This window comes from Notolepis coatsorum, assembly GCF_963971535.1.
Source record: "Notolepis coatsorum genome assembly, chromosome: 2".
NCBI classification, from domain to species: domain Eukaryota; kingdom Metazoa; phylum Chordata; class Actinopteri; order Aulopiformes; family Paralepididae; genus Notolepis; species Notolepis coatsorum.
The window spans coordinates 143,297,309-143,441,487 of NC_140166.1; the positions used below are offsets into that span (position 1 = coordinate 143,297,309).

At 44.2% G+C, this 144,179-nt stretch overlaps 2 protein-coding genes across 3 annotated transcripts in view; one reads left to right on the forward strand and one right to left on the reverse strand.

Annotated features, from left to right (window-relative positions):
- The first annotated feature begins 2,953 nt into the window (after positions 1-2,953).
- On the forward strand, positions 2,954-104,614 carry snrka (SNF related kinase a). The gene is made up of 8 exons (XM_084307677.1): positions 2,954-3,079; positions 7,104-7,803; positions 55,556-55,697; positions 71,297-71,509; positions 93,951-94,085; positions 96,873-97,068; positions 100,534-100,625; positions 101,357-104,614. The coding sequence occupies exons 2-8, from the start codon at positions 7,215-7,217 to the stop codon at positions 102,567-102,569; spliced, it is 2,580 nt and encodes an 859-aa protein (XP_084163803.1). The 5' UTR covers positions 2,954-3,079; positions 7,104-7,214; the 3' UTR covers positions 102,570-104,614.
- A 33,330-nt stretch (positions 104,615-137,944) lies between these two features.
- Positions 137,945-144,179, reverse strand: part of ano10a (anoctamin 10a) — a 98,534-nt gene continuing 92,299 nt past the window's right edge. Inside the window, exons 15-16 of one of the 2 annotated variants that reach the window (XR_014619401.1) lie at positions 138,465-140,183; positions 137,945-138,428 (exon numbers count right to left, since the gene is read on the reverse strand). Coding sequence is in view for 1 of the 2 variants with exons in the window: in XM_084307905.1 (XP_084164031.1) it covers positions 140,136-140,183 (48 nt within the window). In the remaining variant the exon portion in view is untranslated. Of the gene's footprint in view, positions 140,184-144,179 lie in introns of both variants that reach the window. The other variant, XM_084307905.1, reaches the window with a different exon arrangement.

Below are 144,179 nucleotides of genomic sequence, written 5' to 3' on the forward strand. Positions count from 1 at the left end.
ACATGACATACAGATATATAGTACTATTACATTTGTGACATATACAATATGCAAATATACAGTACTGTTACCCATAGGTCCTAACAGAGATTATATACATATGATGGGGAGGAGGCTGTACATTAGGAGGGGGTGGGAGAAAAAAAATATATACATCTGGTGGGGAGAAAATATATACATACGGAATATATACATGAGGAATATATATATATATATCAGGTTTCCCATTAATTACCTAGACAGTGGCGGCCCACAGAAAGTTTTTTTTTCGTTTATTTCTTTTATTTTTTTTAAATATAAAGTTTGCCAATAGGGATGTATCAGTAGTATTGGCAGTGGTAGTAGTCGTAATAGTAATCCACTATATTATTTTATTTTCTAAAAAATAAACCAGTTCAACACAGGTAACCACTTTTGCTTCATTTCTTTGATGGCTCAAATGTATGCTCAGGCTCTTTGTGTTTTGAGCACAACGTTCATCATAGATCTAGCCTCTTTATTTTGCTCTCAAAGTGCACCAGATTGATGCATTTAACTTTAAAATGTACAAAAAGAAAAAACAAAAGTAGTCTCTGAAAATCCTGTTGGAAACACTGGGGTGTAATCTAAACCCATGCATCTAAACCCATTTCAAAAACACTCTCAAAAAACACCTACGGGAGACTGCAATTCTAAACTGGCCCCTGTAAATGTCCTAACACAACCCCCCCCCAATGTACAGTAAATGACCAAGTATGGTCTTGTCAATATTCCAATGTACAGTTTTGCTTGTTCAGTTGTACAGTGTCCCCCAGCCACCCCTCCTACCCAACCTCCCCCCCCCCCCCCCCCCAACCTCCTCCAATGTACAGTTTCTATGTCAAATGTATATACTCTCTTTTCTGGACTCTTTTCGTATCACAAACAGTACTGTATTTGCAAATTTGGTATGTCATAAATGTATAGATGTAGCAGTACTGTCTATCTGTATGTCATGTATGTCATATGTTATGATGAATTGAAAATGGGGGACCCTGATGTAAACAAGAGGAAAGTCTTTCTCTGGTCTGCATCCCCTTAACAATTGTATGTATTGAGCTGTACTGTACTGTACCCATTCTGCAATCTGTTAATAAAATGTTCAATCAATCAATCAATCAATCAATGGGGCTGCGGCACTGCAGATATACTGCGGCATGGTCATGCTGGACCTACAAAAGGCCTTCGACACTGTCAATCACTCCATTCTGATTGACAAGCTAAAAGCAATTGGTTTTGATAGCTTATCAGTGAGCTGGATGCAATCCTACCTGGAGGGGAGAGAACAGATGGTAGAGGTAAACGGTACTCTATCCCCCCCCCTCACAGTGAGCTGTGGTGTTCCACAAGGAAGCATACTAGGACCGCTACTCTTCCTAATTTATGCAAATGACATGTCGTCAGCCTGTGACTGCAACTTGTTCCTGTTTGCGGACGACTCAGCCCTGCTGGTCTCTGACAAGAACAAGTTGCAGGTTGAAAAAACCCTCAGCTCGGAACTAGGCAAAATCTGCATATGGCTCGCTGATAACAAACTATCATTACACATGGGCAAAACAGAGTCCATTCTCTTCGGTTCAAATAACAAACTCAGCAAGACCGACGGCTTCTCAGTTGCAGTGGGTGACAATATTGTCACAAGGAAAGACGAAATTACCTACCTGGGTTCCATCCTAGAGGCAAATCTTTCCTGTGACAAAATGGCATCCAATGTAATAAAAAAAGTCAACCAACGAACTAGATTCTTGTACCAGATCTCCTCTCTGGTAAACAAGAATACCCTGAAGACTCTGGCAGGAGCACTCATTCAAGGGTACTACGACTATGCGTGCACCTCATGGTACCAAAGCACCTCAAAGGCGCTTAAAACAAAATTACAAACATCACAAAACAAACTGGTCAGACTACTACTTGACCTTACCCCCAGAACCCACCTCACCCCTGCCCACTTTGACAACCTAGGATGGCTTAGAGTAGACGACAGAGTACAGCAACTTGCAATGGGCCTGGTCTACAAGATACACTATACGACTAAGGTACCCATGTACATGTCAAAATACTTCCCAAAGGTCAGTGAATACCACAACCACTACACCAGAGGAAGCTCAACAAATCATGTTAAACCCAGATTCGGCTCAAACAAGGGACTAAACACGTTTCGCAATTATGCCACATCAATGTGGAACGCCCTACCCAAAGCTGTAAAGGAATGTGAATCCCTACCCACATTCAAAACTGCTCTTAAAGAGCACCTACGGGAGGCTGCAATTCGAAACTGGCCACCGTAAATGCCCAAAACCCCCACCACCTCCTAATAGACAGTCTCCTCCCCACCGCATGTACATATTCCCTCCCCGCCGTATGGATATCTCTCTCCCACCCACCCACCCCCTCCTAATGTACAGTCCCCTCCCCATCATATGTATATACTCTGTCAGGATCTAGGGGTAACAGTACTGTATATTTGAATACCGTTTATGTCACAAATGTATCAGTACTAAATACCTATATGTCCCTATGCCATAAATGTCATGTATGTTGTGTATGTCATAAATGTCTATATGAATTGAAAATGGGGGACCCTGATGGAAACAAGACAAACATCTTTTTCAGGTCTGCATCCCCTTAACAATTGTATGTATTGAGCCGTACTGTATTGTACCCATTCTGCAATCTGTTAAATAAAGTTTTCATTCATTCATTCATTCATTCATTCATTCATTCATTCATTCATTCATACCCTACTCTCGGGAGGAGGAGGAGGAGGAGGAGGAGGAGGAGGGTACTACGTCAGGAGGAGGGTACCACGTCAGGAGGAGGGTATCACGTCACCGCTCCGACGAACCTGCCGCTGCCCGCGCGACGCGACGCCTTGTTTGTTTCATGGATGAACTCCGGGCTCCGGGCAGCACCGCGTGAGGAGAGGCGAGGAGGAGCGGGGGATTAGTTAGTTCCATCTTTCTGACGACAACGCGGCCGTTAGGTATCATTCAGAAGAAGAGGTCCACGGTGGTGAAGAAGACCGGAGCCCGGGCTCGATGTTCAGCGGAGAGAGAGGGCGGTGAGTCTACTAGCATCCCCCGGTGACGCTAGCTAGCTCCTCCCTAGCATGCTAGGCTAACCAGGCTGCTAACTGTCTACTAGCTGCTAGGCTAACCAGGCTGCTAACGGTCTACTAGCTGCTAGGCTAACCAGGCTGCTAACTGTCTACTAGCTGCTAGGCTAACCAGGCTGCTAACTGTCTACTAGCTGCTAGGCTAACCAGGCTGCTAACTGTCTAATGGCTGCTAGGCTAACCAGGCTGCTAGCTGTCTACTAGCTGCTAGGCTAACCAGGCTGCTAACTGTCTACTAGCTGCTAGGCTAACCAGGCTGCTAACTGTCTACTAGCTACTAGGCTAACCAGGCTGCTAACTCTACTAGCTGCTAGGCTAACCAGGCTGCTAACTGTCTACTAGCTACTAGGCTAACCAGGCTGCTAACTCTACTAGCTGCTAGGCTAACCAGGCTGCTAACTGTCTACTAGCTGCTAGGCTAACCAGGCTGCTAACTGTCTACTAGCATGCTAGGCTAACCAGGCTGCTAACTGTACTAGCTGCTATGCTAACCAGGCTGCTAACTGTCTACTAGCTGCTAGGCTAACCAAGCTGCTAACTGTCTACTAGCTGCTAGGCTAACCAGGCTGCTAACTGTACTAGCTGCTATGCTAACCAGGCTGCTAAGGCATAAAATAAAATATTGTTTGTTTCCTGTTGGTTGTCAGTTAAGGCCATGGGTAGGTAGAGCATTTTTTTATTTTTTTTATTTTTTATTTTAATTTTTTTATTCTTTCCCACTATGGATAGGGTATTTCTTTATTTAATAAAAATGTTCACAACAACATGGATGCATGTACTCTGCCAGCATGTTTAATATCCATAATACTAAAGGTTTGACTAAGATTTTTATGAAACTTTATTGTAAAAAAAAAAAAAAAAAATAATAAAAAATTCAAAAAAAAAATTATAATAATATTGTAACTCAAAAAATAAATTGGGTCGCACCTAAATCGGCAGGGTCGGTCGGCAACCGGAAACGATTTTTTTTTTCTTTTAGGCCTAACTGTCTACTACTAGCTGCTAGGCTAATCTGGCTGCTAACTGTCTACTAGCTGCTTGGCTAACCAGGTTGCTAACTGTCTACTAGCTGCTAGGCTAACCAGGCTGCTAACTGTCTACTAGCTGCTAGGCTAACCAGGCTGCTAACTGTCTACTAGCTGCTAGGCTAACCAGGCTGCTAACTGTCTACTTAGCTGCTAGGCTAACCAGGCTGCTAACTGTCTACTAGCTGCTAGGCTAACCAGGATGCTAACTGTCTACTAGCATGCTAGGCTAACCAGGTTGCTAACTGTCTACTAGCATACTAGGCTAACCAGGTTGCTAGCCCCTTTCGTGACTTTCGGTTTGCAAGCCTGTGGCTTTTGTGACCGGAGTCACTTGCCCACCCGCCCCGATCACCCAGTAGCGAAACGACCAAGCGTCGTCAAGGGGCTCGCGGTGTGTCAAGAATACATCAGATCTGAATTTCAAAGATACCCAGCGTACAATATGGGTCTAACACAGCTTCACGATGGGGTCTGGAAGCTCGGAGTTGCTAATAAACAGTTTAAAACATTGTTACTCGACGAGTGGTATTTACAGACCGAACGTCCATCTCCGCCGTTGGTGTCACAGCGCATGCGCACCATGCCGCGTTCACGTTACTGGGAAGAAGCGGAAGAACCAGTTTCCGACTGGGAAAAACCATTCACGTCAGCCTCCTAGTGGTAATTCCTACTAGGACATATGGGATTCTTTTATAGACCCCATATCTCCCACTTCGCGTCACGAATTGCGGAAGTATGGATGTGGGCGTTTCATCCATAGATATATATATAGAGTCAAAGCGTGAAGGCTTCCTAGTTGTAGCAACGAGATGTCCTCTGGTTCTTCCGCTTCTTCCCAGTAACGTGAACGCGGCATGGTGCGCATGCGCTGTGACACCAACGGCGGAGATGGACGTTCGGTCTGTAAATACCACTCGTCGAGTAACAATGTTTTAAACTGTTTATTAGCAACTCCGAGCTTCCAGACCCCATCGTGAAGCTGTGTTAGACCCATATTGTACGCTGGGTATCTTTGAAATTCAGATCTGATGTATTCTTGACACACCGCGAGCCCCTTGACGACGCTTGGTCGTTTCGCTACTGGGTGATCGGGGCGGGTGGGCAAGTGACTCCGGTCACAAAAGCCACAGGCTTGCAAACCGAAAGTCACGAAAGGGGCTACCAGGTTGCTAACTCTACTAGCATGCTAGGCTAACCAGGTTGCTAACTGTCTACTAGCTGCTAGGCTAACCAGGTTGCTAACTGTCTACTAGCTGCTAGGTTAACCAGGTTGCTAACTGTCTACTAGGCTAACCAAACTGCTAACTGTCTACTAGGCTAACCAGGTTGCTAACTGTCTACTAGGCTAACCAGGTTGCTAACTGTCTACTAGGCTAACCAGGGTGCCAACATTTTTATACTAGGCTAACCAGGCTGCTAACTGTCTACTAGGCTAACCAGGTTGCTAGCTGTCTACTAGGCTAACCAGGCTGCTAACTGTCTACTAGGCTAACCAGGCTGTTAACTGTCTACTACTAGCATACCCGGTGACACTAGCTCCTCCCTAGCATGCTAGGCTAACCAGGTTGCTAACTGTCTACTAGGCTAACCAGGTTGCTAACTGTCTACTAGGCTAACCAGGCTGCTAACTGTCTACTAGGCTAACCAGGTTGCTAACTGTCTACTAGGCTAACCAGGTTGCTAACTGTCTACTAGGCTAACCAGGTTGCTAACTGTCTACTAGGCTAACCAGGCTGCTAACTGTCTACTAGGCTAACCAGGCTGCTAACTGTCTACTAGGCTAACCAGGCTGCTAACTGTCTACTAGGCTAACCAGGCTGCTAACTGTCTACTAGGCTAACCAGGCTGCTAACTGTCTACTAGGCTAACCAGGCTGCTAACTGTCTACTAGGCTAACCAGGTTGCTAACTGTCTACTAGGCTAACCAGGCTGCTAACTGTCTACTAGGCTAACCAGGTTGCTAGCTGGCTGCCGCTTAGCCGCACTTGGGCAACACGCTATTGGCTTGAGGATAAGGTTTGTTTCTGTCGAGGTGGTTGTTTTGGTTCATTATCTTTGTGGACGAGCGGGTGGTTTGTAAAGGACAGCCCTCCTAACGGCACAGGCTAAGCAGCGAACGGAGCTAGCTGACGATAATAAATCAATGAACAGGGTTGATTGCAGCAGCGACGCTAATGTTGTTAGTTGTCTGTGTTCTGCCGCTGGGCCCGCCATGTGGATGATTTATGAACTACTAACCAGACTAAACTCGCCACACTGCGACAGTTTGGGTAAAACAAGGCTTTCTGCAGCAGACAAGCAACTTTATCACAACTTAAAACGGGCTGTTTCGTAACGACACTGGTGACGTTAGCTGGTGCTATAGCCACGACGCGTTTCCTGTCAAAACAAGCCGTGGCTATGATGCTGTAGTAACCGAGTGTGTAACATTAACGGTAGCAGGTAAATATTCAATGAGCTAGCATAATCATCTATTGCTCCTCCTAACTCCAGCTAACTACATACTGCTGATATCCCAGCATTATAACACGTGTGTGTTGTGCTGGTCAATCGGGATCTTGTGATCAGGGGGCGACAGTGGCTGGCAATCCGGAGGTTCCCGGTTCGATTCCCGCTCCTCCCGGGCAGCGTGTCGATGTGTCCTTGAGCAAGACACCTAACCCCTAATTGCTCCCGATGAGCAGGTTGGCACCTTGCATGGTTGCCTCCGCCGTCGGTGAGTGAATGTGTGAGTGAGTGGGTAAAAAAATGTGAGTAAGAAATTGTAAAGCGCTTTGGATAAAAGCGCTATATAAAAAAAAGCGGCCATTTACCATCTTGTCTCTGTATTCTTTTTGTATATAATCTTGTGTGAATAAGAGGGGCACATGTAATTGACCCTCGGTGATCTGAACGAAGCGGTCACTGATTATTTGGTTTTATTCTCCGCCCGTCTCTTTTAGGTCGCTGGGGGGGGGGCCACAGCCTCCAATGAACTGAACGCAAAACTGGACCCACACGACTCAGCCAAGCCACTCCGCCGCCGCCCGCGCCCATCCCCCGCCCCGGCCACCATGGCGGGCTTCAAGCGGGGCTACGACGGCAAGATCGCCGGCCTCTACGACCTGGACAAGACCCTGGGCCGCGGCCACTTCGCCGTGGTCAAGCTGGCACGCCACGTCTTCACCGGCGAGAAGGTGGCGGTGAAGGTGATCGACAAGACCAAGCTGGACGCGGTCGCCACCGGCCACCTGTTCCAGGAGGTGCGCTGCATGAAGCTCGTCCAGCACCCCAACATCGTGCGCCTCTACGAGGTGATCGACACACAGACCAAGCTCTACCTCATCCTGGAGCTGGGCGACGGCGGGGACATGTTCGACTACATCATGAAGCATGAGGAGGGCCTGAGCGAGGAGCTGGCCAAGAGGTACTTCGCCCAGATCGTCCACGCCATCTCCTACTGCCACCGGCTCCATGTGGTGCACCGGGACCTGAAGCCGGAGAACGTGGTGTTCTTCGAGAAACAGGGGCTGGTCAAGCTCACCGACTTTGGGTTCAGCAACAAGTTCCAGCCGGGCAAGAAGCTGACGACCAGCTGCGGCTCGCTGGCCTACTCTGCCCCCGAGATCCTGCTGGGAGACGAGTACGACGCTCCGGCCGTGGGTAAGCAGCGCGCAGTACAGTATCGTACAGTATCATTCAGTATCGTACAGTATCGTAAAAACCTCTATTGCAGACATTTGCTGAGACAACAGTTGGGACGAGAAAAAGGAGCAGAGAAGTGGAACGCTAATTCCTTTGGGGCAGGATCCACAAAGAATGGATTGCACGGTGTTAATTGCACCCTTACTTACAATTCATTATGAATTGAAAATGGGGGACCCTGATGTAAACAAGACGAAAGTCTTTCTCTGGTCTGCCTCCCCTTAACAATTGTGTGTATTGAGCCGTACTGTATTGTACCCATTCTGCAATCTGTTAATAAAATGTTAAATCAATCAATCACCTGCGTTGTTACTTTCAATTCATAATGAATTGTAACTAAGTAAGGGTGCAATTAGCACCGGTGCAATCCATTCTTTGTGGATCCCGCCCTCAGTGTCTGTAATGAACTGAAACCAGGCTCCTGAATGCCTGGCCGTATATATATATATACGGTGATCTGGTGATTTCAACCGGGTCAGACCTACTAGTTAGTCCGTCTTGTGATCCATTGATTGTATTGAGCTGGACGGGTTGGGCTCGCCTCGGAGCCTTCGGCGCTGAGCCGCTGACTCTGTGTCCAGTCCACTTATTAAAATCCCCTCTCAGGCCCGGCCCAGTGTCGTCGTCCCCGCCCGCCGCGTGTCACTGGAGCTCGCAGGGAAGAAGCCTCGGCGAAGGCCACGTTTGAATCCATCATGTCTCGCTTTGAGATGTAATGTACTGCGTTCACCATCTGTTTTTTTTTGAACACTTTGGCTGTTTGTGTTCTTGCCCACAGAACCTAGATAGCAGTGCGTTTGTCTACAGAACCTAGATAGCAGTGCGTTTGTCTACAGAACCTAGATAGCAGTGCGTTTGTCTACAGAACCTAGATAACAGTGTGTTTGTCTACAGAACCTAGATAACAGTGTTTGTCTACAGAACCTAGATAGTAGGGGTGGGAATCACCAGTTTCATCATGATACGATACGATATCGATTCTTTGGACAGCGATACGATATTTGCCGATATCACAAAGTCTCTCACGATACAATACGATACGATTAGATTCAGGTGCCTGCGATCGATATGAGATGATATCATATGCCCATTTAACACAATCAGTAACATTTAGATCAACTAAAAAAAGGTAATGAAAATATCATTTGACATTTGTATTTTTGAGCTCTTCCAGACATTTAAAGGAAAATCAATCTATTGTTTTTAATACAAATAGACCTCCTGTTCACTGTAAAGTGCCACGTTTTTATATATTGAGCTTTAAACTTTAAGCTACATTTTTTGGAACTCAAAACTCACAACCTCCCTCTCCCAAACCGTTCCTACAACAATTTGTTGATGTTGCATGATCATGTATAGGCCTACATTTATTATGTATTATATTGTTTATGTTTAAATAACATTTAAACATCAAACTCCTCTGACCTCATCTGGTCTTTCCAAAGACGCGCGCACACACACACACACAGAAAGGGAGAATGCTATGCTGTAACATCTACACACACGGAGCTACTGCTGTTGTTCTTGGGCGGATATGAGACTCGCCACAGGATTTTCAAAATAAGAGTATCGATATGAATCGATCTTATTACATCGCATCGATCCGATTCGATTGTTGATAATTACATCGATGTATCGATCTGGATCGATGTATCGTCCCACCCCTACTAGATAGCAGTGCGTTTGTCTACAGAACCTAGATAACAGTGTTTGTCTACAGAACCTAGATAACAGTGTGTTTGTCTACAGAACCTAGATAACGGTGTTTGTCTACAGAACCTAGATAACAGTGTTTGTCTACAGAACCTAGATAACAGTGTTTGTCTACAGAACCTAGATAACAGTGTTTGTCTACAGAACCTAGATAACAGTGTTTGTCTACAGAACCTAGATAACAGTGTGTTTGTTTGTCTACAGAACCTAGATAGCAGTGTGTTTGTCTACAGAACCTAGATACCAGGGCTCCAGACTAACTTTTTTCACCACCGTCCCAGAACCGTCCCGAAATACAGTTTTAACCGTCCCAAAGTGAATGTAAACCGTCCCAATTATTTTTTATATATATATAATATATATCAACGTCAATTTGATCATATGGGGACATATTTTGTGCTGATAATGGCACAGAGGGTGAGACCAACTGTGTACCGTACCTTTTGATTATTGTAAGCACAAAGATAATAAGCAGCTATAACTAGAATGTGTCGATAATATACAGTTCCAAATAATAATAATAATAATAATAGATCAAATTTATATAGCGCCTTTCATAGAACCCAAGGTCGCTTCACAATCAGGACAAAAAATAGGGCTAGGGAAATAGGGGGGAAGAAGGGGATGAGGGAAGGTTAGGGATAATGGATAATGGACTTAATCTAATCTAAACTAACTGATGGGGAAATGCCTTGGTCAAGAGGTGTGTTTTTAGAGCAGTTTTGAAGGTGTCCAGGGTTGGGGCGTTGCGGATAACATTACACTTCTGTTATTTAAATGTGTCCTTACGTTAGAGTCAGGGGTTGTATTGTTGGATGCAGTTCCCTGTTGGTCAGTGTGTGTTTGTTCTCCATCTTCTTCTGCTGTGTTTATCCCCTTCAAATAGCGCAGCATATTTGCGGTGCTCTCTTCACTGAGAGGATGCCAGTATAGCGTTTATTTTTTATTTTTTATAACATTCTGATATTTTCGCGGTTCTTGTATAGTGGTCTCGTGCGACTGTCAACTATAATAAATATGGGCTGTTTTAAATTGTGTGAATAGTTGTTGCGAGTGCTCGCACTATGTTTCAATATAATCCGTTTTACCATTCATTCATTATAAACACAGACGTAAGGTGTCCACCGTGCTTTTTTAAGCTCCGGCCAAAATGCATGGTGACGTGTTGACCAATTTCGGAGGGGGATCCCTATGATGTATCAATAAAAACGTACCGTCAGTTCATGTCCAAGGGATTATGTTCACGCAAGTATCACCAGTTCCTGGCATTTTTTAACCTCTTTCTTTTTCGATGTCGAGATAAATTTGGGGCTTTGTGTATTCCAGTAAAGGGCGATTATCACAGAATCCATTTCGACAATGTTGACTGCAAACAAGTCATTGATAAGCGATGGCCAGATTAGACACATAGCCATAATTTAAGACATAGTTTATGCGTTTGCAAATATGAGAGCTCTATCATTGAAGTGGGTGGTGGCATTCAAGGGGGGTAAGGCGCACCGCATGGCTGGCAATGAAAGTATTGCTGTTCTGGCCGATACCGATATTTACCGATGTCGATATCTCTGTATAGAAAACACTTTTTTATGATAATCAAATAAAGAGCTATTTTCCAAAACAAATTTTCTTTATTATTTTTTTAACTTTTGTAACTTATTTTCAGAAATAAGTTACACCGTGCATCACTAATTGCAATATTTTGACATTTCCTCGAAAGCACTTAAAAATGCTTGATTTAACCCTTTGATGGATACGGGCACGCAAATATGATGATTATTGTTCTGAAGGATCAGATTAAACCGAATATATATATTTATTTATATATATATATTTAATTGTATTTGTATATCCCCTGATATCCCTTGTATATTCCTTGTACAATATGCATTGAATATCCCTTCGAGTCTACTGAACATCCCATAATAGTCTCCATTCTACCATTGGACGCGACCTTGGTGCCAGGTCGCCATACCCCTCAGACCAGGTTCAATCGTACCGCTCAACATGTATGGACAAGTCCTAGTTCCGCGTAGGAATATGTCTACCGCACCACTAATGGTACTATTTGTTCATAGTGCGTATATATACTGCGCTATTAAAGTAGAGCTTTCCTTTAGTCCAGTTCCTTACCCTCCAACAGAGTGACAGACGCAAAAGCCTCCCCGCGAACCACGTGTGGGCAGTAAGGCCAATTCGGCCCAGTATCGGCATTGAGACATCGTGTATATTAATATTTGAATAGTCATATTTGGCACTATATCGTCGAGTTGGACGTATTCTATTAAGCTAATAATAGTCTATTCATATGTAGTGCCTCGTGCGGTAAGAGTTCTATAGTAATCAGCACCCCCATCGTTTCGGGCATCAGCTGGACGCTTATCCAGGGTGGTTGACCCCACGTGAAGCTGCACCCGAGGAGCTCCAGGCCAAAGAGCGAGTGGACCTGTATATTGGATTATTCTACCGACGACGGCTAGCCTTCCCCGGCTTGGATTATGCTTTGAGTACTTTGATTATTCTATGGATAAAGGCCAACACTGCGGTGTGTTGGAAATACCCCCCCCGGAGAGGACGACGGGTGAGAAGACGCTCTACACGACGAGGTCGCCTCACGTCTCTCCATCGTGGACCGGAGGACGCCGGCCACAGAGAGTCCAACTGCTTTCATCTGTGGATCGAGGATCGCTGGGCACCGGGTCGCACGACTGTGGGCTCTCCCAGGATACCCTCGGCCAGACGGGATACAGCCAGACTCTACCCCCCCCTCCAGCTGTCCTACAAGCAGTCGGAACCTTCCCCTAGTGTATCCAGCTATATAATCATTCAAGTATCATTGCTATTGTTCCCTAAATATTCCAGGTTGTATATTTGCTTCCTGCGCAATCAGAGATTGGACATTCGATATTGATCTACCTACGAATACTCATTTGCCATAAAAGTGCATACTATTTCAAATCATAAATGTAATTAAGTGATCGTTGTACATACCTTTTGCTATGTATTATTATTAAACGCAGACTTTCGACTTGGTACATTTGTGTTGGATCCGTTTCATCAGGTGGGAGTGTTTATCATAATTATTTATACCTAGTACTGGGTGGCCAGAGTCTAAAGTACAAGAGGTAGTGGTAGTAAGTATCATATCTAACAATACAGTCAGGGAATTGTACCCCTCAGTTACAATTATAATAGTCCCTGCAACATATGTCATGTGATATGTGCATTAAACCATGAAGATGCTTTCAAAAAGAATGTAATGAAGTTTCAAAAATTTCAAGAGTAGTATACTGGACACACTAATACAGAAAAAAATTTATTAACATCTAAGACAATTTATATAAAAACTCTTGGGTGCCTAAGACTTTTGCACAGTACTGTGTTTTCTATCCACTTTAGCAAAAAAGACACACATATATACTGTATGGATGAGGGTTTGTGCAAAACATCACTTTAAAAAGTGTATCGTTAATGAATTGTACCCGATATTTATTTAATATCGTCATATTGCCCACCCGTACTTTTAAGGGTATCGACCGAATCTCGTCGGTACTACAGAGTACCGATTCACGTGAGATCCACCGGTGCCACATTTCAGAAAAAAAATGTATTACCATCAACCATTCCCATTGAAAGTTTTGTTCATCCATGATAAAATAGTTCTGAATCAAGAAATATAATATTTTAATCTAAAGTGTAACTAATTGTCGGAAATTGGTTTTAAGCCATAAATATTGGATCCGATTTTGTTCCCCAATAAAAAAAACAGCATTTAAAAGTGAATTGAAATGCCCTTTTAAAAATAGTGCTTGGAAAAGTACTTGAAAGTCCTTGAATTTCATTTTGCACTGTCTGTGGGAACCCTGAGTATCATCATAGTATGCAGATCTGGAGGGGTATTGACTATGGAAAAAGGGTTTAACTTTACAGTATATAACCAGTAGGGTTGGGCACCGAGAACCGGTTCTAATAGCAACCGGTTCCTAACTTCCGGTTCTGGAACCGGAAGTAACATATTTGCATTTCGATTCTTAAAAAAAAAATTATATATATATATATTTTTTTTACTTTGTTAATTAATACCCTAGTTACAGTACAGCAACCACATTAAACTGTATCAAGTCAACTGACCATGTGAATAGTATGATTTATTTTTTTTATATTTTTCAAAAAAAATTAAAAAGATCTCCTGCTAAATAAGCTGTGACCTGTTTTGACCTGCACCTCAAAGAATCGGAATCGAGAATCGTTTTAGAACAGGAATCGAAATGAAGAATCGGAACCGTAATCGCTCAAATCCAAATGATGCCCAACCCTAATAACCAGCATGGTGTCTGCCTGCAAACTGTCCTCGGGTCAGTTCCACTGGCGCTGTCTGCTCCCAGGGGGGTTTCAAACTGTCCTCGGGTCAGTTCCACTGGCGCTGTCTGCTCCCAGGGGGGTTTCAAACTGTCCTCGGGTCAGTTCCACTGGCGCTGTCTGCTCCCAGGGGGGTTTCAAACTGTCCTCGGGTCAGTTCCACTAGCGCTGTCTGCTCCCAGTGGGGTCAGAACCCCCGGCGGGTCTCGTTCTGACCGGCAGAATACAGGCAGAAAGACAGAGACGGGTCAGAACCCCCGGCGTGTCTCGCTCTGACCAGCAGAATACAGGCAGAAAAACAGACGGGTCAGAACCCCCGGCCTGTCTCGCTCTGACCAGCAGAATACAGGCAGAAAGACAGACGGGTCAGAACCCCCGGCCTGTCTCGCTCTGACCAGCAGAATACAGGCAGAAAGACAGACGGGTCAGAACCCCCGGCCTGTCTCGCTCTGACCAGCAGAATACAGGCAGAAAGACAGACAGGTCAGAACAGGGTACAAAATAGTCACACGCCCACCGCCACAGGCTGGTAGATTTAATGTTTGGCCGTCATAAATTAAGGCCGGGGCGCCATCTGGCGGCCAACAAAATCCACTGCATGCGTCGGCATTAATATGATATGAGTAGCCTCCAGCTGGAGGGAGAAATGTCGTGGGAGCGGGCGAAAGTTGCCCAATCTGGAACAATCTCCGGGGCTGCAGCTGGCCCCTATTGGATGCGGGCGTGGTGAGTTGAAACGAAAGTGAAACTGTGTGTGTGTGTGTGTCACGTCTCACGTGTCCGTTCTAATGTTTACAAACAATGAACCTTTAAATGTAAATGAGATGCGCTCTGCTCACGAGATCAAGTTTGTAACATGAGACGCACACGAGGTCTGTCTTCATCCGTTCTTTAGCCTACAAAAAAACCTGCAATCGTGTTTTTGATTGTGCTCTGATATTTAATTTTGCATTTGATTTGACCAAATATGTGGAGGCATATTTTGTACCCTGGTTATTTCGCGTTTGTAACGTCATAACATCAGTGGAGGCTGCTGACTGATTAATAATAAGCTCTCTTTATTTCGCGGAGCATAATGTGATTTCGCGTTTGTAACGTCATAACATCAGTGGAGGCTGCTGCTGACTGATTAATAATAAGCTCTCTTTATTTCGCGGAGCATAATGTATAATGTTATTTCGCGTTTGTAACGTCATAACATCAGTGGAGGCTGCTGACTGATTAACTCGTAACGTCATAAACCAACTACCAGATTCACTCGTCACTGTACATCAGTGGAGGCTGCGTAACTGACTAACTGATTAACTAGAAACTGCACATTGAGGGGGTTTGAATCACGCTACATCAGTGGAGGCTGCTGACCAGATTATTATTATATTATATTAGGGGTGGACGGTATTATTATTATTATCTATTATTATATTATTATTCCATACAAGGTTGGATGCATTACAGACTCCGCTAACATCCCTTGTTGCCTTGTAGGTGGCAAGTATGGATTTGTTTATCTTGTTTGAAGTTGTTTTAATATGTTCTTTAATTCTTTTGCTTCCATATTGTAAATAAATTCGCAATAAATTATTTGCATTTAAAACTATTAACGCTGACTCATTCCTTCAGTCCACTCAAAATTATGCTAATATTCCTTATGTTGTTTATGATATTAATTGAAAATAGCATACGAGAGTATTATATAGTAATAATAACACATGGCGATATACTAAAAAGCTATTTATAATTTTTGGCTGGTAAAACATCTGGATGGCTGGTAGTTTTTAAAATCTACCAGCCAAATGGCTGGTAAGTCAAAAAGTTAAGTTTGTTCCCTGGGTCAGAACTCCGGCATGTCTCGCTCTTGACTGACCGACACGTGATAGTCTCTCTCTCTCTCATTAGACACGTCCCATGACTAAACAATCTAGGGACTCTGTCCGGCTCCTGAAACCGGACCCTAAGCCTGGATGGAGATCGTCTTTCACCCAAGTGTGGTTGTAGTTGTTCCCGTGCCGCTACCCCCCCCCCCCCCCCCCCCCCCCCTGGGGGAATCCGGTATCAGCCCCGCGCTCACTGATGCGTTCATATGCAGCCATGCTCGTATTATTGACTTCCTTATTTTGGTCACGGATGTGAAGGGTGCGACGCACTTGTTTGAGGAAGCTGTGGTCACTTTCTACTTTCTACTTGTACATATTTATACACACTGCACACACCCTTGTTCACGAGCGCTGCACTGTCGGAGCGGTGCCGGAGCACGCTGGGGTTTAGTTTAGCTGGGGTTTAGTTTGGTGAAGTGGCGTGTGGATCTACGCTGCTGGGGTTTAGGGCTGTCCCCGAAGCCTGTTTTTGGGCTTCGAACTTTGTCAGGGTTTTTCGAACGGACGTTCGAACCTTCGTTTTTAATAACAATAAAATTAAATTCTAAAAAAAATGTATTCTAAATTTCTTTTTTATTTTTATTCTTTTTTTATTAATTTCCTCAAACTAAATCCTCAATTTGTCATTAATCTGATTAAATTAGTATATATTTTTTAATTAAATCAACTTTCTTTAATGAATATAATTTTTAATACTATAATATTAGTGTAGCCTAATCTTTATCTGCAACTGTGAAGAAAAACCCCATTGGTTTAAAGAGAATGAATAGACACAAAAAAAATATTAAAAATTAAAAATTCGAATGTTGATTTAGAATTCGAATGCCAACGTAACGAACGAAGGTCCGAACGTTTGGGCTCAGCCCTACTGGGGTTTAGTTTCTGGAAGCGGCGTGTGGATCGACCCTGCTGGGGTTTAGTTTCTGGAAGCGACGTGTGGATCTATGCTAGAGCTGCCGCGGTATTGATGTTTTCCTTACCGCACAAATTTGCGAAATATTTCCTACCGCTGCGGTTTGAATGCATTTTTATTTTTTTTGTAGTCTACTCTTTATAGCATATAGCCTGCCTCTAGTCTAAATGTCTATCTTTAGAGGATGACTTTGCAGCATGAATATTGTTTGGGATTCGGCAAGCACGCATTCGTTATTGAAAGTGAAACACGGATTCGAAGTCTCCCCTCTGGTCGTGCGCCGTTCACTCTGTGTCGCGGGCAGGGGTGGTAGCGGCGCACCCGGCGGTTACCCCCCCCGACCCTTTCTTCTTATTATTATTATAACGTTACGTTACTACTTATGATTACAAAGGCATTCGGGCGGGGTTGTGCACATCGCTTGACTGAAACTTTTTTCAAAGTTTGAACGTGTGGACCAGATTGACGCGACACAAATTGACGGATATTTATCGGCCACTGCTGCCATCGGCAAATTTGAGCTTATCGGCCGATAGGCCGATGGCAGTCAACAAGGCACTTATCGGCCGATACCGATACCCGACCGATATATCGGTGCACGCCACCCCTACCAGGGCTGTACGCTAAGCTTTTTCACTAGGGGCACACTTGCCCCTAAATGAGAAATTTAGGGGCAAAAAATATTTTTTAGGGGCACATTTTTAAATAACAATTTTACCATTATTAAAAAAAATATGTTCCTCCTGCCTCATTACTGTGGTCCTTTTATTTAACATTTAAGTGTGTTTGTTTTCAGGTTTGTATCTTTTATAATGAACCAACTGAGAAAGTGTGTAAATCACTAATAGAACAAAAACAACAAACTGTGTGTGTGCGCTTGTGTGGTGCTCCTTGAATGAGATCATCACAACACACACACCATTAATCAGGAGGACAAGAAACTCTGCATACATTTGTTTCACAATGAAAAGTGCTTTAGAAATCAAATGAATTATTTATTTATTATTGTAAATAACCCCATGAAAGGTTTATTATTTGTATGGGTAATTACCTGCTTCATATTTGTGATGTTACTGGTTTCAGTGTGTGCCTAAAGTGATCAATGTGTTGGGCCGTTTATAGAGATCTATGCCAATTAATGTTTATGTATATCCGGGACTTTTTTTTATAAGAATTGAGAGGTATTTGTATATGTGACCTTTATTTTGAAAACTGTTGCAACGCAACCTTATTTACATTTGCGCTTTTGACAGTGAAATGTTCAGTCCAACTTAGCTTGAAGGAAAGACTAGATAGATAGATAGATAGATAGATAGATAGGTTGATACTTTATTGATCCGCGGTGTCAATTTAAGTAGACAGTATTTCACGTCCTAGTGGGGTACTCACGTAATGCATGGCTGATCCTGAACGTTAGAAGTTTCAGTGTCCCCGTCAATCAATCATCACATCAATCATCATCATCTTATCATCTCTCCACTAGGGCTGTCTTAAATGCTTCGAAGCTTCGAACGTTCGATTCGATGGCACAAGCTTCGAACATTAAAAAAAAATCGAAATAAAAAAAAAATAAAAATCTTTTTTTTTTCAATTTTTTTTTTACTTCGATTGTGTGTGTGTGTGTGTGTGTGTGTGTGTGTGTGTGTGTGTGTGTGTGAACTACCCATCCCAGTTAGGACAGCCGAATCCCGTCCAATCTTTCGCCGTCGACTAAAGACTCACTTCTTCAACCATTATCTGAAATGATAAAAAAAAAAAAAAAAAAAATCTAACCGTGACTAACCTTACTGTCATGCACTTGTCCTAATAAACTAACCTACACTGTAACACGCAACACTTTGATGAACATTGTTACTCAGCTGATAGAGTTGTACCCTTCTTGCTGTCTTGTCGTACAGAACTTGTAAGTCGCTTTGGATAAAAGCGTCAGCTAAATGTAAGTGTGTGTGTGTGTGTGTGTGTGTGTGTGTGTGTGTGCGCGCACCTTGTAGAATTCCACACATAAGAAAGAAAGATACTGGGATGAATAAACAAAATAGGAAATAAAATGTAGAAATGCATGCAATACATAAATAAATATGAATCTCCATATATGAAATATAACATTTAGATAAGGTGCTACTGAGATGTTTTGGTGAGTTCTTTGTTTTTTTGTGGAAGTTGCCCTTCTTAAAAATGCATGAACATTCACTGATAATTGGTCTGTAGTGGAGTCTACAAGGTCTACATTGCCGGACCATGTAGAATCCGGACCTTGTAGACTGACATAATTCTGTGCATAGTTTAGTCTACACAGGCCATATTTCAAATAATCAAAATCTTACTTCATTCATCTTAAACATTCTTGATTTGGGGGATTGGTAGTTCCCATGAAATCTGAAGTTGTTCAAACGACAACAGCGATCCACCTTGAATTAAATCACACAGCCGAGTGAAACCTTGTTGGATGCGTCAGTCACGAAAGGGGCTACTTAATTAATTAATCCAACCCACTTTATTTATAGAGCACATTTAAAAACAACAACGTTTACGAAAGTGCTGTACAAGTCCCACAACATAAGATAAAAAAAAATAAATAAAAAAAATAAATAAAAAAAAATGTTTTTTTTTAATTTTTTTTCGAAGCTTCGAATTAAAATCGAAGCTCGGCCCTGAAGCTTCGATTGCCAAAAAAAGCTTCGAAGGTCAGCCATTGCACGTGGTTGTCATAAAATGGACTTATATCCATTATCCACTCCGTTGTTCTTGCGGAGCAAGAGCCATATTATATTATTGAAAGGAAGCGGCCACATTCAGTTTCGTTTCGCTAGGAATTATGGGATTTGGTGTTGGATGTATAGACTACGCAGACAGGGACATGGTCTTTAATCGCACGATAGACTACAAGCAGGGACCGAAACTAAAGCCCGCCGCCCGCCAGGGGCGGTCTGTTTTTACCTTTGGCGCATGACACTTAGAGGGCTGCCCGCCGTGTGGCGTGTAGACGTGTAGTTCATAACGATACTCTTGTGCGAGTACAGATTATAGCCGCTCTCGTCTTTTTTTTCTCCGCCGCGAGATCGTTAAAAAACTACAAGTCCCACATTGCACTCAAGTCAACGGTCCAATCACAGTAGAGTGACGTGACTGGTTTCATGAGAAATAAAGCAAATGACCAATCGGAAGCTCTCGTTTGGCTTGTTTACTTCCGTCTGCTCTAGTCTATATCGGACCTCCATGAGCTAACGTTACTGTTTAAACAATGACCCAGTCAACTATTCACTTTTAGTTTAATACATGACGAGGCATTGTCTAACGGTATCTAGCTGGCTAGCTACTGATAGCTGCTGATATCAACAAATGCTCCAGCAATAGTCGGCTCGAGTGCATAATACCTCCGTTCCCTCGTTAGCTAGCTTAGCTAGCTAACGTTAAATAGGGTCCAGCTGCATCGCCGGAGAATCCTTGCATGCTGAATGTAGGGTCTAGCTGAATATAGGGTCTAGCTGCAGGGCCGGAGAATCCTTGCTGGAGCTGGAGGCTACTCAAGTATACACACAGACAGTGGAGCTGTTTGCAGATAGCAAGCATTTTGACTTTTTGCGTGGTGGCGATGTCTCGCAGATAATACAACTACAAGTATGATTATATAATATATATTTTATTTAAAAAAATTTTTTTATATAAAATATATATATATATTTTTTTTAATCAAAAAAATTTTGGCAGGTAAGAAATATGCTTGGCGGGTAGACTCTTCCCATCTACCCGCCACTGGCCGGTGAGTCAAAAAGTTAATTTCGCTCCCTGACTACAAGTACCAAGTATATAGCGTGACCCAGATTCACTTCACGCAAATCTTTTTTTCACTCAGGCTATCGCAGTAAGTTCATTCATTGCCGACAGATTCTTTCATAGCACCACGACATTGTGTCGCACTGTACAGCCTTGGTTGTAGGCTAATGTTTTAAATATTTTTTATCCAATTTGTATGGATTAATTTAGGAGTGAAATGCAAATGAAGGGTTGAAATCTCTACTCGCAACGTTGCTACCAGATATAATATTTCAATCGCAACGGCCAAATTAAGGGGCAATTTGCGACGATTTCGTCGCACTGTACAGCCCTGCCTACATATAACCAGTGATGCCAGTAACGCGTTACTAAGTAACGCGTTATTGTAATCTGATTACTTTTCCCCGAAAATAGTAATCTAACGCGTTAATCTTTAAAAGCCAGTAATCTGATTGCAGTTACTTGTCCAAGTGGCTGTGCGTTACTATTTCGTTACCATCTCATCATAAATTCATAATGCAGGCGGAATGCAGTATTTTATTTCGTTTTCGACAGTCAAAAATAAATTTTCAGCTGTTTTTCTTATTTGGGAGTGACGTCGTGTGGCAGTGAAAGGGTTAAATACACAATGTGTCCCGCGGCGTGACTGGACCCTCAGTCTGTGAGTGACTCTGCTTTGGTCCAATCACATTCCCCATCCACAGTCTGCGAATCAGAGGCAGAGTAGGGCGGGTCTTCACAGCACGTCATGTGACATATGCGCCAATCGTGTGACAGCAGGGCTCCGTCGTTACAGCCTCGTCTGCAGCACGGAGAATTCCACCCCAAACGCTCATCTAAACGTAGCCTCAGTCACTACTTCACGTTTGTGTCAGCTAAGCCGGGTGAAAAAAACATTCATATGCGGAGGAAACAAAATACTGTCTACCGCTAAAAACAGCACATCCAATTGCATTGAAAGCATCTGGAATCACAACACTAGCCGACGCTTCGACTAGGTACAGGAGGACTCGGAGGCCAGCCAAACAGCAAAAGAGAGAGATTGTTTCTTTCCCTTTTGATTAATGTATATTTGATGGTGGCAGAGCAAAAGCTCTTATTTGCCAGATTTACAGTTAATTTACATGTTAAAGAGAGACTGATTGTATGTTTATAGAGAGACATTTATAAAAACAATTTAATAGTTACAGTTGATATAATTGAATAGTTCAGCCTGCATTTGTTAGATGTGATACACTGGTTTTGTAAAACCACTGGCTGGCTGCTCTAATGCTGTGAGCATCATAGACTGTTGCTTTACCATACTTGATGGTACAGAAGCTGAAGCACTAGTTTAACAATTTACGTTATGTGCAGAGAAACAAGTTAAAAACAATTTATGCACTTTCAATAAAGCGTTTAAAAAAAACTGTTGGGGGAACGACGACGACTTCGTAACCTAGTTACTTTCAAAGTAACTAAGTTACTCTGATAATCAAGTAATCAGTAAAGTAACTTGGATTACTTTTTAAAGGAGTAATCAGTAATCAGATTACTTTTACAAGTAATCTGTGGCGGCGGTTAGGTGGCCGAGCGGAGATTGCGTTCGTCACCAGCCCCGGAGCTGAGCTGGATTTGCCTGTTCGAATCCAGCTCACAGCTCCGGGGTTGTCACCAGCTTGGCTGGCCGTCTGCACTGATACAATTGGCTGTATCAGAGGGTGGGAGAAGCTGGCGGGGTGGGTCCGGGTCGTTGTAAACAGCGACTCCTACAGTTCGGTCGGGGCGCCTGCTAAGCGCGGATTGGACGTGAGGGGGATAGTGTGGTCCTCCCACACGCTACGCCCTCAATGAGAATCCGCGCTGCCAGGTGAAAAGAAGCGGTGATTGGCTGGACGTGTGTCGGAGGAAGCACGTGGTAGCCTCCACTCTCCCAGATGATCTGACTGTGGGGGGTAAGTGCGCAGCAACCAGGAAGGGACTGGGAATTGGCATACGACTAACATTGGGATGGGAGAAAATCGGAGGAAAATGGAGGGGGAAAAAGACCAAAAAAAAAATAAAAATAATAAATCTGTGGCATCACTGCATATAACGCACCATATTTCGCGATCTATGAAAAAAGACTGGATTATTTTTGAAAGGGCCGATGTTTAGCGTGTAATAGTGCACAAACTACAGTATGTAGAAATTAACTCGTTAGTCAGTGATGGACTATGAACAATGCCTGTCCACTGAGCCATACTATTGTCTCCATAGCTATAATACAGAACACACGATGGGTCTGCAAACATCGCTAAAATGGTCAATAACACTGGCGCCATTGAGTAAAGATGGGGGGAAAAGGGCGTGGCGCTCAATGAGTTAAGAACAGTAGACTATTTTTTTTTTATCCACTTTTTCTCCTCCTGTTTTTCTGTATTTTCTCCGATCCCAATTTAGTCGTTATGCCAATTCCCCCCTCCCATTCCTGGTCGTTGCTCACATGTGCCCCCCACTGGTCGGTCTAGGGAGCCCTCAAGTCTATCAGATGGTGAAGTGTAACGCGTGGGAGGTCACACTACCTTCACCATCTCCCTTCCTTGCCGTGCAGGCCCCCTGAACGACCTGTAGGAGTCGCTGTTTACAACGACAAGAATACCACCCCACCGGCTTCCCTCCCGCTGACTCTGCCAATTGAGCCAGTATGACGACCGGCCAAGCCGGAGGCAACGCGGCCCGGATTCGATACCGGTGTATCTTGCGTTGGTGTCGAGCGCTTAGTCCGAACAGTAGACTATTTGAAAAATTATTTTGGTCAGTCATGCACATCCCTACTATCGGTAGCTAACGCAGGGCGGAGAGCACTCCAGCAGGCCTGCCGCGAGGGCCTGTAGTGGCCCGTGTCCCACAGCCTGCTGGGTGTCACACCGATCTCCCCGGTCTCTCTGCAGCTCTCCCACAGTGCTGCGCCGTGCAGTTCAGAGCTGTTCAGACTGAGAGGCTAAAGTGTCTGCGCTGCAGAGCCTGTGTGCGTCAGAGACGGGTCTCCAGAGAGCGGACGGAGGGCCTGTTAACTGCAGCCCGGGTTACTGTTGCCTGTTGCCAGTGGAGGAACAGTTAATCCATCCCATTGTTTGGACTGGGAGGGGAGGGGAGGGGAGGGGAGGGGAGAGGAGAGGAGAGGAGAGGAGAGGAGAGGAGAGGAGAGGAGAGGAGAGGAGGGGAGGGGAGGGGAGGGGAGGGGAGAGGAGGGGAGGGGAGAGAGGAGGAGAGAGGAGAGGGATTACATGGCTTGGTGTTGACGCATACTGGCCAGCTCTGATGTAGAACTCACTGCTCTGCTTTCCACCAGCTAGACAGGAGACCCCCTCATCACCTACGCTACTTCATTTTAGTTTCACTTTCATTCAAAATGATGTATTTCTTTCATCCACTCCTCATCCCATTACAAATACGTTGATTAGATTATATTCACATGTATTGTCATGACAACGTTATTTGTGTATACCAGAAAATTCCAGTAAAGGCCGTTTATCACAATCTTTATATTTTCCTGAAACTTTCAAGAAAACTAGGGTTTTTCAAAATGGTATAAAACGGAAATGAACCGATTATTATAATTTCTTTTTAAAAAAATATCCGTTTCGACAATGTTGACTGCAAACAAGTCATTGATAAGCGACGGGCAGATTAGTCAAATCAAGAGTTTTATTTGTCACGGCATACAAGTATACAATGAAATGCGGGGGGTCTTGCCCGCAATGATTGTGCATAATACAATAGTAATATATAATAAGAATCCAATAGAACGACATTGTGCAATAAAACAAGTAAACAAAGTAGGGCATATCGGTATATGTCACATTAGACACATAGCCATAATTTAAGACATCGTTTATGCGTTCACAACACTATCATTGAAGTGGTTGCTGGCATTCAACCATGTTTTGAGACGGGGACCCGTGGCATCCAAAGTGTTAATATGTACAATGATACATGTATAAAGACCATATATTAGTGTGGCAATGCATGATAAGTAAACAGTGAAAAAAGCTAAGGAATCGGATGGAGCTGGGGCGTTTGGGACGAATACAATTTAAGATGAAAATCTCCCCAGCCTATGGGAGGCAGTGGAGGTGTGAAATCTGGCCCCGTCCAGAACAATAGGAGTCACAAAATCAGTTTGGAGTGGAGGAGTGGTAGAGGCGCAGTAGAGGTTTGATTTTTCAGTGCTGGATCTGTACATGTTCCGTCCCGGCTGTGCCGCTGCGATGCCCGTACACGTTTGTTATTGTTTCGTTTGGGTTCTGGTAGAGCCATATGAAATCCGTTTTATTTTTTTCCAAATTCCATTTTATTTTTTTCCAAATTCCGTTTTTTCCGTTTTAATATTTCAGAATTCTGTATTTTGCTTTGTACGCTCATTTTACCATCAGAAATAGTGTCTAATAAGTGGGAATGAATAAATGTCCACAATTTAATAAGATATAACAGTCCATTTAATAGGGCCGTCTTAAATACTTTGAAGCTTTGTTCGATGGGCATGGGATTCGAATATGAAAATAAAATTTGATTATTTAAAAAAAAAAAATTATATATATTTTTGCAAAATCAACTCTGCCTCTCTTTGTTAACTACAACAAGCAATGCTGTTTGTTATTTAAGATGAGGTCGGACTCGGCACTGACAGATTTGTGTTCATTGTGCTGCTTTTATAAAGCCTCAAATGACGGCTTACAATATTTCATGAAAGCAAAGTGTTTTGTTTGTCTAAGATTTTAAAAGGTTTAAACTTTACAGCACTGACAAAGTTGAACAAAGTGCTGTACAAGTCCCACAACATAAAAAAAAAAAAAAAAAAAAAAAAAAAGTAAACTTTCAATCAAGCATTGTGAGCGAGAATTTGGCCCAATAATAACCCATGCAATCAGGATATGGCGGGAAACACAAAGGAAATTTCCTAACCATCAAGTATGGCATAATCACACTCCCATATTCAATAACAATGCTCTCTTAATGGGAAAACGACCTATAAGATTCCCTGTATGGGAAGAAAGAGGCATACACTCATTAGGGGATATTTTTAATAACAAGGGCCTCTGTAGTTATGTCGAAATATGCATAAAGTTTAACCTCACCGAGTCCACATGGCTTTTTTACATACAGTTACGACTTTGTATGAGATCTCACGGTGTTCCATTACACATACCAATTGAACACCACAGATACCACAAATTTTTCTATGAAAGAGATACATTGGGAGGTTTTGTATCAGGTTTTTATTATCAATTACTAACGTCCTCGTACGAAACCCTTCAACTAGACAATGTCTGGAGGAGGGATATACCAGACCTGGAAAATGACTTTGATTGGCAAGGAGCCTGGGCAAATGTCCGACTTACATCAAGGAACCCGGATCATCAACAAATCAATCTGAACTATATTCACAGGACATACTTGACTCCTATAAGGCTGTGCAAAATGGGGCTTATACAAGACTCCAAATGCTCCCAATGTACAAATGGGGACGAAGGAACATTTATGCACACGTATTGGGACTGCCCACCAGTTAAGGCATTCTGGAAAGATGTGTCCCAACAATTATCAATACTCGTATTTTGGAATATACCTGTACACCCCGCGGTATTGCTATTGAATGATGTTTTTGAGTTTGCAGTGAACCCACAACTAAAAAGATTGGTTTTATCGGGTATCACAGTAGCTAAAAAACTGATTGCATCACGTTGGTTTCAACCGGAAAAAATGTGCCGGAAAGTGTGGTTTCTTACATATCTCGATGTGATATATCAAGAAATATCAACAGCAAGAATTCTGGGGCTCAATGAATCCAAAATGTTAATGTGGTTAGAAGTGGTGGAGAGAATAAAAGCTAGCCTATAATGGTGATGTCTGGTTAGGAGTGAGGGATAATGGAGGTACTATCCAAGAGGGGGTCCGGGAGGGGGGGGTTTGAGCTGGAGCATATGTGTGTAGGGTTTTAGAAAATAGGTATTAGGGGTATATTATATACTAACATTTATATAATTGTAACTTCGCTGGATATACACGGTATACGGTTAAAATGTTATTATTGACTATTTTTGTTTTATCCTGTTTCTGTACTTGCATATATTTTAACCACCTTTACTGAAAGTTTCATTATACATTGTGTGTTGAGTACTGACTTTTAATAAGTTTTGTTTTGAATAATTAAAAAAATTTAAAAAAATTTAAAAAAAAAAAAAAGTATTTAATCTTTTTTTATAGTGGATTCCATTTTTATTGCTCAATTCCGCGATTCCGTCCGCGATTCCGTGATCGCGGATTCCATATGGCTCTAGGTTCTGGTTGCCACCGGAGATGATTTGTCACGTGGGCCTTTAGTGTCTAATATAAACAACCAGCGGCGCTGGTGGCAGAGTCACAGACGAGGAGCAGAGTGGTGTCGGCCGCAGGCCTCCCTCTCCTGACTCCGTCGTCATGGATACCTGCTGCTTCTGGAGGAAACTAAGGCCTTGTGTGACCTCACAGCTCTGCCTCTTGTGTGACCTCGCAGCTCTGCTCTGCCTCTCGTGTGACCTCACAGCTCTGCCTCTCGTGTGACCTCGCAGCTCTGCTCTGCCTCTCGTGTGACCTCACAGCTCTGCCTCTCGTGTGACCTCACAGCTCTGCCTCTCGTGTGACCTCACAGCTCTGCCTCTCGTGTGACCTCACAGCAGTAGTGTGGCGCTCGTACTCCCAACGTGTTAAGTCTTCAGGTGTGGTGTCTTCAGGTGTGGTGTCTTCAGGTGTGGTGTCTTCAGGTGTGTCTTCAGGTGTGGTGTCTTCAGGTGTGGTGTCTTGAGGTGTGATGTCTCAAACCCTGCCCTCTTTTCTTGATCCTCCAATCGCAACCGTTGCCTCGTTGAATCCCTCAAACAAAGAACCATGTGACTCTTTACGTTTTCAACCCTAATTCTGTTAAAATGGTAAAGTGTAAGTATTGTCTTCATTCCTAAAGCTGAAGACGATAGGAGTCGAGTACTTCTGGGTGGTGAGTCTCACCGAATCACACTGAAAACATACCGGCTGTCCAGAAACAAACCAAAAACACATTTGTCTGGTTGTTTGGACTGAAGGGTTCGGTCGTCGCACACAGCGCTGATCTTATTGATAAACCGAGGAGATGAAGCCAGGCGTTAGTTATCCCGGGGGAGGATGCTGGCAGCGCTCCAGATGGAGCAGTTCTGTCCACGTCTGGAGACGCGAACGCCTCGCATCAGACTCGCACACGTTCCGCTCAATGACTCGTTCATCGTGCCTCCGCACGCTTCGTGAGGCGCCCCAGGGAGTCCGTCTTGGACCCAACAGGTTGGAACACACACACACCTGCCAAGCAGGTCGCTGTAAACTGGAGGTGTCAGCGAGGCCGTTTATCACAAGTATTACGACTTGTGTAACTCAAGCCATTCAGGCGCTAACTTATTGGACAGGCTGTTAGCTAGAAATCATGTTTGGACAAAAAACGGGTTGAAGAGGCAGGCGGCCGCACAGGCATGCCTTCCTTACTGAGACACTTCCCGTTAACCTCAGACACACTTGAGTACGATAACGTCGCAGCAGCTGTGGAGTCAACGGCTCAGTGGAGCACATGGTTCACAGAAACACATGCTAGGTTTCCTGCCTGTGTCCTTGACCAACATACTGGCATTACAGTGTGTGTGTGTGGCTGAACCACTGGATACTGGCATTACACTGTGTGTGTGGCTGAACCACTGGATACTGGCATTACTGGAGTTGTTGTAACTTGTTTTGATGTAGAGTTGCAACCTCTTTTGATGTAGAGTTGCAACCTCTTTTGATGTAGAGTTGCAACTAGGGGTGGAACGGTTCACAAAATCGACGGTTCGGTTCGTATTGCGGTTTTAGGTTTACGGTTTTCGGTTTGGTTTGGTATACGTTTTTTTTAATAAAAAAAAAAATGTAACACTCCAAAAATACCATACATCAACATAGGATATATAGCCTAAAAGAATCCAACTTTTCAGTTATTCTCAAGGACGTAGTCATGCAAAAACTGAAAATGAGGCCATTTGACATCGGGCACATTGTTTTGACAGTGACGGTTAGAGCTAGGAGAGATTTTGATACAGCAAGAGGGGAGGCATTGCTGAGTTAAACATGCTTCTCATTTATTTGGTAAAAAAAAAGGTTTACCTTTAACCCATTCTTTGCCGGAGCTTATATCCATCATTGTACCCTCTCTGCCAGCTCTTTTTGTCTATGGAGATGTTCACCTTCTTTGCAGGGCTATAACTTTTTAAATTGTATTGCTAAATTGACATTACTATGGCCCATTCAACATCAATTATCTATGTGCGTATTGTTCGGTACACGGTTTGAATGCGTACTGTTCCACCCCTAGTTGCAACCTTTTTTGATGTAGAGTTTAGGGATGGGTACCTTTCACATTTGTACCGGTACCTGTTCGGTACTTTAGGGCGCTTTCACATAGGAGCTGTTTGGTCCGGATTATCGGACCAGAAGTCGATAGTCCGGTTTTTCGGGTTTGTGTGAATGCGCGTTGAACTCGGTCCGCGGACCAAACACGCAAACCCTGGTCCGCCAAAAAACATAGGTCTCGGTTCGGCTTCATCGAACCAAACGTGGACCAAACGTAGGAAGTCACCTGATAATGTGCATCTTGGGTAGAAGGAACACCGCGGCTTATTATTATTATTACCGCAGCGCGCGGCACACTGCATCTAATCTATCTATCTATCTATCTCTCTCTCTCTCTCTATCTATCTATCTATCTATCTATCTATCTATCTATCTATCTATCTATCTATCTATCTATCTATCTATCTATCTATCTATCTATCTATCTATCTATCTATCTAACTGTGCATCTTAGAAAGAAAAAAAACACGGCTTATTATTATTATTATTACAGCGGCGCGCGGCATTACAAGCACACTGTGTAAACATGTCTAGCGAGAGGATGGTCATTGAACATTGCTCAGAAAGTTCTGTGCGCTTGACAAATTGCTATGTGAATGCAGACGAACCAAATTAAGAATGCAACAATGTTGCAACTTCACCACCAGAACCGCACCGAGTCCACCAAAACTATATGTGAAAGCACCCTTAGGCCCCGTTTAGACGGAAACGCTAGCAGGTGAATCCGCAAAAATATTTTTTCGGATGTGCCTTTCGTTTATACGGAAACAGCGTTTTTACGGGGTGAAACCGCAAAAAAGTGAGACTACCTTCCAGGGTGGAATTCCTAGAAACGCAAAAGCTTTGCGCTCTCGTCTAAACTGTCAAAACCGTATAAATCTGTTAAAACGATGACGAAAGGGTTGTCACGGCTCTGGTCGCGCGTACTGCTTACGTCACAGGTAGCAGGTATGCGCCAGTAGCCGAGACGTAAACAAAGCAAGTATGTCTGACTATATCAACGGAGATCACCTGAAGGCTACATTGGCAGTACTTTTAACCCTTTCACTGCCACACGACAGAAGGTTAACCCTTTACTATCACACAACCGGCTGTCGTGTGGCAGTGAAAGGGTTAAATACACAAGAATCTGTCCCGCGGCGTGAGTGGACCCACTGTCTGTGAGTGACTCTGCTTTGGTCCAATCACATTCCCCATCCACAGTCTGCGAATCAGAGGCAGAGTAGGGCGGGTCTTCACAGCACGTCATGTGACATATGCGCCAATCGTGTGACAGCGAGGCTCCGTCGTTACAGCGTCGTCTGCACGGAGAATTCCACCCCAAAACGCTCGTCTAAACGTAAAATTAAAAGTGAAACCGCAAAACGACTTTTGCGGTTTCTGTTCACAAAACGCTCGTCTAAACGTAGCCTTAGTCTCAAGAAATTTAATTTACCTACCTCAGTCGTGAAAAAAAATATCCAAACTTCAAATAACTACAATTTCGACAGTTTTCGGCTTGCCATTGCTCCGACTCCTTTGTTGTTGAATCAAGTCAAATCCTAGGTAAGCATATATTGTGCGTGTGAACGTTGACATGAAAATAAAAAAGGTACAAAAATAAATAAAAAGGGTAAAAAGAATATATATATATATATATATATATTTCCCCCCCCCCCCCCCCCTCTGTATCTCACTTGAATCGATACTCGGTAGTACCGACGTGTTTCGGTTCGGTACCTCAAAAGTACCGAATTCGGTACCCATCCCTAGTAGAGTTGCAACCTCTTTTGATGTAGAGTTGCAACCTCTTTTGATGTAGAGTTGCAACCTCTTTTGCGCTAATCCTTTACTCGGTTACCTCAAGGTTTAGAATCCTTCACCCTGTCTCCTCCTCTTCCTCCACCCCTCTTCGTCATTCCTACCAAAGTGGATTCAGGAGGATCTTTTATCTAGATTCATCTGCTCAGTCCGTCTCATTCACTGACTTTTACACTCGGTATATCGTTGGTCATTTGAGTGTCATACTTTGATACGTTTTGTATGATGTCACTGCTGCCTAGAATTATAGTTCTGTGTAGAAACATCAGTAATAAATTCGGAGTATTTCAAACTAGACATAGGCTATTTAAACGATCATAACACTGCTATAAGAACAGATCAGTACAATAACAATATAGCCTATATATTAGGGCTGACCTTCGAATTTCTTTTTGGAATTCGAAGCTTCGGGGCCGACATTCGATTTTAATTCGAAGCTTCGAGATAAAAAAAAAAAAAAGTTGTGGGACTTGTACAGCACTTTGTTCAACTTTGTCAGTGCTGTAACGTTTAAACCTTTTTAAATCTTAGACAAACTAAACACTTTGCTTTCAATATTGTAAGCCATCATTTGAGGCTTTATAAAAGCAGCACAATGAACACAAATCTGTCAGTGCAGAGTCCGACCTCATCTTAAATAACAAACAGCATTGCTTGTTGTAATTAACAAAGAGAGGCAGGGTTGATTTAGCAAAAAAAAAATATATTATATATATATATATTTTTTTTATATTCTAATTTTATTTTCATATTCTAATCCCATGCCCATCGAACGAAGCTTCGAAGTATTTAAGACAGCCCTACTATATATATATATATAGTCACGTGTGTGTGTTTCTTGTGTTTTTGAGTTTGACATGCAATGGTACACTTAACCATGAGGCTATAAGAGGACAGGCCCCTAGGCCTGATGTTATCTGAGGGAAGCAACGGTTCTGATAGGAGGATGAAGAAAAGAGGGCAGGGTTTGAAATGGGTCAGTACAGCTGCACAATGCACTAGTAACACTGAATCACTGCCATACATACTGTACCAGGCCCTTAACCCTTTCTCTGCCACGCTTATGTACATCCTTATACCATCCTCTGCCAGCTCTATTTGTCTATGGAGAAGTTCCCCTTCTTTGCAGGGCTATAACTTTTTTAATTTTATTGCTAAATTGACATTACTATGGCCCATTCAATGTCAATTATCTATCGTTTAGGATGTAGCAACGTTCTACTTTTTCATTCACATATTCATACTAAAATACGGTCTAAAGTATAAATGTTTTTATCGTTTTCTGCAGAATTCTGCAGAACGTGATTTATAGCCCTAAATGCATTATATTGATGATCAAACACAGTTTGATAGCGATCGGCGCCAGATCATTTTCAAATGTACGTGCTTCTAGAAGTTACTACTCAGCATCTGATGTTGACCGGATGGGGGGGGGGGGGGGGGGGCGTTTATAATTCCGTGGCCAACGTTAGATGATTCATGTAGTGTGGGTGATATGATCATCAGAGCAGTCTCCTCGGGCCGTTGGGCGATGAGCGTGGAGCAAAAAGATTGCTATTATGGGATGTTGAAATATGCTATCCATTTCCAGGTTGTATAATAGTATATACGTCCAAATCATGTTGTTTATCGAGTTATTGGCAACGGATCGCTATCCATTGTGTCGAGCTTGAGTCCCGCGATAGCGAGTAGCCGGACCGAATATGGATGAGCACCAGTTCCTGCTGCTCATTTTCTGTTTGGGCGATCCGCCGATCGGCCACCAGATGGCGCTCTTGAACCGTTGGAGAGTTGAGAGGAGATCAACAGTCTCAAGACTCCGCGGGTGAAATATGATTGCCATCACAGATTTTTGAAATATTGATCTCAATGACGTGTTACGGCGTCATTGGCAGATTACGCATGGCGTATCGTCCTTGGTGATTAAAGGGTTAACATACTGAGAGATACCACAGATTCCTCAGCTTCATGCCCTCCTAACTCTCTGGGCCCTGCCAGGATTCCTGTCAGAAGGAATAGAATAAAGATGCATTGCAATGTTTTATTGTTTGTTTTAATGTCAGGCTTATTATATACAGTAGCTATAACATACTAGGGCTGTACCGAATTTATTATTTTTTTATTTATTTTTTCAAACTAAATCCTCACTTTGAATAAAGTGATTAACACTTTCAGTGCCAACGACAGGAAATCTTGTTAGTTCATGCCAACCGTCGAGTGCCAACAACGAGAAATCTCGTCGCTTGATCGTTATTTTTTTATTAGCGATTTCCATTCATATTTCATCAATCTAGCCTCACGTTACCACTGGGACTCTCTCTTAGCTCGAATTGGGAAAATAGTAATACCGCCCCCTATCGTCTCTCCGGATGGTATTGCAACTGTTACAAAGGATCAGATTAAACCGAATATATATATTTATTGATTGATATATATTGCATAGTATTTGTATATCGTTTGATATCCCTTGTATATTCCTTGTACATATACACGGAATATCCCTTTTAGCCTAGTACGGACCATGATGTTTCGTTCTCCTATTGGACAGCGGTCCACAGGCGCCAGGGCCATGCCTCCGGAGTCAGGTTCAAAGCCACCATCAAGACATGTCTGTACATGCCCGGCCTTGCCCAGGAATACGAGACAGAAATGAGGTTGGCACTAGATTGTTCGCCGTGCATATAAATATGGCGCAGGTGAATACAGAAGTAGAGTTACCCAATAAGTTGAAGCCTCACCCACGATACTCCGTGCGGTGAAGTATGGCCTGTTTGGCCCCAAATAGAGCATTGAGACCGCGTGCGAATTAATAACTGAATTGTCAGAGTTTGGCGCTATACCGTCGAGTGCGACATATTTCTATTAAGTCAGTAATAGTCTATTTGTGTATAGTATAGTGTATCGTGCGGCTAAAGTTCTACAGTGACCAGCATCACCAACGCTTCCTCGTATCAGCTAGAGTGCTTATCCAGGCTGGGCTGCTTTCATGGCGCTTTCACCCGAGGAGACCTAGACGAGAACCGTGTGGACATGTACACTGGATTAATCTACCCGACGACTAGGGATGCCCCCCGGACCCCGGTTTTAAAACGGGAACCGGTACTATATTAGAAAATACCGGAGTATTTATAAGCTCCGACGTCCTCGGTACTGCTATCGATACTCTAGAGAAATTATTATTATTATTATTATTATTATTTAAAAGTTGCGAACGATCTCTCCTCTCTCTGTCTCTGCACGAGAAGCGAGTCGCAGCGAGTCATTATTACACACACTCCTCGCGAGTCGCGCTACACATACATACGGGTACTCCTTAATGAAAGCGCTGTCAATAGTATGCAGCTGCAGCACGTCAGACCGCAGCGCTTACAAGCCCCGCACATACAAGCCCCGCACACCTGATGTGCTGCAGCTGGAAGCATCTCAGCGCTGTCTCCGTGCTGACGCGCGCTGCACACAGACACAGACAGCTCTGCATGGACTGAGTCGTGATGGCGGATAGAGCGAAGCGTTCACAAGTGCAACAAAACATTTGCCAGTAAGGGTGGCAATACGAGCAATCTATCAAAACATTTGTTTGCAAAACACTATATTAGTTTGCAGAAATGCGCCGTATTCGACTGCCTTGCGCGCAGTGGTCCATCTGCATCCACGTCCACTGCAGCCGGTAAGCCAAGATACGGAGTTTCCTAGGCTAATAACGAATTATTACAAATAGGCTAATAAACAAAATAATTGTTTAGCTACAAATACTACAATCTAAAAACTTTTTATAGATCGTCAAGCTGAGGTCAGCCACCAATGTGTCCCAGTGAGCCCACCACACATCCTCCCTCTACCTCCACCACCCAAAGTCCTTTCTCCCTAGCAGCTAGAGGAAAGATGACAGAGGATAGGGTGAACGAGTGTCACAGGGCTGTGACAAAGTTTGTTGTCAAAGGCCTGCACCCGTTCTCTACAGTGGAGTCCAAGGACTTTAGGTAACAACTAATCATTCAGTGTATATCGTTTTTGTTGTATACATAGTTGTCTAACTTGTCTGTTGTTGTTATAAGTTATTATTGAAGCAGCTATTCCCACCACTCCACACAAATTTACAATAATTCAATCATTTCTAATCTTTACTGTAGGGAGATGACCAATGCTCTCAACTGCAAATATAAAAATCATAAAAAAATTATCAAAAAGAACCGATAAGAGTATCGATAAAGTACCGAACCGTTAAGCAGTATCGATAGGAGTAGTAGTATCGATAAAATCCTAACGATACCCATCCCTACCGACGACTACATAGCCCTTTGCGGCTGGATTATATTTGTTTTGGTCCTGTGATTTATGGAGCGGAGAATCGCCGACGCCTACACGTGTGGGATTTACCCTGTGAGGAGCCACGTCGAGTCTGTGCCTCAGAGAGCCTGAGGCCGGCTAGCTTTCTTCACTGTGGAGCTACAGTCTACGGAGAACAGCTGTATTCGTCTGTGGATCAAGAGACTATTGCACCGTCTCCTGTACTTGGAGTCTCCTTAGTCATCGTTGACCAGACTCTCTACTACCGACAGATCCTCTACCCCTGCTGGCTTACAACCGGGGGGACCCTTCCAGTATCTCCGCTATATATTACTAGTGTACCATAGATATAATCCCCTAAGATTCAGGTTGTATAATTACCTCCTGCGTAACCAGAGAATGGACATTCATTATTGATTTGCCTACGCACATTCCTTTGCCTTATAAGCACATCCAAAGTATAATAGAGAAGTATATTATGTACCTTTTGCTGCAATAAATACTTAATTACCACTTTGTGTGGAACCGATTCATTGTGGGAAGTGTTCATCATATTTATATATCATGTACTGTATGGCCAGTAATTAAAGTACATAAAGCGGTAGTGGTTTAATGATACCATACTTATCAATACAGTCAGGGAATTGTACCCCTCAGTTACAATTGGTCCTTCGAGCCGGAGGGTAACTAGTGTAATATTAATATAGTGGTATTAATATTGACATGGCCTATGATGAACACTCCACAAAACGGTTCTCCTAAAGTAGATCGCCCGCAGCGTAGACGGCAGACACCTCAGTACTTAGAGGATTACGTTGCCAATATACTACCTAGCTTTCTACAGACGGTAAACGCGGAAAAAGTAGATAGTAAAATTATGTCCGACCCTATCGACCAGGCTACCCCGCCAATAGAGGCCCTAGTGGGTTCTAACGTAACTGACCAAGCTCACGGTAGGGACCAGGAGGGACCCGACATGACTTTACCCCCCGCCAAGACCGAAGAAGTAGTCCCCGGAGAGCTCCAGGATAAAGACAGCTCTCCAGGGATGGAACTCTACCCGCTACAAGAAGAGGAGAGCACCCCGGAGATGGATCTCCAGGACTCGCCACAGGAGAACAGATCTCCAACGAGTACTGCCAGGAGCGGATCACCTCAACCAGCGTCTTCCCCCAGCGAGGCGGACAAGATGCTGGCACAGGCATTCCTCGCCAGCCTAGCAGCCTCAACAGAGCGCGATCGACTCCAAGCACAGACGCTTAGTGAGCGCGAACATTCTTCCATGGAAAGAGAACGCCTTCAGGCGCAGCAACGGAGCGACGAAGATCGTATACGTCTAGAGATTAGACGCCTTCAGACGGAAGAGAATATGGTAAGGGACCGGGCCGAAGCCCAGCGCGCCGTTGCCGAAGCCCAGCGCGCCGCTGCCGGTGCCCAAAGAGAAGCAGAGCGCGACCTCGCTCTCACCAAGCGCGAAGCCGAGCGCGACCGATTACAAGCGCAGATAATGGAGCAGCTGATCACCAGGGCAACACCCCCTCCCTCCGCACGGGGTTCCAGGGCCTCGTCAAGACAAGGGTCAAGGGCACCCTCCCCTACCCGATCAAGCGACCCTGAGCCCGACCACCAGAGAGAGCCTATACCCCCCTCCGAACCCCTTCCCCGACCGGTCCAAGTGAGACCCAGCTACAAGGAAGAAACGGTCTACACCGCGGAGAGGCTAAATAGACGACTACAGGATCTAGAGGACCTGCCAGAGGAAGAAGAAGAGGGAGAGGAGGAGAGTCAAGCCCGACAGCAGCACAGTACTCCACAGGACCAGGAGGTCCAGTACAGCCCAGGCTCTACCCCCGCGGCTCTGCGCTACAGACCCCCGACTCAATTCACGGGTGAGCTTGACGCACGACCAGCCCCGAGGAACAGCACCTGGATACGCGGGCCATGGTACCCAGCAGGTACCAGCCCACCAAGAGGCGTAAGAGGAGACTCTCCTAGGAGGCCTCTCTTCCAACGCTCACCGATGTGCCAGCCATCCATGGCATCATACATTGGCACACCGACGTTTCCGGACTTCACCCACGAGAACAGAGCACAGTACACGGAGCTACGAATGTGCTTAGAGACAATGATGTCCGATGTAGCTGATGAACCGTACAAGTATGCTATCCTACTGAAGCACCTCAAGGTGCCCCGAGCGCACAATATAGCGCTGGCCTATGCCACCTCTACTACCCCATACACAGCGGCTCTAGCAGCACTCGACCAAAGATATGGACGCATATGGGACTACGTAATACAAGAGATAAGGCATATTGACCGCCTACCCCCAGCCACAGACAATCGCTCACTAGATGACCTGTCTATCAAGGTACAATCCCTGGTAGGGATGCTGGGGGCGCAAAGAGAAAAGGGTATGCACGAACTGTACGCGAACTCTAATGTCGAGAGACATTTTAGAGAAGCTTCCGCCCGCCCGACAAGAGCGCTTCAGGCGGCAAAGAGACCACCGTGATCCTAACGGTCCTGAGCCATCCCTCCTAGACCTAGCCGACTTCCTGGCGAGAGAAGTCAACAGCCTACGGTTGGATACGTTCATGCGGAGCACCCCAAGCTCCAGAGAGGGACCTAGGAGAGCAAACGATGGCCGAAGATTGGTGACCGTCATGCACCAATCAGAATCAGTACCGAGCAGCAAGAACCACAGTACCCCCTCGATGAAAGAGAAGTGGAAGATGGTGTGCCCGTACTGCGAAAAGGAACACTGGTTGTCACAATGTGACACATTCAAGAAGATGACCGCCGACGAGGTGAGTCAATGGATAAAGTCCAACCGACGCTGTTACCAATGTGCGCGCAGTCACATGGCAGCCGATTGCCGCTTAAAGAAGAGGTGTAGTCGGTGTGACGGAGCCCACCTAGATGTCCTACACGACAGTAACAGAAGAAAGCCTGCACCCTCAAGCAGCACAAAGGCAAGTGTTATGTACATTGACCCCGCCAGCAGCGGGGGCGCCCGGGTGCTCTTAAAGGTGGTCCGCGTAACACTGAGTTACCAAGATAAGGTCATGGACACTTACGCCGTCCTTGACGACGGGTCAGAGAAGACCCTTCTCCTCGCGTCCGCTGCGGCCCAGCTGGGGCTGCGGGGGAGCGAAAACCAGATGACGATTCGGACAATAAGAAGAGATCTAAAGACGATAAAGGGCGAGAATGTCTCCTTCACTATCGCAGCAAGCGGGCAGCCAGAGAGACGGTATAGGATTACTAACGCTTTCACCAGCCAAGAAATAGGCCTGTCGCAGTACACCTACCCCATCGCCAAGCTGATGGATAAATATGTGCACCTGCGTCAACTACCTATACCGCTCATAGAGGGTGCCACCCCGACCCTGCTGATAGGCTCCGACCATGCAGACCTCATCGTCCCGATAGACCGGGTCCACACAGGGCCCAGAGGCTGTCCTGCAGCAGTCGAGACCCGCCTAGGATGGACATTACAAGGCCCCCTCGCTAAGTCTCTCAACCGAACAGCAGCCACTAACTGCCTCCACTCCAGAGTGACAGAAGAAGACACCACCCTCCTACAGCATGTCGAGAGGCTATGGACACTAGAGACAATGCCCTTTAAGAACGAAAAGAAAGACATTCGTTCCAAGGAAGACATTTACGCTATAGCCCTCCTCGAGCAGGGGACAAAGAGAGTCAAAGTCAACGGAGTGATGAGATACGCAACTCCACTCCTGAGGCGAGAGGGTATGCCTACCTTCCACGCCCCAAAAGAAGCGACGGAGCGGTATCTATTGAACACAGAGCGGCGCCTAGCCAGAGACCCCGCTCAAGAGACTGTGTACCGCGCTGAGATTAACAAGCTAATCACAGCGGGACACATAAAGAAAATTGACATTAAAGAGGCCGATCAGACGACCGAATCATGGTACGTGCCGCACCACAAAGTCCACCACAACGGCAAGGATCGTATTGTGTTCAACTGCAGCTACCAGATCGGATCACAAAATCTGAATAAAGAGCTCTTGCCCGGCCCAACACTCGGCCCCTCTCTACTAGGCGTGTTACTACGTTTCCGCCAAGACAAGGTGGCCATCAGCGGCGACATCAAAGGGATGTTCCTGCAGGTGAGACTAGTGGAGGAGGACAAGCCCCTGCTGCGGTTCCTATGGAGAGAGAGGATCGGGGATGAGCAACCAGCCATCTATCAATGGGAAGTCCTCCCTTTCGGAACCACATGCAGCCCATGCTGTGCTACGTTTGCACTGCAAAAACACGTCGCAGAGGACCCAGCAGCTGATGAAGAGGTCCGACAAAGTGTAGGAAATAGTTTCTACGTGGACAACTGTCTGCAAAGCGTCTCGACGCCAGAAGAAGCCGAGGCCCTTCTACTCAAGCTCCGCGCCTCCCTGATCAAAGGCGGCTTTGATCTCAGGCAGTGGGCCAGCAGCGACCCGCAAGTATTGCGCAGCCTCTCCCCCGAGGACAAGGCAGCAAGCAGCGAGACCTGGATGGCGACCATCCCAGGAGAAGCCCAAGAAATGACATTAGGACTAGTCTGGCGCTTCAAAACAGACTCGCTCCATTATAAACACACACCCCTGACCAAGGAGCAGGGAAGGTTGACTGCACTACCGACCACCAGACGGAGTGTATACAGAACACTCGCCAGACAATATGACCCGTTGGGATGTATTCTACCTTACACCACCAGGGCAAAGATGATTGTAAGAGCGTTATGGGACAAGGACCAGGGCTGGGACGACCCCATACCCGAACACCTTGCATCCACATGGAGAGAGTGGGAGACGGAACTCAGCTCACTCCCAGGCGTCAACATACGCCGCAGCTACTTCCCACCCACAGTGAGGCCGGAGACGTGCCAGATGGACCTGCACGTCTTCAGCGACGCCTCCGAAGTAGCCTACGGTTCGGTGGCCTACTTGCGTGCCCGAGAGGAGGGAGGAGAAATACATACTGCTTTCATCCTGGCTCGCTCAAGAATAGCCCCACGAAAGCAACAATCTATCCCGCGTCTAGAGCAATCTTGTGGTCAGACTCCACGACAGTACTCACATGGATCCGGTCTGATTCGTGCAGATACAAGGTCTTCGTGGGAGTCAGAGTCACAGAGATTCAAGATTTAACAGAAGTAGCAAGCTGGAGGTATGTGGACACAAAACACAACCCAGCTGACGTCATCACCCGGGGAATGTCCCTGGATGACCTCACCCGTCACAACCTATACAGTGACGGGCCAGAGTTCCTCAAGCTCCCGGAAGAAGAGTGGCCTACACCCACCCCACGGGAAGCGAGTAAAGAGGAGGCCGAAAACAAGAAATCTATGTTCTGTGGATTGAACACACTCGTCTCCACAGACCCCGACATAGACGATTGCCTCACCCTAGAGAGTGCGCAGCTAAAGACATTCCTGTGGCACCACCCAGAGGTTCAGCTCACTACTGACATTACAGCAGCTGACTACGAAGAAGCAGAACTTCTTCTACTACAACGAGCCCAGAGAGACTCGTTCCCCGATGAGCTAGACTGTCTACAGGGAGCAAAGCCCGTCCCATCAGACAGCAGACTGCTCCACCTAGCCCCTGAGAGCGACGCCCATGGTCTCATCAGAGTGGGTGGTCGTCTGCGGAGAGCTCCAGACTTACCGGATGACGTCAAGTACCCGATAGTCTTAAACAGCCGACACAAGGTCACAGAGCTGATCATAAAGAAATACGACGAGGATGTGCATCACGCCGGGGCAGAGAGAGTCTTCGCGGAGATCAGACGTCGTTATTGGATACTGCAAGGGAGAGAAGCAGTGCGGCGCTTCCAGCGAACCTGTCTAGACTGTCGTAAGTGGCGAGCGCAGCCCAGTATACCCCGGATGGCTGACCTACCTCCCTGTCGCCTCCGACTCGGCGACAAGCCTTTTCACTCCACCGGTATGGACTGTTTCGGCCCGCTGTATATAAAGAAAGGAAGAGGAACCGAGAAGCGGTGGGGTATTGTATTCAAATGCATGACCACCCGAGCGATGCATATAGAACTCCTTCCAACCATGAGCACAGACTCATTCCTTATGGCCTTCCGAAGATTCACATCGCGGAAAGGCAAACCGTCTATATTATTGTCTGATCACGGGACAAACTTCAAAGGCGGAGAAAGAGAGCTGAGAGAGAGCTTCCAAGCTATGGGCCCAGAACTTAAGACCCACCTCGCTCCATCCCAGATTGACTTCCAGTTTAATCCCCCGAACGCACCTCACTTCGGTGGAACTTGGGAACGAGAAGTACGTTCAATAAAGACAGCCCTGTATGCCGTGCTTGGGGCCCAGACCGTGGCGGAAGAAGTCCTAATGACAGTCCTCACGGAGATCGAGGGAGTATTGAACTCAAAGCCCCTCGGTTACGTCTCAAGTGATGTAGCAGATGTCGACCCAGTCACCCCCAACACACTCTTGATGGGGCGGCTGGATCCCGCGCTACCACAGACAATGTACAGGCCTGAAGAAGCGAAGGGCCGAAGAATGTGGAGGTACAGTCAAGTATTGGCTGACAAGTTTTGGAACAGCTTCCTACTCCACTATCTACCGTCTCTACAGACCCGCCAGAAATGGGTGAAAGAGAGAGACAATTTGACAGAAGGAACAGTCGTCATGATTATCGACCAGTCACTACCCCGAGCTATGTGACCGGCTGGCCGCGTAAGCAAAGTGATCACCGGTGCCGACGGAAAGGTCCGAGCAGCCGAAGTGCTCGTCCAAGGACGGATCTACACCCGACCCGTGGCGAGGCTAATAGAACTGCCAAGGCTCCCCGATACTATCGATGACGACCATGACCCATGACTTTGTGAACTGCCCGACCCCTCACAACAGACATTGAGTAGTGGACAGTGCGGTTAATCTGTCTCTGCTTAGCTAATTAGGTGGGACTAATTAGGAGGCGGCTGTTACAAAGGATCAGATTAAACCGAATATATATATTTATTGATTGATATATATTGCATAGTATTTGTATATCGTTTGATATCCCTTGTATATTCCTTGTACATATACACGGAATATCCCTTTTAGCCTAGTACGGACCATGATGTTTCGTTCTCCTATTGGACAGCGGTCCACAGGCGCCAGGGCCATGCCTCCGGAGTCAGGTTCAAAGCCACCGTCAAGACATGTCTGTACATGCCCGGCCTTGCCCAGGAATACGAGACAGAAATGAGGTTGGCACTAGATTGTTCGCCGTGCATATAAATATGGCGCAGGTGAATACAGAAGTAGAGTTACCCAATAAGTTGAAGCCTCACCCACGATACTCCGTGCGGTGAAGTATGGCCTGTTTGGCCCCAAATAGAGCATTGAGACCGCGTGCGAATTAATAACTGAATTGTCAGAGTTTGGCGCTATACCGTCGAGTGCGACATATTTCTATTAAGTCAGTAATAGTCTATTTGTGTATAGTGTATCGTGCGGCTAAAGTTCTACAGTGACCAGCATCACCAACGCTTCCTCGTATAAGCTAGAGTGCTTATCCAGGCTGGGCTGCTTTCATGGCGCTTTCACCCGAGGAGACCTAGACGAGAACCGTGTGGACATGTACACTGGATTAATCTACCCGACGACTACATAGCCCTTTGCGGCTGGATTATATTTGTTTTGGTCCTGTGATTTATGGAGCGGAGAATCGCCGACGCCTACACGTGTGGGATTTACCCTGTGAGGAGCCACGTCGAGTCTGCGCCTCAGAGAGCCTGAGGCCGGCTAGCTTTCTTCACTGTGGAGCTACAGTCTACGGAGAACAGCTGTATTCGTCTGTGGATCAAGAGACTATTGCACCGTCTCCTGTACTTGGAGTCTCCTTAGTCATCGTTGACCAGACTCTCTACTACCGACAGATCCTCTACCCCTGCTGGCTTACAACCGGGGGGACCCTTCCAGTATCTCCCGCTATATATTACTAGTGTACCATAGATATAATCCCCTAAGATTCAGGTTGTATAATTACCTCCTGCGTAACCAGAGAATGGACATTCATTATTGATTTGCCTACGCACATTCCTTTGCCTTATAAGCGCATCCAAAGTATAATAGAGAAGTATATTATGTACCTTTTGCTGCAATAAATACTTAATTACCACTTTGTGTGGAACCGATTCATTGTGGGAAGTGTTCATCATATTTATATATCATGTACTGTATGGCCAGTAATTAAAGTACATAAAGCGGTAGTGGTTTAATGATACCATACTTATCAATACAGTCAGGGAATTGTACCCCTCAGTTACAGCAACCTTTGGATTGGACTGAATGAAATGGATGGTAAAAAAAGAATCCGGATTCCACATTTTACTTGTCAGGCATGTAACCGGAGACGAGCCCAGTCATCGCCCACCATCAGAAGAACAGCAGAGAATATGTGTTTCGACCACCCAGCGTTGGATCAATAAACGCGATCGATATTTGGAATGACGATCAGGAATTGGAATAATCTTTTTGGAGAACATCTGATCTGAGGTAAGGAATCTATTTTACCAGTCTTGGGATAATCAGAGCTATTTTCACAGATATGTCAACGTGTCCCGTATGTGTGTGTGTGTGTGTGCGATTAGGAAATAAGATAATAGATTTTTCAGCCCGCTTCAATAGCGTGCATAAGTACACGTATACTATCGATAATCTAGCGTTTATTTGAAAACTATTCATAAATAGGCAGAAAAATGACAACGTGTTTTGTGTATTCCAGTAAAGGGCGATTCATGTGGAATCTTTATTTTTTTCTGAAACTTTCAATAAACTAGCGTTTTTCAAAATGGTATAAAATGGAAATGAACCGATAAAAAAAAAAAAAATCCGTTTCGACAATGTTGACTGCAAACAAGTCATTGATAAGCGACGGTCATATTAGACACATAGCCATAATTTAAGATATAGTTTATGCGTTCACAAATATGATCGCTCTGTCATTGAATAGAGCGTTGGCACTCAACGGGGTATCTAGGACACCCCCTGCTGGCACGGAAAGTGTTAATCTGATTAAATGAGTCTTTTTCTTTTATTAAATCAACTTTCTTTAATGGATATATCAGTTTCGTCAACATAAATAATCCAATAAGGGCACGGTTGGTATGAAAGTGATGGTGACGTCTTATAGTATAATATTAGTGTAGCCTAATCTTTAACTGCAACTGTGAAGAAAACCCCCATTGGTTTAAACAGATTGAATAGACAAAAAAAATGTTTTTTTTTATTAAAAATTCTAGTGTTGATTTAGAATTCGAATGTCAACATTATGATCGAAGAGAGGGGCGGTCAGGTGGCGTAGCGGAGATTGCGCTCGTCACCAATGCAAGAGGCTGCGGTCTCGACTCCCGGAGTCAGCATTGCCTCTGGCTTGGGCCGGCCATCATACTAACTCATTTGGCTGGGTTAGGGGGAGGGCAAGTCGTGGGTGGTAATCTGGCGTTGTGGACAGCGACGCCTACAGGTTAGCAGGCCTGTACGCTGCGACGAGATCGTCGCAAATTGCCCCCTAATTTGGCCGGTGCGAATGAAAAATTATATCTACTCGCAAGCTTGCGAATAGTGATTTCACCCCTTCATTCGCATTTCACTACACTAACATTAGCCTACAACCAGGGCTGTACAGGCGACATAATGTTGCGGTTGTAATTTCATTAGACAGACCAGCGCGGACATTTAATAACATGCAATTTAATTGACACGAGCAATGGGCTAATGTTAGCTGGTGGTCCCGAGTGAAGCAGGGACGGCGGAGCTATAGGCTAACGTTAGCTGGTGGTCCCGAGTGAAGCAGGGACGGTGGAAAAGTGAGGAAAGGGGGTGGGTTATATTGACAAGTGACAACGCTTGACAACAGAAGTTTAAACATAACTTCATATTTATTCGTTTCTGTATATCATCCACTTTCCATCTCCGTGTTAGACTCTTCCTGTTTACATTCGAGTGTGACGTCATCACCTACGGCAGCTTAGACGATCAAAACGCGAACCTAGAACAAAACCCGGGGGGGGGGGGCTGGGTCTCTTGTGCGTTCTCGCCCCCTCTCTCTCTCTCGCTCTCTCGCTCTCTCTCTCTCTCTCTCTCTCTCGCTCTCTCTCTACATTCAATGATTTAAAGTAGCCAAACGTTACAGACAGTATAAATACTAACTGGATAGTTGATGATAAACATTTAATTTCATTATCTGAAATATTCTAAAATCATTAAGTCTGCTATAAGCCATTATCCCTTTGTGTGTAATTATTATTTTCTCACAGTAGTATATATGTATATATATATATATGTGTGTGTGTGTTTGGCTAAAGTGGATAGAAAACACAGTACTGTGCAAAAAAAGGGCACCCAAGAGTTTTTATATAAATAGTCTTAGATGTAAATACATTTTTTTATTCGTGTGTCAGTAGACTACTCTTTTTTTTTTTTTTTAACAATATATTTATTGGGTTTTAGTTTGCAAATTACAACATGTATATCAGCAGAGCAGTATTCAGCAAACATTTTCACCCCGTTCTCCCTCCCCTAACCCCACCCACAAAATAATAATTAACTTCAAAAACAGGTTCACATAGGAAGGATACAGATTTAAATAAAAAATAAACATAAATAAATAATAATACAACCAAAATGTTTTACACATTAAGTAAAGGGTGTTTCTTGTCGTTTTTACACAATGATAAGAGTTGTCCCACAGTACTCCCCCTAATCCCGTTCTTGTTGAAGCAAGTTCCCAACATTCGTATTATGCTTTAAGAAGTACACAAATGGTCCCCAGGCATTATCAAAAATGTTTTGTTTACGTCTAACAATATACACCATCTTTTCCATTGACATATTTGAAGCCATTTCTTTAATCCACATACCAATTCTTGGTCCATCAACATTTTTCCAATTAAGAGCTATTACACGTTTTGCTTGTAATATGCACATATCTATAAATCTAAACTCTTTGCGTTGTAGATGTGGGGTGGTAGGATATAAACCAAGAATAAAAAGCTTGGGATTCAATGGCAACTTCTTTGATGAGATTTGATCGATCAGATCAATAACATCTTGCCAGAAGGTTTTCACTTTCACACATTCCCATATGCAGTGGTACAGTGTCCCCCTTTCCTCACTACACTTAATACAAGTATCTGGAATATTATCATTAAACTTATGCAATTTAACAGGAGTTATATATGTACGCATCAGCCATTTATATTGTATAAGTTTTAGGTTGCTACTGACTGTCTGACTCTGTGCCTCTTTACATGCCAGTAGACTACTCTTAGTACATTTTCATTAAATTATTTTTTAAAGCATCTTCATGGTTTAATAATGCAAACATATGTTGCAGGGACTTATTATAATCATCATATTGGCGTGACTGTATGCATCAAAGGGTTAAATCAAGCATTTTAAGTGCTTTAGGAAATGTCAAAATATTGCGATATATATTGTGTATCGTGATATGGCCAAAAAATATCGCAATATCATTTAGAGGCCATATCGCCCAGCCCTACTATAATGGTAAAATAGTTATTTAAAAATTTGCCCCTAAAAAATATTCTTTGCCCCTAAATTTCTCATTTAGGGGCAAGTGTGCCCCTAGTGAAAAAGCTTAGCGTACAGCCCTGGTTAGGTCTGGGCGCTTGCTTAGCGAAGGCAGGAATTGATGAAGGCAGCGTGACCTCCCACGCGTTACACTTCACCAATGAGAGTCCTCGCTGCCAGGTGAAAAAAGAGCCACTGGCTGTCGGCGCATGTATCGGAGGAAGCGTGCGATTAACTTCAGGGTTCCCTTGTACCGACCAGTAGGAGAACATGCGCACAGCAACCAGGTAGGGGAGGGGGGGAATTGGCACAACGACTAAATTGGGACGGGGAGAAAAATCGGAGAAAGAGAGGACATTATGATCGGAGCTTCGAAGCATTCGGTACAGCCCTATAACATACTAAGTTTTGAAATAAACATTTCAGCCGCTTCATGGGCCAATTACTGTAGGGGGGGGGGGGGGGAGTCCTGACTTCCTGTTTTCTATCAGAGCATTGTTGTTGTTGTTGTTTCTCCTGCCAGTTGGCACGGAGACGAGGGAGGAGGGAGGGGGAGGCTATTTTAGTAGATCCCACTGATTCCCCTGTTGGTACAAGCAGGCTGGCAGCCTGTGAGAACGCATCGACAAATAGACCTGTAATGTTGCCATCTTTTTCTCTGCGTGTGTGCGTGTGCTTGAGTTCTCTTTGTTGGTGCAAACAGAGTAGGCTGGCAGCCTCCACTTTGCGTGCGTACGTGTGTGTGAGAAACGAGACAACTGTGCTGAATTTGCTTATCATTCAGTCTGCACTTGTTCACAATATCTACAAGCTGTTTTGCTTCTCTGGTTTTGACCTGATTCAGTCTGAATGATTCAAACCAAATCAACACAGAGTTGACAGTAATGCTTCACTCCATCATAGTGGACCGATGAACCTATCTCAAGCCCCGCCCCTTTTCCTGGATCCTCCAATCACAGCTGTTGCAACAGGACAGGGCTTGAGATCGGCCAATAGGGAGAAGGTTCTCTATGATCTGAGGTGGGGTGTGGTGTTGTAATGTAGACCTAAATCAAATCAAATCAAATCTATTTGTAAGGCCCGACAACACACGTTAATGTCCCCATGGGCCGGACACGTCTTCTTTAACACTTTAAGTGCCGAAAACGTGTTTAGGCGTCTTTCCTAGCCATGCTAAATTTGCCGAGGACGCCCTAACTCGTCTTTAATATCAATATTTCAAAAATCTGTGATCGAAATCATATTTTTCCTCCTGGCCTCCTCTCAACCCTCTAGCCGTTCAAGAGCGCCATCTGGTGGCCGATCGGCAGAAGCGCCAAACAGGAAGTCATGTGGATGAAGTGCTGATCACCCATATTACTTCCGGCCACTCTCTATAGCTCCCGCGACTCCATCTTGAAACACTCGATAATAGATCGCTCGCCCTAACTCAATAAACAACGTTATTTGGACGTATATACTATTATACAACCTGGAAATGGACCGGGTATTTCGACATCCCATAATGGAAAACTGTCTACCCCACGCTGATCGCCCAACGGCCCGCGGAGACTGGGGTGAGTTTTAGCGTGTAGTATTACTAGGGCTGGGCGATATGGAAAAAAATCATATCGCGATAACGATATGATAATTTTATTTTATTTCTCGATATCGATAATTATCGAATTGTTATAAGTATAAAAAAAAACATTTTTTTTTTTTTTTTTTTTTTTTTTTTTTTTTAACAACAGATGTATGTTTATTTTGCAGCAATTCTTTGTCATTGCCGCCATCTTTAGTGTTACATCCCCTCACACTCCAGTTCTCAGGCTGCAGCTGGTTTAAAAGTAAACCGGCTTCTCTGCTGGCTGTGGCTCCAGAGGAGTTGAACAGTTCTGGCTCTGCTAGTTTATTTTCGATCTTTTGGCGCTTTTTTGGTGGACAAACCACTGCACATGTGCACTGTGACTCGTGACTGGAGTCTAGTTCTGCTAGCACACATAGCCTACTGTGTACAGACGGTTTCAAAATGTATTTTAAATTAGAAAGCGAACAAAATAAATGGACAAGAGAAAAAGAAATCTGAATTTGGTCAGTATTGTCATTTGGACAAGCAAAGCCATTACTTTAAGTTGCAGGCAAGAAAGACAAGTCTGTCCACTGTCTCTTAAAACTGCCCTGTTGCAGGTAAAAAAATTAAAAAAAAAAAAAAACGATTTTATTTCGATATTCGATATCGATTATTAAAATATATCGCGATATTTATCGTTATCGTTATATCGCCCAGCCCTAAGTATTACCGTGTTCGACACTAACTACTATGATGAACATTTGACCCACATTAGATGAATGGTATAACGTTGCCCACGGAATTATAAACGATCCCCCGCCCATCCGGTCATCATCAGATGATACGTAGAAACTTCTAGAAGCACGTCCATTTGAAATTTTTCATCTGGCACCGATCGCTACCAAACTGTATTTGATCATCAATATAATGCATTTGGGGCTATAAATCACGTTCTGGAGAAAGCTGCAGAAAGAGATGAAAACATACTTATACTTTAGATCATATTTTAGTATGAATATGTGAATGAAAAAGTTTAATGTTCATACACCCTGAACAATACATATAGGACATTGAATGGGCCCTAATAATGGCAATCTAGCAATAGAATTTAAAAAGTTATAGCCCTGCAAAGAAGGGGAACTTCTCCATAGACAAATAGAGCTGGCAAGGGATGGTATATCATGAATTTAACCTTCGGCAGTTAAAGTGTTAAACAAGTCAAGAAGAAACATCACAATAAGTCAAGAACAAAACAAAAAATATCACGGAGTCCAAAATAAAATGTTTAATAAATGAATGCAACACTCCCAGACATACCCCACGCGAAGGTAAGGAAAAACTCACAAAAAACCTAGCAATAGGAAAAAAGCACCACAGGCAATGTGGAGGAGAGAACCTTAGAAGGGCCGTTCAAGGGGGGATCTCCCTTCTTAGATGTCGGTGATAGTAGTGTTATTATAAAACAGGCGAAACAGTTGGTAAGTATGTACATATACGTGTAATGAAACACAAATATGTACATGCAATAGCAACTGGGGTACATAAGAACATTTTGAAAGATTGAAATTAGAATAGAGCTGATGACTGATTAATTTGAGGTATGGCGGCGGCGTAGAGAGGATCGCATCCTCCCGACCATCACCACGGTACGTCCACCACTCCGGTCATCACCACGAGACATCCACTCACAGGGAGACGGGGACAGGCGTTAGACAGTTTGCATGTTTGTGATGGGCAGACATAGCAATAGATACATGTAGTAAGCATATATGTGAATAGAATTAGGGATGCACCGAATACGATTTGCACTACAACCCATACCTCAGTACACCTTACTGTAAATTGTATCTCATCCCATTTCTGCTTTGCACTATATAGTATTGTGTATTAGTATATTGCATAGTATATTGTATATTGTACGGTAACTCAGTTACTCTATTCTGCATCGAACATTGTACATATGTATATACTGAACACTGTCTACGTACGTGACTTCTATTTTTACTTCTATTTTTACATGCTATACTATTTTATTTATTTTATACTTGTCTTTTGTCTAGCACAGTCTCTGGAGCGTAACAGAAAGAAGCATTTTGTATAAAAGTATTCTGTACTTCTGTATGACAACTATTAAAGAAACTAGGGCTGGGCGATATGGCGATATTATATAAATATTGGGTACAGTTCATTAACGATACACTTTTTTAACGTATCGTGGATATCGTGATGTTTTGCCCAAGAGGATTGTGTCGCGTCAATCTGGTCCACCCCGTTCAAACTTTTGAACAACGCCGCTCCCACACACACTACTGCATCAAAGTTAGTACTTATGATTAACAAAGGCATTCGTTTTGTGGCATCAACATTATATAGTTACACGTTATATAGTTACACATCAGCGTATTTACCCAAACATAGCAACGTCCGATGACGACATAGATAGCAAGCGTTACTGTTCATATCTCAGTCCGTGCCGAGTTGTGCGTGCCCATTCTGCGGTCTGTTAATAAAGTTTTCAATCAGACAGATGTATGGAAAGGCTTTTATTATAACATTTGTTGCAGTAAAATCATTATGCCTCGTTGTCATGCTGCGGTGCGCTAGTAATCACTCGTCGGCTGCGGTGAGCTGTTGTTGTTGTCGTTGAGCTGAGCTCTCGTTAAAATCAAGGAGGGCATTCAGGAAGTAAAAAAAGAATAGCGCTGCTTGCCGATTTGTGCTAAGAACAGCAGGGCGGGTACAAGCGGTGTGACGTAATTGGCAGACTCGACTGTCAATCAAAATGATTCCGTTGCCGGCTGAATGATTGAATGAATGAACGTTATTAACGATTGCAGAATGGGTACAATACAGTACAGCTCAATACAACAACAGTGGACTGACTGAGGATGAAGACCAGAAAAAGACTTTCGGCTTTTTTACATAAGGGTCCTCCATTTTCAATTCATCAAAACATTTAGAGACATACAAATATACAGTAGTTTCATAAAAATGCTAAAATCCTATTGATTGATTGATTGATTGATTGATTTAAAACTTTATTAACATATTGCAGAATGGGTACAGTACAGCTCAATACATACAATTGTTAAGGGGATGCAGACCAGCGAAAGACTTTCGTCTTGTTTACATCAGGGTCCCCCATTTTCAATTCATCATATTTCATATCTAAATTATATAATATCTCATTGCTAAATATATGCAATATATAATCTAATAATCCAATAATCTAAATCTAATATATAATATAAAAATGCTAAATGCATGGGTATTTTATTTTGTCTTTAATGTTAGCTTGCAAACTCAAATACTGTCTTGGTAAGCCTCATAATGAATTGTTTGGGGAAAAAAAGAAAAACATCGTGATGCGTATCGTGTATCGCCGAAAGGTCAGAAAATATCGTGATATCATATTTAGGCCATATCGCCCAGCCCTACTTGAAACTTGAATATTTGGCCACCGAAAATTATCGGCCGAAAATGGTTAAAAAAGGCACTTTCGGCTTTTGGCCGAAAGGGTTTTAGGCTTTTAGCACCGAAAAAATATCACCGAATGTCAAAGAACAGGGTTACGTTCGTAAGCTACCTAACGTGTTGTTGTGATGACGTAATCAAAATGCGGCTTCAGTCATTACATGCGCAACGTGAGCTTTTCAGTCCTGCGTTCTGTTTTCATATTGTATAATACTGTATATACTGTATACTGCATAATGTACAACACAAAACAAAATCGGATTGAGAAAATGTGTTATTTTTACTATGAACCAATGCAAACATATTCAATCAAGCATATAAAACAGTGGACATGCACCCTCGGGTAGCATATTTACATAAACAAAAGAGAACTGAACAGAATTCAATTTACAAATCATTATTTTCTCCATACACGGGTAATAAACACAATTTTTTTTATTCTCAACTGGAAATGATCACCAGCATGCTTTTTTTTCTTTTTTATTAAAACAAGTCAGTAAAAGTACGTTTTTTTTTTTTACAAAAAAGAGTAAAACATATACGTTTTACAGTAAAAAAGTAAAAAATAAGTAAAGTGGGATATTCAATATACATAATATACAGTACACATATGACTAGAGTGCAGTCATATAGAGTGCAGGATGCCTGAGGTGTATCCTAAAAAAAGAAAACCCCCATTGGTTTAAACGGATTGAATAGACAAATTTTTTTTTTTTTTTTATTAAAAATTCTAATGTTTATTTAGAATTCGAATGTCAACATTATGATCGAAGAGAGGGGCGGTCAGGTGGCGTAGCGGAGATTGCGCTCGTCACCAATGCAAGAGGCTGCAGTCTCGACTCCCGGAGAGTCAGCATTGCCTTTGCTCGGGCTGATCGCTATACTAACTCGTTTGGCTGAGTTAGGGGGAGGGGAGCCGTGGGTGGGTCCTGGGCGTTGTGGACAGCGACCCCTACAGTTCGGTCGGGGCACCTGCTCAGCAAGGGTAGGATCTGGAGAGAGGTAGTGCGACCTTCCACACGTTACACTCTCCCGGTGAGAATCTGCGCGGCCAGGCTGGCTGCCGGCTGGCTGCACATGCGTCGGAGGAAAGCATGTGACAGTCTCCGGCCTCTCAGACAAACAGTAGGGGAAAGTGCGCAACAACCAGGAAGGGGGTTGGGAATTGGAATAACGACTAACAGTGGGATGGGAGAAAAATCGGAAAAAGGAGGGGGGAAAAGATTATCAAAAAATAAAAAATAAAATCCATATGATGGGTATTATGTTCCATCATGAATGCATGAAAAGGGGGGGGGGGGGGGGTCGTTTTTTGATGCTCTGATCGCCACCAACGGCATACGTTGTGGAGTAACGTTACAGTAACACTTTAAGATTGCAATGAAGGCATGCCAGGGCTGTACACTGCGATGAGATTATCGCGAATTGCCCCTTTAATTGGCCGTTGCGATTGGTAAATAATATTTGGGGGCGGGCTTGCGAGTAGTGATTTCAAGCCTTGCATTCGCATTTCACTCCTAAATTATCCAAGGCTGAGCACTCACTCTGATACTGGCTGACTGTCTGATTTAGCTATGAAGAAAAGTAAAGTTTCTTCATAGCTCATTTCTTAATAGAAAGTCACAGGCACCTGGAATCGCGTGCCTGTGACTTTCAATTCCCTTATCGCTGCCAGGTTTTCCCGACCGTTATAACGTTAGCATGTTAGCATGTAGCTAATGGCAGACTATTTGATTCCTTAAGGCAAGCCAAGGGCTCGAAATTGCCTGGGTTTTGGTTATATACTCCCGAAATGCTCCCGCTGTTTGGCTACTTCTATGTGCAGTGAAAACTACTCGAAATGCGTTAGAACCTAGTCATTGATTTAGTTCAGGGTTAGCCGCGGAGCTAACGTGAGCTAACGCTAGCTAATCAAGCTTACAGAGAGAGATAAACAGCTGACAGCAGGTAGTACAGGTACAAATACAATAAAACAAGGGGTGGGGGCTGTTGTGTAAACCTTGTACTCTTTAGTTCACATAATAGACGGAATGTTTGTTTACTAGTCTGTATCTATGGTCTGTACTCTGTAAGCCAGGAAGTACCATGGTGCAACATACAAATGTGTCCGTGTAGCAACACAAGCCAATACATTACAGGGGCCCGGGGAGGGAGCTCTCTGTGTGTGTGTGTGTGTGTGTGTGTGTGTGACTGTGTGTGTGGAAGAGAGAGGGAGAAAGAGAAACAGAGAGCATGATTTAGTGTATGTCTTAGAGCTGTGTTGCAGTGTGCAGCAGATACTGACTATGAACACTGTTAATACACCATTATCAATGAAAGAAGAAATGTTTGCAGCTGTGGTAATACGAAGTTCAGTTGGTTCATTATAAAAGATACAAACCTGACAACAAAAGCACTTAAATGTTAAATAAAAGGACCACAGTAATGAGGCAGGAGGAACATATTTTTTTTCACTATAATGGTAAAATTGTTATTAAAAAATTTGCCCCTAAAAAATATTTTTTGCCCCTAAATTTCTCATTTAGGGGCAAGTGTGCCCCTAGTGAAAAAGCTTAGCGTACAGCCCTGCATGCTCGGATCAACGCAAGATTGATATCATATAGCCCTTACCTTGACTAGGATGTGCCCCAAAAAGAATATTCCAATTATCTGATCGCCATCCCAAGTATTGATGTCCATTGTGACGCCAACATAATCCATCACAAAACACAGATTGGGAGTACTTGATTAATCTCAATCCGATCGGGACAACCGCTCCACTTGCCCGACAAAAAAGTCTGCCCGGAGACATATAATCGACGCACAGCCCAAGACACAAGGTTTCAAATGGTGCTCGATACCGCCGCCTGGTAGGATGCGGCCGGTACTGCACCTTCGGAGTCCCAGTATGCATTTTACAGGCAGCATAGAGCTCCCTGACGCCTGTACGTTAATGCCAAGCAAGCAGTGCAAAAATGCTTCCGCATTCGTCACCGCACGCTAGTGCGGTAAAGCGCCCTTCTTTTCAGACAAATGCTACCGTGCGTGCACCGGCGGCGGCGTGCTCGCTCAGGTGCGTGCGTGCGCCGGCGTGCTCGCGCGAGGTGCCCGCGCATGCGACACGAGCGGAGCTCAATATATATGTCACCGCCCCTTATTCAGTATCCAACAAATAGCTCAATTGGCTAGGACACATGGCTGTGGATCCTATGGCTTGTTTGCTGGCGAGTTCGAATCCCATCGAAAATATTTTTTAACGTGATTTTTTTTTAACGTGTATTCTTTCGCCGATTAAGGTTAGGCATTGTTTCGGAGTTGGTTAAGGTTAGAACGGTTAAGTTTAGGCGCTGTTAAGGAGCTGGTTAAGGTTAGAGTTTGTCAAAGAGAATGGCAATATAATTTCTATGGTTAAGGTTAAGGTTAGGCATTGTTTCGGAGTTGGTTAAGGTTAGAACGGTTAAGTTTAGGCGCTGTTAAGGAGCTGGTTAAGGTTAGAGTTTGTCAAAGAGAATGGCAATATAATTTCTATGGTTAAGGTTAAGGTTAGGCATTGTTTCGGAGTTGGTTAAGGTTAGAACGGTTAAGTTTAGGCGCTGTTAAGGAGCTGGTTAAGGTTAGAGTTTGTCAAAGAGAATGGCAATAGACAGCCTATTTCCGCGAAAATGAAAGGCGCATTACTGCATGCCACTACGGTAAATTTTTGCACTGCTTGCTTGGCATAAAGCTACACGCCTCCCTGACATTGAATAGGGTATTAAAATCGAAAAAAAGGAAAAACGACCCAGAAACGTGTTAACACGTGATTGGCACTCAATGGTCGGGTCTCAGAAACGTGTTAACACGTGATTGGCACTGAAAGGGTTAATGACATCACCAGAAATACCATGTATTTATCTTAGTAAACAAAGATGTGAAGATACCTGTTGAATTTTGATTTCATGTTGTAAGAGCAGATTTATCCTTTTCAGATGGTGGATGTTGGTGGTTCAAGTTGTGACTGTTTGTGTTTGTGTATTGTGTCCCTGCAGATATCTGGAGTCTGGGCGTGATCCTGTTCATGTTGGTCTGTGGTCAGCCCCCCTTCCAGGAAGCCAACGACAGTGAGACCCTCACCATGATCATGGACTGTAAATACACTGTACCCACCCACGTCTCCAATGCCTGCAAAGAGTGAGTACAACACAATATATGTGACAATGTAATATATATATACACACAGAGGTGTAAAGTACTTGAGTAATTGTACTTTGTTACAATACTTAAGTACTGTTTTGGGGGATTTGTACTTTACTAGAGTATTATTAGGTTTGTATACTTGTACTTTTGCTCAATTACATTTCAGAGAAAAAAAACATACTTTTTACTTCTTACATTTAATATTGATTGATCTAAAAAAAAAAAAAGGGGGGGCTTACGCCGTTCCTGGCGTTCAACGCATGGCGGGCAAACACGGCTTAAGCCGCTCTTGGCGCCCAATGTGTTAACTGCTGTCTGTTGTTGTTGTTATTTATTTTTGATTTAGTTTTAGTTTTGTTTTTATATACTAAGCTGTAGGGCTGTCTTAAATACTTCGAAGCTTCGTTCGATGGCACAAGCTTCGAACATAAAAAAAAAAAATCGAAGTTAAAAAAAAAATCTTTTTTTTTTTTCAATTTTTTTTTTTTTAACTTCGATTTGTATGTGTGTGTGTGTGTGAGAGAACTACCCATCCCAGTTAGGACAGCCGAATCCCGTCCAATCTTTCGCCGTCGACTAAAGACTCACTTCTTCAACCATTATCTGAAATGATTAAAAAAAAAAAAAAAAAAAAAAAAAAAAATCTAACCGTGACTAACCTTACTGTCATGCACTTTTCCTAATAAACTAACCTACACTGTAACACGCAACACTTTGATAAACATTGTTACTCAGCTGATGGAGTTGTACCCTTCTTGCTGTCTTGTCGTACAGAACTTGTAAGTCGCTTTGGATAAAAGCGTCAGCTAAATGACTAAATGTAAGTGTGTGTGTGTGTGTGTGTGTGTGTGTGTGTGTGTGTGTGTGTGTGTGTGTGTGTGTGTGTGCGCGCGCGCGCGCATGGGGCCATTGGGTGGGGCCGGGGGACAAATACACTGGAGGAAAGTAACCCAGCTCAGCACTGCCCAAATTATATCATCACTATTGCCTGTTTGAAGGATATCATCCTCAAATACATATACACCTACATGCCTTGTAGAATTCCACACATAAGAAAGAAAGATACTGGGATGAATAAACAAAATAGGAAATAAAATTTAGATGTGCTACTGAGATGTTTGGTGAGTTCTTTGTTTTTTTGTGGAAGTTGCCCTTCTTAAAAATGCATGAACATTCACTGATAATTGGTCTGTAGTGGAGGTCTACATTGCCGGACCATGTAGAATCCGGACCTTGTAGACTGACATAATTCTGTGCATAGTTTAGTCTACACAGGCCATATTTCAAATCTTACTTCATTCATCTTAAACATTCTTGATTTGGGGGATTGGTAGTTCCCATGAAATCTGAAGTTGTTCAAACGACAACAGCGATCCACCTTGAATTAAATCACACAGCCGAGTGAAACCTTGTTGGATACACAGTCACGAAAGGGGCTACTTAATTAATTAATCCAACCCACTTTATTTATAGAGCACATTTAAAAACAACAAAGTTTATGAAAGTGCTGTACAAGTCCCACAACATAAGATAAAAATTTTTTAAAAAAATTAATAAAAAGAAAAATGTTTTTTTTAATTTTCTTTTAATTTTTTTTAATTTTTTTTCAAAGCTTCGAGTGCCAAACAAAGCTTTGAAGGACAGCCCTACTAAGCTGTAGTGTAAAGGACCCTGTGCATTCGTGCTGTGAAGGGTTCTATATAAATAAGTCATTCATTCATTCATTAATCCTGCAGCCAATCAAATCCCCATCAATGGAAAATTAACCCGCCCATACCCATGCTGATTGGTCCTTTCGCAAGGGGAGAATAGATAGTCAGTGACAAGCTACAGAAGATGGCCACAAACGATAGTATGAGTGATGAAGAGGAAGAAACGGAACATTTCATTGCCCCGGAATAAAAAAAAATAACGTTGACTTTTTAGTACTTAACACTTTCAGTGCCCATGACATCATATAACGTTTTATCAGCCCAATGCCTGAATGCCCACGATGTGTATTAGCGTTTAATTTTTTTATTCGCAATCTGATTTCATATTTCATCAACCGAGTCTCCCGTTGGTACAGCAGCTCCTCCAGCAGCTCAGAATGGAAAAAGCGCCCCCCTATCGTCTATCCCTGAGTAACTGCACGTCAGTCGCTTAGACTGACCTGGGATCAGTCGATATGTAGAGGCGGAGCAAGCTGGCTCCTTGAGCTGGCAAGCTGTCTGCTCAACATGGAAGTCATCGCAGGACGGGAATCAGCCTGGAATATATATTCACAGTAGCCAATACTCAATCAATAAGCGTGATCGATTTTTGGAATGGCGATCAGGAATTGGAATGATCTTTTTGGAGAACATCTGATCTGAGGTAAGGAATCTATTTTACCAGTCTTGGGATAATCAGAGTTGTATTCGCTGTATATCGATAATCTAGCGTTTATTTGAAAACGATTCATAAATAGGCCGAAAAATGACTGTTTTTGTGTATTCTAGAATATTCCAGTAAACGTCTTTTATCATGGAATATTTATATTTTCCTTGAAAACGAGGGCTTTTCAAAATGCTATAAAACGAAAATGAACCGATAAAAAAACAATCCGCTTCGACAATGTTGACTGGAAAACGAGTCATTGATAAGCGACGGGCAGATTAGACGCATAGCCATAATTTAAAACATAGATTAGGCGTTTTTAACGCTAACATTGAAGTGGATGGTGGGCATTCAACCGGTAAATCAAAGTTAAGCTTGGGCTCTGAAAGTGTTAAGTAGGCCTACATTTAAAAGTAGAAACTTTTTTACTTTTACTCAAGTGTGTTTTTAGCCAGATACTCTGACTTTTACTTGAGTACGATTTTGAGACTGTACCCATACTTTCACTTAAGTATAATTTCTGGGTACTTTTTAGTTTTTACACCCCTGTATACACATATATATGATCATGGACTGTACATACACTGTACATCTCCAATGCCTGCAAAGAGTGAGTACAACACTAATATAATATAATTGACATAATAATAATATATGGGGTGACAGACAGTGGCTCAGGAGGTAGAGCAGGTTGTCTGGTAATCAGAAGGTTAGGGTTAGACACAGTGTCTCAGGAGGTAGAGCAGGTCATCTGGTAATCAGAAGGTTGATTGATTGATTGAATTTATTTGACAATCAAAATGACATACAGTACAATACCGGTACAGACATGTACAGCCATCACATATAATCTAAAATCGTCGAGGATTAAAACACAATAAAACCTTGCGGTTTATTTCCATTGTGGTCCTCACAATGGACAATGGACAAGATGACTCGTATCCACCATGCACAAATAAGACATAAATACAATATAAAAATAAATGCAATAAAACAAACAAAACAGTCTACAGCACACCCCCATATGTCCTCATCCTATGTGACTAAGCCATTTCTTCATATCTTTAAAAAAAAAAATCTTTCTGAGACAATCATTTTTATGGACACTGGCAGTTTGTTCCACTCATAGGCTGCAGAGTACCAAATGGTATTTTCCCCCATTGAGCTACTGAAAATGCACAGTTTGATATCAGTTAAACTGCCCATCGTTGCATAGGAGTGGGTGTCCCTAAAGCACATAAAATTATTTGAGATATGAGGGGACCCTATTATACATTATTTTATGGGTAAGGCCCAACTTGATTTGAATAACCAGTTTTTCCACTGGGAGCCAGTTAAAGGAAAACTCCAACATTTTGGGAAATTAGCTTATTTAACATCTTCCCTGGAGTTAGACAAGAAGATGCATACCTTTTTTGTCTCTGTGCATGCATTAGGCTTAGGGAACAGGCGCTCCATTAGCATAGCTTAGCTTCATCACTGGAAGTTGGTCAGACTTGTACCCTGACGTTCCCTACAGTGCCCTACAGTCACGAAATACACTCCAAATACAACTCAAACGTTCCTGTAAACATGTTGTGACCTGTGTATTTACCATGTGGAGAAATAAAAAATAATTGAATTAGACAATTACGTTTTCTAAGCAAATATACTCTGAACAATTTTTTGCCTAACCACTCCTCTCTGGGCGCAGTCAGTGATTTCAACGTGACGCCCGTGTTTGTTTACATTCTCATTCATTCAAAGGATCCGAACCGATTGAAGTTTATGGATACCATGACTTAAAATCCTCTTACCTTGACGATTAAAAGCCTCCCCAATTTAGAAAACAGTATTCCCATGTGGGTAGGAAGCTTCAACACTACTCTAATCTATTTCTTTTGGGCAGCCTGAAATGTATTTTTTATTCCCTGGGGTGCACTACTGTACCAGAAGGAGGCAGCGTAGTCAAAATTACTCTGTATCAGGGCACCTGACAACATCCTAAGTGTTTTTCTATCCAACATCTCAGACTTAAGTGCTAGGAATATGGTCATTTGGCTTATCCTAGGGTTAGGGTTAGACAGTGGCTCAGGAGGTAGAGCAGGTCGTCTGGTAATCGGAAGGTTAGGGTTAGACAGTGGCTCAGGAGGTAGAGCAGGTCGTCTGGTAATCAGAAGGTTAGGGTTAGACAGTGGCTCAGGAGGTAGAGCAGGTCACTTGTTTACATACTTGACTTTCTATTTTATACTTATATTATACTTATTTTATACTATCTTTTTATTATCTAGCACACTCTCAGGACCATAACAGAAAGAAGCATTTCATGCAAAGTATTCTGTATTTCTGTATGACAACTAATAAAAAAAACTTGAAAACTTGAGGTCGTCTGGTAATCGGAAGGTTAGGGTTAGACAGTGTCTCAGGAGGTAGAGCAGGTCGTCTGGTAATCAGAAGGTTAGGGTTAGACAGTGTCTCAGGAGGTAGAGCAGGTCGTCTGGTAATCAGAAGGTTAGGATTAGACAGTGTCTCAGGAGGTAGAGCAGGTCATCTGGTAATCAGAAGGTTAGGGTTAGACAGTGTCTCAGGAGGTAGAGCAGGTCGTCTGGTAATCAGAAGGTTAGGGTTAGACAGTGTCTCAGGAGGTAGAGCAGGTCGTCTGGTAATCAGAAGGTTAGGGTTAGACAGTGTCTCAGGAGGTAGAGCAGGTCGTCTGGTAATCAGAAGGTTAGGGTTAGACAGTGTCTCAGGAGGTAGAGCAGGTCGTCTGGTAATCAGAAGGTTAGGGTTAGACAGTAGAGCCATATGGAATCCGCGATCACGGAATCGCGGACGGAATCGCGGAATTGAGCAATAAAAATGGAATCAACTAAAAAAAATAAAATAAAAAAAAAAATTGCTTTTTTTTTGGGACTTGTACAGCACTTTGTTCAACTTCGTCAGTGCTGTAAAGTTTAAACCTTTTTAAATCTTAGACAAACAAAACACTTTGCTTTCATGAAATATTGTAAGCCGTCATTTGAGGCTTTATAAAAGCAGCACAATGAACACAAATCTGTCAGTGCAGAGTCCGACCTCATCTTAAATAACAAACAGCATTGCAAGCAGTTTTGTAGTTAACAAAGAGAGGCAGAGTTGATTTTGCAAAAATATATATAATTTTTATTTATTTCTTTAATAATCGAATTTTATTTTCATATTCGAATCCCATGCCCATCGAACGAAGCTTCGAAGTATTTAAGACAGCCCTATTAAATGGACTGTTATATCTTATTAAATTGTGGACATTTATTCATTCCCACTTATTAGACACTATTTCTGATGGTAAAATGAGCGTACAAAGCAAAATACAGAATTCTGACATATTAAAACGGAAAAAATGGAATTTGGAAAAAAATAAAATGGAATTTGGAAAAAAATAAAACGGATTTCATATGGCTCTATTAGACAGTGTCTCAGGAGGTAGAGCGGTCGTCTGGTAATCAGAAGGTTAGGGTTAGACAGTGTCTCAGGAGGTAGAGCAGGTCGTCTGGTAATCAGAAGGTTAGGGTTAGACAGTGTCTCAGGAGGTAGAGCAGGTCGTCTGGTAATCAGAAGGTTGGGGTTAGACAGTGGCTCAGGAGGTAGAGTGGTCGTCTGGTAGGGCTGAACAATTAATTGTTTTATCGAAATCGCAATTTGAAATGATGCGATTAGCAAATCGCAAAGCCTGCAATTTGGGAGACGTTATATGGCGAGTCTGATTCAACGTTTTTTCTTGAGTGATGGTGCGGATGAATGGCTTCAACGGACCCAGAAGCAACGTTGGACAATTTAGTTCCAAAGAAAAGTAGCACTTCGGTTGTATGGAGTATTTTGGGTTCAAGACGACAGATGTGCAACAAAAGTAGGTATCATACATAATTTGTCGTGGAACAGTCGCTACTTCGCGAGGCAACACCACAAACCTGTATCAGCACTTGGAAAAAGCTCAACAGGCTTGTGCACGGCCAGAAACATTAACAAGTTAAATGAAAGTCCTCAAAACGTTAAGCAAACAAGTGTTTCAGAGTCGTTTGCGGCTGTTATGCCGTATGAAAAGGGCTCCCTAAGGCACCGTGAGATAATGAAGGCCATAACGCACTACCTCGCTAAAGACATGGTGTCTATTAACACTGAGCAACGAAGGGTTTAAAAAACCCTTCAGAACGCTGGATAAAAGATCCGAAAAAACTTGAGCTGGAAAATGTTGAGTACCATGCAATAACAACGGATCTGTGGCCATATCTCACTCTCACTGTGCACTTCATAAATAACCACTTTGAGTTGAAGAGTAACTGCCTGCAAATGGTCTACTTTCCTGTTGACCACACGGTAGAGAATATTGCCCGTGGACTAAGAGTCCTGGTCCAACTGGGGTCTGAATGAAGAGAATCAGACGTGCATCACCATTGATAATGGATCAAATGTTGTCAAAGCTGTGGAACTGACACCTCTGACTCTGTTCCATTTAGTGCTTTGTATATAAGGAGGAGGACCTTGAAATCGATTCTAAATGTTACCGGAAGCCAGTGTAGGCCGTTAGCTAATACTGGACTGAGGTGGTCTCTCTTCTTGGTTCTAGTTAGTAACCTAGCTGTTAACGGCCCAGCTCTAATATATATATACAGTACATACATGAAAAGGCTGAGACAGAGGGAGAGAGAGAAAATAATAGAATCCAGAGGGGCTGGGAATTAATTCAAATAAAATAGTTTTTGTTGACCGATGTGATATTAATAGGCCTAAAGTCCATGTGAGCTCAGATAAAACGTGAGGCTGATCTGCCCAGTGGCTTTCATGCTGATCCACACACACTACCACACACACTACCACACACTACCACACACACTACCACACACACTACCACACAGACACTACCACACACACTACCACACAGACTACCACACACACTACCACACACACTACCACAGATACCACAGAGCAGTGAGGCCCAGGCCTGTGTTTTCTCCTGCTCTTCCTCACTGTGCATCACTGAGTATTTTTAGACACAGGAAACGTATCTGTTAAAAAAAAACACAAGTCACTTATCTGTTCTCAGTCGGAGCACAGATCTCGTCAGATAAGCCGCTCTGAGCAAAAGCGAGGGCAGCCGGAGCGATGATCTGAAACACTTATTTGTGTATTTGTTTTTCCGCACACAGGAGTTGCGTATCTTTGTCGCGTCGCTCTCCGGTGAAATTATGCTGGCTCCCATAATATCACCGTTCTGACTCTCTCACCTGCTCCCCACAGGGCCCCGGGCCCCCCAGACGGCTCTCTCTGGATTGGCAATCATAGAACTACGGGCCCGGGGGATTGACTAGACGCTTGGATGGTGTCATGGCGGTGTCTGGTACTTGAACTGACACCTGGGATGAGAGAGCGAGGATGAGGTGTGGCGATGGAGAGTAAATGAGGTGGAATATATTCATGGAGTGCAGAGGTGTTCACACAAGGTGCTTGAAGTGCTTAATGTGCTTGATTTTTGTTGAAAAAAACTTGAAAAAAAGTCCAGGCCTGGAATTCCTTGAAATAATGGGTCAATTCGACCCGTTTGGCCTTTCTAGTTAGACAAATATTCTGTCATTTCTAGTGGTTTTGGGGGAGAGCGCAACTGATTGGCCCGCTGAGGGGCCCCCATGGAACCAAATTTGACACTTTTTTAGGGGCTTGTAGAAGACATATTGGGTGTCATTTTGACCTCTGGCTAGTCTCTCTAGACCAGGGGTCTCAAACTCTATTTACCTGGGGGCCGCTGGAGGTAGGTAGAGTCTGGGTGAGGCTGGGCCGCATCAAATATTCCAAATATCATCCAGCGGGCCGCAATTGGCCCGCGGGCCGCGAGTATGAGACCCCTGCTCTAGACCCATAGAGGTACACCCACACATTTAAAACAGCCAAGGTCGACCAATGTGCTGTACAGTATGTGTGGGTAAAACAATCACAGATTAAAGCATACACAGTAAAACAGTGACACATACTGTATACTGTATAGTGTATACACAGTGAAAACACACATCATGCTTCAAAAGGCCAGTGAGAAACGGTGGGTTCTTAGTGATGATTCAAACATTTCTAGTGTCTGGGCTGATCTAATGTGGAAAGGTAGACTGGTAATGTGGAAAGGTAGACTAACTCACGCACACACTCACTTTAAACAAACAAGTGAGCACCCACTTTGCACACTTTAGAACAACTAAACACACTTTATATTTATTGGTAAAGAATTTGCACTACAACCCATACCTCATTACACCTTACTGTAAATTCTACCTAAATTGTACCTAATCCCATTTCTGCTTTGCACTATATAGTATATTGTATATTAGTATATTGTATAGTATATTGTATGGTAACTCAGTTACTTCTACTCTGCATTGAACATTGTACATTAATATGTACACTGAACACTTGTGCCTACGTACGTGACTTCTATTTTATACTTCTATTTTATATTTGCTATACTTATTTTATTTTATACTTACCTATTTTTGTCTAGCACAGTCTGGAGCGTAACAGAAAGAAGCATTTTGTATAAAAGTATTCTGTATGTATGACAACTAATAAATAAACTGTTGAACTTGAACTTGAGGTGACCAGGAATACCATTTTTTTTTTCAAAATTCTGTTCAAATGCCATCTTGGAATAACAAAACAACGATTGTGTGCAGACAATTGAAAATGTTGGGTTCCTTTCCACTTTCTTGAAGATAGAAAAAAATTTAAATACTTGTTCTAGAACTGTCTTTTTTGCACTTGTTTGTTAAGTTACTGGGAATACCCTTTCCTTGTTTTTGCTCATTTTAACAGACAAAACACAACACATTCTAGTAATTCTGGTTTACATCTAACCCTTATTATTGCGGTTATGATTTCAATTAAATTTTTCCTTCAGATTCAGCTAAATTTGAATTCTCTTGAGATAACTCTGGGAGAACTATGGTTATATGTTACATGATGATGATATCCCTACAAAACAACCAAAACATTTAAATTCTCTTAAATTGGAGGAGATAAGTGAATTGGTATTCCCGGTAACTTAGGTCAACTTTAGAGGTCCGCCATCCCTCATTACATGATTTTTTTTTTTAAGGTACATTATTTGGCATCTATAACAATCATTCTTGACATGAGAAAATATTTTAATGTTGTTCGTATAACGTCCTGGGTTATATGGCTTAGAAATGGGGCAGGTTACCGGAAATACATGCGTTACCCATATAGAGAGAGAAAGAGACTCCATTACTCGTGGGCCAGCAGGTTTGATAAAGGTTATCCCTGCAGAGGGCATTATTTTATGATGTTTGATAAAGGTTATCCCTGAAGAGGGTGTTATTTTATGTTTGATAAAGGTTATCCCTGAAGAGGGCATTATTTTATGATGTTTGATAAAGGTTATCCCTGAAGAGGGCATTATTTTATGATGTCTGATAAAGGTTATCCCTGAAGCCGCCTTTGTCCCCCTCGTTGTCTTTGTCCCGCCTGATCTCCGTTGGCCAGTCTTGGCATGATAAAGTGTCTCTAAACTCCTCTTTGAGTCCGGAGTTTAGGTCAATAAGTGACTGGCGGTCGTATGACGTCCCCGCCAGTTATGTTTAGATAAAAAAAGTAGTAAAAACAATAGGGCTGTCTTAAATACTTCGAAGCTTCGTTCGATGGCACAAGCTCCGAACATTAAAAAAAAATCGAAGTTTAATTTTTTTTTTGATTTTTTTTATTTACAAAAAAAAAATCTTTTTACTTAGATGTTTGTGTGTGTGCATGTGGGGCTATTGGGTGGGGCCATTGGGTGGGGCCGGGGGACAAATACACTGGAGGAAAGTAACCCAGCTTAGCACTGCCCAAATTATATCATCACTATTGCCTGTTTGAAGGATATCATCCTCAAACACATATACACCTACATGTCTTGTAGAATTCCAATTGGTTTTTAGTGCCTTTGAGGTGCTTTGGTACCATGAGGTGCAAGTATAGTCGTAGTACCCTTGAATGAGTGCTCCTGCCAGAGTCTTCAGGGTATTCTTGTTTACCAGAGAGGAGATCCGGTACAAGAATCAAGTTTGTTGGTTGACTTTTTTTTATTACATTGGATGCCATTTTGTCACAGGAAAGATTAGCCTCTAGGATGGAACCCAGGTAGGTAATTTCATCTTTCCTTGTGACAATATTGTCACCCACTGTAACTGTTGGTCTTGCTGAGTTTGTTATTTGAACCGAAGAGAATTATTTGAAACCAGAGACCCGGTTTAACCATCGCTGAACTGGACCTAAACCATACCAGCGACCCGGTTTAACTAGTGGGGTTTAGTCGTGGTGGGGTTTACCCACTCCTCCACCCACTTCTCCCCCACCTCCTCCACCCACTCCTCCACCTCCACCCACTCCTCCCCCCACTCCTCCACCCACTCCCCCACCACCTCCTCCACCCACTCCTGCTCCTCCTCCTCCACCCACTCCTCCTCCACCCACTCCTGCTCCTCCTCCTCCACCCACTCCTCCTCCACCTCCTCCACCCACTCCTGCTCCTCCTCCTCCACCCACTCCTGCTCCTCCTCCTCCACCCACTCCTCCTCCACCTCCTCCACCCACTCCTGCTCCTCCTCCTCCACCCACTCCTCCACCTCCTCCACCCACTCCACCTCCTCCACCCACTCCTCCACCTCCTCCACCCACTCCACCTCCTCCACCCACTCCTGCTCCTCCTCCTCCACCCACTCCTCCTCCACCTCCTCCACCCACTCCACCTCCTCCACCCACTCCCCCACCTCCCCCACCCACTCCTCCCCCCACTCCTCCACCTCCTCATCCACCTCCTCATCCACCTCCTCCTCCCCCACCTCCTCCTCCACCCCCCACCCACTCTCCCACCTCCTCCACTCCCCCACCCACACCTCCTCCACCCACTCCACTCCCCACCTCCTCCTCCCCCACCTCCTCCTGCGGCCCTCCATGAAGACAAGGTTCCCACCTGGAAGCAGCCTGTTCTGACGGCTCCCTCTGCCAGAGGATCAACACAATCTCCTCATTACAATATTCTCCCTCTATCTGCTCTGTCACTGTTGCCATGTCCCTCTTTGTCTGTCTGTCTGTCTGTCTGTCTGTCTGTCTCTCTCGCTCTCTCTCTCTTCTCTCTCCCCATATATGCCTCTGTCCCCCCATATTGGTCTGTCTCTCTTTCTTTCTCTGCCTCTCGTTCTCACTTTTCTCTGTCTGCTTCTCTCCATCTCTGCCTATCTCGCTCAGTCTCTCTCGCTCAGTGTTTCTCGTTGCTTCTTCAATCCCCTATTGGTTCAGCTAATACCATTTACACGCCTCAATTAATTAATTATTCACCAGCTCGCTCTTGCATTTTACACCTCGTCCCCATCTCCCTCTCCCCCTTTTCCATCTCCTCTTCCCTCTCCTCCCTCCTCCTCTTCCCTCCTCCTTTTCCCTCTTCCCTCTCCTCTCTTCTTCTCCCTCTCCTCCTCTCATCCCTCTCCTCTCCTCGTTCTGCCCTCCCCCTGCTCCTCTTCTCCTCCCTCTCCTCCTCCCCTCCCCCTGCTCCTCTTCTCCTCCCTCTCCTCCTCCTCTCATCCCCCTCCTCCTCCAAGCTCTGTTTGTTAAGTCATCCCTGGTTTTAATTCCTAGTGTTTAGATACAGTGTTGTGTTTTCTTCCTTCCTCTCTCTTTGTCCCAGTATGCTGTGCATTGAGCATACTGAGCCAATCATAAAGCAAGAGAATTCTGAGCCAATCATAAAGCAAGAGCATACTGAGCATATCATAAAGCAAGAGCATACTGAGCCAATCATAAAGCAAGAGAACACTGTGTTCTTCACTATGACACACACACACACACACACAAACAAACACATGCATACCAATTATCTCTCACACACATGCACAAACAAATGAAGAAATGCAAATATGTACACACTCACTCACGCTCATCACACACACACACACACACACACACACACACACACACACACACACACACACACACACACACACACACATACACATACACACATGCAGACGCACTCTCTTCTCACTCCTTCACATGATTCTCTCCTACACACACATATGGGCTCAAGCTGGCTGTGATTTATCCTAATATGAAGGTATACCTACTGTAATATGAAGTTATACCTAATATACCTAATATGAATGTATACCTACTGTAATATGAAGTTATACCTAATATGAAGTTATACCTAATATGAATGTATACCTACTGTAATATGAAGTTATACCTAATAATATGAATGTATACCTAGGGCTGGACGGTATGGTCTAAAATGTATATCACGGTATAATTTGAAGCATAGACGGTAACGGTATATATCACGGTATATTAACTTATCTTAAAATGTCTATATAAATGCTTCTGAAGGGGTAAAACACTGGTAATTTAGGACACCTCATACATTTACTGATGTAACTCCCTGACCATGCATGCTATATTTACACATGTGGTATTGCTGGATTCAGCACAACCACACCTTTCCGAAAAGCCCTCATCTGTGTTTCTATGACAATCCATGGCAGAGGTACTACAAAGTAAATGAGAACATTCTGCAGAGATGTAAATTTTTTACATTTCCGCTTATTTTAAGTATGTGTACATAGGTATATATTTCCTACATGCATAAAGATATTCACATTCAGGTTTTTCTATTAGGTTAGGGCTCGCGTCCACCTAGCGCATATTTAGGACCGCACGCGTCTGTTTTCAATGTATTCCAATGGGGAGGGAGCGCATGCGGCCGCCTCTAGGAAGTGCGCTGCCGTCGGCTTCTTTTTTCAGCTTTTTTGTGCGGCCGAAAGTTGAAACTTTCTCAACTTTCAGAGCGATGCGCTGAGCTCATTTTCAGACAACCAATCACAGCCATTGATATCTACCACTCTGTTTGTAACCTGACACCGGAGCTGCCTGCCTGTCTGGCTGTCTCCCACAGACCATTGAGATTCGCGACAACACAAATACACTAATAATAATAACTACACGAATACACTACTAAAAAGCTAATAAAAAGCAAAGGGCGAACTGTGTTGTCAGGCAATAACTATATATATAATTAATATACAATAAAGTTATTCAAATATGCTATAATATGTGCAAAACCGCGGCATGGCTGTAGTAGATTTCTTTCTGTCATCTACAAGATGCGCTTCATGCCAGCGCTGCCGGCGCACTCCCAGCATGTTTCAGCTAGAAATATGCGCCAAGTGGACGCGGGCCCTTACGCAACTGTCTGACTGCTAGCATGTCTCGACTCCCATACGGCCAGGCTATATTTTGGTTATTTTTTCCTTTGGGGGTGTATAACAATATCTATCAATTTACCTATTTTTGCAGTAAAATATTTTTATACAAGAATCCATTTCATATATGGGAGACCTTAGAGATGAGGAAAAACAATGTTGTGTTTTGTTCTACCTCCGGTAGGGGTATCTCAACATTTTGGGGGCATTGTCACTAGGCTATCAGCTAGTAGGGGTGTAATGGTACACAAAAACCACGGTACGATACGTACCTCGGTTTTGAAGTCAAGGTTCGGTACGGGCTTTCGGTACAGTGGGGGAAAGTTTGGCTTTCCATGTTCCACTCAAGGGTGATGTAGTGTGCAGTAACTAATTGTACTTGTACAACGAATATTCTATATTGAAATTAATAATCGACTTGTAAAAAAATATATAATAATAATAATAATTATATTAAATTATGAAAGAAAAACAGCCCCCGGTGGGCGGTCGTTAGTGGTTAACATACCGTTGTATTTGTTCAGTACACTACACAGCCGTTCTGTACGGTACGGTACACACTGAAACGGTTCGGTACGGATACGTGTACCTTTACACCCTTATCAACTAGACATCTTTCTTATATCCGCGGCGCTAACAGAAATAAAAACAACCCAGGCCTATGTTAGTGCAGATTGGCTTAGAGGACGATAATGTCTTGTATGAACTACCAATAATATAAATCATATTAACAACAAAAATGTGTTCCATCTTCATGTCAGATGATTTTCAAAAAGGTGCATGACGCCGCAGGCAGACCAGTCGCGCGCGAAATCACGCGCAGTACGCTCGCGTGGCCTGGCACACGGGGAGAGTCGACTTCAGAGCGGGCGGACGACAGACTACAGAGTGTATTTCAGTGAAAATGCGCATGGCGCACGCCTCTGCGCGCGGCTCGAATCCAACCAAAGCAAAGAAACAACGCTTCCGCCCGCGAGTCGCGCGCCCGCTTGCGGCCAGTGGGCACAGCTACGTCCATTAACATGGGAGCGGAAGTGAAGCGGCGGTCGCCCGCCCGTCCGCCTGCCTTGAATCGCGGCGTGAGTCGATGCAAAAAAAGAACAAGCAACTATACTGCTGAAAGTTCAGAACGTTGAACATTATTCACTCCATAGATTAATCTAGATTCATTTTTTTTAACGCTTGAAATTATTTAAATTAATCTAAAATTAAAGCATTAACTTTGACAGCTCTAGTTTTAATTGATTTGTTATCCTTACTTGTCTTATTGTTGTGATTTTACATGTCATATGATATATATGGTATCAGTTAGTAGAGTCTTGGTCTACAGACCAACATGTTTCATGGAAACTTTGACCGAGAAATGATGGAACTAACTAACTCTGTTCCGTTTCCTCTCTCTTCCTCTTCCTTCCTCTCCCTCTTTCTCTTTCACTCTCCTCTCTCTCTTTGTATCTGTCTCTCTCTCCTCTCCCTCTGTCTCTCTCCTCTGTCTCCCTCTCTCTTTGTCTCTCATCTCCCTCTCTTCTCTCCTCCTCGCTCATTTCTCTCTCTCCCCTCCTCTGCTCTCCTCTCCTTCTCTCCCCTCCCCTCTCCTCCTCTATCCTCTCCTCCTCTCTCCTCTCCTCTCTCTCTTCTCTCTCCTCTCTCCTCTCCTCTCTCTCTCCTCTCCTCTCTCTCTCCTCTCCTCCCATCTCTCCTCTCTGCTCTCTCCTCTCCTCCTCTCCTCTCCTCTCCTCTCTCCCCTCTCCTCCCATCTCTCCTCTCCCCTCTCCTCCTCTCCTCTCTCTTCTCCTCTCTTCTCTCCTCTCCTCTCCTCCCATCTCTCCTCTCTCTCCTCTCTCCCCTCCTCCCCTCTCTTCTCATCTCCTCTCCCCCCTCTCTTCTCTCCTCTCTCCTCTCCTCTCCTCTCCTCTCTCTTCTCCTCTCCTCTCTCCTCTCCTCTCCTCTCTCCTCTCCTCTCCTCTCCTCTCCTCCTCTCCTCAGTCTGATAGACCGCATGCTGCAGCGAGACCCTAAGCGGCGTGCGTCTCTGGAGGAGATAGAGAGCCATGCGTGGCTGCAGGGAGTGGATCCGTCCCCCGCGACCAAGTACAACACCCCCCTGGTGTCCCACAAGAGCCTGTCTGAGGAGGAGCACAGCAGCATCATCCAGAGGATGGTCCTGGGAGACATAGCGGACCGGGAGGCTATCGTAGAGTACGTACACACACACACACACACACACACACACACACACACACACGGTCCTGGGAGACATCGCGGACCGGGAGGCTATTGTAGAGTACGTACACACACACACACACACACGCACACACACACACAGACACACGCACACGGTCCTGGGAGACATCGCGCACCAGGGCTCCAGACTAACTTTTTTCACCACCGTCCCAGAACCGTCCCGAAATACAGATTTAACCGTCCCAAAGTGAATGTAAATCGTCCCAAAAAAAATTAAATATATATAATCTATCAACGTTGATTTGATCATATGGGGACATATTTTGTGCTAATAATGGCACAGAGGGTGAGACCAACTGTGTACAGTACCTTTAATAAAATATATATATTATATAATTATACTTGTAGTTGTATTATCTGTGAGACATCGCCACCACGCAATAAGTCAAAATGCTCGCTATCTGAAAACAGCTCCACTGTCTGTGTATACTCTGCTTTGGTCAAATCACATTCAGCATTGCCATCTTCGCAGTGTTGTTGTGAAGCATGATAGTTAATTAGCCAATGTTAAGCTGCAAAAATGAATAATGTAAATTATGTTATAAGACATTGATATCAGGAGCTATCTATATCTACTGCTAGCCGGCTAGATGACATTAGACAATGCATCATGTATTAAAATAAAGTGAATAGTTGACTGTGTAGTTTTGTTTAAACAGTAACGTTAGCTAGGTAGCTAACGTTAGCTCACGAGCGATAGCTAGTTAGCCAACGCTAGCCAGCACTTGCGAAAACGAATGCCAAACTGATATCAGACGTTGATATCAGGATCAGTAGCTATTAGACAACGCCTCATGTATTAAACCATTTTGTTTAATGCTTATGTTGAAAGAGGACCTCTGAGGTGCTCATCCACTCGACTCTTGCTGTGGTAAGGGTTTGTTGACATGACGGGTAGGGCTGCAACGATTAGTCCGTTGTCGATTATAAAAAATCGTTGACGAGAAATTGTTGTGTCGATTAGTCATTAAAAAAAAAAAAGCATGACACACTTTGTATCAATTGATTCCTCTATTGATTCCTCCAGAGTCCCTGTATGTAAGATGGTAATATCGATGGGCCCATATTCATGTTTTAATATGGTCTGATATAATAAAGAAAGAAAAGCTTGTTTATTTTTTTCACAAGATAATATATTCCTTTATTGATCCCTTGGGGAAATTGGGGTGTCATAGCAGCATGGGGGGGAGGGGAGGTACAGGTAGCGTTTTCCTTAATGATAAGCAAGCAGTGCAAAAATGCTTCCGCATTCGTCACCGCACGCCAGTGCGGTAAAGCGCCCTTCTTTTCAGGCCCCGCTTAGACAAATGCTACCGTGCGTGCACCGGCGGCGGCGTGCTCGCTCAGGTGCGTGCGTGCGTGCGCCGGCGTGCTCGCGCGAGGTGCCCGCGCATGCGCATGAGATCCCGCCTTGGTTCGACACGAGCGGAGCTCAATATATATAAGTCACCGCCCCTTATTCAGTATCTAGAAATAGCTCAATTGGCAAGGCCACATGGCTGTGGATCCTATGGCTCGTTTGCTGGCGAGTTCGAATCCCATCGAAAATATTTTTTAACATGATTTTTTTTTAACGTGTATTCTTTCGCCGGTTAAGGTTAGGCATGGTTAAGGTTAAGGTTAAGGTTAGGCATTGTTTCGGAGTTGGTTAAGGTTAGAACGGTTAAGTTTAGGCGCTGTTAAGGAGCTGGTTAAGGTTAGAGTTTGTCAAAGAGAATGGCAATATAATTTCTATGGTTAAGGTTAGGCATGGTTAACACTTTGACTGCCTAAAAACGATTTACAACGTCTTTGCTGGCGATGCTAAAGTTGCCGGGGGACGCTGTACAGCGTCCTTATATCAATATTTCAAAAATCTGGAATCGGATTCATATTCCCCCTCCGCTGGCCTGAGATTCACCAGCAGGACCCACTGAGCTCTCTGGCGGTTCAGGAGCGCCATCTGGTGGCCGATCGGCGCAACTGCTTAACAGGAAGCGCAGTAGAGGTTTTGCTGGTCGGCCCTATTGCTTCCGGCCACTCGGGATAGGTTCCGGCACTCTAGCTCGTCACTCTACATAGCGATCGATTGCCAATAACTCGATAAACAACATGATTTGGACGTATATACCATTATACAAGCTGGAGATGGACCGGGTAATAATATATCCCATAATGATAAAATTTCTACTCGACGATGATCGCCCAACGGCGCGCGGAGACTGGGGTGAGTTTCAGCGTGTAACGTTACCATCTTCGATACTAACTGCTTTTATCAACATTTGACCCACATTAGATGATTGGTATAACGCTGCCCACGGAATTATAAACGCCCCCTCGCCCATCCGGTCAACATCAGATGACGTGTAGTAACTTCTAGAAGTACGTCTAGTTGGAATTTTTTATATCGCGCTGATTGCCATCAAACTGTATTTCATCATCAATATAATGCATTTGGGGCTATATATCACGTTCTGGAGAAAGTTGCAGAAAGAGATGAAAACATACTTATACATTAGACCATACTTTACTATGAATATGTGAATGAAAAAGTTTAACGTTGCTACACAATGAACAATACATATAGGACTTTGAATGGGCCCTAATAATGGCAATGTAGCAATAGAATTTAAAAAGTTATAGCCCTGCAAAGAAGGGGACGTTCTCCATAGACAAATAGCGCTGGCAATCTATGGTATATCATTAATTTAACCCATGGCAGCCAAAGTGTTAAGGTTAAGGTTAAGGTTAGGCATTGTTTCGGAGTTGGTTAAGGTTAGAACGGTTAAGTTTAGGCGCTGTTAAGGAGCTGGTTAAGGTTAGAGTTTGTCAAAGAGAATGGCAATAGACAGCCTATTTCCGCGCGACCTGGGCGCTGGGCGGCGGAAAATGAAAGGCGCATTACTGCACGCCACTACGGTAAATTTTTGCACTGCTTGCTTGTCATAAAGCTACACGCGTACAGGTATGGGCAGCAGGGCCGCCTGGGAGAAATGCGAGGCCCTGTGCGAGATTTAAACGCGAGCCCCCCCCCCCCCCCTAAAAGGTTAAAAAACATTTTTTTTCTTTTTTTCCATACAGTCAACATATTCTTAAATAATAGCGCTGCCCGAGGCTGGGCATGATACAGTCAACATATAGCAAGAGAGAGCGAGAGAGAGCTCCCGTTCTACACTCAATATACAGTGTTATCGCTGCACAGTTGTGTGTGTTAGAAAGAGAGAGATAGAGAGAGAGCATGTCTGTTTGTGTGTGTGTGTTAGAGAGAGAGCATGTATATGTGTGTTAGAAAGAGAGAGAAATATATAGAGAGCATGTCATTTTGTGTGTTAGAGAGAGATATAGAGCATGTCTGTGTGTGTTAGAGAGAGAGAGAGAGAGAGCATGTGTGTTTGTGTGTTAGAGAGAGAGAGCATGTCTGTGTGTGTGTGTGTGTTAGAGAGAGAGCATGTATGAGAGAGATAAGCAAAGATGAGCCCCTAAAGGATATTCAACTTTTAATGGAAGAACAAAACAGAAGGAAAAGATAACTTCACAAAGGCAACATGAATATACATAGATCCAAAAGGACAAAGATCAACACTTAAATCCAAAGAGAAGAGGGTCTATACCAGAGAAAACAAAGTAGCAAGGAGCCAATGGCCGACATCAGCTAAATAGGCTAACTGCAAATAGAGTAGCCAGGTACTGACACCAGGCCACACACAGCTTTGGCCAACGCTACCCAAGCTACACAAACGACCAAGACAATTCACACACAGCACATGTCGTATCTCCAAATGTTGTGAAGTAACATATGTTTTGCCTGGAAAAAAACATTGTTATTAACAAAACATTCGGGAGGGGAAGGAAGGAAGAGTGGGGTAATGTCCAATGGACATCTTACCTGCACCAAGGAACGCAGGGCGAAAGGCCGCAACACAGGTCTCCACGTTGACGAAAGGCCTCTCGCTGGCGGGACAAAAAGAAGCTATGGCCGGAGCCTTGTCATGGTGCAGGCCCGACTACATCTTCTGTCAAAGATGATGTCGTAGTCAGAGTGCCAGGGCCTGCTATTCTCACGGCTAATGTCAATGGTCGTAGCACAAGCTAACAGCTAACTCTAGGCTAACTGATAGCATCAAGCTAACGTTCCCAGCCGAGCGAAAACGAGCAGCTAACGTCGTAGCTAAACAGCTAACTGTCTAACAGTTAGCTCAACCCGGCTATCGCTAACCACTAGCTAACGCAGAAGCAAGCTATGCGGCTACCACTGAAAAACTGTACAACGTGAGAAAAGCAATACAGGCCAACACTTCAGACAGCCGCTGTGTTTTCCTCTTCTCATACGAAGAGAGAAGGGAAAAAGAAGGCAATACACGTCCCACTACAGACAGACAGTGTTGCCATAGCGGTGCCGGCAACATAGCCGACTTGAGCATGGAGATATTCTCATAATGAAACACCAAGCTCACCTCCCTCGCACCAGGTGCTGACACCAGGCCACACACCGTTAGCTACTACAACAGCTAGCCGGCCCGTTTGGCTCCCGAGAGAGAGAGAGAGAGAGATATCCACGGCGGGAATAGAATAGTGCATTAAAAACTCACCAAACGTCCAAGAGGATGGAGACAACCGCGTGGAGTTGACGAAGTTCATCTGCCGAACGACCGTCCTCTTCATCTTGGCATAACAATGCTGCACGCGCTCTTTCTAGGTTAGCTAACGCTAGTTAGCCTTTAGCTAAGCTAGCTACTAGCCGACATCATCATGGCTATCCCGACGGCGTGTTGCTTTCTAACAGCGGAGGAGTGCAAGAATGTGACAATTTGACCATGTGACCGCGGCAACGCGGGAGAGCGGCAGTGCGGAAATAGGCTGTCTATTGCCATTCTCTAAGACAAACGCTAACCTTAACCAGCTCCTTAACAGCGCCTAAACTTAACCGTTCTAACCTTAACCAACTCCGAAACAATGCCTAACCTTAACCTTAACCTTAACCATGCCTAACCTTAACCTTAACCATAGAAAGAATATTGCCATTCTCTAAGACAAACTCTAACCTTAACCAGCTCCTTAACAGCGCCTAAACTTAACCGTTCTAACCTTAACCAACTCCGAAACAATGCCTAACCTTAACCTTAACCATGCCTAACCTTAACCGGCGAAAGAATACACGTTAAAAAAAAAATATTTGATGGGATTCGAACTTGTCAACAACGGACCGCAGGACCGCTGCGCTGCCAGGTGAGCTGAGCTTCGAATGAAAATCATGGCGGATTAGGGCGGTTACATAATGCCGCAAGCTCTGCCGCTCCGCTCCGCGCCTGCCGCGGGGCGTGTCGCAGCCAATCAGGGAAAACGCGGAAGCAACGGCAGCACTGCTCCGCTGTTATTAAGCAATAGGCATCCCGACGTTAGCACTCAATATAGCCTGACTGAACTGTCTTAACATGCAACAACTTTCATCTTCAGTCCATCTGCCGAATGACCGCCCTCTTCGTTTTGGCTGGCATAACTAAGCATAACCTCCAAAGCTGCACGCGCAAAATAGTCAAACGCAGCTGACGCACGCCGGCGTACACATGATGTAACCCCTCCCTTAGTTGAAACCAATAGTATGTGCAGAGCCCCAGAGCTCCAATAGTGAGTGTCTGCAGAGCCGCAGAGCCAGGAACATTCTACAAACGTGTCTAATGTGAAATATATAAGCATATAAGCAAAACTAGATTTTAGGTCTGTGATGAAAAAGGGCCTCGCGGGAAGGGGGGCCTCGCAAAAAAAAAAAAAAATAATAATAATACATTTTTTTTTTATTTTTTTTTTTGTGCGAGGCCCCCCTTCCTGCGAGGCCCTGTGCGACCGCACTGCTCGCACACCCCCTGAGGCGGCCCTGATGGGCAGGGTAATATGTGACTTGCTCTTACAAAATCAGTCACATTGACCCGAAAATACAGTTTGAGATGTATACACAAATGAAAAGATGAGAATGTTAGCTTTCCAATGATACAAATATCATCTTTCTACTCCAAATATCAAGCAAGTTATGCCCTACTACATATCGGATGTCACAAACATATTGTGGAGAAAAATCTCGTTATTTCATGCCAACCGTTGAGTGCCACGGACGAGAAATCTAGTTTTTTTTCTCGTTTATTTTTTTATTAGCGATTTCCATTAATATTTCATCAATCTAGCCTCACGTTACCACTGGAACTCTCTCTGAGCTCCATTGGGAAAATACCACCCCCTATCGTCTCCATGTGGTATTGCAGCCTTTGGAATGGAGTCAATGAAAACGGACATGGAAAAAAAATCCAGCTTCCACATTTTACTTCTCAGGCATGTAACTCAAGCCGATTGGATTCATTGTGGCCCATCAGAACAGCATGGAATCGGTGTTTCGACCACCCAGCGTTGGATCAATAAACGCGCTCGATATTTGGAATGGCGATCAGGAATTGGAATAATCTTTTTGGAGAACATCTGATCTGAGGTAAGGAATCTATTTTACCAGTCTTGGGATAATCAGAGCTGTTTTCACCTATATATCAGCGTGTGCCATATGTGTGTGTGTGTGCTGATCAGGAAATGGATAATCGATTTTTAAGCCTGCTTCTATAGCGTGCATAAGTACACGTATACTATCGATAATCTAGCATTTATTTGAAAACGATTCATAAATAGGCCGAAAAATGACAGCGTGTTTGTGTATTACAGTAAAGCGCGATTCCTGCAGAATCTTTAATTTTTTCTGAAAGTTTAAAAAAACTAGGGTTTTTCAAAATGGTATAAAACGGAAATGAACCAATTAAAAAAAACAATCCGTTAACACAATGTTGACTGCAAACAAGTCATTGACAAGCGACGGTCGCCTTAGACACACAGCCATAATTTAGGACATAGTTTATGCGTTCACAATGCGAGTGCTCAGTCATTGAATAGAGCGGTGGCACTCAACGGGGTAAATACATACGGAGGCGTGGCACTCAAACAGTTAATCATGAGTCTACGTTGGCTCTTTGGAAAGAGTATAATAATCCCAGGGAAATTAGCAGATTCATCACATGAAGGCTTTTATTTTCTCAGACATTTCTGTTTTTTGTGAATCTGGGTGCCGTCACACTAACGTCTGCTGGGTGCTCTGGTCTAGACATACAGACACACACTGGCAGGAACACTGCAGTGCTGGTGGAGTTCAGAGAGGCCGCCCACACACGCACACTCTCTCTCTTGGCTGCCGTCCTGAAGAGTTGATTAGCTTGTTCATTAACATGCAGAGCTAATCCGCCCGGCGACTGAGTGAGTCTGGTGTGGAATAAAAATAGACTTAATCCTCGTCACTGTATCACCATAATCTGAACGTGTGAAAACACGTAGTCATCAACACGTAGTCATCATACTGTGTTAGGACCATGTCACAATATGTGACAACTAGGGGTGGAACTGTTTACAAAATCCACGGTTCGGTTCGTATCACGGTTTTCGGTTCGGTATACCTTGTTTTTTATTAACACAAGAATACAACGTTTCAGTTATTCTCAAGGACGTAGTCATGCAAAAACTGAAAGAATGAGGCAGTTTGACATCAGGCAGTGACCGGTTAGAGCTAGGAGAGATTTTGGTACAGCAAGAGGGGAGGCATTGCTGATTTAAACATGCTTCTCGGGCTGTACCGAATGTCATTTTTTAACATTCGAAGCTTCGATTGAAGTATTCGAATGAAGCTTCGAAAAAAATAAAAAGACTTAAAAAAAAAATACATTATATTTTATAAACTAAATCCTCAATTTGAATAAAGTGATTCATCTGATTAAATGGGTCTTTTTCTTTTATTAAATCAACTTTCTTTAAAGGGGACATGTACTGCTATTCCTAGCACTATTTGGGCAACTTTACACAATTCCTGTGAGTGTATTGAAGACATCTGTAAGTTTTTTTTTCAAAAAAAATGCATTGTTTTATATTTCTAATCAAGTACTCAACCATTATTTTTCATCTTCAAGATTTCAGGCTGTTATGGCCTGGCTCCGCCCATAAGCACTTTGAGTGACAGTCAGTCCACACAGTCTGCGACTGGTAGACAGAGAGAGATAGAGAGAGAGGGAGGGGGTGGGAGGGAGAGAGGGTGGGAGAGGGAGAGAGAGATCTTTTTTTCTCTGCCTCGCGGCAGCTTGTGGGGGGGGGCCCTCCCTTCCTCCCTCTCTCTTCCTTTTTTTCTTTCTATCACTCTCTCGTTCGGAGGTGTGTGTGGCGCGGCAGGTCCCCCCCCCCCCCCCCCCCCCCCCCCAAGTGCTCCTGAATGCTCTCTCTCTCTCTCCCTCCAGAGTGCACGCAGAGTATGAGGAAGTGGTTTTCCACTCGCTGTGTACAGTCAGTCTATGTAGATTGTGGGCGGGCATTAGCTACAACCACAGAGCCAATCACATCACTGTCTGCTACCCAGAGCCTGAGTAACGTCATTCAGGCCTTCAAATCAGGATGGCCTAATTTACTGGAGAAGGAAATTATCTGAGCTGAATCAGAGCAATCCTCCAATATGGTATTTAGACACTAAAACACATTGATACTAACTCCTATTACTATAATACAATGCTAGAGACTGAAAAATGACGTTTATAGTACATGTCCCCTTTAATGAATATAACTCATCAGTTTCGTCAACATAAATAATCCAATAAGGGCACGGTTGGTATGAAAGTGATGGTGACGTCTTAATATTATAATATTAGTGTAGCCTAATCTTTAACTGCAACTGTGAAGAAAACCCCCATTGGTTTAAACGGATTGAATAGACAAAAAAAAATCAAAAATAAAAACATTTCATTAAAAATTCAAATGTTGATTTAGAATTCGAATGTCAACATTATGATCGGAAGCATTCGGTACAGCCCTACTTCTCATTTATTTGGTAAAAAAAAAAGTTTACAGCGGTTTGCCTTAAATAATGTTTGGCACACAAAGACTGAACTGACTGAAAAATATAGGCTACATTTGTAAAAAGTATTAACTTAGTGCAAACAAACAAAATAATTAAACCTTTCTATTTGTGTGGCCACATTAGACAAAGGCCATCAACATAAAGTATGCTCAACCAGCACTAGACTTTCATTTCTTTAAAATAAACACAAAAAAACAATGTCAACAATGTTTAAATTCCCTGATTGTCAGTTCTTAACACATTGGGCCCATCATTGTACCTAGTCTGCCACCACTGTAAGCCTATGGAGATGTTTACCTTCTTTGCAGGTGTAATAATGTAAAGGTCCAGTCCAAATGTTCTTTTGTGATGTTTATTTCACGCTGTCAAAAGCAATACAGGTCCAGTGCAACACACAGTTGTTACTCATTATACTACCTAAGTAGGTGTGTCTCATAGGACACTGCAGGTGAAGGTCTCACTGACGTAACCCGGTGAACCCACATTATAACAATCCCTTCCCCCATAGTCTTGAAATATCATTGGTATACATTTTTTAAGCTTAATCTCAGCTACAAGGTAGGGGGTAGACTGCCCCTCCTCCAGACACCCAAGGGGATTATTCTGCCCCTGCATTAAAATAAGTGGGTGCCTGCCTAACTCTACCTGGATAACGACGTCCTATTTCTGGACCCGGTTCCGGAGGCCTCAGCACGACTGCCTCGGGTGCAGGAGGTTCCGGAGGCCTCAACACGACTGCCTCGGGTGCAGGAGTCTCTGACCCTGGATGGACTGCTTCTTGTGGTGAAAAGCTCTCCTCCGGTAGACTTGCTGGCGTGGTGTTTTGATCATAACATGGACGCATCTGATCCTGATGACGTCTCACCAACTTGCCGTCCTTTTGTGTCACCCTCCAAGACACTGGACCGGTCCTCTCTGTGAGTGTTGCGGGAATCCACTTCTGGCCTGAGTACCCTCTCACATAGACGGAGTCAGACTCTGTGAACATCCTGTCCCTGACATGCTTGTCATGCTGCTCTTTTTGTTTGTCCTGATTTAGTCCAACTCTATTCGCTAGTGAAGGACGCACTAGATCCAACTGAGTTCTGATTCTCCGGTTCATGAGTAGCTCAGCTGGCGTATCTCCGGTTGTGGTCTGAGGGGTTGATCGGTACTTAAACAAGAACCTGGATAGCTTTGTCTCCACACTACCCTCCCCCATCTTCTTGATGCCCTCCTTGAACACCCGCACTGCACGCTCAGCACAGCCATTCGAAGATGGATGGTATGGTGCTGTTGTCACATGCTTTATGCCATTTTTTCTTAGGAAGTGTTCGAACTCTGCACTAACCAGACTTGGTCCATTATCACTAACCAGGACTGCTGGGATTCCATGGGTGGCAAAAATGCTCCTCAATTTCTCCACTGTCATGGATGAAGTAATAGACTGCATTGGGTGAGCCTCAATCCACTTTGAATAGGCGTCAATGACTATTAGAAACATCTTTCCATATACTGGCCCACAAAAATCCACATGCAGCCTCATCCAAGGTTGGTCTGGCCACTCCCACGGGTGTAAAGGTGCTGCTGCTGGGGCGGCTTGGTTCAACTGACACGAATGACAGCTGCGCACGGCTGACTCTAAATCTGCATCCATGTTTGGCCACCACACATAACTGCGGGCCAATGTTTTCATTCTTGAGACCCCTGGATGAGCCTCATGAAGCTCCTTGATCATAGTCTGTCTTCCTTGTGGTGGTATTATCACTCTACTTCCCCACAGGATGCACCCGTCCTCCACACTCAGTTCATATTGTCGTCTCGTGTAAGGCTGTATTTCTGGGTCTGTGCTCTGTGAGGGCCAGGAGCCCTGCAACAACCACTGGTGGACCCTGGACAGGATAGGGTCCCGACGAGTCCAGTCTCGGATGTTTTTTACCTGCAGTGGTGTACCATTCATATGCTCCATAAGCAGCACCACCTCTTCCTCCTGTGGTACATTTCCGGGCTTTATGGGCAGTGGGAGTCTGCTCAGTGCGTCTGCATTCCCGTTTTTTGAGCCCTCCTTATACTCCAAGGTGTACTCATAGGCGGCTAAAATTAATGCCCATCTTTGCATTCTGGCTGCCGCGAGCTGTGGGATGCCCTTACTCTCTCCCAAAAGGCCTAGTAGTGGTTTGTGATCCGTCGCAATAGTGCAGTGTTTTCCAAACAGATACTGGTGGAATTTCTTTAGACCAAAAATGATAGACAGCGCCTCTTTCTCTAGCTGTGAATAGCCCCGTTCTGCTGATGACAGTGACCGTGACATGTATCCGATTGGCCTGTCAGAGCCATCTGGAAACCGGTGTGATAATACTGCTCCGACGCCATAAGGTGATGCATCACAAGCCAAGTAGAGCGGCTTTGTCTCATCAAAGTGCACTAATAATGTTTCAGACTGGAGGCACTTTTTTGCCTCCTCAAATGCCTGGGTCTGACATTTTCCCCATCTCCATGGGATCTCTTTTCTCAAAAGCTTGTGTAGTGGCTCCAATATGGTCGACACATTTGGCAGGAACTTGTGATAATAGTTTAGCATGCCCAGAAAAGACTTTAACTGTGTCTGGTCAGTCGGCTGTGGGGCATTTACAATGGCCTGTACCTTGTCAGCCACTGGTTGAATCCCTTTGTGGTTGATTCGGTAACCCAGGTAAACCACCTCTGGTACCATGAACACACATTTGTCTCTCCTCAGACGCAGTCCTGCAGCTGAGAGTCTCTTCAGCACTACCTCTAAGTTGTGTAGATCAGGGGTTCCCAAACTTTTCAGGCCAGGGCCCAGAAAATAAGGCGTCAGAGAGCCGCGGCCCAATGCACATCGTCAGGCTTTTTTTTTTTTTTTTTGCCAGGCAACCGATTTTTTAAGCCAAATATCATTTCAATCCTATTAAGTTAGTTATTCATTTATATGTGCTATTTATGAGAGGGCTAACTTGTTGCAAAATAATAATGATAATAATAATAGCCTCATTAAAATACTATTGTTGCTTCGGTTGTTTTCAGCGTTTTATGTGCATAATCTGTTATTTAGTTTGAAATGTTCGTTGAAATAAGTAGATTTTTCGTTTTTGTTTATTTATTAAGTTAATATAAAACCATATAGTCACATTTTAGAATACAATATAATAGAATTTTAGAATACAACTAGAAACACTGTCCTGGCCTGCTTCTAAGTTCAGTGGCCTGACAAAAAAATAATTTTTTTTTTTTTTTTTTCTTTTTTTTTAATCATCTCGCGGCCCACCCGTGGCTGTTCGCGGCCCACCTTTGGGTCGCGACCCCGACTTTGGGAACCACTGGTGTAGATGGCTGGCATCGTCGTCACCGGTCACCAGAATATCATCTATTCTCACCACCACCTGGGGAAGGCCTTGTAGTAGGTTATCCATGGTGCGCTGGAATATGCCTGGTGCTGATGACACCCCATAGGGTAGCCTGGTGTACTGAAACAGACCCCGGTGGGTGTTTATTGTTGTGAATTTCTTAGATTCTTCATTCAGTGGGAGCTGTTGATAGGCCTGTGACATGTCCAATTTTGTGAATTTCTGTCCCCCCCCTAATACCGCCAGCAAGTCCTCTGTTTTAGGAATAGGGTAGTTGTCCAACTTGGACACTGGATTCACTGTCACTTTATAGTCCCCACATATTCGGGTTGTCTTGTCTGGTTTTAGTATGGGCACTATGGGAGCTGCCCACTCTGAAAAATCCACAGGCTCAATTATGCCTGCCCTCTCCAATCTGACCAACTCTGCCTCCACTTTCTCCTTGAGAGCATAGGGTAATGGCCTGGCTTTAAAATACCGTGGCTTGGCTTCTGGGTCCACATATATCTTGGCTGTAGCCCCTATTAAAGTGCCAAGCTCGCCTTTAAAAACATCCTCATGTTGTGCTAGCAGAGCATTTAACTCCTGCTGCTGACCTATCTGTAGTCTGAAAATGGCTCTCCAGTCTAGCCGCATAGCTTTGAGCCAATTTCTCCCCATCAGATTAGGCCCCTCCCCTTTTACCACCAGCAATGCTAATTTCTTGGTCTGCCCTTTGTAGGTGACTTGTGCGTGCATTTTGCCTAACACTCCTACTCTGTCTCTGGTGTATGTGTACAGTTTTATTTTTGTTTGATGGAGTGGCCCCCCTCCCATCTTAGTGTAGGTTTCCTCACTCATAATAGTCATACCTGCACCAGTGTCTACTTCAAAGTCAATGTCATGTCCATTCACCGACACTTGCTCTCTGTATGGCTCCACTCTCTCTCCATCATCCAGATTATACAGATTGTGTGTATAATCCTCCTCTTCATACTCCAGTGTGTGGGTTGCACCCAGTCCATTTCCCCGGTTCTGTCTGGGCTGTCTGACCTGCCTGGGGCTGTGGCATTTTCGAGCTATATGTCCGCGTCTTTGGCAGTTATGACAAACTGCATCTATGAATCGGCAATCCGCCGGGCCGTGATTTCCTCCACATCTGTAACATCCGATTCCTGCCGACGGTGGTCTGCGCTCCGGTGCTGCAGGTTGTAGTTGTAATTTATGAATGGGTCCCTCCACTCCCGTTTGCTGCAGCTCCGCGATATCTTTAGCCGCTGTTTCCATAGTGATGGCCAACTCAATAGCCCTGGCCAACGTGAGTCTGTCATCCGGTTCTGTTAACAGACGCCTTTGAATGCGATCGTCATTTATCCCGCACACCAGTCTGTCTCGAATCATGTCATTTAACGTAGCGCCAAACCCACAATGTTCAGTGATTCTCTTCAGCTCGGCTACAAATGATGACACAGACTGTCCTTGCTGTCTCGTTTTCGAATGAAATTTAAAACGCTCCACAATGGCACTGGGTTTAGGCGTGAAGTGATCACTCAACAGTTTCAATAGCCCCGTCAAGTCCGAATCTCCTGGCTTACCTGGCAGACACAAATCGCGCAGCAGAGCGTAGCTTTTTCCTCCACATACACTCAGGAATATGGCTCGCTTTTGTCCTGCATCTGTGATCTTGTTAGCCACAAAGTAGAATTCCAGACGTTCCACGTACTGCTGCCAATCATCTGTTTCTTGATCAAACTCCTGGATTTTCCCATACGTCGTCATTTTTCTAACGTTCGGCTAAAACTCCAAGCTGTTTAGTTTATCCTCGTCGCCAATGTAATAATGTAAAGGTCCAGTCCAAATGTTCTTTTGTGATGTTTATTTCACGCTGTCAAAAGCAATACAGGTCCAGTGCAACACACAGCTGTTACTCATTATACTACCTAAGTAGGTGTCTCATAGGACACTGCAGGTGAAGGTCTCACTGACGTAACCCGGTGAACCCACATTATAACAGCAGGGCTATAACTTTTTTAATTTTATTTCTATATTGACATTACTATGGCCCATTCAACATCGATTATCTATCGTTCCGGATGTGGGAACGTTATATTTTTTCATTCATACATTGTTGTGTTAATAGCGTCGAGAATATAAATATGTTTTCAATCTTTTCTGCTGTAATTCCAAAAACAGTAGTTATAGGCCCTGACGCATATGATAGATTATCGATTGGTGTTTCTTTCCTATACACGCTATATTTAAAAAATCAAATGTATATGATCGTATACATTATGCTTCATCATGCGTGAAGGAAGGGGGGGCGGGGTCGTTTATAATTCCTTGATTGTCAGTAACGGCTTTATTTAGTATGGGTTGATATATTGATCAGACTGATTGCAAACAAATTTGCAATCGGGCTGAAAATAACGTTAGTGTCCTCTTACCGTTCGCCGATGAGACTGGAGGAAAAATATCCCAATTATTTGACGCAGATCTCCTAGATCCATTTCCGGTTTGTATGGCGCAATAAACGCCGAAATCATATCGATTATTGCGTTATGAAAGCGATCCTAATGCACTCGAGTGTTTGTCTGGAGTCCCGTAACAAGATATGACTGCCAGAGGGATTTCCTCGATGCACCGACCGCCACTTCCGGTTTGACGTGAATGTAACTCGCCCGACCATCCAACAGGTTCCAGCTGGCTCCCGGAGGGAGGCTGGATGAATTATGAATGCCATGGCGAAAAAATTAAATATTGATCCCAAAAACGTGTTAGGCTGTTGTTGTCGTTCAACGCATGGCGGGCAATAACGACTTACGCCGTTTATGGCGACCAATGTGTTAATGGAAATATTAGTTTTCCGCTTGAAATTAAAGTGCAGTATTTGAAATACAATGAAAGGAATCAAAAGGACATTTTCACTGTTATTTAAAATAAATAATCAAACTAATTAGAAGACCATCAATATAAAATGCAGCATAAATCAAACTAACACACACACTTTACTGTTTCAAAACAACACTGCTCTGTTCATTCTATTTTTAAAATACGTACATTTATTTAGACTAACATTATTTAAATATTGAGTGCAACACCGTAATTGTGAAACTGGTGGATTAACGTAATTCACCCACGGAAGTTGGAACTGTCTATGGGTTGGGGGATCCGCACGGACAATTTAGCGTGTGGTACCTTCAGACCTTCTCGACTCTACCTGAGTCGAATCGAGTTGATATCATGCAGTGGAAAAGCGGCAATATTCCCGGTTGGAGTTAGTAAACACAATTGTATGTTAGCCTTCTTGGATGTTGAATAAACGCCTAGCATTGTCTTTCAACATCCCGCCTCTCAGACTCCCATTTTCTCCTCTGCTAGCTATGGTAAAATTTCATTGGCTGTATTAGAGCTGTATAAAAGTATTCTGTACTTCTGTATGACAACTAATAAAGAAACTTGAAACTTAAACGTGCGTTGTACTGTACTTGTAGCGTCACAAACCGTGCTAACGTTATTGCAAGATGTGTGTAGGCCTATGTAATGTTAATGCCTATGTTTTTAAAGTCGTAATGAAGATTGATTTATATTGCGCTTGCCATTTCCACAAACTGACTAGTTATGCTGCTGCTGCCAGCAGCCAGCGCGTCACCTCTCCCACCTCCGTGCCAAATGAAGATTTTATTTTTTGCGCATCCCCTGAACCAAACAATACACACATGCCCGACACGTAGAGGTTGCCTGAAACACACTCCTACACAGAGCTGCCTTTATGCCTGTACGTCACACAGCCTGAAACACACTCCTACACAGAGCTGCCTCTACGCCTGTACGTCACACAGCCTGAAACACACTCCTACACAGAGCTGCCTGTACGTCACACAGTCTGAAACACACTCCTACACAGAGCTGCCTCTACACCTGTACGTCACACAGCCTGAAACACACTCCTACACAGAGCTGCCTCTATGCCTGTACGTCACACAGCCTGAAACACACTCCTACACAGAGCTGCCTGTACGTCACACAGCCTGAAACACACTCCTACACAGAGCTGCCTGTACGTCACACAGCCTGAAACACACTGCTACAGAGCTGCCTCTACGCCTGTATGTCACGTAGTTTTGAAAGGAAGTGGGTTTCACTACAGTATCACTTTGAATTGGGTGTATATACAGAGTATCACTATTAGCCAAAATTAAGCTTGTCTGAGTGTGCAGTGATGTAGTTAATCAGAAGAGTAAGTTAGACTATAGTTCTTGTTAGGGTAGCGTCAGATCTTGAACCCAAGAGCAGAACACAAGAGGAGAGGAGAATGAGGCGGTTTAGGATGTTACTAGGTAGGTACCAAGCAGACAGGGTTTAAATGACAGAATGTGCGACAGGAGAGAGCAGGGTCACTCCGTGTGATTCCCAGGAAACGGCCTGGCTGGTGGTGTCTCAGGATGGAGCGAAGACAGGTTAGGAGTTAGGACAAGGCAAAAATAGAGACGGCGTAAGCAACAGGTTCTAGTCCTCGTACCCAAGCAGGTGAAGCAACACTCGGACGAGGAGTGGCAGGGACGCAGGTCTCATATCCAGGTCTGGTGATGATCTGACGAGCCTCAGGTGTATAGGTTGCTCCATGGAGACAGCGTGTGGAAGAAGGGACAGGACGCTGCCCATATAAGGGCGTAGAAGGCAGGTGAGAGAGAGGCCCTGGCTGTGGTTGTAACAGTTCTATGTCTATTCTGCGCATGGAAACCAGACCTTTATGGCTGCGTTCATCATCGTTTCCATGGACACGGTGAATACATTTTATGAAATTGTATTATTTAACACATTTTTGGTTCTTATTCATAAAAGAGACCAAAAAGATATGGGGGGAACAATAATATATTCATTATGTTAAAGGTAAATATTCTGAGTCTAGGAAACACTGGTTAGTTTACTTCCTGTTTGGGCAGAGATATGTGACAGTGGAACGTCCTCCAGTCTTTTTTTTTTTTTTTTTTTTTTTTTTTTTTTTTTTTTTTTTTTTTAACAGTTTATGTTTGAGAAACCAGTTGATACAATAATCCATAAACTGTCAATCAAGATTGTTTGAAAAAAAGATTGTGTTGCTAGGATACAGTAGCAATGTGTAATTCGTTTTTCCATTAACACTTTCAGAGCCTTTGATTAACCTTGATTTACCCCGTTGAATGCCACCATCCACTTCAATGTTAGCGTTAAAAACGCCTAATCTATGTTTTAAATTATGGCTATGTGTTTAATCTCCCCGTCAACATTGTCGAAACGGATTGTTTTTTAATCGGTTCATATCCTTTTTATAGCATTTCGAAAAGCTATCGTTCTCTCGAAAATTTCCGGGAAGATAGAAAGATTCCCTCATAAACGGCATTTATTGGAATATTCTCGAATACACTCGACACGTTGTCATTTGTCGGCCTATTTATGAATCGTTTTCAAATAAACGCTAGATTATCGATAGTATATGTGTACGTATGCACGCTATAGACGCGAGCTGAAAAATCTATTCTCTTGTTCCCGCAAGATCACACACACACACACACACATGGCACATACATAGGGGACACGCCGTTATCTCAGCGAAAACAGCTCAGATTACCCCAAGACTGGTAACATAGACTCCTTACCTTAGATCAGATGTTCTCCAAAAAGATTATTCCAATTCCTGATCGCCATTCCAAATATCGATCGCGTTGATTGATTGATTGGCTGCTGTGAATATATAATCCAGGCTGCTTTCCGTCCCGCGATGACTTCCATGTTGATCAGACGGCTTGACAGCTCAAGGAGCCAGCTGGCTCCGCCTCTACATATCTACAGATCCCAGATCAGTCTAAGCGACTGACCTGCAGTTACACAGGGATAGACGATAGGGGGCGCTTTTTTCCATTCTGAGCTCCTGTAGGGGCTGGTGTACCAACGGGAGACTCAGTTGATGAAATATGAATTCAGATCGCTAATAAAAAAATAAACCGATATTTGTCGTCGTGGGCACTCAATGGGGGGGCTGATAAAACGAGATATGTCGTCCGTGGCACTGAAAGGGTTAAGGACACACCATCCCTGTGGAATTGTAACCCCCCCCCCCTCCAAGTACGACTCTTATGTCTTCATCTTCTGTTATGTGACGTTATTTCCATCTCTTGGAAATATACAAGCTTAAATTCATCTCCGGTCTCCGTCTGCGGTTGGATAATTGAACATGAGCGGTCTATTCCCGGATGCTCATTGTCGCCCCCTCTCTGGAAGTGCTTCTGTGTCTGCACAGTGTTAGCAGATCCAACCTGTTGATTATTAGACCACTGGAAGTTCATCCTGCCCTTTACAGCCATGGGCTTGTCTGGCTGCTCTGTTGAGATGCCACATATATGATATATATATTATTATACATAACAGTCTTGTGTCTGTCTGCTCTGTTGATATGTATGTTGCCACATATATGATATATATTATTATACACAGCAGTCTTGTGTCTGTCTGCTCTGTTGATATGTATGTTGCCACATATATGATATATATTATTACTAGGGCTGGGACTCAACTACAGAAAGAATTAAAAGTAAAAAAAAAAAAATGATGCATTTAATAGCATGATGATTTTTCTTTATTGTGTAAGAAGAATGTTACCTTTCAAAGGAGACCAGACTCATGCATGTGCTATAAGTAGGGATGCTCGATATTGGCTTTTATACCGATATACCGATATTGTCCAACTCTTAATTTCCGATACCGATATCACATTTTAATGCCGATATCGGCCGATAATATCGGTAGGCCGATAATCATGAAAGTGTAGTGCCGAACGATAGGATAGACAACGCTAAACATGTATTAAACATCAACTCAACGTCAACACTGTTGATGTCGAGCTAGTTTGCCGACAGCAATGTAACAAACAATATGGTTCGTGCGGAACCCTTATCCCCAACACAGTTCCGTGTGTGATTATGTTGAGCCGTAGTAGAAAAGACTCACGCACATCCAAAGTATAGTCACGGGTGCTTGACTCAAATAGATATGTAAAGTTGTGGGAAAAAAGTCAGCACACTGTCTGCAGTGTTCTCAAGTTTAATATAATTTAACACAACGTTTCGGCCTGTGGCCTTTTTCAAGTGTCACCAACATGTGAAAAGGGGTGGGGTATTATACATACATATTAGGGGTCAAGGTTGAACCAGGTCAAGGTTCAAATCAATTAGCCTATAGGCTACAATTTTACAAAACATACTTCAGCTCAAGTGCCAGAACATACGGTACATAGTTACAATAACAGTAGTACGGTAGTTAGTAGTTAGATGTAACACACCTTCACATGCAAAATAGAGAAAAAATATATATAATAAGAAAACTTAAAAAACAGAAATTAAAAAACAGAACCAGACAGAATGTGTGTATTTACAGGAAGGGTTTAATGTCTTCATTCAGTCGAAGAGCCACCACAAAAGATGAATCCAAAGTTTAATCCAGTAAGAATATTACTATGCTATATATAGTAGATTACATTAGCTAAATGTATTGCCCTTTTGACATGTACTGTAGCCTACATATTCATAAACATGAAAGTTTATTTGGAAGCATTTTATATTCTGTACTTAGTTTGAAAGTGGTCAGACATTTCCCTCTGTGTAATACAGTCAATATTCACACATTCATAAATAACACTTACAGAAAAGCTTATTGTGCACTGTAATAAAAGACGTTTTGTTCAATGGGGGATTTTTTTATGTACCGTATACCGTGAAACCGTGGTCTTTTTGCCCAAGGTTATCGTACCCTCAAAATGTCATACCGGCACATGCCTAGTTTACACTATAGGCTACACTACTAGGTCTACACTATACTATAGTTTAAGGCTACTTTCACTGTTTTACTGCATTACACACAGTACTGTTATATTGTAGTTTTTTTATCAATACAAAATATATTACATATATATTATTGGTGCTCCTTATTTATTCTTATTTGCAGATGATTCAGCTTTGCTCATCTCCCATAAGGATCTGAGTACACTCCAAAGAATGCTAGGAGAGGAACTCTCAAAGGTTAGGAATTGGCTGTCTGACAATAGGCTCTCACTTCACTTCGGATCTAAGCCCAGATTAAAAAAGGCTCCTGAACTCGAGCTAGACTTAGGGTCTGATGTTATAGCAGCAAGAACGGCAGTGAAGTACCTGGGCTGTATGCTGGATGACAGTCTGGGGGGGGGGGGGAATGGCTTTACAGGTGCTGGGTAAGGTAAATGCCCGCACCAGGTTTTTGTCTAGAAAGGCCAATCTTCTTGACAGGGAAAGCCTTAGACTACTGGCCAACAGCCTGGTGCAGTGTCATTTTGATTATGCTAGTGTAGCCTGGTTTGAGGGACTGTCAGCTTCATTAAAGAAGAAACTACAGGTGTCACAGAATAAGCTGATCAGGGTTGTGATGGGCCTAGGACCTCGTGATCATGTTGGGAGGAGACATTTTCAGGAGCTCAACTGGCTACCAGTTGAGGCCAGAGTAGCCCAGCTTAGGCTCAACATGGTACACAAAATAATAAATAACAGGGCCCCCAAATATTTTAGTAACTATTTTCCTAGTGTTAGTGAATCACACTGCCACATAACGAGATCTAGCATAGCAAACCTGCATCCTCCAAGGTGTAGAACAAAGATGGGACAGTGCTCATTTGCTCACAGAGGGGCACAGAAGTGGAATGAGTTGCCTTTGATCACCAAACAGATCGTGAACCTGTATAGTTTCAAGGTGAACGTTAGGAAATGGCTCCTAGAAAATGTCCCAGAGTGACTAAGGAAGGTTCTAGTTTTTAATGTATTGTAGTTTTAGTGTGTCTGTAAATTTTGTATATTGTATTTGTATATTTTATTAATAATGTTGTTTTTTACTTTTTAATTCTATTTTTACCAATATACTGTAGGCTGATGGTAATATGTGTAATACATGTTTATGTAAATACCATGTGCTGATGAGACCAAGGACCACAATGGAAATAAGTCTGTGACTTTTTTGTGCTATCCTTGATAATTTTAGGATGCATGACTTGTTGTAACATGTAATGTATTTTAATAATTGTCAAATAAACTAAACTAAATATAGTGTGTTTGTTGTTGTATCAGGGTGTAATATAGTGTGTTTGTGTTGTTGTTTCAGGGTGTAATATAGTGTAGGGCTGCACGATTTTGGGAAATAATCTAATTGCGATATTGCGATTGCGATAAAATGTGCGATAATTTTTTTGAATTTTTTTAAGCAGCCCCACAGAGGTTTATTGTAAAATGCAGCTTGCATCTGGCCTATGCGGTGGGTCTGTTCGGGACACCGAGCCTGAACATTTTTCTTTTTACCTGGGAATCGATACCGGTACCCAACGGTACCTTTTTTTCTGTACTTTACTCTCCCTCTCTGAAGTCTAAACTTCACAACACACTATCTAAAACCCCATACCTCCGTCTCCCAAACCGTTCCTACAACAATAACAACTTGCAAAGGAGATCTTGTATCTCAATGGGACTTCCTGGTTAAATAAAAAAATATATATAATAATAATAATAATAATAATAATAATAATAATAATAATAATAATAATAATAATAATAATAATAATAATAATAATAATAATAATAATACCGTAATTCCTCTAATAGTAACCCCGGCTTGTATTTGTTTCAACTGTAGCGGGTACCAGGCTTGTATTAGGAGGAGGCCTGTATAAGAGGGAGGCCTATATTTCAAATTTTCAAACGGATCATAATGAATAAATCAACATTTTGTGTCAGTTTGAACCCAGTAAAATGTACTGGGTTCATTTATTCAAACCAAGTACTGTATGAAATAGTAAACAGTGCAATTACAGGTGGTCACTGGTCATTTCAACGTTTTCAAAGTGAAATCAAGTAACTAGCTCAGTATGCAGCTCAGTATATTAGTAACCCGGCTTGTATTAGGAGGCCGGCTTATAATTGCTTAGCTCAAGAGCGCACCCGGCCATTAATAGAGACCCGGCTTGTATTTGAGACCCGGTTACTATTAGAGGAATTACGGTAATAATAATAAAAAAATGCGTTTTTTGTTTGTTTTTTGATTTGCTAATTGCATCATTTCAAATCACGATTTTTATTTAAAATCGATTAATCGTTCAGCCCTAATATAGTGTGTGTTGTTGTTTCAGGGCTCTGGAGACCAACAAGTACAACCACATCACAGCCACCTACTACCTGCTGGCTGAGAGGACCCTGAGGGAGAAGCAGGAGAGGGAGGTTCAGACGCACAGCTCCAGCCCCAGTAACATCAAGGCTCAGTTCAGGTAACACGCACGCACGCACGCACGCACACACACACACACACACACAGACTCAGACTCACACGCATACATGATGACCTCACATCACATACATGACCTCACATCACATACATGACCTCACATCTCGGCGTAAACATGACAGAAGGCATCTTTACAGGCGTCTGAAGGAAGCGTTAATATCTCGGTGTTAAACATGACAGACGGCATCTTTACAGGCGTCCGAGGGAAGCGTTGATATCTCGGTGTTAAACATGACAGACGACACCTTTACAGGCGTCCGAGGGAAGCGTTAATATCTCGGTGTTAAACATGACAGACGGCATCTTTACAGGCGTCCGAGGGAAGCGTTGATATCTCGGTGTTAAACATGACAGACGACATCTTTACAGGCGTCCGAGGGAAGCGTTGATATCTCTGTGTTAAACATGACAGACGACACCTTTACAGGCGTCCGAGGGAAGCGTTGATATCTCGGTGTTAAACATGACAGGCGCCATCTTTACAGGCGTCCGAGGGAAGTGTTCAGGCATGCAGTGCTCATGGGACGGGGTTGCACGGTGTACCAAACTTCTTTGAGCAGGAGCACGCACATGCACGGATGTGCACGTGCGTGCACACAAGAATGTTCACTCGACTCTGCGCCAAGTACCCACCTGGCTACTTTGCATAACAATAGCTCAGGTCGTCAGGTGTGTTCAAATACTACAGTAATTGGACCATTCACACAAATCCTGTGAATGAAACGTGTTACATTCCATTCCTAGAGGCAATTAGGCATCATCTTTATTCACGAGGGAACATTTATGCACATGCGCGGGAGCACGTGACGTCATTAAAACACAGTGCAACCCCTTATGAAATCACCACTGCACCACTGGAAGCGTTGATATCTCGGTGTTAAACATAACGGACGACATCTTTACAGGCGTCTGAGGGAAGCGTTGATATCTCAGTGTTAAACATGACAGACGGGGCGGTCAGGTGGCGCAGCGGAGATTGCGTTCGGCACCAACGCTGGGTTCGCGTGTTCGAATCCAGCTCCCGGCGTTGTCACCAGCTTGGCTGGCCGTTCACACTAATACAATTGGCAGTATTGGGGGGTGGGGAAAGCTGGCGGGTGGGTCTTGGGTGTTGTGGACAGCGACCCTTACAGTTTGGTCGGGGCGCCTGCTCAGCGAGGGTAGGATCTGGAGAGAGGTAGTGCGGCCTCCCACACGTTACACTCTCCCAGTGAGAATCTGCGCGGCCAGGCTGGCTGCCGGCTGGCTGCACATGTGTCGGAGGAAAGCATGTGACAGTCTCCGGCCTCTCGAACCAACAGTAGGCGAAAGTGCGCAACGACCAGGAAGGGGATTGGGAATTGGCATAACGACTAACATTGGGATGGGAGAAAAACGGAAAATGGAGGGGGGAAAAGATAATACAAAAAATATTAATATTGTATAAAGACAGATGGTTTTAATACCGTGACAATGTAAGTGTTTCACATTGTAAAGCCCACTGCTCAAAACGTCATCTAGTGTCTGAATGAACTCATCTCTCTTCTCCCTCTGTTCTCATCAGTCATGGCGGTTTGAAGACCTGAGGAAAGGGTGTAAATGAATATGTCAAACCTCCTTCCCCTGGGCCGCCCTCGAGGCGTTAGTGCATCGCACACCTACGCGGCCGCCCCGGGTTCGCTTCCCGCTCCTGGTGACATTTGTCGCATGTCTTCCCCGCCTCTTCTTCCATTCATCCTCTCCTCATCTGTCGGTCACGTCTGACCATGAAAAGCAATAAATGCTAAAAAATAAATCTTTAAAAAATAAAACTCCTCCCCCCTCCTATGATACTGTATAGTACGTTATATCATATTACATTATATAATCATATTATAATTCATTTGTATATTGAACTATATTTGCAGTATATACTATTATATTATGGTACTATATTATATTGTATATATCATGTACTATATATTTCATATCACATTATGTATGTGCTATACTGTATGTGTGCTGTACTATATACTATTATATATGCTATTATATACTGCAGGTATACTGTAATGTGTACTATATGTGTGTACTGTAATGTGTACTATATGTATGTACTATATGTATGTAAATGTAATTTTTTATTTATTTTTATAAATAACGAAACGTAAGTCTTCAGGGGAAGGGCCCGACAAGCCTAGTGCTTCTCCCTAGCCCTTTTCGGACAATTGGACAATGCTGCAATAGCAGCTGGTAAAACTTGGCAATTTATGGAATGACCGTTGTTATGTGTCCAAAGTAGGGCTGCACGATTTTGCGAAATAATCTAATTGCGATTTTTCGGACAGATATTGCGATTGCGATAAAATTTGCGATTATAATAAATAAATAAAAATATAAGCAGCCCCACAGAGGTTTATTGTAAAATGCAGCTTGCATCTGGCCTATGCGGTGGGTCTGTTCGGGACACAGAGCCTGAAAATGTTTCTTTTTACCTGGGAATCGATAACGGTACCCAACGGTACCTTTTTTCTGTACTTTCACACATTCTAAAACCCCTTACCTCCCTCTCCCAAACCGTTCCTACAACAATAACAACAACTTGCAAAGGAGATATTGTATCTCAATGGGACTTCCTGGTTAAATAAATAAAAAAATATTTGCGTTTATTAATTTTTTTTTTTGCTATTTGCTAATTGCATCATTTCAAAAACGCGATTTCGATTTAAAATCAATTAATCGCTCAGCCCTAGTCCAAAGCCTGAAATAAAAAAGAACTGAACTGAACCTCCTCCTCTGCTGTCCTCTGCAGGCAGTCGTGGCCCACCAGAGTGGACATGCACCAGGACATCGAGGACAGCCTGGCCGCCTCCTCCATCTCCCACGCCGGCGGCCCCCAGTCGCCGGCCCGCAGCGCGGAGAACCTGCTGAACGGACATCGCTCCAAGGGCCTGCTGGACCTGGGGAGACGAGAGGAGCCCGCGGACCCCGCAGGGCCTCCAGCTCAGGTAACGGAACGTAGACCAATCTCAGTCACTCTTATTGTCTGGGACCAAATTCGGTCACGCCCCATTTTGCGCGACATCCAGGCTTTTTTTTACCGTCAGCGTTTGGGAATTTCATGTCGACAGGTAGATGAAGTGAAATTATACTTATTTTAGAATATATATATCAAATTTCATGAGTATTCATCTATATTTAGTCATCTAAAGACTATTAGATATGAACCTATGTACCAGTAAAAAGTGGGAATCTCTAGAATGTGTTTTGGGCGACTTTCTGTTGTCAGTAGATGGCAGCATTGGTTTAAAATTAAAAGATGAAAATTTTATGACTACAACATGAATACAATTCCCAAGACCTTTAGCACAGGTCACAGGTCACTGGTCAGCACCAGATTAGGAAAACGCGATCTGAACAGCATTAAACTATTAATGGGACCTGAGTACAGTGATCGAGAATGGTCACCCAATTATCTTAACAAAAGTGCATCATTAGCATTATGTTTGTTGTCTAAACGGGAACATAATGGTACAATTTAAGATTTTAATGTTATCCACATATAAAGGACAAATAAAACATTGTTAATTTGTAAGAAACCTCAATGAAAACGGCGCAGGGTAAGTTATATTCGCTATTGTTATGAAAATGTGATGGAATCCTATAAAAATGTGGACGCATTTGGTCACCATGGCGTTACCGTGACCCCCCCACTGATGCACACTGAGCCAATGACCCTCATGGGAGTTCTCTTGAGAAAGTTTGTATCGTTAGGATATGATTTAGTACAAGAGAAACAAAACGCATTTTTTTTTTTTTTTTTTTTTATATAATATAAAGTTTGCCAATAGGGATGTATCAGTAGTATTGGCAGTGGTAGTAGTCGTAATAGTAATCCAGTATATTCTTAAATTTTCTAAAAAAATAAACCAGTTCAACACGGGTAACTACTTTTGCTTCATTTCTTTGATGGCTCAAATGTATGCTCTAGTCCAGTGGTTCCCAAACCTCTCCTCGAAACACCCCAGCCGTTCCATGTATTTGTTAAATTCCACCACCAGCACACCTGATTCAACTAATAAAGGGCTAGTTAAGTTGAATCATGTGTGCTGGTGGTGGAATGGTGGTGGAATTTAACAAATATATTGAACGGCTGGGGTGCTTCGAGGAGAGAATTGGGAAGCACTGCTCTAGTCGATTTTGTGTTTTGAGCACAAGGTTCATCATAGATCTAGCCTCTTTATTTAGCTCTCAAAGTGCACCAGATTGATGCATTTAACTTTAAAATGTACCACAAAAAAAAGCCTGTTCACCCACCACAGTCTCACAAAATCCTGTGGGAAACACTGAGATTCCATTATATTACATTCGATTTGATTACATTAGATTCCATTATATTACATTTGATTACATTAGATTAAAATGATTTAGTACAGACTTTTATAACTGTCTATGGATTAGATTAGATTAGATTACATTCGATTCAAATGATTTAGTACAGACCTCTATAACTGTATAGATTACATTACATTAGATTACATCAGGGGTGTAAAAAGTACCCAGAAATTATACTTAACACTTTTAGTGCCAGCCACGAGAAATCTCGTTATTTAATCGTTATTGCTTTTATTAGTGATTTCCATTTTTCATCATTCTAGCCTCACGTTATCATTGGGACTGTCTAGGAGCTCGAACAGGGAAAATACCACCCCCTATCGTCTGGCGGATGGTAATGCACCCATTGGATTGGACTCAATGAAAATGGAAGTGAATCTATTCCCAGTGTCAGAAATATTGTGTATTACTAGGCTTGCTTAAATTGTGATGAAACAAAGGAGAATATGAATTATGATTTTTCTTTGCATATTTGACAGTGAATAACGCCATGCTAAAAATGACCAGACATGAAAAACTTGTAAACGTGTAAAAAGAAATCTTAAGGAAATGAATAAAGGGAAGATGATAAAACAGAAGGTTTTGTAGATACAGTACTGAATACCACTCCCGACTCCCGAGCCTCTACCTCCGTCAATCATTTGGTGATCTCGGAAATTATTGGACAGCGTTGTAAGTAACGAATGAGTGTGGCTTTCCAATGGTACCCCACGTGGGAATGAACGAATCGGCGATCTAGCTGAAAAATCACGAGCGAAAAACAGGAAGAGAATTCTCCGTCGAATGCATTGGAGTCTATGAGAACATCATTTTTTTTCTTCTCACTTTTTAGTGAGTTATTCTGTCTTACTGCATATTAATTCTATCTTACCGTGTTTCAGGGAACCTGTGGAGGCTGACTGTGTTAATTATGTCTTACTAAGGGGCGGTCAGGTGGCGTAGCGGAGATTGTGCTCGTCACCAATGCAAGAGGCTGCGGTCTCGACTCCCGGAGAGTCAGCATTGCCTTGGCTCGGGCTGATCGCTATACTAACTCGTTTGGCTGAGTTAGGGGGAGGGGAGCCGTGGGTGGGTCCTGGGCGTTGTGGACAGCGACCCCTACAGTTCGGTCGGGGCGCCTGCTCAGCAAGGGTAGGATCTGGAGAGAGGTAGTGCGACCTTCCACACGTTACACTCTCCCGGTGAGAATCTGCGCGGCCAGGCTGGCTGCCGGCTGGCTGCACATGCGTCGGAGGAAAGCATGCGACAGTCTCCGGCCTCTCTGACCAACAGTAGGGGAAAGTGCGCAACAACCAGGAAGGGGGTTGGGAATTGACATAACGACTAACCGTGGGATGGTAGAAAAATCGGAAAAAGGAGGGGGGAAAAGATAAGAAAAAAAATGATGTCTTACTGTTTCTCAGGGAACCTGCAGAGGCTGACTGCGTGTTAATTACGTCTTACTGTGTTTTCATTATGTCTTACTGTGTGTTCATTATGTCTTACCGTGTGTTCATTATGTCTTACTGTGTAGGGATGGGTACCGAATTCGGTACTTTTGAGGTACCGAACCGAAACACGTCGGTACTACCGAGTATCGAATCAAGCGAGAAACCAAAAAAAAAAATAAAAAAAAATATTTTTGTATAAAAATTTTTTTTTTACTTTTTTTTTTTTTTTTTTTTTACTTTTTTCTTTTCATGTCAACGTTCACACGCACAATATATGTTTACCTAGGATTTGACTTGATTCAACAACAAAGCAGTCGGAGCAATGACAAGCCGAAAACTGTCGAAATTGTAGTTATTTGAAGTTTGGATTTTTTTCTTTTTACGACTGAGGCAGGTAAATAAAATTTCTTGAGACTAAAGTACCGAAAAAAGGTACCGTTGGGTACCGGTATCGATTCACAGGTACCGGTACCGGTATCGGTTCAAATGTGAAAGGTACCCATCCCTATTACTGTGTGTTCATTATGTCTTACCGTGTGTTCATTATGTCTTACCGTGTGTTCATTATGTCTTACTGTGTGTTCATTATGTCTTACCGTGTGTTCATTATGTCTTACCGTGTGTTCATTATGTCTTACCGTGTCTCAGGGAGCCTGTGGCTCAGGCTCCGGGCCCCACAGACCTGCCACGCCCTCCACGTCCACTGTAACCACCGCCAAGCCGCGCGCCTGTCTCTTCAGGTGAGCTTTTCTGAGACATGGTTTCACATTCTATATTCTAAGTATTTTGTTGGTGTTTACAGTACACTGTTTGCATTACGCTTAGCTCTATTGACAAGCTTTGTATGCATTACTTATAGAGCTCTATAACGAACCGCCGCAGACAGACACACACAAGGCCCCTCTATCATATAGCTTCATAGCCACAAGCCTCTCTATCCTCTCATACGTGTGAGCAGGTCTGACTGCACTGGAGTAGATAGAGAAACCATAGGAAATATATAAACATACAGCGGATATGCAGATGCATTAGTTCGAGAAAACGAATTTCAATATTCCATGCCTTACTTCCAGCACACTGCTTGTGTGCGACATAGAGATACACTTTAAATTCAGACGATAAGAAGATAATCTCCCGATTCAGATCATATTTAACACAAACGGTTCCAGAGATTTAATGTTTCTCTGCATATTTTCACACCACAAGTACTGGGTCCATGTCTGTTGTCTCTTTTTCGGAATGGATTTGGTGGAGCTGTCATCGAAACTAGAGACAGACAGATTGTGGGCAAACAGGTCAAGTACTTTCGGTGATGGGATACTATGAATTGGTGTTGAATACAATGAAAGATTGAGATGTGACTTTCATGAATCTTGGTGTGAATGTTTGCAACTGAATGTCTACCTAGGGATTACGGACCCCGAGTAAATGTACAGATCAATCAATGAATCCCTGTCTGTTTGTTGGTCAGGGTGGAAGAGGATGAGGAGGAGGAGGAGGAAGAGCAGGAAGCGCCTCCGCTGCCCACACAGGTGGTCCTGCGGCGTAAGCCCCCCTCCATCACCAACCGCCTGACGTCCAGGAAGAGCGCCCCGGTGCTCAACCAGATCTTCGAGGAGGAGGGCGAGTCCGACGACGACGACGTCCACACGGACGAGGGCCTGCCGCCCAAACTCAGCCGCCTCAAGATGAACATGGCGGCCGCCGGTGGCACCACCTCCGGAGCCGGGTCGGCGACCTCCTCCTCGCCGGGCTCGTCGCAGAAGCGCTACCACCGACGCAAGAGCCAGGGACGTGGCTCGTCCTGCTCCAGCTCGGAGACCAGCGACGACGACTCGGAGAGCCACCGCCGACTACTGGACAAGGACTCAGGCTTCAGCTGGAACCGCAGGGACAGCAGCGAGGGCCCGGGCAGCGAGGGGGGCGACGGGGGCTCCTCGGGGCAGAGCAGACCTGCCGGGGAGGGGGGTGGCTCCTCTGGCCCTAACCGGGGGAGTCCTGCTGGAGGAGGAGGAGGAGGTGGAGGTGAGGACGGAGGAGGAGGAGGAGGAGGAGGAGGAGGAGGAGGAGGAGGAGGAGGAGGTAATAAAGGACAAGGTAGCCCCTCCAGTTGTTGCAACAACAGTAGCAAAACCAACCCCTCGTCTAATAACACTTCCTCATCGAATAACTCTCCTTCCTCGCGGTCGTCGCGCGCGGCTGCCCGTGGCACCAAGCTGGTGGAGAGTCTGAAGCTGATGAGCCTGTGCCTGCAGCAGCACCGCGGGGCGCGGGTCAGTCGCGGAGGAGGAGGAGGAGGGAGGTTCATCATCGAGCCCCAGAGTCTGGAGCGGGGCGGGCGGAGCTTGAAGATCCAGGAGAAATCCACCTGGAAGATGTGCATCGGCTCAACCGGGAGCCTGGACACCATCACCCTCCCCACCACCTCCCTGCCTCGCACGCACACTGCACACCACCACCACCACCACCACACGCACCGCAAGACGGCCGGCTCCCCGGGGCTGCAGGGTGGGCCAGGTGGCAGCAGGGACGGCAACGACAACCTGAGCGGTTTGAAGAACGGTGTTCTCCAGCTACCTCTGTGCGAGAAGACCATCTCTGTCAACATCCAGCGCGGGGGCGGAGGCCCCAGGGAGGGTCTGCTCTGTGCCACTGCTCAGGCCAGCTGCTGCCAGGTCATATGAAGACAGCCTCACTCCTCTTTAAACTACAGCCCTCTCTGGACCATCTAAACATCTCAACATCTCCTGCTCTGTACCCAAATGAGTCAATGTCACTGCCCCCCCCCTCCCCCGAGTACAGCCCTCTAGGGCACATCCTCAGTATCTCTGTGTCCAAAACAACCAGATGTCCCACTCACCCTTAACTCACCTGGCAGCATCTCATAACACTCCTGTTTAAAGACACTTCTCAAAGAAACCATCAAGATCCCATCCTCTCTAACCCCCCCTTTTTACCCCTTGTCTTTCTCCCTCTCACCCACACCCCTCTCATCCATCCACTCTCCCCTCTCCCCCCCCCCCCCCCCCCTCTCATCCCCCCCTGGTTGTAGTCTGACCTCACAGTACCTCCCCACCCCACTGCCTGCCTGCCTGCCTGCCTCTGTGTCGTTCTCCCTGTTCTACCAGTCCTATGCTTCCCTGACTCTGCTCTACTGTATGTGTGGAAGAGGCGTGCTGGCTGGGTGTTGGGTCGGGACACCGTAGTAGTGATTCTGGAGCCGCCCCTCTGACGGAGCAGCCCGCCGACCAGGCTGAATGAAGTGCTGTTGCTGTTGACGACGACAAAGAAAGAATTCAGAGGGTTTGACTTTAAGGAGAACTTGGTGTGAAAAAGGACACGGGAGTAAACGAGCCCATGTCTAGCGGCTGGTGGTCTCGGAGCAGCTAGCTAGGAGGGAAGTTCCACCCTAAAACTTAATTCACGTCTGTTCTTTCTATAATACAGTTCAGTTTCTATTTGGGAAAATGAACGCGGCTCTCATTGAAGGTGCTATATAGATAACTTTCGGCCACTAGATGTTAAAGGTGCTATAGATAACATTTGTCCACTAGATGTTAAAGGTGCTATAGATAACTTTCGGCCACTAGATGTTAAAGGTGCTATAGATAACTTTCAAAAAAAAATTCAATGATAAATTAATTAATTTATTCATTAATGAATTATATTATATTATTATATGAATTATATTATAAATTAATTATTTATATATTTATTAATTAATCAATAATAGTTTTGGGGCGGAAATAAATCCTTTTATTCCCCACCTTTTCTAAAAGCTCTGTGGGTGTATTATTCTTTTAAATGAGTACTCTACAAATTTTGTACAAAGTTATCTATAGCATTATTTGAGCTGAATACAGTATATATATATATTTATTTTTTTTAACTTTCTTTATTGTACCCATGTTCATTATATAAGAGGAACAAACGGACAATAAAAAAAACGAAAACAAAGAAGACAAAATACAACAAAGATACATTTTATAAATAGCCAGAGATTCATAATGCTTCATATGCAGCATTTTTAGAAAGTTGGCTACATCAATCCAGAGCATTCTTGTGTGTATATATACTAAATTGTTCTAGTCGACAAAAATCACACATGGATCTTTTGAACACATGTTTTACCAGATATATTCTATGAATATCTTGAAAGACACTTCCTTAAACGTGTTATTGATACAGTATTTATCACAAACTGTCCTCTATCATTGCATAATGAATAGACATCTAAATGGTGGACAGTGACACAACTAAGGAAATTCAAACAAAAGTTTGATGAGCCCCCATACAATTGTCAATGAGCCCTCATACTAATCAATAAGTCATCGAGACCAAGTCCAAACACTCCTTGACGTCACAAATTCCAAATCTTGACGCTCTTGATTTCCAGCTCATGGAGACCGTTATAGTTGTCTCCTGAACTGTTTCATTGAATTCTGTTTCAGGGTGAATTCTGTTTCAGGGTGTAATTCTGTTTCAGGGTGAATTCTGTTTCAGGGTGTAATTCTGTTTCAGGGTGAATTATCCCTCCCTTAATGAAAGCATCAGAAGTTCTAGCAGTGGGTCAGCGTGTAGAGGAGAGGGACACAGAACCTTCAATACCTCCTTCCTTTCTCACTCACGTCCCTCCTCTTTCGACTTCTGGTCTGTTTTTTTTTACCGCCTACCTAGTAGTGTGAAGGAATCATTGACCAGGCTGGTGGGGTAGCGGGGTGTCTCTCTGGGACGCTGGTGGGGTAGCGGGGTGTCTCTCTGGGACGCTGGTGGGGTAGCGGGGTGTCTCTCTGGGACGCTGGTGGGGTAGCGGGGTGTCTCTCTGGGACGCTGGTGGGGTAGCGGGGTGTCTCTCTGGGACGCTGGTGGGGTAGCGGGGTGTCTCTCTGGGACGCTGGTGGGGTAGCGGGGTGTCTCTCTGGGACGCTGGTGGGGTAGCGGGGTGTCTCTGGGAGGCGGGTGGGGTAGCGGGGTCTCTCTCTGGGAGGCGGGTGTCTTAAAGTTTAAAGGAGAGACTTACTTCTTAAAGTTACATTTGACTCCTTAAGAGTTTTTAATTCGTTTGAGTGACATTTTCTTTTCTCTTGTCACTTGTTGCCGTTTGTTTGTTGGCAAGAATCCAGTCTAGACGGAGGTTATTATGACTCCATGTTGCACTTAGACAATCTGTCATCTTCTGTTTCATGTTTGGTTTTATTTGTGGATTTAAAGATGAATATTATTTCTTTTTTTACTCACTGCAAATACAGCTCTCATCCCTTGATTTGTAGCTCCCAGTGATGCTGATGTGATGCTAGTTTATTTATTATAGCCAGGAACGGAAACGCTCTGCGATTTATCCACGTCTCGTTGCAAAAAGCACTCCCTCCAGACGCCGACGCCCTGTGAGCTCTGGACTCTACAGGCATGAAGGTGTGAGCTCTGGGTCTGAAAGCTCATCAGTTCATGTTTACATTTTAACAAAGCAGTATTCACCGTAGTTGGCCCAACCACCTGTCACCAGTCCACCTGTAAACTGGCAGCCTGGGTGTGAGCTTTCAGGGTTTTTTATTCTTTTATTGCTTTGGTTTTAAACTCTTAACATTTTAATTGTGTCCCCTGTTAGTGAAAACTCTTATTTTGTCCCCTGGTAGTGAAAACTCTTATTTTGTCCCCTGGTAGTGAAAACTCTTATTTTGTCCTGCTTTGGTTTTTGTCTTCCGTGTTGGTGATGAAACCTCTTAATTTTTGTCCTCTGCTTTAGTGGAAACTGTCTTTTAAAACGTGACCCGTGTGGGAAAAGAAAATGGACATAATAAGGACCTCGTTAAAAGAAAAAGGCCTGTGTTTTATTCGTGTCCAGTCTCTCGGACGCCGCCTGGACACCACATCTAAGCGTGATTTGTTTAGATTTTTATGACTTTCTTTTTGAGACCAGACTTGAGGAAGACTTGTTTTTAAAGGGCGTTTGTTGAGTATGTATATATGTTGGGGGGGAAAAATTGCTAAAAAGGTTTATTTTTAAACTCGGACTTTAGAACCATCTGCTGTTAAAAAAAAAACGAATGCTGTGTCGATGCAGCCCTTGGAGTCTCCACTTAGAACAATGGTGTGTGCATGTGCGTGCATGTGTGTGTGTGTGTGTGTGTGCGCGGGTGTGTATGTGTGTGCGTGCATGTGTGTGTGTCCTGTTAACCTCATCTAACAAGAGGTTTTCTATGGACTCAGTAAAAAACAGGCTTCAAGACTTACTAGCTTTAAGGACGTGGAGAGAGATGAGGGTAACTTTAAGGGCATTGGCAATAAGCTATACAGTATATTGCAGCTATCTGTAAATAAAAGTATTTTGTTTCGTTAGTTTTGTTTTTCTAACCTGTGTCGCCTCACGGGACCGAGACGAGAAAGATATCTGAGTATTTTCTTTTCTTTTACTTTCTTTTTTTAAAACGTGTGTAAATAGAGTTGTAAATACGGTTTCTCTATCTAGGAACGGCTGTGTGGACCTCTGGGTGCATCGCTGTGCAGTAATATAGCCTTATTATTATTAGTCATCTGGGTGTCTGAGATTAAAAAACTACATGATTCTTTTATACTGTGTGGATGCAGCGGGAGAGACTGGCTCAGATCAACATGAAGGCTCTCTCTCTGAGCTGGTAGATCAACATGAAGGCTCTCTCTCTCTGAGCTGGTAGATCAACATGAAGGCTCTCTCTCTCTGAGCTGGTAGATCAACACGAAGGCTCTCTCTCTGAGCTGGTAGATCAACATGAAGGCTCTCTCTCTCTGAGCTGGTAGATCAACATGAAGGCTCTCTCTCTGAGCTGGTAGATCAACATGAAGGCTCTCTCTCTCTGAGCTGGTAGATCAACATGAAGGCTCTCTCTCTCTGAGCTGGTAGATCAACATGAAGGCTCTCTCTCTCTGAGCTGGTAGATCAACATGAAGGCTCTCTCTCTGAGCTGGTAGATCAACATGAAGGCTCTCTCTCTGAGCTGGTAGATCAACATGAAGGCTCTCTCTCTGAGCTGGTAGATCAACATGAAGGCTCTCTCTCTGAGCTGGTAGATCAACATGAAGGCTCTCTCTCTCTGAGCTGGTAGATCAACATGAAGGCTCTCTCTCTGAGCTGGTAGATCAACATGAAGGCTCTCTCTCTGAGCTGGTAGATCAACATGAAGGCTCTCTCTCTGAGCTGGTAGATCAACATGAAGGCTCTCTCTCTGAGCTGGTAGATCAACATGAAGGCTCTCTCTCTGAGCTGGTAGATCAACATGAAGGCTCTCTGAGCTGGTAGATCAACATGAAGGCTCTCTCTGAGCTGGTAGATCAACATGAAGGCTCTCTCTCTCTGATGGTAGATCAACATGAAGGCTCTCTGAGCTGGTAAGATCTGCTCTAAACCAGTGAGATCACCCATTGAATCTGGGAAACACATTTGTGTGTATGCAGGCTATATAATGCATTATTAGCAGGCGTTTTAGGTCTAAATGGGTTAAAACCAGTGAGATCTGCTCTAAACCAGCGAGATCACCTTTTAAAACCAGTGAGATCCGCTCTAAACCAGCGAGATCACCTTTTAAAACCAGTGAGATCCGCTCTAAACCAGCGAGATCACCTTTTAAAACCAGTGAGATCCGCTCTAAACCAGCGAGGTCACCTTTTAAAACCAGTGAGATCCGCTCTAAACCAGCGAGATCACCTTTTAAAACCAGTGAGATCCGCTCTAAACCAGCGAGATCACCTTTTAAAACCAATTTCCCGCTTCAAGATTCTTCTTCAGTTATTTCTTGAAGCGGTTTCTCGTGTCGTCGTGAAACACCTGGTCACATGGTCTGTGAGGACCCTCTGGTCACATGGTCTGTGAGGACCCTCTGGTCACATGGTCTGTGAGGACCCTCTGGTCACATGGTCTGCCAGCTCAGTGATGACCCTCTGGTCACATGGTCTGTGAGCTCAGTGAGGACCCTCTGGTCACATGGTCTGCCAGCTCAGTGAGGACCCTCTGGTCACATGGTCTGCCAGCTCAGTGATGACCCTCTGGTCACATGGTCTGCCAGCTCAGTGAGGACCCTCTGGTCACATGGTCTGTCAGCTCAGTGATGACCCTCTGGTCACATGGTCTGTGAGGACCCTCTGGTCACATGGTCTGTCAGCTCAGTGATGACCCTCTGGTCACATGGTCTGTCAGCTCAGTGAGGACCCTCTGGTCACATGGTCTGCCAGCTCAGTGATGACCCTCTGGTCACATGGTCTGCCAGCTCAGTGATGACCCTCTGGTCACATGGTCTGTCAGCTCAGTGAGGACCCTCTGGTCACATGGTCTGCCAGCTCAGTGATGACCCTCTGGTCACATGGTCTGTCAGCTCAGTGATGACCCTCTGGTCACATGGTCTGTCAGCTCAGTGAGGACCCTCTGGTCACATGGTCTGCCAGCTCAGTGATGACCCTCTGGTCACATGGTCTGCCAGCTCAGTGATGACCCTCTGGTCACATGGTCTGCCAGCTCAGTGATGACCCTCTGGTCACATGGTCTGTCAGCTCAGTGAGGACCCTCTGGTCACATGGTCTGTGAGGACCCTCTGGTCACATGGTCTGCCAGCTCAGTGATGACCCTCCTCTGGTCACATGGTCTGCCAGCTCAGTGATGACCCTCTGGTCACATGGTCTGCCAGCTCTGTGAGGACCCTCTGGTCACATGGTCTGCCAGCTCAGTGATGACCCTCTGGTCACATGGTCTGCCAGCTCAGTGATGACCCTCTGGTCACATGGTCTGCCAGCTCAGTGATGACCCTCTGGTCACATGGTCTGGCCCCCCCGCTGCATGTCTCTCCCGCCGCCCTCTGACTCCGCCCTCACCAGGTGAATGACACGTGCTGCATGTGTTCTCAATGTTTGACGTGAATCTGAGGAGAGGAGAGCGAGCGATCACAACACAGAGACTAGATGTTACTGGACCAAAAAGAGAAGAAAAGTCGATAAAAAGATGGGAGTTTGAAATGACAGAATTATTAAATGTATTATTCTGTAGTCGATACCTGTTGTGTCAAACGTTACATATAATATAGCTATGGTAATATCGGAAATAAAAACGTGTAAAACCGTCTCATAATGTCGTCGGAGTCTCTTTCTTTTCCATCAGGAGCCACCTCTTATATTAACCCTTTCACTGCCACACTACATAAGGTTAACCCTTTCACTGCCACACTACAGACGGTTAACCGTGGTTGTGAAAGGGTTAACCTTTGTCGTGTGGCAGTGAAATGCTTAACCTTCTGTATTGTCGCAGTGAAAGGGTTAACCAGTTGGTAGTGATAAAGTGTTAAAGGAGCACTTCACAGAAAAACACGCATCCCAGGGCGTCTACGTGGTGCAGTGGGCAAGGCGCTCACCACGAATACTGAAGACGCTGGGTTCGCCTGTTCGAGCCCAGCGCTCCACATTGCTTTCAGTTTAGCTGGTCGTCCGTACTAATACACATTGGCAGTATTAGGGGGTGGGAAACTGATGGGTGGGGATCGGGCGTTGTGGACAGCGACTCCTACAGGTCGGTTGGTGCGCCTGCGCAGTAGAATCAGGAAGCGATGGGGGCGGCGCCCCTCCACAGCGCAGACCCCTGACGCTGAAAGATCGCGCGGCGCAGGTGAAAAGATGCGACTGCTGTTACCTCAAGTACCGGAGGGGACTTGTGCTATGTATGACTTAGTCCACATTGCAGCCGGCTTGTGGGAGGCAAGAAACAGCGTTCGAGACAGGGGAGGGTTGAATTGGATGATACAAAATTGGGATGGGAGAAAATATAGAAAAATGGGAGAAAAGGCGGATAAAAAAAATAAAAAAAACACAGGCATCCCCAAGGCTCTAGTAAACTGTTATTGAGAGTTAATGAGTCTGAATGTCTCCTGATCTGATGTGATCAGAGCAGAGGACACTGGATCCTTGTGTTGTTGTTAATTACAACTCAATGAAATGATGTTGATGAAAACATGGATAAGGATGGCAATGGGGAACGGTGTTTTTTAATCTACATAATTTCATTGAGCTGCAATTAACAACAACAAGGATTCAGGGTCGACAAGGAGATATTCAAACTCGTTCACTCAATAGCTGTCGGAACAGTTTGATCCGTATGTGAGATTATCATTCTAAATAAATTGGTGTATTGGGTGAAGTGTCCCTTTTAATGAATAAACTGTAACTTGAACATGACAATGGCTGAAGAACAAAACCTATCTACCTAGTTTTTGGACTATAATTACTATATTATGCGTTAACAATACAATACACAGTTTTTGGACTAATTACTATATTATGTGTTAACAATACAATACACAGTTTTTGGACTATAATTACTATATTATGTGTTAACAATACAATACACAGTTTTTGGACTATAATTACTATATTATGTGTTAACAATACAATACACAGTTTTTGGACTATAATTACTATGTGTTAACAATACAAAACACGGTTTTTGGACTATAATTACTATATTATGTGTTAACAATATAGCAGCCTGAATATTCTACAAAGTATTCAGTAGTACTAACTAACTGTTACTTTCCCTGTGTGTGTATAACGTGTGGTTAACAGTGTTCCTTTGGATAGCTCACCCAGTCTAACGACGAGGGGAGGTGCTACTCTTCTCCGGCTGCAGTATGGATTACTAACAATAACATTGAGCCCTCTTTCCCTTTCTGGAGCGGTCCCTGAGTGGGACCAGTGGAGGTTGCCAGCAGGGGGCAGAGTGGCAGTGGTGGGAGGTGGAGCGGTAGAGAGAAGCAAGCAACGAGGAAGAGGGAGTTACCTGGAGGTAAAGGGAGCAGGAAGCTCTCTTCGACATTGGACTTGACGGTGATCAGTCGCAGTTACAGTGGACGGGTGCTCAAACGAGCCCCGTTGTTGGAGAGCCCCGTCGGAACGAGCGGCGGGTGATGAGAAATACTTGCTAGTGACGGGTTATCCTAGAAGTATCAGCGATAGTGTGTGAGTAAGAGAAACCGAACCGAAGGACTAACGTCTAGAGTTAATGAGACTAACATCTAACGTTATCGGGTTATAGTAGTTACTGTGTGCGGTATAGTAGTATGCTGCTAGCGGCTCCGTCTGACTTGAGTAGATTACCGGGCGCGCGGAAGAGACCGGTGGTATAGCCAGCCACGTTGCGTTAGCAGTGTAACCGATATAGCAGGAGGCTGCGTCGAGACCCAAAGCTTAGCTGTGTTTAGGGTAGCCACAGTATTAGCTCGCGCGACAGAAGCAAGCCAGCAACAGCAGCGGTGGACGTTTCCCAGACGGTACAGAGGACGCCTCTTCCCACCAGCAGAGGACACCATACAGCACGCTCCTCCAGCTAACCACTGCCTGCTGTTCGCCCAGCCTGCTGGCTGTGCTCGCGGGATCGCCGACGCCATCTTGTCACCCGGACGAGCGGTGACGAGGGTGGGTCCGCCATCTTGGCTAAGTACTAACGGTACCACATGTATCAACAGCAACGTCCATTCAAGTGAATGCTAACAACCAGTGTCTAAGGGGTACCCCGAACAATTTAAGCCGGCTTAGGTTATGTTTTCTTTTGGTAACGTGGGCCCACATTTACTTTGGTATTTGTTTATTTGATTATCTGGTTCTTGAATTCCCAATGTCTCCCTACGGTGAGTTTCAGCGTTATTTTTTAATGTCTTCGATACTAACTGCTCTAATGATCATATCACCCACACTAGATGAATGATATAACGTTGCCCACGGAATTATAAACGATTCAAGGTAACTAGTTTTGTTTATTATTCTAATAGCTCTTTTCTGTAGTTTAACTCATTCAGAGCCACGCCCATATGACCAAATTAGGCCTTTCCGTGCCAGCGCTTTAGTCAATGGGAGGACGGGGAAATCTGTTTGCTCCACTCTCATCGCCCAACGGTACGAGGAGACTGACGTGAGTTTCAGCGTTTTTGTTTATCATTTTCGATACAAACTGCTCTGATCAATATATCACCCATACTACATAAATCATTTAACGTTGGTCACGGAATTATAAACGACCACCCCCCCCTCCGTTCACCCGCGCATGATCAGTCATAACGCTTAGGACCACGTACAGTTGACATTTTTAATATAGCGTGCATCGGTATCAAAACGGCATTTGATAATCTAATATATGCATTTATGTCTATCTCACGTTCTAGGAAATACTGCAGAAATAGACTCTAGATGGTATTTTCGTATGAATGTGTGAATGAAAAAGTAAAACGTTCCTACATCCTGAACGATAGATAATCGATGTTGAATGGGCCATAGTAATGTCAATTTAGCAATACAATTTAAAAAGTTATAGCCCTGCAAAGAAGGTGAACATCTCCATAGACTTACAGTACTGGCAGAGAATGGTATAAGATGATCAAAGTGGTGGCATGGAATGGGTTAATGTTAGTTCGGCCAGAGAAGCAAATACTAATTAAAATTGTTGGACCTGCAAGATTTGTACTTTGTACTTTGTAGGTCTGCATTTTAAAGGAAAGAGTAAAAAGTTTTTTTTTCTCTGAAATGTAATTGAGTAAAAAGTACAAGTATATTACAAACCTAATAATACTCGAGTGAAGTACAAATGCCCCAAAACAGTACTTAAGTATTGTAACGAAGTACAATTACTCAATTACTTTACACCCCTGCATGTCCCTTCCATCCACACCAGAGCCTTGACGGGACTTCCTAAGCACTTCAATGACCTTCGCACAAGGTCCTTTAAGTGCTTAAAGTGCTTGATTTTTTACAAAAAAAAGTCAAGGCCTGGAATTCCTTGAAAACAGCAACAAAAATTACAAGGTGCTTAAAAAGTCATTGAAATTCAAATCAACCATTCGCATTGAATGTTTTGTTCATCCATCAAATTGCTCTGAATCAAGAAATATAAAAAAAGAAATTAGTTTTTAATCAAATCTGATGAGTCGCTGTCTCGCACGCTCTAGCTTTTCCTCATTTCCTCTTGTGTGATGCTCTAGCTGGCAAGCAGGCCAAGAAGATGCTTATTAAAAAACAGAATTGCTGGGTTTGAGGCTTCGAGCCCAGCTCTCGGCATTGCTACCAGCTTGGCTGGTCGTTCATACTAACACAATTGGCAGTGTTAGGGGTGGAAAGCTGGTGGGTGGGTATCGGACGTTGTGGACAGCGACTCCTACAGGTCGGTTGGTGCGCCTGCGCAGCAGAATCAGGAAGCGACGGGGGCGGCGTGTCTCTCCCACGCAGACCCTCGCCGCTGAGAGATCGCGCTGTGCAGGTGAAAAGATGCGACGGCTGCCTCCTCGTGTACCGGAGGGGACACGTGATGCAAGACTTCGTCCACATTGCAGCCGGCTTGTGGGAGGCATGGCCTAACGGCGTTCGAGACAGGGGAGGGTAGAATTGGACAATACGAAATTGGGATGTGGAAAAAAAATTGAAAATGGGAGAAAAAAGTAGACAAAAAAAATAAAAAAAAATAACTGAATTTAAAAGTGAATTGTATCCTTCGAGTGACATCCTTGAAAATGAAAAATAGTGCTTGGAAAAGCACTTAAAAGTGCTTCAATTTCATTTTGCAATGTCTGTGGGAACCCTGTAAATGAGGGCCCTGGCCTTTTCACACCAGTGTCGGAGGTCATGTAGGCCACGGCCTTTAAAGGCCAACTTGCAGGTTGTATTTTTGTTCAATAAACAATGTGACTAGGCCAACGCTGACTTTCATGAAGAGGGGGAAAAAATTTATCGAAATTGACCCAGTTTTAGCGTTTTTATCAAACATTTTGTCGACCAAACCACAACCTCACCCACATGCATATTTTAATCCATGGTTCATAGCGTGCGTGTGTCATCTTAATGATGACGTCACATCAGGTGCAGGGCAGCGAGGGGCTCTGAGAGTCACAGGCAGGTAGTGGCAGGAAGCAGAGCCTTCTTGCTACTACTAGCCGAGGAGCTAGTCTCTGTTTCACCTAACACTATTGCTCCGTGATCATAGCCATTCATCTCTAAAGCTAACCACTATTTGTAAAAGCCACAACCACGTTACCATATTTGTAATAATGTAAATCATTGTGTCGTTGTACATATTGTGTATATAACGTTAGTAGCTAAGTTAGCTAACGTAGCTTAGCTTGGTAGCTAGCATTCTCGAAACTCCTAACAATGCCCAATTTAGACTTCCGGTTTAACGTACTATGGAGTGACACGCAGATTTAAGAGCTCCGGCAGAATTGCCTAATTATATAATCTAAAGGCACCCTTTCAAGAAGACGTTTTTACTAGTATTGAATATAATACACCCGTGAACTAGACAGTTTTTGTTTGGGCTTCAAAATGCCTCCAAAAGTTACTAAAATACCGTGTATAATATCTCAGTCGCAGCAGAAAATAACGCAATGTGGTGCGGCCCCGCTCTCACGTGAGCCTTCGATCCACTCTCTCCCGGTGGATACCAGGGAGTCAGAAGCCGCGGCCTTCAAGTTGGACATTCTTGCAACTGTGCGCAATGATATTGCTGAAATCTTTAAAGCTGAGTTGCACTCGGCTCTGGGAAATGACCTAGTAACCATCAAATCCGAACTACAAGCCATGAACACTGAATGGTCAGCCAAGATAACAACTTTACAATCTGAGGTAACGTTGATAAAAGGCACAGTGGCAGGAGTGGAAGACGCGCTAACCACATGCACCGACGACGTCGCCATTTTGAAGGAGAAAGTTGAACATCTTGTCAAAGAACTGATTAAAACAGAAAATAAATGTGAAGATCTCGAATCTAGGTCTCGTCGCAACAACATACGGATTGTTGGCGTTCCTGAAGGTACAGGCTCCCCCCTCACGACTGCAGCCGTCTCCAGGCTGCTTAAGGAGGCTTTCAACATGGAGAAGGAACCTGTGTTGGACAGGGCGCACCGTACACTCCAGGCCAAACTCCGACCGGGGGAGCGACCTCGCACAATTGTGGCCAGACTACACTACTTTTCAGACTGTGTCGACATCCTAAAGAAAGCAAGAGAGACGAAGAGGATCATGTACGAGGGGGTGTCCATCTCCGTTTTTCCAGACCACACCGCCAAGATAGCACGGGCGCGTGCAGCGTTTAACGAGGTGAGAAGCCAGCTCCGAGAGGTGGAGGGGCTCCGTTTTGGAATTCGCCATCCAGCCCGCCTCATCGTTACCTATCGCGACAAAGAGAGTCAGTTCGACACACCTGAGGAGGCTGCAACTTTTGTCAAATCGTTGAACAGAAACGGGGACTAGACTGAATTAAAGATGGGACTGTTTTCTATTAGTTTCCACGGACTGATTGGTGAGTCAACGACATATTCGGGCCAACTATTTAAGTTGTATAAAAGAAGAAAAATGAAAGCCTCAACTTGTGCTCGCTACACATAATAGGATGTCAGTCAACTGCTATTTTATTTTTTAGATTTGAAAATTCCCCACGTTGCATTTTTTTATTTGAGTGGTACAGTGTTTATCATTACTGTGTAGCTGCTGCCACCGTGACCAGGTATGGTGTAGGTCAATACAACAGTCATTTTCTAAACATTAGAGTTGGGTGGTACAGTGTGTATTTTTATTTTTGTTGTTATTATTATTCTATGGCTGTTCGGGCCGTGTGGGTGCGCTGCCCTTCGTGTGCGCTCTGGCCGCGGTCCGTCGCGGTCCGCGGGGGGAGACACTCCTCCGCCTGCGGGTGGTGTGGGGCCGTGCCGTACGAGGGCGATCAAGATACCACTTATTCCCTTATATCTGAAAATGTACCACGTTTATTTAAGTTGTAGGGTGTTTTCATCATTACTTTCTGTAGCTGCCGTCCCCACGACACACATAGTGTGATGTCGGTTAGTGCCAGATGTTTTTTGTATCTGGGAACTGACCACGTTTAATTTACATTTATAGCACATGGCCAAGGGGGTCGGGGGTAAACACTAGATTTAAGATGCCCTATAACTGTGAAGGGAACACGTTCTATATCTGAAAATTGACCATGTTTAATTTACATTTATATCATATAGCCATAAAGCCGTAGGTTGAACAATAGAATTAAGTTGTAATAAGATCTTATCATTACTCTTTGTAGCTGTTGTTCCCACTACACATAGGCGAGAGGTTGGTCAATACACCATTTATTCACTATACCTGAAAATTGACCATGTTTGATTTACATTTATATCATATGGCCATAAAGTCATAGGTTAAATACTGGATTTAAGTTGCACTGTACTCTTATCATTGCTCTTAGTAACAGTTGTGCCCCTAATCGTATGGTTTGAGGTTGGTCAATATACCATATATATATATGTATAATTTGTTTTATACCTAATCACGCCTGATTTAAACATCTACCAATTTTCTCCTATTTTTGAAAATTGGCAGGTTCAATCTGCATTTATACCCTATGACCATACATGTTGTAGGTTAAGCACTAGATCTAAGTTGCACTGTATTCTATGTTTAATGAGGTTGACATTGGGAGGGGGGATATTCCAGAGCCTGAATATTCTTTGTAATGGGTGTACCCACTACATATAAGGTCTGGTGTCGGTCAATAACCAGTGGTTTTCTATTTTTGAAAGTTGACCATGTTTAATTTGCATTTACATCCAAGGACCATAAAGTCATAGATTAAACATTAGATAAAATGATCCTTTATTTTGACTCAGGTTGCACTGTATTCTAGGTGCCTAATATTTACATATAACCCTGCTGAGCTATTTTTTTTTGTTTTTGTTAGCCATGGTTATAGCCGTAAGTATCACTGAAGGGAAAGGCTCCTGTTGGAGTCAGCACGGTTTTTCCCATCATTCGGGGATGGAACACTTGATGTGCGGGGGGAGGGGGGAGGGGGGTGGGAGGGTTTGCTTTTGTTTTTGTTTTATGGTACTCTGTTATTCTTATACACTCTGTCTGTTTGCTGTGATTGACATTTTAGCGTGTGCTCTTCTAGGTCCGATGCACGGCAGTCTAGGTTGGTACCCTTCCCTGGTTGGGATACTATTATACACTCTGCAACTATTATTATGTATGATGTCTGACCCACTAACAACTGACAATGACTAACGCAAAGGTTTCGGTGGGACTGGGGAACACAGTCAGATTCTTCTCATGGAATGTGGGGGGAATAAATGGGCCGGTCAAAAGGGCTAGGGTCTTCTCCCACATAAAAAAATTGAAAGGCGATATTATATTTCTTCAAGAAACACATTTACGTACCACTGACCAGGGGAGACTCGCTAGACCAGGGGTGGGCAATTATTTTCCCCAGGGGGCCGAATGAGCAACTGAAAATATGTTGGGGGGCCGGGCCAAAATTCCAAACTCAATTATGCATAGTATACATTTTATTTCTATATAAAAAGCAGTAAATGGCATTGTTTTGACCCCTGGTAAGAGTGTATGTTATTATTTAGCAATTAAAAGGTGAGGTTAGCTTTCAAAAATATCATTTATTCAAATAGAATTTATTTCCAAAATGATAAACAAAATGTGAAACATTAATAATAACAAAGGGCATTTTGAGTTTCATATACTATTGAAACAAGGATTTTCTTAGCTTTCTAAAGACATCACATCATCTTATAGCAAAAATAAACAAGACATGTCACTGAACTGTGTAAAGAAAAGTGTCCCAGTTTTGTAGCCTTTTTTTACTTTACATGCCTATATTAAACATTTAATGTTTTCAGAACTGTGCAAAAAGTGTCCCATCAAGTGTCCCATTTCACTTGTTATATTTCCACATTTTAGTGTTCTTCAGTTATTTTTTTTCATTCAGTGTGAGAAATCCAGTCTCTGTTGAGCTTTAACAAGTCCATCAAAGTCAGGTTGCATGTCTGAGGTGGAGATGCGAAGCACAGCTGCCAGATGTTCATCAGTGAGAGAGGATCTGTACCTGGACTTGGTAAACATCATGACTGAGAATGTCTGTTCACATATGTAGGTGGATCCAAAGAGAACCAACATCTTCTGAGCATGTCTCCTAAGCGTATATTGTGCGTGTGAACGTTGACATGAAAAGAAAAAAGTAAAAAAAAAATTAAAAATATGTTTTTTTTATTTTTTTTTTATTTTTTTTTATTATCATGTAATCTTTCGCGGGCCGGTCAGAATCATCCGGCCCGCGGGCCGTACAATGCCCAGGTCTGCGCTAGACCATGGATCGGTCAGATTTTCCACTCTAAATTTGAAATTAAAACACAAGGGACAGCCATACTGATAGGCAAGAAAGTACAGTTCACTCCCGTTAAGACTGTTTCAGACCCCAATGGTCGCTATATAATAGTAACTGGCTCACTATATCAGACCCCAGTGGTCCTTGTGAGTGTGTATGCACCTAACTGGGATGATGTTAACTTTATAAAGAAACTGCTGTCCTCACTTCCCGACTTAGACACACATCACTTAATACTGGGAGGAGATATCAACTGTGTAATGGACCCCCACCTTGATAGATCGAGTACCAGGACTGCTGTGCCCTCAAAGATGTCTCAAACATTGTCCACTTTTATGAATAACAATGGCTACATTGACCCGTGGCGATTTCTGTATCCTACAGATAAACAATTCTCTTTTTTTTCTCATGTGCATCACTCCTACACACGCATAGACTATTTTTTCTTTGATAAGGCCTTATTACCGTCTTTGTCCTCAGCTAGCTATTCTGCTATAACTATTTCAGACCACGCCCCCGTAACCTTTGAACTTATTTTCAAATCTAAACCCAAAGAGGCCCGTTTCTGGAGACTGGACTCTACCCTACTAGCATCTGATGAATTCTGTAACGTGGTATCTCAAGCGATTGACCTATTTCTCGAGACAAATAAAAATGACGAAACCTCACCCTCATTATTATGGGAGACACTAAAGGCAAATGTTAGGGGCACAATTATTTCATACACCGCACATGCTAACAAACAGCGTCTCGAAAGGCAACAACAATTGGAGACTCTGATTACAGATCTTGATCGTCGCTATGCCGTGGCTCCGACTCCGGAACTTTATAAGGACCGGCTTGGCTTTCAGACGGAACATAATCTTTTATCCACCAAAGAGGCAGAACGACTGTTGCTTAGAACAAGGGGTGCCCTATATGAGAGTGGGGACAAGGCGGGTCGACTTCTGGCCCAACAGCTGAAGAGCAGATCAGCCTCACAACTAATACCACAGATTCGCGATAGTTCAGATTTACTAACAACGGATCCTAAACAAATTAATGACGCATTTGTGTCATTCTATTCACAGCTCTACACATCTGAAGCGCCCAAAGACACCTCTGTAATGCTAGATTTCTTTTCAGGCCAAGTTATTCCCAAAATTTCTCCAGAAGATTGTCAGGACTTAGACCGATCGCTACAACTAAGTGAGGTTGCTGCAGCTATTAAAAAGATGCAGAGCGGAAAATCTCCAGGCCCAGATGGCTACCCTGTAGAATTCTTTAAGACATTTTCAAATCAATTGGCCCCTTTATTATTAGAGATGTTTGATGACTCATTACAGAAGGGTACTCTGCCACCTACTCTCACGCAGGCCTCCATCTCTTTACTCCTTAAGAAGGATAAAGACCCCATAAACTGCTCCTCTTATCGAGCTGTGTCTCTTCTTAATGTGGACAATAAAATATTAGCTAAAGCGTTGGCATGTAGACTAGAGGCTGTTCTCCCCACAGTAATATCTGAGGACCAGACAGGCTTTATAAAGAACCGCCATTCCTTTACAAATATTCGTAGACTGTTGAGCATTATTGGACTACCAAGCTCTCAAATAGTCCCGGAGGTAGTGGTTTCTCTGGACGCGGAAAAAGCCTTCGATAGAGTGGAGTGGGACTATTTGTTCTTTACATTAAAACAGTTTGGATTTGGGGAAGAAATGTTGGCGTGGATACGCTTACTGTACACCGCCCCCCAGGCATGTGTCACAACTAATGGCTTCAGTTCTAAGCCCTTCCCACTCACACGTGGGACACGCCAAGGGTGCCCACTGTCTCCATTGATTTTTGCGGCGGCCATTGAACCCCTGTCCATAGCTCTTAGAGCTGAATCCTTGTTCTCTGGCATTAGGAGGGGAGGTAGCGAGCATAAAGTATCTCTTTATGCAGACGATCTATTGCTCTACATATCAGACCCAATGGCCGGTATCCCAAATATTTTGTCTCTTCTAAAGGTTTTTGGAAGCTTTTCTGGCTACAAATTAAACGTACAGAAAAGTGAATGCTTCCCAATTAATGATCTCGCCCGGAATATTTCCCATCGCCTTCCATCTTTCCAGATAGCGGATACTGGTTTTAAGTACCTGGGCATTAACATCTCCCAATCTCTTTGCTCTCTTCGAAAACAAAACTTTACCACATTAACAACAAAGGTAAAGGCTGACTTACAGAGGTGGAATGGCTTACCCCTGTCCTTAGCTGGCAGAGTACATTCCATTAAAATGAATGTATTACCCAGATACTTATACTTATTCCAAAGTCTTCCCTTATTTCTCCCCAAAGCATTTTTTCTTGATCTGGATAAGATGATCTCTTCATTTATCTGGGAGGGCAAAACATCAAGAATAAAATTATCCTTGCTGCAAAGGGATAGGAGTCAGGGAGGAATGGGCCTACCAAATTTCATGTTCTATTACTGGGCCGCCAATCTTCACAAAATTGTCTTGTGGACGAGTGAACCGGACAGCAGCTGGGGTCAACTTGAGGCCAGTTCTTGCCCAACATCTTCCCTTCAAGCTTTAGCTTGTGGTGAAATGCCACTATCACCAACAAAATATAGTAAGAACCCAATTGTTGTTTCCACATTAAAGATATGGGCCCAGATGAGAAAGATATGCGGGTGGACTAAGCTCACTATGTCAGCACCCATCTGTAATAACCACCTTTTCTTACCTGCTACACTGGACTCTGGGTTCGCTAGATGGAAGAAAGAGGGACTAATCACTTTGAGTGACTTATACATAGATGGTGTATTTGCAGAATTTGGGGACCTATGTGACACATATAACTTACCTCACTCTGACCGGTTTAGATATTTCCAGATTCGGCATTTTGTGAGGACCCATTCCCCTACGTTTCCACAGTTGCCCCCTCCATCAGGTGTGGAGCGTTTTCGACACTCGGCTAGTATGGATAGGGGCCATGTTTCATATCTCTATGATACCATACCTAGAAAAGACACGGCCATAAACAGGATTAGGTCGGGGTGGGAGACTGAACTAGGGGTAGCCTTCTCGGATGAATGGTGGGGGGACGCACTAGAGGGAGTTAATACCTCTTCCTCCTGTGCCAGACTTGGCCTTATTCAGTTTAAGGTCCTCCACAGAGTCCATTATAGCAATGCCAGATTGGCTAAAATATATCCCAATGTGACGGACAACTGTAACAGATGTGCACAGTCACCAGGGGATCTAACCCACATGTTCTGGTCCTGCTCGAAATTGATAACATTCTGGAAGTTCTTTTTTGATACCATCTCGGAGGTACTGGAGATTACTATAGTGCCCTGCCCCCAAATTGCTATCTTTGGGATCCCCGAGGAGGATGTGATCTTGACCAAAAAACAATACAATGTAGTGTCCTTTGCCTCACTGATTGCCCGCAGGAGGATACTCTTGCATTGGAAAGCAGAACCTCCCCCATCATCCAGATTATGGCTGAATGATGTGATGTCATTCCTAAAACTGGAAAAAATTAAATTTACAATTCGAGGATCAGCTGATAAATTCTACACACATTGGCAACCGCTAATCTCATATGTAGATAGAATAGATCCGTTTCCTCCTGACTGAAGTTATGTCGAGTGCCATGTAGGGGGGGGACAGTTTTCACTGAGTGGGCTTACCTGTTGATTGGGGTTGTTGGGGACAGTAGGCGTGTATTTATTTAATTTCCCACCTCACGTATTTAGGGTCATACGACCTGGCTTGTGTATCGGACCTGGAGTTGCACTTATGTTTCATTATATCCATAGCAAATATACTTATCCTTTAAGAGTACCATATTGCTGTTAAAGTGGATCCTAATGTCACATTTTGTATTTGTCTTGTTTTATTTTGTATGTATTTATTTACTTTTGTACTGTATTTTTTATTTTTCTGGGTGGGGCGGGAGGCAGGGGCGTTTTTAGAGTTAGAAAACACTGGGGGCTTCAGCCCCCCCCCCCCCCCCTTTTTTTTTTTTTTTTTAAACACAGAAATACGCAATTTTAGAGTAATAAGAGATGAATACTGAATAACTAGAATCATTAGAGGTTCTCAAAGTGAGGTCCAGGTCCATGAGAGGGATCTGGGCAGTCCCCATAGAAAATTCAAAGTTAACAGGACCAAATCATCAGTTTCTTATTTATTTAGCCAGATAAAACATTGATTTGGTCCAAGAAGCCCCAACAGGAGTACAAATATACATATATACACATATATATATACATATATATATATATATATATATATATATATATATATATATATATATATATATATATATATATACATATATACACATATATATATATATATATATATATATATATATATATATATACTGTACATACATACACATATACACGAATAACAAAATAAAAACAGTTAAGAATCATACACATAAGCAAATAAACAAACAAACAAACATATGCACAGCCTATGTACAAAATAAATAAACAGTTCATCTCTAGTCTTTACAGTTTTCTTCAATTGCATAAACACTCAAATCAAAAGTATTACACAATTATCAAAACCTTACACTCAAGGAGCAAAATATAGGCCCAGATTTGCACCCCTACAATGTCAGCCTCACTTTTTGCAAAACAATACACACAGTGATTTGCAAAACACTAAACACACTTGCATTACATTAGACACAGAATGTCAAATTACCACACATATGAGCCAATTGGTTAAACACAGCCATCAGATGCACAAACACACCATTGCTTAATTGTAGATACACCAATCAGGTTTAAGCACTATAAAAATGCAGCAAGTGAGTTCACCTGTCTTCAACCAAAATGGAAGGAGAGTGAAGTACTGTACACAGAGAACGTGAAAATATACAATACATTCACCAAACACTACACAAGACAACCAATGATGCAGACTGATGAAAATATACATTTTCTCCCATTTTCCCAAATCAGTCAACATGTCAACATGGAGAATCACAACAAAAAATTATCTTGCCAGATCTAGCTAGGCAAAGAGATAATGTCTAGTATTTTCTGTTTAAATAAAAAAAAAAAAACGTTTTACTGTAATTTTAACCTGTACTGCATACAGTATTTTATGTTTGTCTGATATTTGCTGAGCTTACAGTGTTATGCACATAGTAGCATGAAAACTGGGACATGTATTGTTGTGATTCTCCATGTTGAAATGTTGACTGATTTGGTTATGGTTATATATATAATTGTTTTCATCAGTCTGCATCATTGATTTGGGTATATGTAGATAAATAAATTATATTTTCATCAGTCTACAGCATTGGTCTTGTGTAGTGTTTGGTGAATTTATTGTATATTTGCACATTCTCTGCATACTTCACTTACAGTACTCTAATCACTGAGAAGTAGAATTGCTAAATGTGTTTTAGGTTAAGCACAGCAGTGTGTGTAACTGGTTCAAACAAAATTAAGTCATATGAAATGTGTTTCATATGGTAACAAAATGTAGTTTTTATAAATTAGTGTAAGTGTTTAATTTAGCAAAGGATCTGAGGTGTTCTGATAATTGTGTGTGTGGTTGTGCTAATTGTGTGTTTTGAAACACCGGGCCCCGTTTTCAAAATCATGCTTAGGCAATCGAAAAAAAAACTGTATTGTGTGTTTCAGTCTTCTCATAAAAAAAAGATTAGATTTTTGGGTATTTTCCTGCCTTTGGTCCGCTTTGCATTCACATCTCAAATGAACCGCAGCAGGGTTCACTTGCAAGAGTGAATGAGCTTTCACACCACCCCAAACCAACCGGACTATCCGAGGTTCGATTAAAGCTTATTATAGGACACTGGACATGGGTATGGATGGCTCCAGGTGCTGCTGCGTTAAAGTGCACATCTTCAATATCTGTACTATTTAAAAGCACAGTGCAGGACACACTCAAAGGTTATCGCACCTCAGAGATGGCAGTGGACATGTATGACAGGACAAAGGCCATACTGTATGTAATGGCCTTTGGATTGAGGAACATACTACCAGCCAAAGGACGAAGCAGAAAAGGATGGACGAGTATGTAGTTGAGTCATCTTGTGGCACAAGCTCAGACCTCAGCTCAGGAGATCAGCTGAGACAGAGACTGTTCTATCCAGTCGTCGACAGAATACTGCAAGAGCTTGAGAGCAGGTTCTCATGAGTTGGATAACAACTTATGAGAGGCATACAGGCATGTTATCCAGCCTCAGACCAGTTTCTCTCAGTGGAATTGCTGCAACCCCTCGCCACACATTACAATATCCAACTATTGCCAGAGGAGATCACAGTTGCAAAGTGTTTCCTGGTCAGGACAGGCAGAGATGCAGTCCCTACTATCCAAAGTGTCTTTTCCCTCCTGGATGATAATAATAATAATAATAATAATAATAATAATAATAATGCATTTGATTTATAAGGCGCCTTTCAGGACACTAAAAAAAAGTCCACAAATCGGTGAATGAAAAAATTATAGGATCAAATGAAAACTACTTACTAAAAATGTTTAAAAGTACTAAAAACCAACAAAAAATACCAAACACTAACAAACATTTAGCACAGACAATGGGGATGCTGACATCTAAAAAAAAAAGTAAAAAAAAAAAATTTAAACAATTTTTTATTTTTATTTTTAGATCCGGGGCTAGAAGAAAAACATCCGGGGCTAAAGCCCCGGAAGCCCAGGGCTAACGACGCCACTGGCGGGAGGGAGGGATATTCAGTAAGGAAACAACAAAGGACATGACATCTGTATGCAGGATATGAATGTAAATGTAATCTTTGAATAAAAAACTTTGTTTATAAAAAAAAAACAATGCCCAATTTAAAATGGTTCTCTCCTCTTTGTATACCTTTGTCCTCACAAGTATTCTGCCAGGGAACTTATGGATAATATAATAATAATGCAGGACCTGCTCAGAGGTACATGACAATAGTAGTAGTTATAAGGTGTTTGAGCTTGTAACGTTAACGTTAGTTAGCTAATAGCTATCGTGGTAGCCCGTTTCGTGACTGATGCACCGAGTGGGCTACTATTGTGCTATCAATATGCCGCGATGTGTAGCTTGCTAGCCGGCATGATGCGTGCAGTGCTTTGCCCCACAGGTCTGAGAAGAGGACCTGCCCATTTTACTCGTTCCCCAAACTCCTCTACATGCCCCGATCTAAAATGGTTCACGACAGTAGCCATAATGCTAACGTTAGCGGGGTAACGTTAGCCAGAGCCATATAGCCAGTAGTACTATGACCCGGACGGGCATAAGGCATAAGTTGCCTGAAGTGACGTCACAGCCCTGCTAGCGTCTGATAAGCTTTTAGATTTGCTCCGTGCATGTTATTTGTGCGTGGACCTTTAACCCTTTCTGAGTGGCATTTCCGGCGTCAAATGGAAAAAAATAAATAATGAAATTAGATGCCAATGATGTAAACTACCCATAACTGAAGAGTAGGGTTTAACCTGCAAGTTGGCCTTTAAATATATGAAGCTGTGATCCAGACACCCGGGAGGCGCTGACAGGTAGTCTGCAGTGATTAAAGAGGCACCCGACACCGGCCAGGCTCTCCACTCGTATCACAGAGGAGGTGACAGGAGGTCGGCGTATAATTAGATCTGGATCTCTCTCTCATGAAGTTCAGTGAGAGCGAGCGAGGGGAACCACAGGGTCTTTACGACGTGCCGGGTCTGGCGGAGGTCCAGGAGAGATACCTCTCACGCTCCGCGTGGCTCGTAAAAATTCCTTCAATCGCCAGCGTTTCCCACGTCTCTGGTGAGGGCTGCGGTTCCATGGGCAGCACCAGATCTCAGTCAACCGCGACTTCAGTGGCGAACTGTCCCGAAGGCGCGTGGCTTACAACGAGGTGAAAGCCAAACTTTACAAAAAGAACATTAGTTTTGGACTTTATCCTGCTCGCCTCCGCGTGGACTTTAAAGGAACACTCCAACATTTTGGGAAATTAGCTTATTTAACATCTTCCCTGGAGTTAGACAAGAAGATACATACCTTTGTCGTCTCTGTGCATGCCTTAGGCATCGGGAACGCCTGCACCGTTAGCCTATTTTAGCGTCATTCACTGGAAGTAGGTTACACATTTAGCCTACAGTAGTTCCAGTCACGAAATACACTCCAAATACAATCGAAATACAACTCCAAAACGTTCCTGTAAACATGTTGTGACCTGTGTATTTACCATGTGGAGAAATAAAAAATTATTGAATTAGACATTTCCGTTTTCTAAGAAACTATTTTTTGCCGAACCACTGCTGTCTGGGCGCAGTAATTTCACGTCACCAGTGCTACTTTCTACTTTCTACTTTCTAGACTTCTGGTGGATCCTGCTGGACTTCACCCTAATCGATAAATGACTGTTAAATACATTTTTATGAATTAATAAATGACTGTCATGACTGTTGGGAACTAAGCTAAATGTGCAACCTACTTCCAGTGAATGACGCTAAGCTAGGCTAACGGTGCAGGTGTTCCCGATCAGGGGCGGATTTAGGATTATAGGAGATCCGGGGCTTAGCCCAGATAGGTGCCCGCCTTTTTTTTATTTTTTTCTTATTTTAATTTTTTTTTGCAGGCAAGGGGTGGTTTTTTGGCAGATTTTTTTTGAATTTAATTAACCTGTACGTGCAATTTCCTGCAATATAGAGCCTTCAATCTTGACCAATAAAGCTGCTCTTTTCACTATAAAACTCAGTTAACCATAACGTAGTTATGGTTAGATTTATATATTGGGGGGGGATATATCATATTTTTCATATGATCAAAAAGTGGTGGAGCAAGAGCATACCTTTGCTCCCCCAAGTTCAATAGTGGGAGAGCAGAGATGCTCCGAATGCTCTTATGGCCAGGCGTCTATGATTCACTGATACAAAGTAAAATAGTGCAGTGCAATAAAATAGTTAGTAAAATAGAATAAAATAATGCAATAGTGCATTGCAATAAAATAGTTATCATCGTATTTTTTTGGGAGGCCGGTAAGGAGTGCATTACAGTAGTCGAGTTGGCTTGAAATAAAGGCATGGATCTGGTTTTCAGCGTCCTTTTGATTTATAAATGGCCGTACTTTAGCTATGTTTCTAAGGTGGAAGAATTAAGTTTTTGTCAACTTGTTGATTGTGATTTAAAGCTTAGGTCTGAGTCTACCATGACACCAAGACTTAACTCACTCAAATACAGTTAGCAGCTGGATAGACCACAGATGGAAATTAGCTTCTGCTAAATCTGGTGCAAACATATTTTCATGTAACAATGATGAATTGTCAAAAAAAATTAAAAATTTTTTAAATAGATTCAGGGCTTTTCAGAAAACATTCGGGGCTTGAGCCCAAGTAGCCACCCCCTAGCCCCGCCCCTGTTCCCGATGCCTAATGCAGGGGTTCCCAAACTTTTCAGGCCGGGGCCCAGAAAATAAGGCGTCAGAGAGCCGCGGCCCAATGCACATCGTCTGGCTTTTTTTTTTTTTTTTTTTGCCAGACGACCGATTTTTTAAGCCAAATATCACTTCAATCCTATTAAGTTAGTTCAAGGTAGTTATTCATTTATATGTGCTATTTATGAGAAGGCTAACTTGTTGCAAAATAATAATGATAATAATAATAGCCTCATTAAAATACTATTGTTGCTTCGGTTGTTTTCAGCGTTTTATGTGCATAATCTGTTATTTAGTTTGAAATGTTCGTTGAAATAAGTCGATTTTTCGTTTTTGTTTATTTATTAAGTTAATATAAAACCATATAGTCACATTTTAGAATACAATAGAATAGAATTTTAGAATACAACTAGAAACACTGTCCTGGCCTGCTTCTAAGTTCAGTGGCCTGACAAAAAAAAAAAAAAAATGTTTTTTTTTTATTTTTTTTTATTTTTTTTTAATCATCTCGCGGCCCACCCGTGGCTGCTCGCGGCCCACCTTTGGGTCGCGACCCCGACTTTGGGAACCACTGGCCTAATGCACGCACAGAGACAACAAAGGTATGTATTTTGTCTAACTTAGGAACGCTGTTCCTAATTTATGCAAATGACATGTCGTCAGCTTGTGACTGCAACTTGTTCCTGTTTGCGGACGACTCAGCCCTGCTGGTCTCTGACAAGAACAAGTTACAGGTTGAAAAAACCCTCAGCTCGGAACTAGGCAGAATCTGCATATGGCTCGCTGATAACAAACTATCATTACACATGGGCAAAACAGAGTCCATTCTCTTCGGTTCAAATAACAAACTCAGCAAGACCGACGGCTTCTCAGTTACAGTGGGTGACAATATTGTCACAAGGAAAGATGAAATTACCTACCTGGGTTCCATCCTAGAGGCTAATCTCTCCTGTGACAAAATGGCATCCAATGTAATAAAAAAAGTCAACCAACGAACTCGATTCCTGTACCGGATCTCCTCTCTGGTAAACAAGAACACCCTGAAGACTCTGGCAGGAGCACTCATTCAGGGGTACTACGACTATGCTTGCACCTCATGGTACCAAAGCACCTCAAAGGCGCTAAAAACAAAATTACAAACATCTCAAAACAAACTGGTCAGACTACTGCTTGACCTTACTCCTAGAACCCACCTCACCCCTGCCCACTTCGACAACCTAGGATGGCTTAGAGTAGACGACAGAGTACAACAACTTGCAATGGGCCTGGTCTACAAGATACACTACACGACCAAGGTACCCATGTACATGTCAAAATACTTCCCAAAGGTCAGTGAATACCACGATCACAACACCAGAGGGAGCTCCACAAATCATGTTAAACCCAGATTCGGCTCAAATAAGGGACTAAACACGTTTCGCAATTATGCCACATCAATGTGGAACGCCCTACCCAAAGCTGTAAAGGAATGTGGATCACTACCCACTTTCAAAACCTCTCTCAAGGGACACCTACGGGAGACTGCAATTCAACACTGGCCCCTGTAAATATCCTAACCCAACCCCCTCCAATGTACAGTCATTTACCTAGTATGGTTTTGTCAATAGTTCAATGTACAATTGTGTTTGTTTGTACAGTGTCTCCTCCCCCCCCCCCCTCAATGTACAGTGTTACTTGTTTATACAGTGTGCCCCCCGCCCCCCCCCCCCCCCCCCAACCACCTCCAATGTAAATTACCCAGTATGGTTGTCAATATCCCAATGTACCCAACCCCCCCCACCCAACCTCCTCCAATGTACAGTTTCTACGTCAAATGTATATACTCCCTTTTCTTGACTCCTTCTGTATCACAAACAGTACTGTATTTGCAAATCTGGTATGTCATAAATGTATAGATGTAGCAGTACTGACTATCTGTATGTCATGTATGTCATATATGTCTATATGAATTGAAAATGGGGGACCCTGATGGAAACAAGACAAACGTCTTTCTCAGGTCTGCATCCCCTTAACAATTGTATGTATTGAGCCGTACTGTATTGTACCCATTCTGCAATCTGTTAAATAAAGTTTTCATTCATTCATTCAAGATGTTAAATAAGCGAATTTCCCAAAATGTGGCAATTTTTTTTACTTGAACTTGAGGACTGCATACTTTTTTTGCAAACCAAAATACTATACTTTATACCTATAGCACATGAGCCTGGTCTCTATTGAAAGATGACATTCTGATTAACATAGGTCTGAACTTGAGTTGTAGAAAAACTTGTTTCTCACGTTTTTCTGTAGTAGTTAGTAATCCAGAGGTAGTATTTCCAAAATAATTGGTATGGTTGAAAAAACACCCTGGGTCCAAGTCCTGGCCTGAAGTCTTGTGTAGTACTGTAGTACAAAAGTGAGAAATAAAGTTTGGCTCTTTCTCAGGCTATAAGCTGAATTTTCATAAAAGTGAATGCTTCCCTATCAACAACCCAGCCTTACAAATTACACAATCTTCAATTCCCTTTCGTCTGTCACAGTCAGGCTTTAAATATCTGGGCATAAAGATCACCCGCACCCTAAACTCTATTTTTGAAGATAACTTTCCCCCATCAATCACTAACATGAAAGCTGACTTTCAGCGTTGGAGCAGCCTGCCCCTCTCACTCTCCGGTAAAGTACAATGTGTTAAGATGAATATCTTGCCCACATTTCTGTATGTCTTCCAATGTATCCCTCTGTTTCTACCTAAGTCCTTTTTTCGCACAATAGACCAAGCAATCTCTGCCTTTATTTGGGGGGGGGAAAGGTTCCTAGAATTGGCAAACCCATCCTACAAGGTCAGGTGGTCTTGCGCTTCCTAATGTCATGCATTATTATTGGTCTGCCAACATCCATAAACTTATCCTTTGGTTGAAAAACCCCTGAAACGGACTGGTGTACTGTAGCTTAGATTAGAAGCACAATCATGCCGTTCATCCTCCCCGACAGCCCTGGTTTACTCTTCTCTCCCTCTCGCTCCTTCCCGACACTCCTAAAACCCTGTTGTTCTGTCCACTTTAAAAGATTTGGATAGTTTCGTCGTCACTTTAAACTCGGTTCAGCGTCTGTCTTGGGGCCTATTAGTAATAACCATCTGTTTGTTCCCTCCACCCTGGACTCATATTTTGCACGCTGGGGTAGACTAGGAATAAACAGTTTCAAGGATCTATATTGTAACAGAGTGGCCTATTGGCACTGCCCCTTTAAGACAGGCAGTCTAATTACATTTAGATTATATTGGGCTGACCACCACTACAATATGAAGGTGACACTTTCTCCAGTTTTAACTCCTTATGTCTCCAATTTGGTCTTCCACGCTCAGATCTATTTCGCTATCTTCAGATCCGTCATTTCGTGGTACGTGCACAATTTGACTAATTTCCCCTCAACAATCAATCTGGGAGAGACTCTTTGATTCATCACCAAACCAAAAAGGGCTTAGTATATCTGAAATGTATCAAAATAATATGTGCTTGATTAAAGACAATGGCGCTAGGGGAGCTCCAGTAGCTCACCGCGTATCTCGGCGCCATTGCGGCGTCGGGGACAACCGTGCGCGTCACGGATCTGGGGTACACGAGTTCGACTCCCGGACTCGCCGTATTTTCTCAGAGTGTCTTTCCCCCGATCTATATCCTATTCAACCTGTTTCTGTCGGTCATGCTTGACCAGAAAAAGCGATAAACGCTAAAAGAACCAGCTGACTGGTCAAAGTAAAAAAAAAAAAAAAGACAATGGCGCTAAGAAGAGATCCAGGTGGGAGGAAGAACGGGGGGGGGGGGGTTGGGCGAGCACTGGATAGGGTGAACTCTTCCTCCACCTGCGCTCGACTCAGTTTAATACAACTGAAGGTGGTTCACAGAGTACACGACTACAGCAAAGCCAGACTAGCTGAAATCTACCCAGACTCCAATCCCAATTGTGACCTGACCGCTGTAGGAGTCCACAAGCTGATCTCTCTCATGTTTTGGCCCGGCCCAGGTCTTAGACCTCTATGGTGCGGCCCTGTGCCCACTATGGTGCAGCCCTGTGTCCACTACGGTGCGGCCCTGTGTCCTCTATGGTGCGGCCCTGTGTCCTCTATGGTGCGGCCCTGTGCCCACTATGGTGCGGCCCTGTGTCCACTACGGTGCGGCCCTGTGTCCTCTATGGTGCGGCCCTGTGTCCACTATGGTGCGGCGGCCCTGTGTCCACTATGGTGCGGCGGCCCTGTGTCCACTACGGTGCGGCCCTGTGTCCTCTATGGTGCGGCCCTGTGTCCTCTATGGTGCGGCCCTGTGTCCTCTATGGTGCGGCCCTGTGTCCACTATGGTGCGGCGGCCCTGTGTCCACTATGGTGCGGCCCTGTGTCCTCTATGGTGCGGCCCTGTGTCCTCTATGGTGCGGCCCTGTGTCCTCTATGGTGCGGCCCTGTGTCCTCTATGGTGCGGCCCTGTGTCCTCTATGGTGCGGCCCTGTGTCCTCTATGGTGCGGCCCTGTGTCCACTATGGTGCGGCCCTGTGTCCTCTATGGTGCGGCCCTGTGTCCACTATGGTGCGGCCCTGTGTCCTCTATGGTGCGGCCCTGTGTCCACTATGGTGCGGCCCTGTGTCCTCTATGGTGCGGCCCTGTGTCCACTACGGTGCGGCCCTGTGTCCTCTATGGTGCGGCCCTGTGTCCTCTATGGTGAGGCCCTGTGTCCTCTATGGTGCGGCCCTGTGTCCTCTATGGTGCGGCCCTGTGTCCTCTATGGTGCGGCCCTGTGTCCTCTATGGTGCGGCCCTGTGTCCTCTATGGTGCGGCCCTGTGTCCTCTATGGTGCGGCCCTGTGTCCTCTATGGCCCTGTGTCCTCTACGGCCCTGTGTCCTCTATGGTGCGGCCCTGTGTCCTCTATGGTGCGGCCCTGTGTCCTCTATGGTGCGGTGGCCTTGTGTCCTCTATGGTGCGGCCCTGTGTCCTCTATGGTGCGGCCCTGTGTCCTCTATGGTGCGGTGGCCCTGTGTCCTCTATGGTGCGGCCCTGTGTCCTCTATGGTGCGGCCCTGTGTCCTCTATGGTGCGGCCCTGTGTCCTCTATGGTGCGGCCCTGTGTCCTCTATGGTGCGGCCATGTGTCCACTATGGTGAGGCCCTGTGTCCTCTATGGTGCGGCCCTGTGTCCTCTATGGTGCGGCCATGTGTCCACTATGGTGAGGCCCTGTGTCCTCTATGGTGCGGCAGCCCTGTGTCCACTGTGGTGCGGCCCTGTGTCCTCTACGGTGCGGCCCTGTGTCCTCTATGGTGCGGCAGCCCTGTGTCCACTGTGGTGCGGCCCTGTGTCCACTATGGTGCGGCCCTGTGTCCTCTATGGTGCGGCCCTGTGTCCTCTATGGTGCGGCCCTGTGTCCTCTATGGTGCGGCCCTGTGTCCTCTACGGTGCGGCCCTGTGTCCACTGTGGTGCGGCCCTGTGTCCACTGTGGTGCGGCCCTGTGTCCACTGTGGTGCGGCCCTGTGTCCTCTATGGTGCGGCCCTGTGTCCTCTATGGTGCGGCCCTGTGTCCTCTATGGTGCGGCCCTGTGTCCTCTATGGTGCGGCCCTGTGTCCTCTATGGTGCGGCCCTGTGTCCACTATGGTGCGGCCCTGTGTCCTCTACGGTGCGGCCCTGTGTCCTCTACGGTGCGGCCCTGTGTCCTCTATGGTGCGGCCCTGTGTCCTCTATGGTGCGGCCCTGTGTCCACTATGGTGCGGCCCTGTGTCCTCTATGGTGCGGCCCTGTGTCCTCTATGGTGCGGCCCTGTGTCCTCTATGGTGCGGCCCTGTGTCCTCTATGGTGCGGCCCTGTGTCCTCTATGGTGCGGCCCTGTGTCCTCTATGGTGCGGCCCTGTGTCCTCTATGGTGCGGCCCTGTGTCGGCCCTGTGTCCTCTATGGTGCGGCCCTGTGTCCTCTATGGTGCGGCCCTGTGTCCTCTATGGTGAGGCCCTGTGTCCTCTATGGTGCGGCCCTGTGTCGGCCCTGTGTCCTCTATGGTGCGGCCCTGTGTCCTCTATGGTGCGGCCCTGTGTCCTCTATGGTGCGGCCCTGTGTCCACTATGGTGCGGCCCTGTGTCCTCTATGGTGCGGCCCTGTGTCCTCTATGGTGCGGCCCTGTGTCCTCTACGGCCCTGTGTCCACTATGGTGCGGCCCTGTGTCCTCTATGGTGCGGTGGCCCTGTGTCCTCTATGGTGCGGCCCTGTGTCCTCTATGGTGCGGCCCTGTGTCCACTATGGTGCGGCCCTGTGTCCACTATGGTGAGGCCCTGTGTCCTATATGGTGAGGCCCTGTGTCCTCTATGGTGCGGCAGCCCTGTGTCCTCTATGGTGCGGCCCTGTGTCCACTATGGTGCGGCCCTGTGTCCACTATGGTGAGGCCCTGTGTCCTATATGGTGCGGCCCTGTGTCCTCTACGGTGCGGCCCTGTGTCCTCTATGGTGCGGCAGCCCTGTGTCCACTGTGGTGCGGCCCTGTGTCCACTATGGTGCGGCCCTGTGTCCTCTATGGTGCGGCCCTGTGTCCTCTATGGTGCGGCCCTGTGTCCTCTATGGTGCGGCCCTGTGTCCTCTATGGTGCGGCCCTGTGTCCTCTATGGTGCGGCCCTGTGTCCTCTACGGTGCGGCCCTGTGTCCTCTATGGTGCGGCCCTGTGTCCTCTACGGTGCGGCCCTGTGTCCTCTATGGTGCGGCCCTGTGTCCTCTATGGTGCGGCCCTGTGTCCTCTATGGTGCGGCCCTGTGTCCTCTATGGTGCGGTGGCCTTGTGTCCTCTATGGTGCGGCCCTGTGTCCTCTATGGTGCGGCCCTGTGTCCTCTATGGTGCGGTGGCCCTGTGTCCTCTATGGTGCGGCCCTGTGTCCTCTATGGTGCGGCCCTGTGTCCTCTATGGTGCGGCCCTGTGTCCTCTATGGTGCGGCCATGTGTCCACTATGGTGAGGCCCTGTGTCCTCTATGGTGAGGCCCTGTGTCCTCTATGGTGCGGCAGCCCTGTGTCCACTGTGGTGCGGCCCTGTGTCCTCTACGGTGTGGCCCTGTGTCCTCTATGGTGCGGCAGCCCTGTGTCCACTGTGGTGCGGCCCTGTGTCCACTATGGTGCGGCCCTGTGTCCTCTATGGTGAGGCCCTGTGTCCTCTATGGTGCGGCCCTGTGTCCTCTATGGTGCGGCCCTGTGTCCTCTACGGTGCGGCCCTGTGTCCACTGTGGTGCGGCCCTGTGTCCACTGTGGTGCGGCCCCGTGTCCTCTATGGTGCGGCCCTGTGTCCTCTATGGTGCGGCCCTGTGTCCTCTATGGTGCGGCCCTGTGTCCTCTATGGTGCGGCCCTGTGTCCACTATGGTGCGGCCCTGTGTCCTCTACGGTGCGGCCCTGTGTCCTCTACGGTGCGGCCCTGTGTCCTCTATGGTGCGGCCCTGTGTCCTCTATGGTGCGGCCCTGTGTCCACTATGGTGCGGCCCTGTGTCCTCTATGGTGCGGCCCTGTGTCCTCTATGGTGCGGCCCTGTGTCCTCTATGGTGCGGCCCTGTGTCCTCTATGGTGCGGCCCTGTGTCCTCTATGGTGCGGCCCTGTGTCCTCTATGGTGCGGCCCTGTGTCCTCTATGGTGCGGCCCTGTGTCCTCTATGGTGAGGCCCTGTGTCCTCTATGGTGCGGCCCTGTGTCGGCCCTGTGTCCTCTATGGTGCGGCCCTGTGTCCTCTATGGTGCGGCCCTGTGTCCTCTATGGTGCGGCCCTGTGTCCTCTATGGTGCGGCCCTGTGTCCACTATGGTGCGGCCCTGTGTCCTCTATGGTGCGGCCCTGTGTCCTCTATGGTGCGGCCCTGTGTCCTCTACGGCCCTGTCCACTATGGTGCGGCCCTGTGTCCTCTATGGTGCGGTGGCCCTGTGTCCTCTATGGTGCGGCCCTGTGTCCTCTATGGTGAGGCCCTGTGTCCTCTATGGTGCGGCCCTGTGTCGGCCCTGTGTCCTCTATGATGCGGCCCTGTGTCCTCTATGGTGCGGCCCTGTGTCCTCTATGGTGCGGCCCTGTGTCCTCTATGGTGCGGCCCTGTGTCCTCTATGGTGCGGCCCTGTGTCCTCTATGGTGCGGCCCTGTGTCCTCTATGGTGCGGCCCTGTGTCCTCTACGGCCCTGTCCACTATGGTGCGGCCCTGTGTCCTCTATGGTGCGGTGGCCCTGTGTCCTCTATGGTGCGGCCCTGTGTCCTCTATGGTGCGGCCCTGTGTCCACTATGGTGCGGCCCTGTGTCCACTATGGTGAGGCCCTGTGTCCTCTATGGTGAGGCCCTGTGTCCTCTATGGTGCGGCAGCCCTGTGTCCACTGTGGTGCGGCCCTGTGTCCTCTACGGTGCGGCCCTGTGTCCTCTATGGTGCGGCAGCCCTGTGTCCACTGTGGTGCGGCCCTGTGTCCACTATGGTGTGGCCCTGTGTCCTCTATGGTGCGGCCCTGTGTCCTCTATGGTGCGGCCCTGTGTCCTCTATGGTGCGGCCCTGTGTCCTCTATGGTGCGGCCCTGTGTCCTCTACGGTGCGGCCCTGTGTCCTCTACGGTGCGGCCCTGTGTCCTCTACGGTGCGGCCCTGTGTCCTCTACGGTGCGGCCCTGTGTCCTCTATGGTGCGGCCCTGTGTCCTCTACGGTGCGGCCCTGTGTCCTCTACGGTGCGGCCCTGTGTCCTCTATGGTGCGGCCCTGTGTCCACTGTGGTGCGGCCCTGTGTCCTCTATGGTGCGGCCCTGTGTCCTCTATGGTGCGGCCCTGTGTCCACTATGGTGCGGCCCTGTGTCCTCTATGGTGCGGCCCTGTGTCCTCTATGGTGCGGCCCTGTGTCCTCTATGGTGCGGCCCTGTGTCCACTATGGTGCGGCCCTGTGTCCTCTACGGTGCGGCCCTGTGTCCTCTATGGTGCGGCCCTGTGTCCTCTATGGTGCGGCCCTGTGTCCTCTATGGTGCGGCCCTGTGTCCACTATGGTGCGGCCCTGTGTCCTCTATGGTGCGGCCCTGTGTCCTCTATGGTGCGGCCCTGTGTCCTCTATGGTGCGGCCCTGTGTCCTCTATGGTGCGGCCCTGTGTCGGCCCTGTGTCCTCTATGGTGCGGCCCTGTGTCCTCTATGGTGCGGCCCTGTGTCCTCTATGGTGCGGCCATGTGTCCACTATGGTGAGGCCCTGTGTCCTCTATGGTGAGGCCCTGTGTCCTCTATGGTGCGGCCCTGTGTCCTCTATGGTGAGGCCCTGTGTCCTCTATGGTGCGGCCCTGTGTCCTCTATGGTGCGGCCCTGTGTCCTCTATGGTGCGGCCCTGTGTCCACTATTGGACATTTTCTGGGTGCCGGCTGAGCCTTCCCCTATTAATTCAAACGAGACTGATGTCTTGGCCTCTGTCATGCTTTTGGCCAGACGGAGAATACTCCTAGCCTGGAAATTGGCTACCCCCCCCCCCCCCCCCCCCCCCCCGGCTAAAAGATATGGTCTCGTTTCTAAAACTAGAGAAGATTAAGTATGCACTCAGAGGAGTTAACAAAGGATTCTTTAAAAAGTGGCAGCCGTCACCAACGCATGAGACACCTGTATCGACTCCGGCTGTCAGCGTTGCCTCCGGCTTGGCCGGCCGTCATACTGACTCAATTGGCAGAGTCAGCGGGAGGCAAGTGGTGGTAATCTGGTCGTTGTAAACAGCGACTCCTACAGGTCGGTCAGGGCGCCTGCACAGCAAGGACAGGAGATGTCGAGATGTCGAGCGTAGTCTCCCACACGTTACACCTCGCCAATGAGAGTCCACGCTGGCAGGGGAAAAGATGTGACAGGCTGCCTCCACATGTATCGGAGGGGACAGGCGATATTCTTCAACCCTCCCTAGAGCGACCAGTGGGGGGCACATGCGAGCAACAATCAAGACAGGGGAGGTGGGAATTATATATTAAAAAAAGGGTAAAATGGTGAATGATGCTGATTTTGTATTTGTATAAAACTGCTGCTGGAACAAGAATGAAGACCGGTAGAGTTCACTCACCTCTCTTCTTCAGATCATCAAAGCATGGAGAGCTCCCAGTGTCCAGACGTATGAAGGTAACCATACGTAGTAATAATAAGGTAAACATACGTAATAGTGTAATAATAAGGTAATAATAGTGTAACCATACGTAATAAGTGTAATAATAAGGTAAACATATGTAATAATAGTGTAATAATAAGGTAAACATACGTAATACTAGTGTAATAATAAGGTAAACATACGTAATACTAGTGTAATAATAAGGTAAACATACGTAATACTAGTGTAATAATAAGGTAAACATACGTAATACTAGTGTAATAATAAGGTAAACATACGTAATACTAGTGTAATAAGGTAACCATACGTAATAATAGTGGAATAATAAGGGAAACATACATAAAATAGTGTAATAAGGTAAACATACGTAATAATAAGGTAAACATACATAATAGTGTAATAATACTGTACAATCAGGGACACGTCATCTTCCGTAGATTAGTCTTGACTCTTGAGGGATGCGAGAGTCGGTCTGCGCACTGGAGATTCATAACACTTTTATTCCACAATCACTTCAATACATTTGATAATATTGCAGATAACAGTGGTCTCGGTGTGTCTGTGTGTGTGTGAGCGTGTCTCTGTGTGTGTGTGTCTGTGTGTAGGAACATGAAGAGCAGCAAATCAAATCAAGCTGCTGATAGACATCAGTTCAGTTCAAGGCACCTCTGGGTCTTTTAGGATGCAGGTCAAAGGTCGAAATAACTTAATTCATAAGTGTCCTCGAGTCGTCGACAAGGCCACCTCTGACGGTACCAGAGGGTCTGCTAGCTTGTGGCATTAATGTAATACATTATTATATAATATTGCATAATATAGTGCCATATAACGTGTATGCATCCGATAAATACCCTGGCTTTTGTCACAAACATGCTGCATGTGGTCATCCACTCATATCTCACTCACTCATCACCCGGTCACTCATAATAAAGTATCTATCTATCTATCTATCTATCTATCTATCTATCTATCTATCTATCTATCTATCTATCTATCTATCTATCTACATCACTAGCCGACTTGGTTCATGAAAAGCTCAGAACATTTTTAAATGGCAGTGGACTTGGAAAATATGATCATGTCCATAGCTCTGTGTTAAATACATATTCTCTGTACAGCCTTGACTAGTTAATATAGTTGAACAGCTCAGACACTAGGGCGACAGTCTGACAGCCAAAGGGCCAGGAGATATAACATGTGGCCTTGTCTCCAGGTCTTGTGTGAGACACGACAAAGCCCCTAAACCCATCTTTTGTTTTCATCTTCGGGCATTTTTGTTTACCTTTCTTGTCATATCTGGTCGTCTTACAGTATGTACGTCAAGTCAATTAGGTATTTATTGTAAGTCTGACCAGAGCTCGCTGTCACTTTCTGGTCAGATGCTTGTGTGTCTCTGATTATAAACTGATCATACTCTTTCTGTGGCCATAGAAACAGATAATAATGTTCTATTTTGATACAATTTGACTTGTTTGAATTTCTAACGGTTCACCGTCATGGCTGATTTAAAACATTCCACAACACAGTGGACTTTGAAGGACCTCTTTGATCATCTGTCAAGAGTTGATAGCGGTGTGATTCCACCACAGTGCCCGAGACCCCATGGAGACCTGGGTTGTTTGTATCTAGGAGTAGATAGTCAAGTATTAGTATAGACTTAAAGACTGTTTTAAAAGGCTTTTAAATTGCTGCTCAAAACGCACCTCTTTTCCCCCCTGGCCTTTGACCAGAGTTAGCCTGCCACTTGCACACGACGTTTGCCGTTACTCTGGACTTATCATCTAATTTCTTGTCACTTTTATATTGCATGTATCTTGTTTTCTTAATTGTACAATACCCTTTTCTGTCATTTTAGTGTATTTTTACTTATTACTGCAGTGTATGTGTTTTTATCATGTACCTGTGAAGCACTTTGGTTTGGCTTTAGTCATTTGTAAACGTGCTATAGAAATAAAGATGACTTGACTTGATGGTCAGGTGGCCATCAGGAGGTGGCTAGAAGGCTGAGGAGAGGTGGGCATTACTGCTAGGAGGAGAAGGTAGTGTTGGGTCTAGTATGAACACCACCCTGTGTACTTCAGTGGTAAGTACAGTACGCTGATGTGCTACTGACTAGTACTGATTGAACCAAACATGTCTTCAGTGGCTTCATAAGCAAGATTCTGGACAAACTATTTTGGTGAACAACAGTCTTTGATATAACATTAATTATATTATTAACCCAAGTCACAGAATTACAATGATTTGTATGGTTGGAGCACATTTTCCAGCATTGCTGCAAGGCCCTTAACAAACCCTTCACCAATAAAGTGAAGACAGTGAAGTACATTTGAGTTGATAAACCGTCAGAATACATTTGGTACACAGCAATACAGTGATCTCCTCTGAATATTACCATACATTACTCTTCCATTTCCGGCTAAATTAATACCAATGATTGCTTCCATTCTTAAAATGAACATTTGTAGATAACAACACACACACACACACACGCACACAAGGTAGCAACAGCAAACAATTGATAGTCGTATATAAGGCAAGACCAAGAATAACTGTTAAACCGTGTTTAACAACTTTTCTAATAAATATTAGCGTGGATGAGCCGTGTTCTTGGCGAGGTGGTGTAAACAGTAGTTTGAAGTTGTCTGTGATTGGTCGGTATCTGGGCTGTCCTGTCCTCACTGGACTGCCTTAGGCTTAGTGAACTCCGCCGCCTCCAGCATTTTCTGAAACACAAGGAAGAAAACAACTTCCTGTTAGTCAAGCGGCGAGCGGGTCTGAGGCTGGAAGATGAACATGATGTAGTGAATACAAGAGGAAACAACATGATGTAGTGAATACAAGAGGAAACAACATGATGTAGTGAATACAAGAGGAAACAACATTATGCAGTGAATACAAGAGGAAACAACATGATGTAGTGAATACAAGAGGAAACAACATGATGTAGTGAATACAAGAGGAAACAACATGATGTAGTGAATACAAGAGGAAACAACATGATGTAGTGAATACAAGAGGAAACAACATGATGTAGTGAATACAAGAGGAAACAACATGATGTAGTGAATACAAGAGGAAACAACATGATGTAGTGAATACAAGAGGAAACAACATGATGTAGTGAATACAAGAGGAAACAACATGATGTAGTGAATACAAGAGGAAACAACATGATGTAGTGAATACAAGAGGAAACAACATAATGTAGTGAATACAAGAGGCATACCACTTTAAACTACTACCTACAGTACTGGTACACCACTTTAAACTACTACCTATTTTATGTACTGTTCCATTAAGGAAAAGTACATTTAGCCAAGCAGCCCTCTTCGTGAGAGCTGCCAAGACCTGGAACTCCATTCCAAGTTACATCCGCAATATAGAAACACACAGATCATTCAAACACACTTTAAAAACATGGTTAAGAAATAACTACACATGTGAACACAACAGCCCTGCAGAACTCTAACCCCATATGCTTGCCTGTACCTAATATGTAGAATTATTTAATTTGACCTGTTATTATGCTTGCTCATGCCTGTATTTTTTACTGTTGTGAAGCACTTTGAACTGCAACCTCTGTATGAAAAGTGCTATACAAATAAAGTTATTATTATTATTATTATTATTATTATTATTATTAACCTGTTCTACATTGACGGCCACAGGGATTAGACGGGCACACTATATAAGGCCAGCTTATCATAACATGGTTTAACTATGCATGAGGGTGTTTGTAGAGCTAAATCTATATTTTAAATTATTGCTATGTGTCCATTCTCATAGTCAATTGACACTATAAACCTTCCCTTCAATATGCCTTAAAGAATTTCTTTTTTCATCAATACGTTCCCATTTTATAGTGTGATGAATATGAGCTTTATATGGGATTGGTCTGGTATAATTCCTGCAAGGCTAGTTATAAGGCGCTAAGCTAATAACGTTAAACCGATTGCCGTTTCGGCCCTACACAAGCTAGAGATAAAAAATCAAAATGCATATGATCGGTATCATGTTCCACCATGAATGCATGAAAGGGGGTGGGGGGGGGGCGGGGGACATCGTTTCTGATTATTGATTACCAATAACGGCATTCGTTATTGTAGCCTCATTCACTGATCGGCTGGTTGGCTGATAACAAGGCCTGATCAGCATGAAATCTACGTGAAATCTTTCTTACCTGTGGCCGGTTGGATCCCAAAAAGGATTTCCCAGTTATTGATCGCCATCTGGTAGATCGATATGTCCATTGGCTGATGCTATATTCCTTTACTGCATACTGAATTCCGCGTCGCAAAAAGTATTCCGGGCTACAGGCATAGCTTTAGGCTAAAAAAAAAAGTCCACCCATGATGAAAAAAAAAAAAAAACACCGGTCTGTAACAGGGAACACTGCATTATCGAGACAGCGCCACTATCAGGATTTGGCCGGTAATGCACTTTTCGAATCTCTAGAGTTGTGTATATCTGCAGTGCCGCTCCGTGACATTGAGTAGGTTATTAAAATGCAATAAAAGCAAAAACAAGTTACCACGTATATATACGTGGTTGGCCCTTTAACACATTGTGCGCCATAGACGCCGTAAGTCGTTATCGCCCGCCATGCGTTGAACGCCAACAACGTCGTAAATCGTTTTTGGGATCAATATTTAATTTTTTCGCCATGGCATTCATAATTCATCCAGCCTCCCTCCGGACTGCAGCGGCAGCCTGTCCGAGATTGCAACGCCTCAATACCGCCGCCTGGTGGATGGTCGGGCGAGTTACACTCTCGGCAAACCGGAAGTGGCGATCGGTCCGTCGAGGAAATTCCTCCGCCAGAGATATATGTGACCGCGACTGGTGCAAACCAGCGTTTCCGTTAGAACATATTCGTGCCGGTCTGGGTGTCCTGAAAGATTTCTATCACCGGACATATTCGAGATATTCCGGTCAGAGTTTTAAACAGCAGTCTATTATAATCACATTTTTATGAGCTAACGAATTCCGTTATAATTGGACATGTGTATTAATTACATCAAGCGAAGAATGAGAAATTGATTTGCAGAATCAAATTACTATCTCTCGCCTCTCAAGTTAGTGCGATACGCTACCAGCATCAAGCTCCTGCCCCGCAGGCTTGCGCTGCAGCAGCTCTGTCACACGCACCCCCAAATGAATCTCGAGTAGACATCGCTTCACCTCGTTGTATCAGACACGTCACACATATCATAATGTTCAACTTCACACACAGCAAACTGTAGTTGATCATCACATTGCCTCGTTTGCTAGCTCGTCGCCACATGCAGAGAGGACGAGCCACATGCGTGTAACGCATTTGTTAATTTCATTATAGGTTATAGCCTACATTTAGTTATAATCAATAATATGCATTACTAGTATGTGACACGGCAGTCAACCAACAGTTGCTGATTAAAAATGTCAACACTCACTCACCCCGTCTCTCGTTGTGCCTATCCGTTTTGTACCTGCGACGCCTGCGAGAACAGCGACTTTAGTTGCTGGTTCGACTTTAATAGATCCCCATTGGAACAGGCGAGGCTCGCAACGGTAGCAGCAGACTGGGGATGCTCTTTGTGGTTCAATCAATAAATTAATAGTAAAAGTACGCTCGACATTTTTGTTTCTTTTCCGTGGGAGCCACCACGGCATCAGCGTCAGCGGTCTCTGTGACTTCAAGTTCAGAAGACTCATCTTCGTTGTCATTATTAGACCTGCTTGTGCTTGGTTTCATGAAATATTTACTAAGCTTAGCTTGTTTCGCCATCTCTCTCTCTTCCTCGTATACCTGTTTGTCGTTATGGTGGCCAGAGCGTGCAGGCTCAAAAAAAAAGAAAAATAAGTTTCACATCTGAGCGGCGCCATCCTATCAGAGTGAAGCAACAATTAAACTGAAAATGGAATTATTGTTTCGTTCATCGCATAGGCTATTTAATTTTAGCCGATTTTAATACAATTCAAATAATAAAATTGTGCTTAGAGGAATTATTTTCACCGGACATTAAGACCGGAGAGATTTAAATATTCGGACTTCAACATATTTTGCCGGTCAAATACCGGTAATTACCGGCTAACGGAAACGCTGGTGCAAACGCAGACAAGTCGGCAGGCTGGAATGTCAGAAAAAACAAAACAAGAAATCTTTTTTTTGTTATTTTCCTTTTTATTTATATAATTACAGTTTGAGTTTTGAAGAACATATTTAGTATAACAGCGAACAGCTATAATATCTCTAATAGTAACAATTATCTGTTTAAAAAAGGCTGCTCTAAACGGAGGTGAAGTTACTTTGCATGTGAAAGCCGCGTCGGGAGTTTCCCCTGCATTCTTCTAGAGTTTCCAGCTACGCGGCACGCCCACAACAACCCTGACTGCTGGCAGCACTTATACTGACAGCTTAGAGTATGTTAATTCTATTCAGGGGAGAGGTGTGGCTGGGAGGTATTGTTTACACCCAGCAGAAACCTGGTGTAGGTGTCAAAATGTGGCTAAACTTTGAGAGCTGTTTTCTCTGCTTCAGTCTGGGAAAAAAAGACTGCTACAAGATTTAAAATTAGCACATCACAATAATAACATTCTCAGATTTCAAATATGACACATCATTTGAAAGCTTACATTCTGTACTTTCACAATCTGGAAAATGAAAATGCAGACATGTTGGCACAATCACTGGACTCGGTCACATATTGTGGTGTGGATCAATATACACACTCGAGTGC

Bases quoted from the DNA above. Each gene is read 5' to 3' on its own strand.
- snrka (XM_084307677.1), top strand. From the start codon at position 7,215: ATGGCGGGCTTCAAGCGGGGCTACGACGGCAAGATCGCCGGCCTCTAC. The intron at 97,069-100,533 runs GTAACGGAACGT...ACCGTGTCTCAG, and splicing joins CCGCAGGGCCTCCAGCTCAG to GGAGCCTGTGGCTCAGGCTC. The intron at 100,626-101,356 runs GTGAGCTTTTCT...TTTGTTGGTCAG, and splicing joins CCGCGCGCCTGTCTCTTCAG to GGTGGAAGAGGATGAGGAGG.